Source organism: Gobius niger (assembly GCF_951799975.1).
Source record: "Gobius niger genome assembly, chromosome: 3".
In the NCBI taxonomy this organism is placed as follows: domain Eukaryota; kingdom Metazoa; phylum Chordata; class Actinopteri; order Gobiiformes; family Gobiidae; genus Gobius; species Gobius niger.
In genome coordinates this window covers 40,874,650-40,976,786 of record NC_136854.1, presented here as the reverse complement: position 1 = coordinate 40,976,786, position 102,137 = coordinate 40,874,650, and the positions used below count along the sequence as shown (strand labels likewise).

The 102,137-nt window shown below is 41.3% G+C and overlaps 5 protein-coding genes across 5 annotated transcripts; 4 read left to right on the top strand and 1 right to left on the bottom strand.

The window, feature by feature from the left end:
• Window positions 1-2,708: 2,708 nt before the first annotated feature.
• LOC306961104 (sterile alpha motif domain-containing protein 9-like) lies at window positions 2,709-16,167 on the top strand (the record flags this gene model as incomplete). The annotated part of the gene is made up of 8 exons (XM_079553720.1): window positions 2,709-2,736; window positions 2,841-2,892; window positions 5,050-5,154; window positions 6,368-6,472; window positions 9,306-9,410; window positions 10,017-10,121; window positions 11,242-11,278; window positions 11,360-16,167. 8 exons carry the CDS (start codon window positions 2,709-2,711, stop codon window positions 16,160-16,162), a joined length of 5,340 nt encoding a protein of 1,779 aa, XP_079409846.1. The 3' UTR covers window positions 16,163-16,167.
• Window positions 16,168-29,145: 12,978 nt separating this feature from the next.
• LOC306961103 (protein NLRC3-like) lies at window positions 29,146-37,184 on the top strand (the record flags this gene model as incomplete). The annotated part of the gene is made up of 7 exons (XM_079553719.1): window positions 29,146-29,188; window positions 30,695-32,582; window positions 32,651-32,818; window positions 32,886-33,053; window positions 33,141-33,175; window positions 33,743-33,877; window positions 37,084-37,184. 7 exons carry the CDS (start codon window positions 29,146-29,148, stop codon window positions 37,182-37,184), a joined length of 2,538 nt encoding a protein of 845 aa, XP_079409845.1.
• A 3,997-nt stretch (window positions 37,185-41,181) lies between these two features.
• Window positions 41,182-63,701, top strand: LOC306961102 (sterile alpha motif domain-containing protein 9-like; the record flags this gene model as incomplete). The annotated part of the gene is made up of 4 exons (XM_079553718.1): window positions 41,182-41,282; window positions 41,375-41,470; window positions 58,822-58,870; window positions 58,947-63,701. 4 exons carry the CDS (start codon window positions 41,182-41,184, stop codon window positions 63,645-63,647), a joined length of 4,947 nt encoding a protein of 1,648 aa, XP_079409844.1. The 3' UTR covers window positions 63,648-63,701.
• A 15,266-nt stretch (window positions 63,702-78,967) lies between these two features.
• LOC306961100 (sterile alpha motif domain-containing protein 9-like) lies at window positions 78,968-83,662 on the top strand (the record flags this gene model as incomplete). The annotated part of the gene is made up of 1 exon (XM_079553711.1): window positions 78,968-83,662. One exon carries the CDS (start codon window positions 78,968-78,970, stop codon window positions 83,621-83,623), a length of 4,656 nt encoding a protein of 1,551 aa, XP_079409837.1. The 3' UTR covers window positions 83,624-83,662.
• Window positions 83,663-84,242: 580 nt separating this feature from the next.
• LOC306960821 (E3 ubiquitin-protein ligase TRIM21-like) lies at window positions 84,243-98,869 on the bottom strand. The gene is made up of 11 exons (XM_079553398.1): window positions 98,755-98,869; window positions 96,132-96,478; window positions 94,452-94,629; window positions 92,773-92,868; window positions 92,587-92,676; window positions 91,023-91,166; window positions 89,291-89,438; window positions 89,151-89,201; window positions 88,321-88,347; window positions 87,260-87,435; window positions 84,243-84,650 (listed from the first exon to the last, which is right to left on the bottom strand). Exons 1-11 carry the CDS (start codon window positions 98,863-98,865, stop codon window positions 84,282-84,284), a joined length of 1,737 nt encoding a protein of 578 aa, XP_079409524.1. The 5' UTR covers window positions 98,866-98,869; the 3' UTR covers window positions 84,243-84,281.
• Window positions 98,870-102,137: the final 3,268 nt, after the last annotated feature.

Sequence of the window (102,137 nt, the reverse complement as noted above, 5' to 3'; positions counted from 1 at the left end):
CAGGTCCTATAGGTGACGGGTCAGACACAGAGAGGTTCAGAAGCCCCTTATGAGAGACCAAGGCCGTCCTTCTGTGGACCCACCACCTGCAGGAGGAGCCATAAGGGGCTGGTGCAGTGTGATTTGGGCAACTCCAACAGCCGCCCCCATGACCCGGAGACGGAAAAGTGGAAGAAAATGGATGGATGGATATTCAATTAAAAAGCATAGTTAACATTTTTATGCATAGTAAATGAATGTATCTATTTCTTAAGTACAAAAGGGGGAAGGCGCTAACAAGCTGAAGCTTCTGCCTACTCCTTTTGAGCATCATATCCACGTTATTTATTTTTCTATTTGGCTATTCACCTACGCATGTATCTTTCTTTGGCTTGATTACTGTGCTGAACTCTGTTCCTATGAAGAACTTAGTGGAACTCAGATGCTCAAATAAAAAAGATGAATTGAATTGAATTTTATTGAATTTGCTAACTTTAATACAACAGAGGTGAAGTTACTCATCTGACCTCTACTGAGTGCGGCTCTGTTGTTTGTATATTTTTCTGCATGTGGCCCTCAGTAAAAAGGTTTGGACACCCCTGCACTAAAGCATCTCGCAGCAGCATAAAGTAAACCATCTGTACACTTTGTTACCTCAGTATTGTTTGAAAATGTCACTTTCATAGTTTGGATTCCTCTGAAAAAATAAATCACAAAGCATCTAATATTGAGCAGATTGTATGATTCATGACCTGTCGACTGCCGTTGCTGAAGAGGATGTGGTTAAGCGGAGGTATGCAGGTCTTATGTACAGCAGCACCCACTCTCACCTAAAAGGAAGGAGCTGAGCACTGTCAAGACAGTCAAGGTCCGGGTCTCTCTGTTCTAACACTCCCTTCCTTTACAGCCTGGTGTCTCAGCCATAACTGAGCTTCAAGATGATGAAACACTGTGCTCTGCAGATTTAAGGATATGAGGTTAGTTTTCCCTTTTCTATCCACTTTTTAAAGGAATAGGCCACCGTTTTTACATATTGAGATATGTTCTTACCTGAGCTTTGATGAGTTCTTTAGGACCTGTCTGATCTTCCCCCGTGCCTTCAGTCACGTAAACACAGCGCAGACAGTGTTAGCATTTAGCCTCTCCCTCTCTCCACTATAGCTCCAAAACAGGTCAAGACAGAAGCTACCAAGCTCTTCCACGTTTTCCCTATTTAAAGCAGTACTAAGTAACTTGTTTACCTTAATAAATCCTTTCCGTAGTCCCTGTGGGGGTAATACAAGTGTTTATGGGATGGTTGGAGGGTCTTTCATCTCCCCCTGGTGTCTCTGGCCAGAAAACCATGTTTGCAACTTGACTGCCCCCGGTGCGGAGCAAGCAATACACACTAATGTAATCACGAAGAAGAAGCTAACAGGCTAACGGGCAAAGCTAACTGCGGGCTAACGTCACTTTAAACAGTATTTACAGCCAAGTTTGAGTGAAAAAAAATATTTCTATTGTATAATTGGATGCACAGTAACCCTCTCTCCCTTCGCCTTTCCTGTCAGCGTAGTATTTACTCTCCAAGACAATTAATAAATTAAAAAATCGTAACTTGCTACTACACCTGCAGTTGCGCTTATGGCCTTTAGGGGGAAGAGTTACTTAGTACTGCTTTAAATATGGTTACGTGAAGTGTTCCACTACAAAGTATAATTACACAACATTAAACAATGTGGATTTTCTAAGCGGTTAAAGGGGGGACTATAATGTAAGGCGTAATAATACCAGGAGTAGTTTGGCATCCGCACAGTAAAGTGAAGATTACTGCGCGGATTTCGAACTACTCCTGGTATTATTACGCCTTACAATATAGTTCCCCCTTTAACCGCTTAGAAAATCCACATTGTTTAATGTTGTGTAATTATACTTTGTAGTGGAACACTTCACGTAACCATATTTAAATAGGGAAAACGTGGAAGAGCTCGGTAGCTTCTATCTTGACCTGTTTTGGAGCTATAGAGGAGAGAGGGAGAGGCTAAATGCTAACGCCGTCTGCGCTGTGTTTACGTGACTGAAGGCACGGGTGAAGATCAGACAGGTCCTAAAGAACTCGTCAAAGCTAAGGTAAGAACATATCTCAGTATGTAAAAACGGTGGCCTATTCCTTTAAATATTCCAATATTGTAATCATCATTCGCATCACCACAGCAATATTCTTAGCAATTCTAAAATACTAGTTTAGTTTATTAGTTTATTTCACAGGCTCATGTACATAATCATGGAGACCGGGTAGAGTTGTAACACTTTTTGCTTCAGCACCTGTAACTCACAGCATTTTTGAGCGAGAATTCTCAAACTCTCATGCAAAGCGCCCACATTTGTTTACTACAAATGGCACCAGTTCAAACCTCTGCAAGAAAATCACAGACCTCGTGAGGTGATGTGAAATACATCCTGCGTTTCATTGGGATGTGGTAAGCTGTAACATTTAAACAAAAGAAGCAAAAACAGAGGCCACGACATGTGATGCTTCAAAAAGAGGTTTAGTGAAACAAAAGAACAATGTCTTTGACCTGTCATGTGCTTCAGTCCATAACACAGGTCTGCACTTACAGGAATAATACAGGAAACTCCTGGTTGATTGAAACACTACAGTTCAACAATACAACAGTGTGTCGTCAAATGTGTGTTTGTCCATTTTGAGCAGATGGATTCAGATGTAAAAAAGTGTCCGAAGAGACCAGATGTGTCCGGTGGAAAGAAAAGCAGGAAGTAAGATGATGAATTATTTTGTGATGGTATATGCAGTATATTGCACAAACACAACACTGTGTGATTTTACAGGAAGAAAAAAGATGTGCGACCGAGGCCTGCAGCTTCTGCGAGTCCAGAGAGACCAGATGTGTCTCGTAGAAACAAATCTGAACAGTAAGTCCCTCTGATCATCAAAAAACGATCAAGCACCGAGCAATGGTCATCGTTTGCAAATGTCAAATATCAGTCGATAATATGTGAAAATCTAAACATCAATATAAAAAAAGAAAAGGTGATGTTTGAACAGGGCAGCAGCAGATCAGTGGCAAATTGTTTCGCTACTATAATTCAAAGGCCGGTTGTTGGACTCCAGGTCTTGCTCGTGCATGCTGTTATTGTGTCCTTGGGCAAGACACTTCAATGGCATTGTCTTTCTGAATGTCATGTGCAAGTGACTCATTCTGCCAGTAAGCCCCAGGGCAGCCGTGGCTAGTTTAAAGTGTGTGATCAAAGCCTTTGGGCCATGTTTACATCAGTTACAAAGTATGGACCATTTAGTAACTTTTAACAGAAAGAATAAAATCTCATAAATGATTTGTTACAATAATGATAATAACAGCAACAATCATAACAACAATAATAATAATAACTAGAAATGGCTGCGCCATTGCGATTGACTGCGGAAATGCGGGAAGCGAATGCAGAAATTGCATAAACTCTTCAAATTGCATAAATTGCTTAATTTGCATAATCAAATTTGCATAAACTGGTAAAATGCATCAAATGTCATGTTGCATTAACTGTATAAACTGCATAAAGTGGTAAAATGCATGAATGGGTTAATTTGCATAAATTATGTAAATTGCATAAACTCTTTAAAATTCATAAATCCTAAATGGCATAAACTCTTAAGTTGCATAAACGCTTGAAAATGCATTAACTGGTTATATTCCATAAACTGGTCAAACTGTTGAAAGTGCTTGATTGGCAGAAGCTGCACAAATGGCTGAAAGGCCTGGAGTTTCCCCATTGGCTGGATTCGCACATACACACTAATGCAAAAATTTCAAACTCCCGTATAAAAAAAAACTGTAAAACTGCAGAAGGCCATTTTTTTCTCAAAACCCACAAGTTGCAGAAGCTGAACATGCACAAAGTGCAGAAATTGCAGAAAATGCAGAAGAAAGTGCAGAAAAGCATGGATTTGCGGCAGCCCCATTATAAGTCAATGGGAAAAATCTCCGACATTTTGGCCGATTGCGGAAAAGCCGTAAGTTGCAGAAGTCCCAAAAGTAATAGCACCCTTCTCCTCAACATGCGGAAAATTTTGATGCATAACTTGCATAAATTGCACAAAGCATGAAGGTGCTGAAAGCTGGAGAAAATCGGGAAAAAGATGGAAGAGGAATAATAATAAAGAACATGAAAACCAATAATTGACTGCGGAAGAATTCCGCCTCATTCAATAATAGTAATGGGCTATATGCACAGTGACCCCACGTGATTTCCGCTCCCTCTTCCCATTAAAAATGAGCAGGTCCTACAGAAATTAAGCGATAGCTTAAGATTTGGTAAAGGACATCGAGTAAAAGTTAAGATGCGACGGAGCAGGTTAAAAAATATTACATGAGACGTAACGACTTCACTGGAGGAAACTCCGTGTTCATAACGGTGGATGTTTTTGTCTTGAGGCTAACGCGGCTAACACAAAATAAAAAATAAAACTAGCGCAAAGTTTTGAACAAGCCTGCGCAAAAAAGAATCGTCCTGGTTGTAGTTTAAATAATATTTACTTCTTTACGTGTTATATGATAATTTTTCAACACTAGCCTTTAGCTCTAAGATAAAAGCTCCGCCCCTTACGACAGCTGGCGTTTCCTTTGAGTGAACAAGATGTTTGTAACACGTTTCTGTGACTCCATCAGTAACTCGTTTCCATAACCAGATCCTGAACTTCTCTATATTTGTGTGGGACCTGCTAATTGTGAATGTAAACGATCGCTGACAGGAAGTCCAGCGTCTGGCGGACTGTCCAGGAAGACGTCACGTGGGGAAACTGTGCATATAGCCTATAATATTAATAATATCTCTATTTCTATCAAAAATATTTTTTTCTCTCAAAATTTGTATTAAAACTACGTAATGGCAGTACATGTATTCTGTACACACACAAAGGCCTGCGACCCACTGGGCTCCGGCCTCTTGCATGAGCTGATGAGCGTCTGACAGGCGAGGCACGGGAGCGTATGGGAGCTCTGTGCATGAAATATCTACAACAAAAACATTGTTTTAAATCAAGGTTTTTCTCTGTTTCTGTTTTTTCTCATAAAGAACCGATGTTCACCTCAAACCAGACGATTCTGAATCAAGGCTCGACTGTGAGTCCCTCAGGAGTGACCGCTCTAAAGAGAACCCACCCATATTTGCAGCTGATCGGTGAGCATCAATCAATCGATCGATCGATCGATCGATCGATCGATCGATCAATCAATCAATCAATCAATCAATCAATCAATCAATCAATCAAAATGAATCATCGTGTTTAAAGAGGGGGTATTATGCTTTTTTCAGTCACATAGCACCAGTCTATATCACACTACAATGATGACCAAACCTTCTGTTGGTCTGTAAATGCAGTAAATTAGAATAACTGCCTTGTATAAAATGTCTCTCTCAAAATGGCCGTAGTGAATGTCTTGAAATAGGCCTCTGTCTCTTTAAGAACCTCTGACTCTTTCCGACACGCCCCCTCCACACGCTGTCTGTGGCATCAGTGGGGAGGGGGTTCTGCTGAGGAGCAGTGGTTGGTTACTCGGCTGGTGACGAAAGCTCGGCGGCGTCTCCAGGAGGTGGGGGCGTTCCTAGGAGGACTCAGGCAAACCTGTCCCTAAAATGGCCGCCATCAGAGTTTTTACAGATTACTCAAAAATACGTGAATGTGCCAAGGCAACACTTCAGGCATGTTTTTAATGAGGGAATGACATAATAACATGATGTAAAGCTTGAAAAAGTCGATTTTGCATAATACCCCCCCTTTAAAGAACCAGGAGATGTGACGCAGCCTTTGTTTATGGATATTATTAATTCATGGGAGCCCCAAACGTTGAAAGCATGTTTTCATAGCCTCCAAACACTTGCATAGTTCAACTTAAGCAAAGAAAATAAATGTACTTAGTGAAATGCAATACATTCAGATTTTGAACTACTTGCTGACACAGGCTGTGAAGCCTGAAGATGTACCAATCCGTCTTGTTTGCTTCCGCCACCGATACTGGGGTTTGAGTATCTGCCGATATTAACTGATACCAAGAGACTTCCATAAAGGGTTTTTCTCTGTGTAAAAAAGTCAATGTACCGGAATACAGTTACTCAGAATGTGTATTAAAACTATGTCAGGGCGGTACATGTATTCTGTACACACACAAAAAAACAAATCAAGCTGCTGCCGGAGGTGTCCTGAGACCCACTGGGCTCCGGCCTCTTGCATGAGCTGATGAGCGTCTGACAGGCGAGGTACGTTAGGTACGTACGTACAACTTGCAGAAGGGAGGGCTGTGCATAAAATATCAACGACAAAAACAATGGTTTAAAATCAAGGTTTGTCTTAATTTTTGTGTCTTTTTCTCTGTTTCTCTTTTTTCACATAAAGAACCGATGTTCACGTCAAACCAGACGATTCTGAATCAAGGCTCGACTGTGAGTCCCTCAGGAGTGACCGCTCTAAAGAGAACCCACCCATATTTGCAGCCGATCGGTGAGCATCAATCAATCGATCGATCAATCAATCAATCAATCAATCAATCAAAATGGTCAAGAACCAGGAGATGTGACGCAGCCTTTGTTTATGCATAGCCCCAAACTTTGAAACAGTGTTAATTTTGACAACATATTTTATTTTATTTTTAGTCTTAGTCTTTTGACTAAAATGTAATTTAATTTTAGTCGAGATTTAGTCAAAAAAAACTTTTCAATTTTAGTCTAGTTTTAGTCGACTAAATTGCGTGTCATTTTAGTCGACTAAATTTAAGACTAATTTAGTCGTCTTTGCTTTTATAATATTCATTATAATCATATTTAATCAAGGTCCTTGACTTAATGGAGCTGCTCCACATGAACAAAGCTCAGAGCTGATCCTTTGGCAGAGAATTTAAATGATCTGAGGCTCTTTCAGACGCTCAATAGAAGTTTGGATGATTTTAGTCTCTCCCTTTCATTTTTATTTAGTCTGATTTTAGTCGACTAAAATATCTGGACATTTTAGTCACAGTTTTAGTCTCATGAGAAACTTTTAATTTAGTTTTAGTCCAATTTTAGTCGTCAAAAATATCACTTGACTAAAATTAAGACTAAATATTTTCGTCGACGAAATTAACACTGCTTTGAAAGCATGTTTTCATAGCCTCCAAACACTTGCATAGTTCAACTTTAAGAGGCTAGATGCAAGTTGGCCATTTTATACTCACTACTGGCACCTCAGGTCATACGTGTAACTGAAGCTTCTATATTAAGCTCGTGCATGACGGCACTTCGGACCCGAATTAACACCTTTTTGAGTGACGGTGCAGGATTTTAGAGGCAGTTGTGGTGAACAGGTCTGGGCTCATTATACACGTTAGGACATGGCTGGAACATGTAGGGGGAGGAAAATACATTATTTTAACATTTATAAACTCTGTATAGTCCCTTTAAGCACTGGGGGGAAAAAAGAAAAGAAATGTACTTTGTTAAATGCAATACATTCAGATTTTGAACTACTTGCTGACACAGGCTGTGAAGCCTGAAGATGTACCAATCCATCTTGTTTGCTTCCGCCACCGATACTGGGGTTGGAGTATCTGCCGATATTAATTGATACCAAGAGACTTCCATAAGGGGTTTTTCTCTGTGTAAAAAAGTAAATGTACCAGAATACAGTTACTCAGAATTTGGATTAAAACTATGTAATGCAACATCGCGTGGCGGTCGGGGACAGTGCCCCTGGATTGGCAGACCGGGGTGGTGGTCCCTCTCTTTAAGAAGGGGGACCGGAGGGTGTGTTCCAATTACAGAGGAATCACCCTCCTCAGCCTCCCCGGTAAGGTCTACTCCAGGGTGCTGGAGAGGAGGATCCGGCCGATAGTTGAACCTCGGATCCAGGAGGAACAATGCGGTTTTCGTCCTGGTCGTGGCACATTGGACCAGCTCTATACCCTTCATCGGGTGCTTGAGGGTTCGTGGGAGTTCGCCCAACCAGTCCACATGTGTTTTGTGGACCTGGAGAAAGCGTTCGACCGCGTCCCTCGTGGTGCCCTGTGGGGGGTGCTCTGGGAGTATGGGGTCCGGGGCCCTCGTGGTGCCCTGTGGGGGGTGCTCCGGGAGTATGGGGTCCGGGGCCCTCGTGGTGCCCTGTGGGGGGTGCTCCGGGAGTATGGGGTCCGGGGCCCTCTGCTAAGGGCTGTTCGTTCCCTGTATGAGCAGCAGGAGCTTGGTTCGCATTGCCTGCAGTAAGTCAGACCTGTTCCCGGTGCGTGTTGGTCTCCGCCAGGGCTGCCCTTTGTCACCGGTTCTGTTCATTACTTTTATGGACAGAATTTCTAGGCGCAGCCAGGGGCCGGAGGGTGTCCGGTTTGGGAGCCTCAGGATCTCATCTCTGGTGTTTGCGGACGATGTTGTTCTCTTGGCTCCAACGAACCAGGACCTTCAGCTGCTCTGGGGCGGTTTGCAGCCGAGTGTGTAGCGGCCGGGATGAGGATCAGCACCTCCAAATCCGAGGCCATGGTTCTCCACCGGAAAAAGGTGGCTTCCCCTCTTCAGGTCGGTGGGGAGTCCTTACCTCAAGTGGAGGAGTTCAAGTATCTCGGGGTCTTGTTCACGAGTGAGGGACGGATGGAGCGTGAGATGGACAGACGGATCGGTGCGGCGTCAGCAGTGATGCGGTCGCTGTATCGGTCTGTCGTGGTGAAGAGGGAGCTGAGTCGGGGCAAAGCTCTCGATTTACCGATCGATCTACGTTCCCGCCCTCACCTATGGTCATGAGATTTGGGTAATGACCGAAAGGACAAGATCGCGAATACAAGCGGCCGAAATGAGTTTCCTTCGCAGGGTGGCTGGGCGCACCCTTCGAGATCGGGTGAGGAGCTCAGTTACCCGGGAGGAGCTCGGAGTAGAATTGGCTAGGGCATCTGTTCCAGATGCCTCCTGGTCGCCTCCCGCGGGAGGTGTTCCAGGCATGTCCTAGTGGGACAAGGCCTCGTGGAAGGCCCAGGACACGGTGGTGGGACTATGTCTCCGAGCTGGCCTGGTGTCGCCTCGGGGTCCCCCCAGAACAGCTGGAGGAGGTGTGTGTGGATCGGGAAGTTTGGGCATCTCTGCTGAGACTGCTGCCCCCGCGACCCGGCCCCGGATAAAGCGGAAGAAAATGGATGGATGGATGGATGGACTATGTAATGAAAATGAGTGTCTGACAGGCGAGGTACGTTAGGTACGTACGTACAACTTGCAGAAGGGAGGGCTGTGCATAAAATATCAACGACAAAAACAATGGTTCAAATTCAAGGTTTGTCTTAATTTTTGTGTCTTTTTCTCTGTTTCTGTTTTTTCTCATAAAGAACCGATGTTCACCTCAAACCAGACGATTCTGAATCAAGGCTCGACTGTGAGTCCCTCAGGAGTGACCGCTCTAAAGAGAACCCACCCATATTTGCAGCCGATCGGTGAGCATCAATCAATCAATCAATCAATCAATCAATCAATCAATCAATCAATCAATCAATCAATCAATCAATCAATCAATCAATCAATCAATCAATCAAGCAATAAATCAATCAAAATGAGTCATCGTGTTTAAAGAACCAGGAGATGAGACCGCAGCCTTTGTTTATGGATATTATTAATTCATGGGAACCCCAAACGTTGAAATCATGTTTTCATAGCCTCCAAACACTTGCATAGTTCAACTTAAGCACTGGGGGAAAAAAGTAGTTCAGATTTTGAACTATTTGCTGACACAGGCTGTGAATCCTGAAGATGTACCAATCCGTCTTGTTTGCTTCCGCCACCGATACTGGGGTTTGAGTATCTGCCGATATTAACTGATACCAAGAGACTTCCATAAAGGGTTTTTCTCTGTGTAAAAAAGTCAATGTACCGGAATACAGTTACTCAGAATTTGGATTAAAACTATGTAAGGAAAAGGCACGGGAGCTCTGTGCCTTGCCTGTATATATCAACGACAAAAACATTGGTTTAAAATCAAGGTTTGCCTTAATTAATTGATATTTTTTGTGTCTTTTTCTCTGTTTCTGTTTTTTCTCATAAAGAACCGATGTTGACCTCAAACCAGACGATTCTGAATCAAGGCTCGACTGTGAGTCCCTCAGGAGTGACCGCTCTAAAGAGAACCCACCGATATTTGCAGCCGATCGGTGAGCATCAATCAATCAATCAATCAATCAATCAATCAATCAATCAATCAATCAATCAATCAATCAATCAATCAAAATGAACCACCGTGCTTGAATTCACTAGCAAGGACCACGCCACAACAAAGTGCATTTAAGATTTTATTCACAAGGCGGAAGCCGCCCCGATGCCAAAAGAGTGGACGGATCAGTGCGTAGGACATACCAGACGGGCGTAGAGTCTTGTGGAAAAACTTACGAGTCTTGATGCCATCTTCCCAGCTTTGGTGAGGAACGGAGGGTCGCGCAAAGATGAGATAGATGCAAAAGTAGCGAAATGCACTAAAGCAGAGTTTTGTAAGGCTGATGGAAGAATCAAAGAATCAAAGTGGAATGGTGAGATAGGGAAAGAAGGCCCAGGCAGATCAGTCTAACTCCTGCACTCCTCGAGTGGAATTAGCGAGTCGGATGCATGAATGGTACAGTCTGATAACCTCAGACGAATAGACCAGCCATAGACGCTGGATTACGGCGTATATCCGGGACATCGCAGAACCCGAAAAGCCCAAAGGAACATGTGCTCCAAAGAAAGGTAGACTGTGGGGGTGAAGTAACTAGAACATAGAGTGCTGAGATGAGTGGAGATCACGTTGTGGCCGCAGCCATTGTTTATGGACATTATTAATTTGTGGGAGCCCCAAACATTGAAAGCATGTTTTCATAGCTTCCAAACACATGCATTGTTCAACTTCAGCACTGGAAGCAGAAGCAAAATCTTTTTTGCTTCCGCTACTGATACTGGGGTTTGAGTATCTGATACCAAGAGACTTCCATAAAGGGTCTGTCTCTGAGTAAAAAAGTCAACGGTCCTCTTTACTTCATTCAAGATCAAGAAAGCTTGATCTTCTCTTGCAAATGAGATGTTTCATATCAATATATCTAATAATGAGTTAAAAACATTTTCTGGCTAAAGAACATGCAGTGTTGTGCACAACACAACAAGAAACTATGGGAAGGAAATGAAAAATATTGCCCAACTTGTGTCATCTCTCACAATAATTCTGGTTGAGCTTTGCCTTAGCCTAAACAGATGGTCTGATCTGCAGTTCAGGTTCATCTTGTAATCAAACATTTTCATTAACAGGAATGTGAAATCTGCAAAACCTCCAGCTCCAAGAAAGGTATGTAACCTTGAAGAACCAATCACACTGTTCATTTGTTTGTTCTATTGAATGTATTTTTTGTGTCCCATGCATTCACAGATAGGAGAGGACGCTGCTCTTCCTCCCTCAATGGAAGACTGGACGACAGAACATGTTAAACAGTGGCTGACAGCAAAGCTTCGAATTCCACTAAGTGTTTCACAGAATCTATATGAATCTGAGACCTCAGGAGCTTGCTTAGTGTCCTTTGAGAAACAGGACCTTGTGGAGTTAAAGGTTCCTCTAGCGCCAGCTTTACAAATCCTACGTGAGGTGAAGAGGTTCAACAGCCGCTCTGAGCCGAGTGCACGGCCTCATGAACCAGAGTCACAAAGAACAGCAGAGCATCATCTGGAAACACAAACTGTGTCAACAGATTCAGGATTTCACAGTGAAAGTTCAGCAGTGGTAATTCTGCAAGAGGCAAGAGACAAAATTAAACGTCTGCTTGAGAAACCCACTGATGAGCAGCTTAGTGAACACACCTCTGACCAGTTCAGTGAACACACCTCTGACCAGTTTAGTGAACACACATATGGCCAGGTTATTGAACACATCCCGACAGCAACACATATGAAAAAAACCTTGAGTGCGATGCGTCCATTTGACAAAAGCAATGTCCCAGTATTTTACTCAGAGCACCACTTCCTCCCAGCTATAGTGGGTCCAAGTAATCTTCTAGAGCCTGTTCATGAGTATCAGCTTCTGCCAGATTCAGAGGAGGTCAGTCAGAAAGAGGCTCTGTTTGAGTTCACTAATGAAATGTTCTGTTTCGCGGCGAGCTGCATGAATTCACGAACCAACGGGACGATTCATTTTGGAGTGAAGGATAAACCAAGTGAAGAACACGGTCAGATCATCGGCCTCAAAATCAGCTCTAGGAGTCTTTACAGTGAGGCATTTGAATTAAATGTGAGTAAATACTTTGATCAGAAACACATAACCTCTGCCAGGACCTGCATCCGGCCTCCTGTGTTCATCCAGGTCCAACGTGAAGATGGAACAGCTTCAGACAAATGTGTGATTGAAGTGGATGTGATTCCTTTGTATTCAGAGACTCTGGACAGTGTTTTCTATACAATATTTAATATTCCGTCCACAGAGAAACACCAGTCCAAAAGTGAATGCCTTTTTGTGCGAGACGGGTCCAGAAAAGTCAACATTTTGTCAGATTCAAATCCACGTGTTCTTCAAGATAAGATAAAAGACATTGATGAGAAAGTAAAGCATTGGGCATCTGCTCGCAGAGCAGCAGAACAGAGACATGAACCTCCTCCTTCCTGTGAAAACCAGGGTCAAAGACTCAAACAGCTGATCACTCGGGGACGAGATGCACTTTCAAACTCCATCCAAGTCTTTGTTGTGACTGACAAATGTGTTTCAACTCAACTGGAGCACATGGACTTTCTGAAAGAGCTAAACTTGTTTGCAGTTTTAGATTTTGACCCAGAGTCGGCTAAAGATGGAACATGCCACTTTTACAGAAAAGACCGTGTTGCAAATCTGCATTTCCCACACATGTACTCGACTCAAGACAGCACTTCAGTTATTGCAAAACTTAACCTGTTCAAACAAACCAGCTGGATTTTCTGCAATGGGCAGGCCGGTGAAGACGGTGACTTAGAGAAACCGCTCACTCCCGGTGAGTGGCTGAAGAAACGATCCGGTGACATCACCAACATGGTGTCTTTTCTTTGCAGTCCAGACTTGCTTCCCAGGCACGGATTATTGGTCATAATAATCCTTCACTCTGCGGTAACGGACATCTCAAGTCCTATTTTGGAAACATTCTGTGCTTTGTATCGCTCACTGGAGGGGATGGACAATATGCTTTGTCTTTGCAAAGACGCCACAGTCTTCAGTCACTGGAAGAATTTGGTGGATATCCGCTGTAAAGAAAATATCACTAATAAATGCATCCACTCTTTGAGTTTCCAGGAGATCTCCAGCACCATTAAAACACTCAAAGAGCCACAGACAAGAGCCTCCAGAAGATTCTTACCCTCCACTGGTTCTAGCTCAGTTCAACTGGAAAAGAAAGACGAAGAGATGATGCCAGATTTGGAAATACTGTGTGAAAACGAATGTGAAAATACAGAAATTGAAACAAAGACATCTTTTGAAGACTTTAAAAAGAAAACAGAGGAGGATTTTTACAGAGGAGGACAAGTGTCCTGGTGGAACTTTTACTTGTCGGAGCAGCCGGGCAGCCTGCCTTTCATCAAACGAGACAGATACACTGAGCTTCATAAAATCATCTGTCCAGTTCAGAGTCACATGCCTCCATGTGTGATCGTGTCACTCTTCCACCACCCCGGCTGTGGGGGAACGACTTTAGCAATGCACATTCTCTGGAGCTTAAAAAACAAATTCAGATGTGCAGTTGTTAAAAACCAAATGGCGACAAACAAAGACATTGCATTGCAAGTCAGGAAGCTGCTCATATACGGTAAACAAGATCAATCAGGGTTCACACCAGTGCTGCTCTTGACAGACAACTGGTACGATGTGGAGGATCTAAGGCAATGTATCATTAGTGCTACCACGGACAGAAACCAGCCCAACATGGTTGTTATATTAAAGTGTGAGAGAACTCCATTTCCAAACGAAGCCTCAAGAAACAGTGACAATCCAAATGTCATCATCAGCGCAAAGCTCTCACTGAAAGAGAAGGATTTGTTTTATGAGAAATATGAAGAACTCAAAAAAAGCCATGACAAGCTGGACACTTTTTATGCGTTCATGATCATGAAAAATAATTTCAGCAAAGATTACATCAGTGATTTGGTGAACAACATTCTCAAAGATCTTGATGTTGGTTCCAAACAGGGCCGACTCTTGGGTGGCCTGGCTTTGTTGAACGCATATGTTCATGACTCCTACATGTCACTCTCTTTATGCGAAGAGCTGATGGAAATAAGAAGCCCACTGCGGAAAACAGAAACACTGGAAGATAAAATGAATCCATATTCAACTCTTTTGATCACTTTTACCGTTGAGGAACATGGCACTTACCAAGCAGTGCGGCTCTTACATCAGATGATTGCTGAAAACTGCCTGAAAGTCTATAAAGAGCATAAGCTAAAGCTGTCCGATGTAACCGCTGATTTGTTGTACTGTGAGAATCTCTATAAGACATGCATGGGAAAGGACTTCCTGATACAGTTTATCCAAAGTATGTTGGTCACACGAAGTCGGCGAGAGCAGGGAGACGACAAGAACACACTGTTTTCCCCTTTGATTGAGGACATACAAAAAGAAGAAGGTGTTGATAAGGTCACAGAAGTCCTTGAAAGGGCAGTAAAAAGATTTGATCGAAGTGCAACATTGCCTCAAGCGCTGGCACGGCACATGTGCCTGAATGAGAAAGACTTTGACTCTGCGCTCAAATGGGCCCTAGACGCTCAGAGCAAAAGATCCAACTCCTACATCGCAGACACTGTGGGGCAGGTGTACAAAAGCCACCTCAAAAAGATTATTGAAGATTCCAAGGAACAGTCTCCAGAATCACTTGATGAATGTTTAAATTTAGCCTCTAAAGCTGTGTCTGCTTTCAAGGAGTCACAAGAACTGGCCAAGAAAGATGAACATGATCCACTTGATCTACACTTTAAAAGAGGACATACGTCTTATAATCTGTCTGGCTATCTTGCAGAAACTGAGGTTACAATGATGGCTCTTGACTTGATCACTGAACTTCCTGTTTTCACAGCTACAGGCAGACATAGTAGAGACAAAATGCTACAGTTTCTGAGAGGTCAACATCCTCTTAGCAGTTTGGGTCATCACAATGACCCAAGAATGAATGCAATTGTCCATGTCCTTAAAAATCATGAAAGGTTCTTAATTTCATTAAAACCAAGACTAAAGGAAAACTTCTCCTTCTTTGAGGATTACTTCACTTACTTGAGGCCGAGACATGTGCCTCTCAAAAAGGAAACAGTTGAGGAAAGAAACAAACGAAAAGTGTCTGAACTTTTCAAGAAATACATCATACTATTTAGTTGTTCAGAGGAGGAAAAACTGTCTGAAAGAGCAAAAAACCCCAAACTAAGTCTGCAGCAGGTAATAGTGGATCATCGCGAAGACTTGGAGATGATGCAAGCCGATTCTTTTGCTGGACTTCTGCAGAGTTTGAGCCACAAAGACCCGAAGGACATTGAAAACATTTTAGCCAAATGGAAATTCATCTTTGAAAATTCTAGAAGCAGATTTCCATCAACTTCTGACACTGTTAACTACATCCTTGCAAACATTGTTCTTCACAGTGTCAAGCCAAACTCCAGCCTGTTGAAGAAATATGAAGAGTTAGTCACAATCCTTAATGACACTCTGCAAAGGGAGGGCACTCGTTCAAATATGTCCGAGCTGTATTATCTCTGCATGCTGCTGATGTGGCCTTCAAAGGAACAGTCTCTCAAAAACTTCACAGAGTACAGCAATATCACCACTTACATCACATCAGCCAAACGATCCTTCCATAAACGTTTTAGCCCCATGTTTCCATCAAGAAGTGCCATAGCTTATTTCTTCCTGGGAAGATCAAGTGGTTTAAAACGGATTATCAACAAAGCAAAGCTTGACCAAACATTACAGGAATCCCAATCTAGTGACCAAATTAGAAACCTTTGGCACACTGGACAAGCTTGGAGTGATTCAAACATCCAAGGGAAGCTGTTAAGAGTTAAAGGAAGATCTGAAAATGGGGACATTTATGTCACTTATGGAGCCAACACCAAAATAACGGTCCGTCCAGCTTATCTTGGTGATATTCGTAGTGGCTACAGCCGTGAAGAGGTTTCTTTTTACCTTGGCTTCACCTTGGAAGGTCCCGTGGCCTATGGTGTTAAATATGAAAACTAAATGGCTCTAATATATGGCACATCAGATGGCATCTTGAATGAATAATGGATTTACACAATAGCTTCAGGGCCGTCTCTCTTTGCTTTTCCCGTTACTGTTTGAGTCTAAAGCAGTGGTTCTCAAATGTTTCACACCAAGTACTTTTTTCCCCTTCCAATACCATCACCAGGGCCCAAATCAAGTTCAAATCAGACTAAACCTGATCTAAATTGGACTAAATGCCTATGAGAAACACCAAACGTTCATCTTTGATGGAGCCTGAGAAAAATGGGACAAATCAATGGCTTTGGAGATACTGACGTAAAAGTTTCAGAACTGTGATTGTCGAGACGTCTGGTCACAGTATGAAGTCATCTTTCCACTTTCTCTTGCTAATAAATGTGTTCTTGCCACAAAAAGAAAATCTGCTGCTTATTGTTATAGCTCAGTAGTATTTGGGAATGAACTTTGAAGTCTTAATGAAGATACGAGCCAGTGCATCCCTTATACAGTTGAATTTTAATTGCCATTTTTTTTAATATGTCATTTCTGCTGACAATGGACTGATATACTAATCATGTAAAAGTTTACTAATACAGTCAGAAAAAAGGTTTTAAAAAGGGTGAAGTTTGATGGGACTGAAATACAGCCCTGGACTCTGACCAGCCTGGCCCAAAATAGCGTAAATGTGACACTTACCACCCGTCTTAACGGAGCGCTTTTTCTCCAGTTCGGCTTTACCCAAATCTAAAAGCTTCTCAGCTGGAGAGCAACAATGTAACGCCTCATTTGAAAGCTGAGACCTACAAAGTGATTGTAACTTTTTGTCAAGTCGCCGCTTTTTTCGTCATAGTTTTGTTGTTTCTTCATTACTTTTTGTGTTTTTTCATTGTGTTTTTGTCACTTTTTTGTCACATTTTTTCCATCATTCTTTTGTCATGGTTTTGTCACGTTTTTTTCACATTTTTGTCACATTTTTTCCATCATTCTTTTGTTATGGTTTTGTCACGTTTTTTGTGGCCTTTTCGTTGCTTTGTTGTCGTGTTTTTGTCGCTTTTTTGTCACATTTTTTCCATCATTCTTTTGTCATGGTTTTGTCACGTTTTTGTGGCCTTTTCGTTGCTTTGTTGTCACGTTTTTGTCGCTTTTTTGTCACATTTTTTCCATCATTCTTTTGTCATGGTTTTGTCACGTTTTTGTGGCCTTTTCGTTGCTTTGTTGTCGTGTTTTTGTCGCTTTTTTGTCACATTTTTTCCATCATTCTTTTGTTATGGTTTTGTCACGTTTTTGTGGCCTTTTCGTTGCTTTGTTGTCGCTTTTTTGTCACATTTTTGTCACATTTTTTCCATCATTCTTTTGTCATGGTTTTGTCACGTTTTTGTGGCCTTTTCGTTGCTTTGTTGTCGTGTTTTTGTTGCTTTTCCGGCACATTTTTGTTTTGTTTTCATCCTCTTTTTTGTCGCTATATTGATGCTTTTCTTTTTAGCTTTTAGATTGGGGTATCGGTTAAGGCGGGACCGGTGGCCCTAGAGCCAGTGGCCCCTCTGTGTTCTTCCAGAATGTGACATATGGCCAGTCCGCCCCTGGAGTTGTGTGAATAATGTTGCAAATGTTAAATGTTTTGACAAATGTTAAAAGTTTGTATTTAATTCACAAAAGACATTACATTAAAATACATGTTGTGGATTAAGGATCATTGTGGTTTCATTGATTAGTTCTCCTCAAATGGGACCCAAAGAGAACAGTTGAGGGTGTTTAGTTCGTAGAAGCTTTTATTTATGCCAGAAGCCCTTAGTCTGGATCTGATATTACAATTTTCTAAATAAATGAAACAATGTTGTACTAATTAAGGACCAACATATTTAAATACAAACATTCAAATTTACAAAAACTCTGAATCATTTTTTATTGAATATTGTGCAAAATGTTCTGAGTTTGATTTCACTCAGCCGTAGACACAGGACAGATGATCAGCGGCAGTATTGCAGTATTGAAGCATTGGAATATTAACTTTTGAAAAATTAAAGCAGTACTAAGTAACTTGTTAACCTTAATAAAATCCTTCCCGTAGTCCCTCGGGGGGTGAAACAAGTGTTAATGGGATGATTGGGGGGTCTTTCATCTCCCCCTGGTGTCCTGTGTCGTCGTCCGGGGTGAGTTAGAAATCTGTGAAACATTACTACACTATATACTTTCTGCTTGTTATCACAGCCCGGCACGATGCACGTAAAAAGCATTGTTCACAAGTTATTGACGCTTCTTCAACTGTTCTCTGCTGCTCTGTACAAGTCACGCAGCAATTCTATTGACGGAAGTGAGCGGGGGAAGTCTTTAGGAGTTACTGCGCGGACGTTTTGCTCCTCACAATATAGTCCCCCTTTTTATTTGCTTATAAAATCGACACGTTACATTTCTGTGTAAATATACTTTATGAAGGTGAATTTGTGTTTTTATTATCAAGGTGTTTTTTATACACTGAATTTATGTATCTGAATTTTTTGCATCCGTATTTCACCACCATATTGAAAAAAAATTCAACGTATTTTTTTTCGCTGCTGAAAAAAAAATTCAGTGGGAAAAAAAATTTCAGTGTATTTTTTTTCGCTGCTGAACAAAAAATTCAGCGAAAAAAAAAATTTCAGTGTATTTTTTTTCGCTGCTGAAAAAAAAAATTGGCGTATTTTTTTTCGCTGCTGAAAAAAAGCTGCGAAAAACAGCTGATGGGCAGCCAATCAGATCGTGAGCTCCCAGAGCGCAGCCAAGGAGGAAACTGGCTACGTCCAAACGTCAAACTAGAGTTAAAAGTACTTGTTGTGGCGTATGACTCCAAACGTATCCAAAACGCCACGGTAGGCTAAGGCAAGGGGGTTTGAACACTGATGACGCGCAGTCAGAACAATTGCACAGCTTACGAGGGTTTATTCGGGATCGAAGCAGTAAAACAGGCACTTACTTTGATGATGTTGAAATTGAAATGCCAAACCTCAATAAGACAGTGCAAATCTTTCTTTTGATGTGAAAATACATCTGAGGCGAGAAAACCACAGATACAACTTCCCTGACTTTGGGTCGGAGGCGCAATACACACAAATAGAATCACGAAGAAGAAGCTAACATGCTAACGGGCAAAGCTAACTGCGGGCTAGCCCCACTTAAACAGTATTTACAGCCGAGTTTGAGTGAAAAAAAATTATGTCCATTGTGTAATTGGATGTACAATATCCCTCTGTCCTTTTGTCTTTTCTTTTTTTTGTCTTTTTCTTACTCTCAAGGACAATTAATGAGTAAAAAACCATAACATGCTACAATACCTTTTTTGTGGCTTTGATGAAGCTTTATCATCTCTTCAGTCATGTTTTTGTTGCGTTTTTGTGGCCACTTTTTCACCGCATTTTGTCGCTCTTTCGTGGCTTTCTCGTTGATTTTTTTGTTGATTTTTCTTCACTCTTTAGCCGCGTTTTTGTCACATTTTGAGGTATGTTTGTTATGTTCTCGTCTGTTTTCCTCACTTTTTTGGTTACTTTTTCATCACTCTTTGCTCTTGTCACTTTTTCACTTTTTTTTATTGTTGTTATTGTTGCTTTTCCGCCACTTCTTTTGCTTTTAGATTTGGGTAATGCCAAACTGGGGAAAATGTGCTTGGTCTATGTGGGGGTTAAGAGGCTAATATGTAGAATTGGCTATAGATTAGACCCCCAGAACAGCTGGAGGAGGTGTGTGTGGATCGGGAAGTTTGGGCATCTCTGCTGAGACTGCTGCCCCCGCGACCCGGCCCCGGATAAAGCGGAAGAAAATGGATGGATGGATGGATGGGCTATAGATTAAATCCATGACAAATCCTCCTCTGCCTCAGCTCCACCGCAGCAGCAGAACCACCAGCCTCTCCATCTCCTCTTCTTCATCATCACTACCTTCAGTCGATGCACCAGGAGAGATAACCTGTTATTATTTACTGTGTAGTATTTTCATTGATCCTGTTTGGTTTAAAAAAAACGAAAAAAAACAGTAAGTTCTTAACCTCTTAACTCCCGCCTGAACCGAGAGCATTTTCTCCAGTTCAGCTTTACCTGTAGGCCAGTGTAACACCTCATTTGAAAGCTAAGATCTACAAAACTAAATTGATCTTTTTCCTCACATCATCAGATTTTTTTTCATCACTTTTTTTGTTGGGCAGTCTTCTCATTTTTGTCAAATTTTCTTGACTTTTTTGTCAACTTTTTCGTCAAATTTTTGTTTTTGTTTTTTGTCAAATTCTTATAACTTTTTTGTACATTTTTTGTCACTTTTTCGTCACTTTTTTGTCATATTTTTGTCCATTTTTGTTGTTGTTTTTTGGTACATTTTTTGTACATTGTTTGGCACTTTTTTCGTCAATTTTTTCTCATTTTTTTCACATTTTCATCATTGTTTTCGTCTCAGTTTTTGTTGCTATTTTCACACCTTTTTTCCAGAAGCTTTTGGATTGGGGTAAAGCTGGAGAAAATGTGCTCGGTTCAGGTGGGAGTTAAGGGGTTAAAAGAAAGAGCTAAGAGCAGATCTTGCCTTTCAGATCATCAGGATAAATGTCTAAATATATAGCTTAAACACCAAAGCGTGTGACGCCATCTGCTGGAGCACAGAGACACTACAAGGGAAACAGTGTTTTTTTTTTTTACTCCTTCCGTAGTTTAGACCTGGTTTAGTCCCGCGTGCTCCTAGTTTGAACATGGTTTATTCTTAGTCTAGTCCTGGTTTAGACCCACCTGAGGCCTTGCTTAGTCCGAGTCTAGTCTTTTGGACCTGGTTTAGTGCTGGTTCAGACCTATCTACACCTGGTTTGTACTCAATAAACGCATTTGGACGGGGCAGTGCCTTGGAGAGCGGGGTAAGTTTAACTTTTGATTTTACAAGATTATAGATCAAAGCACATTTATGGCAAAGTTACAACAACGATTGTAAGAAAAGAAAAAGTCAAGTGAGTAAAAAATGTTGGCATTGGATTGCATTGGATTTTGGTTGGTTATTTCCTATAAAAACACATGAACAGTTTAGGAAGATTTCCTCTTAAATAAACAGATGTCTTTTATTCGCTATTATTTTCCAGATATTACACATATTTAATTTGCTTTTAGGGGCACATTTTATAATCGTAATAAGGTTGCGTATGAGCCCTCATAAGTCCAGGAAGCACATAGTAGTGAAGCCCAATAGAGCTCCACAGTCCCACCCACTCACGTGTCGGGTCCGACATGCAAAAAAATTCCCATGTATTTTTTCGCAATAGGTTTGTTTAAGATGAGCCAGGCAGACTAGCCCGCGCGCAGCCGCCGAGGTGAGAATTCCACCACTGAGGGGTAAGACAGGAGTCACATGATCACATCAGTGTTTACCCACTTCTTCCCTGATCATAAACAAGTTCATGCAGATTCTACAGAGAGAAAAAAAAAGATTTTGAGGTTAGAAAGTACTTTTGTTTAGTGCTTATACTATTTCACATAAAACCATATGACATTAGATGAAATTGTAGTTTCTCAGGTTAAATTTGATGCACATTTCTCAACCATAAGTTCAAACCATTATGTTAATAAAGCTAAACAATGGCTGACAGGGTGGGGTTTGTTGTAACACAATCATCCCCTTACATACAACTAATGACACTTTATTGATTTTAATACTTTTACAGAATGCCTAGACCAGTGGTTCTCAACCTGGGGGTCGGGGCGAGACAAATTTGGGGGGTCGCCAGATCATTTAGATAAAATATACATATTTTCATTAGCATATAATGTAATGTTTCATTGTAGCTTGTGTTTGCTATTTTACCAGAGTAACTTGTTCGTAGTTTGATGAATTTTATTTCAGCCATTTGTTTTTTTTCTTTGTTTTTTAAGAATTATGTCGGCTAATGTTCCTACTTCTCAAGGTGTGACCCGGGCGGGGGGTCACGAATCCCTTTACCTGTTATAATGGGGGTCGCGGCTCCAACACCACTGGCCTAGACAGTGGAAAAGAAAGATTGACAGATTTGACCCAGCTAATGTTAAAAAAAAAAGCATCTGATGTGGTCAGAAAGAAGGGCAGGTCAGATCAGTTGCACGTGTGAACTGCCATGTAACACTGAGCAGATACTGCAAAACACCGCAAAAGCTGAGAGACCGGGGTCCAGTGATCATCTCAGAGCAGGTTACTGAAGCATCAACAAATCATCAAGTTTTCGGACAGCAGACCTGTATTATGGACTGACTCCACGTGAGGTTAAGCACATGACAGGTTAGAGAGAGAGAGAGACATTGTTCTTTTATTTAAATGAACCTCTTTTTGAAGCAGATCACATGACGTGGCCTCTGTTTTTGCTTTGTCTAACTGTCACAACTTACCCCAGCATGTGTTACAACCTACCCCGGTAGTGTTGTTGTAACAAATAACACCATGTATTTCACATCACCTCACAAGGGCGGTGATTTTCTTGCAGAGGTTTGAATTGGTGCCATCTGTAGTTAACAAATGTGGGTACTTTGTATAAAAGTTTGAGAACTCTCGCTCAAAAAGTAGTGAGTTACAGGTGCTGAGGCAAAAAGTGTTACAACCATACCCGGTCTCCTCGATTGTTTGTTTCTTTCTTGTAAAATACCCAATACTCAAATTCAAGTCCATGCTAAAATACATGGGATTTTTTTTTATGTCGGACCTGTCACGTGGGTGGGACTGTTGAGTTCTACTGTCGACTGAACTGAGTTTGGTTGAGGCTGAAAACTTGGTCCAGTCGACGACTAAAAGCCTAAAAAAAAAATATATATATTGTCACGTTTTTTGTATGTGAAAGTGATGATTTTTTTTTTATTATTATTGACAACATACAGTATATCTAAATAACAAATAAATAGTAATATTTGCCTCTCTTATTATATTAACCTTTGAACTGGACTATCACGAACCCAACCATGCCCCAAGAGGAGCTGCTCTCAGTGGTTTATTATTAGTACTTTCACATTTCCATAACTATTTAAGGAACAGTGGCAAAATGTCTAGTGTTGGATACAGAGATTATCAACAGTTTTCTAGCCTAATAAACTGTTCTGATTCCCAGCACCTACGACATGGACCTACATGGACCTGGCCGCAGATCTAAACGCAAACGTAAACTCCCTCCCAGCTCTGTGTCTCTGAAAAGTGACCACTCCAAAGACTATCCTCCCATTTTTAGAGAACCTCCTCCTGACGACCCGAGGTAAGTCACATTGATAAAACAGTGAACAAATAGTTTAGTGTCGTTTCTATCGTTGGACAATGTGTCTCCATTGTTTACCTTGATGATTGTCCGTTTAGTCATGTGCTTTATTATGCATGCACAAACTTGTATATTTATCAACCTTTCGTAACTTGATAAATTTAACGAGACAGATCTCCATAGTAGGAGAGTCAATGCTAAAAGATTACAAACAAACTTACAGATCGGGTGCTCTCAAGCTCATGGGACAGAGCCTACTTAGAAGCGAGAGGATGGGCTGAGGCACCCTGAATTTGCAGAAAACCTTTTATTATCTACAACGTGACCTGTGAGCCCCATTTAAAGCAGGGGGATCTGCAACATAAGCAGTCAGAGTAATCTGGGTGAACACTCGATTCTGATTGGCTGGAAGGTGTCCATTAAAAAGTGATCATGTACACCTAGCCTGGCATCATTTAAATAACTGTTAAATCACGTTCTATATACAGATAGATAGAAGGGGGCGGGGCTTCACCGAGGGGGAAACTAGAATCTTTTGGGATACACAGTTTTTCTCTCTTTTTAGTCATTTTCTGGTGGAATATAAACGTATTTATGACATACAAATAAAGTCAAGTCTAACTCCGGTCCATATGGATGTTTATTCACAGCAGATTGTTCAGCAGAAGCGAGAAAATGGCAGTTATAGCTCGCGCTAGCTGCAGCTGCTGAGGTCAGAGGCACATGAGTCCAGTGCTTTTGGTCAAATCCAGACTTCCTGTTGAGAAGTGTTTCTCAATCAGTGGTTTAAGTGGTTATTCCTGCTGCTGCAGCAAATGTGATGTGTACTGTATTTTGCCATGTGATAATCAACTTGTTTTACCCATTTCCAGGGTGCCTACTGACTGTACATCTGGCCGAAAACCAGCCTTGTGGCTAACTCTGGCATATTTTACAGTTGAGCTGTTATGTTAATATGCGCTGTCCTTGCAAAAATAAATAAATAAAATCACTAGCCTCGCACTCGCCTAGCGCCACGAAACACCTCAAACATAAGAACTGCATGAATTACAAAAAAAAATATCTCTAGAAATCAGCAACACTCTGGATTACTAGGAAATGAGGCCCTTTGTCAAAAATCCTGAAATATCCCTTTAATGTGCTTGAACTGAAACAGGTGAAGCAAACCAAGTTTTTGGGTGTCCCCCTTTCTTGGTCTGCTCATATCGATGAAATCACAGCCAGGATGGGTAAAGGTATTGCAACAGCCAGGAAATGTCATCTGCTTCACAAAAAGATCTTCTCAAACTTCAAGTGGCACAAAACAGGGCAGCCAGGACTGTCCTTCAGTGTTCCTACAGGACCAATGTGGCACTAATGCATTCACGCCTGTCTTGGCTTACATTTAAACTAAGACAAGATTAAACTAAGACTAATCTTACTCATGTGGACTTCAGTATTTTAAAAATAGCCACAGTTCTTTTCTGAGCAGGTTTTAGTCAAAAGCCATCGATATGCAAAAGGTCCGCAGTGCTTTACAGAGCAATATTTACCTCAGCAAACAAACTCTGAATACCTCAAATGTAAACAGACCTATCTCCAATTGGTCTGTGTGATTAAAGTTGGACGTACCTGGGCTATATTTGCCAGGGTGTTTAACCTCTTGACTCCCACCTGAACGGATCCCATTTTCTCCAGTTTGGCTTTACCCTAATCAAAAAGCTTCTTGGGGAAAAAAGCACCAAAACAGCCACAAAAAAATGAGAAGAAAACAGGGATGTAAACGCAACAAAAATGTGACAAAAACTCAACAAAAATGTGACAAAAATTAAACAAAAAAATGACAAAAATTCAATAAAAATGTGACAAAAATTCAACAAAAAAATGACAAAAATTCAATAAAAATGTGACAAAAATTCAACAAAATGTGACAAAAATTCAATAAAAATGTGACAAAATTCAACAAAATGTGACAAAAATTCAATAAAAATGTGACAAAAACTCAACCAAAAATATGACCAAAATTCAATAAAAATGTGACAAAAACTCAACAAAAATATGACCAAAATTCAATAAAAATGTGACAAAAAATCAACAAAAAAATGACAAAAATTCAATAAAAATGTGACAAAAATTCAACAAAAATGTGACAAAAATTCAACAAAAAAACGACAAAAATTCAATAAAAATGTGACAAAAATTCAATAAAAATATGACAAAAATTCAACAAAATGTGACAAAAATTCAATAAAAATGTGACAAAAATTCAACAAAAAAATGACAAAAATTCAATAAAATGTGACAAAAATTCAATAAAAATGTGACAAAAATTCAACAAAAAAATGACAAAAATTCAATAAAAATGTGACAAAAATTCAACAAAAATGTGACAAAAATTCAATAAAAATGTGACAAAAATTCTATAAAAATGTGACAAAAATTCACCAAAAAAAATGACAAAAATTCAATAAAAATGTGACAAAAATTCAACAAAATGTGACAAAAATTCAATAAAAATTTGACAAAAATTCAACAAAATGTGACAAAAATTCAATAAAAATGTGACAAAAATTCAATAAAAATGTGACAAAAATTCAACCAAAAAGTGACAAAAATTCAACAAAATGTGACAAAAACTCAACCAAAAATATGACCAAAACTCAACAAAAATATGACCAAAATTCAACAAAAAAATGACAAAAATGCAATAAAAATTTGACAAAAATTCAACAAAATGTGACAAAAATTCAATAAAAATGTGACAAAAATTCAACAAAAAAATGACCAAAATTCAACAAAAATGTGACAAAAATTCAACAAAATGTGACAAAAACTCAACCAAAAATATGACAAAAATTCAACAAAAAAATGACAAAAATTCAATAAAAATTTGACAAAAATTCAACCAAAAAGTGACAAAAATTCAACAAAATGTGACAAAAACTCAACCAAAAATATGACAAAAATTCAACAAAAATGTGACAAAACTTCAACAAAATGTGACAAAAATTCAACAAAATGTGACAAAAACTCAACCAAAAATATGACCAAAATTCAACAAAAAAATGAATAAAATTCAACAAAAAAGTGACAAAAATTCAACAAAAAAATGACAAAAATTCAATAAAAATTTGACAAAAATTCAACCAAAAAGTGACAAAAATTCAACAAAATGTGACAAAAACTCAACCAAAAATATGACCAAAATTCAACAAAAATGTGACAAAACTTCAACAAAATGTGACAAAAATTCAACAAAATGTGACAAAAACTCAACCAAAAATATGACCAAAATTCAACAAAAAAATGAATAAAATTCAACAAAAAAGTGACAAAAATTCAACAAAAAAAAAGGACAAAAATTCAACAAAAAAGTGACAAAAATGAAAAAAAGAAAGAAAAAAAAACATACAAAAGGTGATACAACACAGCAACAACGCGAGAAAAAAGATCACTTTTGTGGGTCTTAGCTTTCAAATGAGGTGCTACACAGGCCTTTATAATAGCCAAAGAGGACAGAATGCATTTGGTTTGGTCGTCTCCTCCAGTTTTGCGCTGGCAGCGGTGTAATAGGTGTGTTTCAATGTGCAAAGAATTCTGGTCACATGATCAACGTCCCAATTCCTCCATTGCTGACTTCATACCCTTAACGCCATTCGCACACCTGTAAAAAAGATGCGCCCTTCCTCTGGAGTGTGTAGTGTGGAGTGCGAGTATTGGGATAGGGCCGGCCGATGTGATTTGGCCAGGTTCGTGTGCTCAAGATGATGAGTCCTCAGGAGGTCTGTGGAGGAGCTTCTTTAGACTTTAAATGAGTCCAAAGGTAACTGCTGTGGTTCCTGCTCAGAGTTGTTCAATGTTTCTGTTTGTTGGTTCACAGGGAACGAGGCCCAAAGGATCCGCTGGATGCCATATTCACAGTGAGTAGCCCACGACTATAGGGTTCTCTGTGGGGCTCCTGAGGTCTTCCTTCTTTCACTGAAAATATGATTCTATTCCAGCGCCTGGAGGAGGACATCCTGATGTTTGTCAAAGAGCACCTGCAGAGGCTTCACAGGCTCCTGGTCTCAGAGTACCCAGAGAGCAGCTCAGAGAGGGAGGAGGAGCAGAGCAGCAGAGAGGCTGTGCTGAACATCACCCTGGACTTCCTGAGGAGGATGAAGCAGGAGCAACTGGCCGAGCGTCTGAGCTCTAGTAAGAATAGTCCATCAGAGGAGCAGCCCAGACTGACCTGTTTCACTTTATAATAAACATTGCCACATGGTGTAGTAGTCATAGAGAGAATTACAGCCCTGATATAAAACAGTTCTGAAGCTTTAGTTCTGATCTTTAACTCATGGCGCTACGAAATGTCACAGTTTAACAGTCACTACTGGTCACTGTTACTGATGGTCGGCTCCTTTGACAAACATCATGAAATCATCATGAAAGAAGCTAATCTCATCACCTCTAGTGTTGTGTGAATGGAAGTTTTTTTTTCTTTAAAGTCTTTGGCGGCTTTCAACGCTTCAAACGTTTCAGGTGAAATTTGTATTGCCATTGTTAGTGAACAGGTTCATAAGCCAGGATTATTTTCCGGTTCAATCGTGCAGCATGAAACATTTAACATGTAACTTACAGTGAGTCACAAAAGTATCCGCCCTCCGTTAGTTTTCAACATTTTGCCATACTATGGATCATAAACATAAACATATTTAATTGAAATTTTAAGTGAAAAACACACACTAAGTGACACACAATCGTGAAGTGAAATTAAATTTATATATGATTTAGATTTTTTTTTATAAATAAAAAACTGAAAAGTGTGATGTGCAAAAGTTCCTGCCCCCCTTTCCTTTTAGTGCAAACAATTGCCTTCAGAAGTTGCATGATGATTTCTGATGGATCACATTTTGATCCAGTGACTAAACAGAGTCTACCTGTGTGTGATCTAATGTCAGTTCAAATACAGCTGCTCTGTGATGGTCTCAGAGGTCTGTTAGAGCAGTGTTTCTCAACATTTTTCAGCCCAAGGACCACTTTAACTTCCAATTTTTTTCTGAGGACCACCTAACAGAATCCCACTCCAACACGCCCCCAAAAAACAACAAAATAGGAAGGATAAGCTAAACTGATGTTTAATATCCAACTGTTTCAAATCAAAAACAAATTATTCAAACACAAATGCAATGATATGATCAGAAATTCTTATATGAATTTCATTTCATTTGAAAAAGTAAATGTGAAATGAGCTGCAGCTTAATATGAACAACAAAACGTGTGCAAAAAAGCTGCTGTAACAGCCTTAATGTCATTCTAAAGAGCCGATAGTTTCAAACTGAGGTGTTGGCTATAGGAAGTTTATGGTTGTAACCATGACAACAATAAAATGCTAAAAATAATGCTGGGAAAAAATGTTTTTCCCTTAATGTCCAACATCACTGAAACTACTGGGATTTTACACATTAAACAAAAAGAATTTCAGTCTCAAACCAACCAGTGCAGAAAACCCAACTTCACAGTTACAGTGTTGGGAGGGGCATGAGCACTTTGAGGGCAGACTCTACAAGCTTTGGATGTAGGTAACGCAAACTCGTGCACAGACGCACATGCGATGGAAAATAAGAGACGTTTGGCTCCACAGAAGCTTCTCTGGAACACAGGCAACAAAACGCTGCTTATTTAATGAAAATCCGTTGCATATTGACGTGAAACACCTGCTGTAAAGATGATAGAATGAGTCATGGCTGCAGACAGCAGAAGCACGTACGGTGAGCGGCAGCAGCAGGCCGTTTGACCCGCCCCGCCCCGCCCCGATTATATGACCCAATCTGCGGGCATGGCTGTGGAGACCGCAAGGGAACCCGCAACCCGCTCATCAGGTACACTACTGGCGTTCTGCCCCATGTGAGAAATCCTGCGCGTTTTAGCTACATATTGACAAACCATAGCCATAACAGCTCCAGCTCTGTCCCTCAAAAAGGAAAGACTTCGCCCTGGTCACACTGTGCTGGTTGCTCTTATCATTTGATCAAACTTTAAGTGATAAGAGTCGGCCAAAACGGCTGTGTCGGGGTCAGGGGAAAAGGGGTTTGCGGACCACTAGGGGAACACACTTTGAGAATTACTGTGTTAGAGACTATTGTGGAGCAGAAGCATCATGAAGTCCAAGAACACACCAGACAGGTCCGTGATAAAGTTATTGAGAAGTATAAAGCTGGGTTAGGTTATCAAAAGATTTCCAAAGCTTTAAACATCTCTCAAAGTCCAGCTAAATCCACCATCCAGGAATGGAAAGAGTCTGGCATCACTGCAAACCTACCAAAACCCGGCCGTCCTCCTAAACTTACTCTCCTATCATCTTATCGATGTTTCAGCCCTATTGGAGATATGAGAGGAAGCCTGCAGGCTCTTTTTCCTTCCTCCTTCCTAACTGCACTATTCAAACACCTCTTATCATGGCGCGTTCTGAGGCACGTTCAGTTTGGGCTTAGATCTCTTACCAATTTGCACTTTTTGGATGCACAAAATGCTTCTTATGTCTCCAAGTGGCATTGTGAGATCAGATATGGACGATGTCAGTTGATGTATATACAGTATGTGGCGTTATTTCAGGAAACATGGAAAAGCAGCTTAGTTTTTGAATCTTTTGGAGGAGAGTTAAAAATCATCATTAGGAAAAAAAAACATTTTTTCATACACCGGCACTGGTTCCTCAGTTGCACATCCAGCTTGTGTTGCTTGCACACAGGCGTCTCCAAGTGAGAGAAGTTGGCTCTGATACAAGAGGTTCTGAGTTCAAACTTTTATAAACTTTTATGTTTCACTTTACTGATCCAGCCAAATAGGCTGAAGTGCAGGGATCATTTTACGTCTGAAAATAATGAATAGTACCATAACCGTTTTCAATAGAAATGGAAGCTCATGTTTTATTAACAGTAGGCTAACCCTAGCAGCTTGCTTTCCTCTACTTCCCATTAATCAAAAGTTTTGGCCAAAATTAAGCGTTTTTCTGATTCAGCTGTGTTATCATTGATGATCAGTGGTTATGCATTGCTATGGCGGTGCCCGCAGCGGAGTGATATCCCAGTGATTTAACTACCGTGTGCTGTTATACGAAAAAAATACACGCCTGTTTGCGCCCACCAGCCAATCAGAATCGAGTATTCACCCAGACCATGGTATATTGAAGTGTAACTCAACCTATTGTGCATGCCCTGAAACAGCAGTTGTAGTTCAAATTCTGCAGCTATATTCAGTTATTGCAGACACATGCTATGGCTAAATTATCAAGTTTGTTGCTAATGTCCAGTGGACAGTTTAATCAGATGAGAAGAGAGACAAGGTTTACACAGACAAGAGTTAACTGTTGTCTCTGTCTTTTTCAGGCAGTCCCATTGGAGTTTGCAGAGATAAACTTATGGGGAGTCTACAGCAGAGGTTCAGTCATGTGTTTGAGGGCGTGGCTAAAGCCGGAAACTCCGTCCCCCTGCACCAGAGCTACACAGAGCTCTACATCATAGAGGGAGCAGTCTCAGAGGTCAACCAGGAACATGAGGCCATCAGGAAACCAACAGCTATTGAGACTGTAATAACATGTGAAGAACTTTTCAAAGATCCCTCCCACAGACCGCTGACCGAGAAGGGACCAATCAGAGTGGAGGTTACAAAAAGAAAGAGGCCATTGAAAACGGCGCTTACAAAACGAAAAACATCAAAGAAAATAGATTGGAGAGAGGAACGAATCAGAGGGGAGCTGACAGACAAAGGACCAACCAGGACGGTGCTGACGAAGGGCGTGGCCGGCGTGGGGAAAACAGTGCTGACTCAGAAGGTGAGTCTGGACTGGGCTGAAGGCAGAGTCCACCAGGACGTCCAGCTGCTGTTCCCCTTCACTTTCAGAGAGCTCAATGTGCTCAGAGACACAGAGTTCAGCCTGGTGGAGCTGCTGCACCACTTCTTCAGTCAAACCAAAGGTCTCTGCAGCTTTCAGCAGCTCCAGGTGCTCTTCATCTTTGACGGTCTGGACGAGTGCAGACTTCCTCTGGACTTCAGCCGGACCCGGGTCCTGACGGAGCCCACAGAGAGCGCCTCAGTGGAGGAGCTGCTGGTGAACCTCATCAGGGGGAGCCTGCTTCCCTCCGCTCGCCTCTGGATAACCACACGCCCCGCGGCGGCCAATCAGATCCCTGCTGAGTGCGTCTCTATGGTGACAGAGGTGCGAGGGTTCAATGACCCACAGAAGGAGAAGTACTTCAGGAAGAGGTTCAGAGACAAGCAGCAGGCCACAGCCGTCATCTCCCACATCAAGAGCATCCACAGCCTGTACATCATGTGCCGTATACCAGTCTTCTGCTGGATCCTTTCTGTCGTTTTACGCAAGATTCTGGAGCAAAGAGAGAAACTAGATCTGCCTAAGACTCTGACTGAGATGTACATCCACCTTCTGGTGGTTCAGGCCAAAGTCAAGAACATCAAGTATCATGAGGGATCTGGGACAGACCTTCACTGGACTCCAGAGACCTGGAAGATGGTGCTTTCTCTAGGAAAACTGGCCTTTGAGCAGCTGCCGAAAGGAAATTTGATCTTTTACGAAAGTGACCTGATCGAGTGTGGGCTGGATGCAGCAGCCGCCTCAGTGTACTCTGGAGTCTTCACACAGGTCTTTAGAGAGGAGCCAGGCCTGTACCAGGACAAGGTCTACTGCTTCATCCATCTGACTGTGCAGGAGTTTCTGGCTGCTCTTCATGTTCATGAGACTTTCTTCAGCTCTGGAGTTAACCTGCTGTCCACACCACACTCCTCTGAGAGCCCTGACCCTGAGGCCTTCTACCGCTCTGCTGTGGACTGGGCCTTACAGAGTTCAACCGGACACCTGGACCTGTTCCTGCGCTTCCTCCTGGGCCTGTCTCTGTCGACCAATCAGAGCCTACTGCCATGTCAGCTGACTCACACAGGAAGTGACTTGATCAATCAGAAGACAGTAAAGTACATCAGACAGAAGCTGGATGAAGAGGGTCTGTCTGCAGAGAGGAGCCTGAACCTGCTCCACTGTCTGAACGAACTGAGGGACCGCAGTCTGGTGGAGGAAATACAGAAGTACATGAGAGAAGGACGTCTCTATAGGGTTGATTCTCCTGCTCAGTTGTCTGCCGTGTCCTTCCTCTTACTATCCTCAGACACAGAACTGGAGGAGTTTGACCTCAGAAAATACCAGAGCTCAGAGATAGCTCTCCTGAAACTGCTTCCGGTCGTCAAAGTCTCCACCAAAGCCATGTGAGTCCAGACTGTATTTAAACACTTGTGTCTTGGCTCTCGTCTCTAATCGTCCTCTCTGTCCTCAGTCTGAGCGGCTGTGGCCTGTCTCCTCTCAGCTGTGCTCCTCTGGCCTCAGTCCTCAGCTCCTCCAGTCTGACTTACCTGGATCTCAGTAACAACGACCTCCAGGACTCAGGAGTGGAGCTGCTGTGTTCTGGACTGAAGAGCGCCCCCTGCAGACTGCACACCCTCAGGTGAGACGCCCCCATGATGCAGTCTGTCTCTGTGTCCACATTAGAGGCTAATGCTGTGTGTCTTTAGTCTGTCTGGATGTCTGGTCTCAGAGAGGGGCGGGGCTTCTCTGGCCTCAGCTCTGAGCTCCGCCCCCTCCCACCTGAGAGAGTTAGACCTGAGCTACAACCATCCAGGACCCTCCGCCGAGCTCCTGACCGCTCTACGGGCCCCTCAGGGGCCCCTGCACTCTCTCAGGTGAGTCCCTCCCAGACTCTGTCGGATGAGACCATGGTTGATCCAAGTGTGGTCTGGTCTACAGTAAACTGGACTTGTGTGTTTCAGGCTGGATCCTGCTGGAGAACAGTGGATGGTCCCAGGTCCGAGGAAGTGTGAGTCTGTGTCTCATTCATTTCATGGAAATAAATTCAACTTTTACACGAATATGTATATTATATAAATATTCAGCTGTATATAGACTCATTATATAAAGAAATATAAACTCAATCCCTCAGACTCACAGGAACAGGAAGTGATGTCATGAGTTGTGTTTTTTTCCTCAGATTCCTGTGAGTTTTCTTTGGATCCAAACACGGCTCAGAGGAACCTCCTTTTGTCTGAGGACAAACGGACTGTGACCAGAGTGAGAGAGGAGCAGCAGTATCCAGATCATGAGGACAGGTTCATGGATTGGCCTCAGGTCCTGAGCTCCACAGGCCTGAGGGGGCGCTGTTACTGGGAGGTGCAGTGGAGGAGGAGGAAAGATGGGTGGGTGGATATAGCTGTGAGTCACAGAGGAATCAGACGCAGAGGACACAGAGAAGAGTGTGAGTTTGGTGACAATGATCAGTCCTGGAGGTTGAGGATCTATGGTGGAGGTTACTACAGCTGCCACAACAATAGACAAACACACCTCTCCCCCTCTTCCTCCTCTCTCACTGGTGTAGTGGGCGTGTTCCTGGACTCTGAGGCTGGAGCTCTGTCCTTCTATGAGGTCGTCTTTGATGAACTGTTTCACCTTCACACCTTCTTCTCCTCCTTCACTGAGCCTCTGTTTCCTGGGTTTGGGCTGTGGGCGGAAGGTGACTCTATGTCTGTGGTAGATCTGAGGAGAGCGCCCCCTGGTGGACCTCACAGGCTTTAAATTATGAAAACTACATGTTTTTTTTTCTGCAAATGTTCAACTAATCTCCTTTTTCATGTTAAAAAAGGAAGTACAATTATTCTAAAATGTTATTCATAGATGTAAGTTACAGCTACAATCAAAGTGCCATTACACAAAAACCCTTAAAATAGGGATGAATAGATAATTCTCCATTTCAATCTTGAGTTCTTATTTATCATGTGAAAGTGTTTCTCTGCTTCAGCTGCAGGTTGAGTTAATGTGAGGATTGTTACAGGAGTGATTTACAGTTTTTAATTTCTCTCTAAAAATGCTATTTCTTGGTTTTCTGTTTATTAAACTGCGTACGTTGTTTGACAAGGGCAAACCTTTGAGAGTTAAAGGGACTAGATGCTAGTTGGCCATTTTATACTCACTACCTCAGGCCATACGTGTAACTGCAGCTTCTATATTAAGCTTGTGCATGACGGCACTTTGGACCCGAATTTACTCCTTTTTGAGAGCAGGATTTTAGAAGCAGTTGTGGTGAACAGCTCTGGGCTCATTCTACACATTAGGACACAACATGTAGGGGGAGGAAAATACATATTTTTCACATTTTTAAACTCTGTATAGTCCCTTTAAAGCCACACCGCGTAAAGTTTCATGAAGGTACAAAGAAACGTGTGCTTTTTCTGTGAGCGGCTCTAGTGGCTATAGATACAGACGGCATCTCGTCATAGAAGGGGTCGGTGGTTTTTGAAAATTAGAGAAAGTTTACGTTTTTCTCAAAATTGTTTTCAAACATGACCATATATGGGCGATTCCAGAGATGCCGACGTCTGTATATTCACCTTATTCCGCCCCGCCCACTTTTGCGTTGTCTCGGCACCTCGTTTTCCAGACTCTTCCGGTCGAGCGCGAAGCCCGTTCATTTAAACGGAGAACGAGGGGAAATATTCTCCGTTCAAATCTGATGTTTAGTCGATTGATTTGTGTAAAATGTCCGATGATCATTTGCACCAACATGTCAACACTGCAGCGTTTCTCTGTGCGGCCTGAAAACAGCTTTGTTTTTGTGTAGTGACTAGGGACTTCTCCAGCCCCATGTTAACAGGTAGGAGAAAATGGGCGGGCACAATTTATGGCGGCGCCCACGCGAGCCTCCGGAATAAGGTGAATATGCTAATGGGGCGTTCCAGGTAACTGGTAACTGGTATTTTTCCCACTTGAAAGTTACCAGTTACAACTTCAGTGCGTTCCAGGTGATTGAAGTCTAACGTTATATGAAAGTTTCTTCAAACCAGATCTAATGAAAAAACATTCGACGTAACGTTATGTTGAAGCTGTGACCAAAAGTAACGTTCACGTCATTGATGTAGTGGTTTTGTTACAGTTTTAACATTAGCTGCTCTGCTCCACTGGGGGGCGCCATTACTGTCATCTCATATACGAACTCGTAGCAGTCTTTAGGTTTAGTTTACAAGTTGTAATTGCCAGTTCGAGCGGCTCCAAGGCACTTTTCTAAGTGGGAAGTGGTAAATTTACCAGTTACCAGTTGCCTGGAACGCACCATAAGACGTGACTGTAACTTCAGTGGGGAGGTCTCCAGCTCGTCTCAATGGAGATGTGACTAAAGTCAGCAGCATTTGAGATTTAAACAGGTTAAGTTTTCATCCAAAATCCATTCTTTGATTTCCCACTGCAAAAATAGACTTATCTGTATTGAGCTGGTCATTAGGATCATGTTTTGTTTTGATGACAACAGTATAATCCAAAATGTTACACAGTGTACCTTTAAGAATAATATGTGAGCAGTAGTGACACCGAAATAGATATGTTAAAATATTTCAACTGATTGTATTTTTGCAACGATGAATCACTGAAAATGTTATTTAATTGGGCAGGGTTTAATGTTGTGTCCGTTACAGGAATGTTTTTGGGAAATAGCACTGGCATAAGACACATACAGTATGTTATGTTCTTTACCCTATTATTTAATAATGGTGGCAATAAACAACAGACAAACAAAAGTGTTGTGTGGTGCATAAATTAAAAACAGCCAAACCATGAACAAAATTCTTCCTTCTAATAGATTAATAATATACTTATAATGATACATCATTGTAAAGCTCCTAACTTAATGGTTTTGTTTTGTTCTGTGTAAAAAAACTTTTTTTAAAATATTCATGTATGTTATTGTTACAATGATTATAGACATTCAGTAAAATGGCATGTTCTATAAAACGTTTTAGCGCTGTAATAAATCTGAATACTACTAAAATGCGGCCACTAGATGGAGCTATTGCAGTTTTCCATTATGGCGCTAATTCATGACGTACAGAAATCTTTAGCTAAATAACCCCCAAAAAATCCATCACACGAAGTTCATTACGATCAATGATCTACAGATGGAAACGATGAGTGGTACATCATTTATTTTAGCACAACCCAAGTTACATTAGAAGATTTCATCAAAGATTTGCAGAATTAAACAATGTGGATTTTCTAAGCGGATAAAAAGGGGAACTATATTGCAAGGCGTAATAATACCAGAAGTGCTTCGGCATCCGCACAGTAATGTCTTCACTTTACTTAGCGGACGCCGAAGTACTATTATTACGCCTTACAATATAGTTCCCCCTTTTATCCGCTTAGAAAATCCACATTGTTTAATTTTGTGCAATTATACTTTAACCAACCAAGGAGAAATCGTACTTTTATTTTTGTTAGTGAAGCTCACCAAATCCTTCACTTTACTAGTTGTTTAATCAGTATTTCACGTTTAGAGGCAAGTTCTAGCCAATATTTCGTTTGTTATTACCACGTCAGAAGTGTTGCTCATTTATGCCTGTACTGAAAGCCCGGGCAACGTGCTTTCAGTCTGCGCTCTGCTTTGAGAGGTGGGTATTGAGTTGTGCTTGTAAAATACAACAATATTAATTAGATAATTGGACACTCCAAAGTATGATAATTCATGGTTAAAACATCTGTGCATTTTTAAGAGTCAGCATGTAGAAAGTAGGCCCACGTATAAAACGTTTTTGTCTTTTTAGCAAGCTAATGTAAAATGTGCTAGAGACTGAGCTAAAGGCACCATCAATGTGTTCACTTGCTAACAGGGGACTGGTGAGCTGTGTGCATGGGAGAGACTACAGTACATGTGATGTCATATTATTTGTGCAGAACTGCCCGTAAAAGTGCTCCCCGTGATCAACACGTCTTCTGGTCCTTCCTTCTTCGCGCAGTACTCCAACAGAACACAACGCAGAGACCACAAGGGTTAACGGATGTTCCCCAAGTCCATAAAGCTCCTTTTCCACATGCAGGTGCGTGTCGGCCGAATGGCTCTTTCACCCGCTTTGTCGAGCTTTTCCATAACAAAGGCCAGGGCCAAACCGGTCTGACCAGGTACAGGTTTTGGGACCGACCTCTGGCTGTGGCCAAAGCGCGCTGACCCGTGTCTGATGTGACGTGAACAGACTCTGGCCTCTGATTGGCAACGAGAGAGTGGACAGTCCTCACTATTAACACACAGGTCATGCGGATTTAACATTTCGCTGTGCTATGAGGGGATTTTGCCGATATTAGCATTTAGCCGCATAACATTTGCATGAAACTTACCTTCATATGTATTTAGCGGTTTCTTTTCTGTTTTAATACAGCTTGGCTCCCCTGAATGATTCAACAAACCCCACCGGACGGCAGCATTTGTCCACATTTGTTCTCATCGCGGTTTACAAAACTTTTAATGACGCTCTGTACAGCGTGCTCCTCGTGGGGGTGTAGCACTCAACAAACGTGTGGTGGAAACAGAAGTGTGTGTGGGGTTGAGTCGACACGTGCACGTAGATCGTGCTGTGCGTGGCCAGGTTGCACTGACCCACACCCGTTACATAGGCAATAGCTTGATGAAGGGCAGATATTCTTCATCGTAGGACCAAGGGCCGGACCCTCCATAGTGAAGCCCGATGGAGCTTCATTTTCTACAATTTTTACAATTGTTGTGCATCATATATCAAGAATCAAATGCATTGATTCTTTATAGGTTTTTGCATTGTTAGACAAGTACACATTTAATTTGTTGATGGGCGACGGCAGAAAAAGCACAGGTCTGGGTCCAGTCATGAATGTTGTCAGTGGAAGATAAAAAACTGTGGAAGTTTAAGCTGTTGAACTGGTTCTGCAGTAGCACTAAAACACAGGCACATGACATTTGGACTGGCCTTATACAAACCAAACTGCCCTTTCTCACTCTTAACTGCAATTACAACAAGTATCATAATTGATTTTAGTCTTTTTGTTTCCGCACATCATAAAGCAGGGAAACCAATGAATAGACGTCACTGCTTTGTGTTACTGCAGTGTTTTCATAGGACACTACGTAACAACAGTCCAGGTTTAATCCAGGGCTCAGGAGTTGCTCAGCAGCATTCCTTAAATAGAATCAATCAAAATGTAATTTGAGTCACAGTGACTCTACTTTATTGTATGACACAGCGTAAGTTATTTGGACGTCATTTGGAGGTGTATCATTATGGTCAGGTCTTGTCAGTACAACCCCAGAGTTGCCAAGTTGCTTGGCTTTTCCTGTTTCCTCATTCACTACTTTTAATAACAAAACCTGAAATCTAAGGCAACAAGAGCTGCTCTTTATGTGAGAGAGAGAGAGAGAGAAACATCATCATCTGAGCAGCCGAGTGACTCTGTAAGAATAATAATAATAATAATAATAATAATAATAATAATAATAATAATAATAATGCATTGGTTTTATATAGCGCTTTTCTGGACACTCAAAGACGCTTTACGTTGCATTATTCGTTCACTCCAGACTCGGTGGTGGTAAGCTACTATTGTAGCCACAGCTGCCCTGGGGTAGATTGACGGAAGCGAGGCAACCAGTCTGCGCCATCGGCCCCTCCGACCACCACCAACCACTCACTCACTCACTACATTTACTAGTGTGTAAACTCGTAAATGGCACTGGAAATGTTGGTCGTGCTTTGTAGGTTTTGGGTGGATTTTCAGATGCATTGGGTCAGATTAGTGTTACACCCTCGTTTTCAGTAAACACTGTGCACATTTATTAGGGTCGGGCGATGTCCCCTTAATTGTCAGTTGATGATGTTTACAGTGAACCATCTCTCATTGTAAGCATTTTTAAAAGTCATTTATAAGTCATTTATTTGTCAGACCATGTGAATGGTTTGAAACTATGTTTCTCTCAATCTTGATTGTGGACGGGGGGAGGGGGAAGAGGGGTGGGAGAGAGGGCAGGGAGTTCAGCTTCCCGATGGCCCTGTGTACAAAACTGTTCCTCAGTCGACTGGAACTGACCATATTATTCATGTTAGGAAAAATGTGAGATTGCAAGATGAATGGATCTAAACATGATCTGCACAGGAATATGAATATGAATTTTGCAACAGAAATGTGTTAAGTCTTGACAGAGCGTCATCTAAGTTATCCAGTAACCACTGCCCCGGAGGGAGAGAGCGGGACCAGCAGAGCAGGTGAAGAATGACGTCAACTATTCCACCTTTTTGTGGAGCGACAGTGGCGCAGATGGTAGAGCGGGTCGTCTCATGATCGGAAGGTCGGGGGTTCGAATCCCACCTCCTGAAGGTGCACACTGTCGTTGTGTCCTTGGGCAAGACACTTCACCCACATTGCCCCCAGTGTCTGCGTACATTGGTGTATGAATGAGAGTATGAATGGGTGAGTGGATCCTTGCTGTAAAGCGCTTTGAGTGCCTAATGCAGGTGGAAAAGCGCTATATAAGTTGACACCATTTACATTTACCACCTTTTTGTGGTTGCACTGTTTTTGGAAAGTCAAGGTTGTGTCTGAAAGGGTCTAATTTAGGAAGTCATATTCATCAACCTTTGTCATCGCTCTTTGAAACAGCACTTTTCTCTTCTCATAGTGAATTATGTCACACCCACAGAGATTAAAAAAAAAAAAGGCTCCACCTACGTGAGGGCTCGAGTCCAATAAAGTAACAACAGGTCAAATTACTCATCAGGTGCCAAGCGATTCACATTACTCATTACTCACAATTTGAGACACAGGAGTATGTTTTTTATACTACACAAATGCAAGAAAGAAAAAAGACTTCTACAGGTAAGCACAGTTTTAAACCAGGATAAAAGTCGACATGTTTATTGTTTTATCTGCGCTAGTTGGTGGAAACATGACATCAATGTCAGTAATGTTAATACAGGATGAAGTCAGTGCTGTTTGTTTCATTGTAAGTAACTAATGTACGATCCGGAACACAGTAGAACTGGGCGAGGCTGATTTAATCTGTTTGCACTCGTCCCTCACACAATGTATTATTTTACAAATGCTTTGATTTGTAGTTTTTATCAATGCTGAAATATTGGTGTTGGAGCGATCGTACAAACTCAAAAGGGGATCCACAACCTGCAGCTTAGGAGCTAAAGCTACATTAGCTCATGTTAAAATAGGTAATATTGAATCAAATTTCCTTACAGCTTCCCTTTTGTAGACCAAATAACAAAAGAATCTTTTTGCCTCAGATTCAGATAATTTCATTATTCTGAGCTGAAACCTCACACTCAAAAGCACCTGTTTTACAAGTGTAGGATTGGCTCTCAGACAATTTTTGTTTTGCAAAGACAGAACACACTTAATGATGTCTGAAGCAAATCAATGAGGTAACTTTACTGCAGACAAAATTCTTTTTCAAGCAGTGTTCAGTTGTAGAATCTGTTGATGAAATAAAATTAAAAAGATCCAACAATAAAAGTGGTGTTTTTCACTTGACTTTAACTATTAAGTAATTGTTTGTTTATCTCCACTTATGCTATAGAGGATTGTTTCATACTCGCATGAGTCATGACTAAACTTATTCAGGCTGTGTTGTGTTAACTCTTTTTTAATTATGCACCACAGGCAAGACGTCTTTCAATGACATGGGTGGATGGAAAAAATTATCCCTGTTCTTCAAGTTAACCAGGTTTCTCTATCAGAGAAATAGCATCCACAACGAGTGAGTTCTTTTTCTTTTATTTATTTTATAAAAGCTAATACAATGAGTCGCCTGTTGTGTGATTTTGATTTCTGGAACCAAAGAAAGTGTCCGAAGAAAGTGGGACTGTTGAGCTCCATTAATACACTAAGGAGTCTGTAGTTTTGTACACTGAACAGATACATTTGTGTCTGATGAAAAGAAAAAATAAACAAATCAGGATTCATGGACTGTGTTTCCTCACAGTGAACTGAGAAAGGAAACTCCTTTATGATTTTTAAAAAGAAATGGATCCAAACAAAAAAAGGCCTGTGTCACCGACTTCACCGTCTCTTCAGTCCATGAGTCCAGAGAGACCAGACATGTCCAGTGGAAAGAAGCGCAAAAAGTAAGATGTTACAATTATTTTATAATACCGTGTGATAGAGTTCTCATATAATAACTATTGTGAGTTTCAATGTTTGTATGTTTTTATTTCAGAAAGAAAAAGTCAAGGTCTGCATCTGCAGCTTCACCATCTTTGAAATCCCTGAGTCCAGAAAGACCTGATTTGTCCAGTGGAAACAAACCTGAACGGTAATGAATAAATATTAAATAAGAGCCGATAGACAGGGTTATCTTGATCACCACCAGACACTAGCCGTTCCAAGATTATTTCCAGATATGCCATGAAAATATTGAACATGTATATACAGTGGGGGAAAAAAGTATTTGGTCAGTTTCACATAGACATTCTATTGGATTTTGGCCAAATACTTTTTTTCCCCCACTGTATATATATATATATATATATATATATATATATATATATATATATATATATATATATATATATATATACATGCTTTTCCAATGACCTCACGCATAGTTCCGGCGGCCATTTTGAATACCGAAGTAGCATTATGCAGTGCAACATGTAACAATATCTCTACTCATGGTGAAAATGAAAGACAACTGTACTCGTAGCCATAGAAGATAACAGTTAAAACACGGCCCCAAAGACGCATGTTTATGTGGGGGAAAAAAACAGCAAATGCACAGACGTAGCAGCTCGAGCTACAGCAGGATTGACTAAATATCTGCTCAGACTAAATGAACCCGTCAAAGAGGAAACAGAAAACCTTTCTTGATTTTTACTGTTTGTCATGTCAACAGAGTCTCAGTCTGAGTCAGTGTTAAAGCTGCTCAAGATGTTAGCATGCTACAGGTTAGCAACAGTCAACCAACTGACAATGGCTTCAACATGATAAACACGTGTGGCTCACATCTATGAACACAGGAAATACTACAGTCACAGCTCAGCTCTGACCTCTGTCACATGTTGTATCCAAGGCTAGATGTTTGGAGTGCGGTTCAGGGCTTTCACTTGGAGAGGTCAGAGCTGAGCTGTTTAAGCTAAATGCTAACCGGTAGTATGCTAACATCTTAAACACACACTCGCTGGTTTCCTCACATCAACGTGCGCTCTCTGAGGCCGTGTTTTTACTGTTATCTTCTTGAGCAATGATTACAAGTACATAAAAATGCCTCTGTCAATCAGTCGTCTTGCTTTTAGCTTATTAGTATGGTTTGTTGTTTTGATGTAATGATGAATTACAACCTTACATTTAAAGCCCAGGGCTATATACATATACATAGATACATACAGTATATACATATACATATATACATATACATATATATATATATATACATATACATATATATATATATATGTATATGTATATATATGTATATATGTATATATATGTATATGTATATATGTATATGTATATATATGTATATGTATATATGTAGCCCTGGGCCCACCGATATTTGTATATGTATATATATATGTATATGTATATATATATGTATATATGTATATATATGTATATATATGTATATATATGTATATATATGTATGTCTGTATGTATGCATATATATATGCATATATATATGTATATGTATATATATGTATATGTATATATGTAGCCCTGGGCCCACCGATATTTGCGATCGATCAATCAATCAATCAATCAATCAATCAATCGAAAAAAAGAAAATAGATTATTGAAAGAATAAACCAGACCCACACCCGTTACATAGGCAATAGCTTGATGAAGGGCAGATATTCTTCATCGAAGGACCAAGGGCCGGACCCTCCATAGTGAAGCCCGATGGAGCTTCATTTTCTACAATTTTTACAATTGTTGTGCATCATATATCAAGAATCAAATGCATTGATTCTTTATGGGTTTTTGCATTGTTAGACAAGTACACATTTAATTTGTGGATCAGCAACAACAGAAAAAGCACAGGTCTGGGTCCAGTCATGAATGTTGTCAGTGGAAGATAAAAAGCTGTGGAAGTTTAAGCTGTTGAACTGGTTCTGCAGTAGCACTAAAACACAGGCACATGACATTTGGACTGGCCTTATACAAACCAAACTGCCCTTTCTCACTCTTAACTGCAATTACAACAAGTATAATAATTGATTTTAGACTTTTTGTTTCCGCACATCATAAAGCAGGGAAACCAATGAATAGACGTCACTGCTTTGTGTTACTGCAGTGTTTTCATAGGACACTACGTAACAACAGTCCAGGTTTAATCCAAGGCTCAGGAGTTGCTCAGCAGCATTCCTTAGATAGAATTAAATCAAAATGTAATTTGAGTCACAGTCACTCTACTTTACTGTATGACACAGCGTAAGTTATTTGGACGTCATTTGGAGGTGTATCATTATGGTCAGGTCTTGTCAGTACAACCCCAGAGTTGCCAAGTTGCTTGGCTTTTCCTGTTTCCTCATTCACTACTTTTAATAACAAAACCTGAAATCTAATCGATCGATCAATCAATCAATCAATCAATCAATCAATCAATCAATCAATCAATCAATCAATCAATCAATCAATCAATCAATCAATCAATCAATCAATCAATCAATCAATCAATCAATCAATCAATCAATCAATCAATCGAAAAAAAGAAAATAGATTATTGAAAGAATAAAACCCCCTCTTTAAATGAGATGGTCCACACGCAATTAATTTGATCATTGTGTGATAACAGAATGAAATATCTTTAAAATGGTTAAAATTCACCAATAAATTGAAACAACAAACAGCATCATTTATGATTGTATAGATTTACAGAAGGGGGTAAAAAACAACAATAATAATAATTAGGGGTGTAACGGTACGCTAAAATTGTATTCGGTTCGGTTCACGGTTTTGGAGGGCTCGGTTCGGTTAATTTTCGGTACAAATAAATAAGAACTAACAACATTTTTCTTTTGAAAAGCTGCCAATACACAATAGAATTCTTGCATAAAATAAATAAAAGCGACCCCCTGTGTGAGGACCACTAACCACTAAACCACTGTGAGACTGGGATTTAGGACTACTACTAGTCTATTTCCCTTTTTAAAATAGTAAATGGCAAATGGTCCCATTCTCTCACCTCTGGTCCCTGAGCCACAGATTGGGAACCGCTGATTTAAAACTAACTGAAACCTGCTCCTGACGGTTGTCTCTGTCTTACCGCTGAGAATTAGTCTGTGAGTCGCCCAATCCGTTTTAGACTGTGCACATTCAGAGAACCAGAGTTACTGTAAGTTACTGTGCTCGTGAGAACCATGTGGATTCAACTCAACAAAAAGGGCACGGAGAACGGCTTTACTCTCGTCTACTCGCCAAACTAGTGTCCGGATACTCTAGACTCACCAGACACAATAAGAAGAGAGTTTAAATGAGAGTGAGGCCCAGAGTCCGCGCAGAGAAAACATGAGAGCAGCGCCCGGGACACGGGTGACATGATGCAGCCGCGGAGGAGCCGTGCATGAGGCGAAGCACCGGGAGACAGACGGCTGAGCGGGACACGAGCGGAGAAGAACTCGCGCTTTGGAAGAGACAAGGGGAAGGCGGTCGGTCTCTCCTGCTCATTCACTTCACCAGACTACTCCGTGTTGATGTTATATGTGGCGAAGTAGGCGGAGAGTGAGTGCGCGCTGGAAGAGTCTGTCCCCGTAACAACGCGTTGATTAATCAGTGAAACAACACTACGCACCTTGCGTAGTTTGCGTATAGGAAGAAACGGCTCTGAGCGCTGGTATAACTTTTTGGCTGAAGTGCGGACGTGATGGGATATTGTAGCGAGGCTCAAGACTTTTAATCAAATACTTAAAGCCAGCGCCTTCAACGACTGCAGTTTCTCTGTTTCTCTCAGCTACTCGTGCAGCTTCAATAGCGTCCCTGCGGAAACTCGCGTAGGAACTTTGTTCCGCGGCACTTAATATGACGCTAATAATAAATTTACATTATTTAATGAAAATAATACACCGAAACGGTACGCAAGTGGACCGAACCGAACAGGCCGAACCGAAACGGTTCAATACATCCCCGTGAACCGTTACACCCCTAATAATAATATATCGTGCCCTTTCGGTACCTGACAAAGTGAAAAGGTGTTTTAAGTGCTCTGTGGTTAGTTTTAGTGACCTTATACAGAGACACATTTGTATAAATCTTTACCACTCCATATGTGCAAACTGAAGCAAATGTAATATGTTAAAATGTGGCTGCGCTGCAAAAAGATCAGATTCCACACTTTTCACCAGGTTTTGCTCTTGCAAAAAACTTGGCCAGAACACTCTTGAAAAAGAGATTTTATAGAGATTTATTTCAATGAGTTTTATCATGGATAAATAAAGGTCAAATAAACTAAAAGTAAATGTCCTTGGAGGAGACAGAAAAAGTGCAAGGCGCTGATTTATGCGATTTTCCCATTTTCCCATTAGAATAATATATTAATTCAAAAAATCGCAAAATTCGGAGCCGATTCTGATAAACATCCTATAAGGATAAGGATCCTATAATAAGGATTTTCACGAGATTCTCGCTTTGTGGGCTTTCATCCAAAATGGCCAACCTCCAATATGGCGAACGGCGTTGCCATAATGATAAATTTTTGGCCGAGTCTCATCTCGCAATGTTGAAACAAACGGAGGTGGCACTATCTAGTGATGGGCTAAATGAGCTGAGGCATCGACACACTTATCAAGCACAGAAAGCAACACCTCAGCCGAGCTGTGTTATGTGTGTATCGTTTTTTAAAAAGTCACATGACCAACACTTTCACTGTTGTCATTTTGTATCACATAGTGTTGTACGCAATGCACAGCAGGGGGCGCCAGTTGAGCAAGAGCAACGCTTGGTTCATGTAGTCATTTTGGATGTATGCACTGGGGCGATCCCATGGGTGCTGCTGGGCTCGAGCATCCTTCCCGGACCGCCCAAATCTTTGGGAACCAGGCGAATTTGCCCTGATTACAAAATGATTCAATAGATAATGTGTAAAGCACAAGAGCCATCGCTTTTCTTCTCTTTCACGTCTCAAGTGTGGCTCAGTCAATAAGAGATATTGAAGTGCAACGCAAAATCATAAAAGTAGCCTAGTATATTGCCTAGTTGTACCACATGTAGCTTTGTAAGGAGAGCGCCTGGTTAATAATCAGAGGGTTGTGGGTTTGAGTCACAGGATAATCGAAAATAGTTACGTCATTTCATAAGTATCATCTTATCTTATTTAAAGGAACAGGCCACCATTTTTCTATAAAGAAATACGTTCTTGCCTGAGCTTAGACGAGTTGATGCGCACCTGTCTGGTCTTTACGCGTGCGGTCAGTCACGCAAAAAGACCAAAGATGTTGTTAGCATTTACCCTCTCCTCCATTATATTGTATAACACCTTAGCAGCACTGTGACGTCTGCGCAGTAAAGTGAAGATATTACTGTGCAGATGTCGAAGTGCTCCTAAGGTGTTATTACGCCTTACAATATAGTACCCATTTTTATCCGCTTAGAAAATTGATTTTGTGTATCTATGCTTGGATCGTGTGACTATTCACGTAACCCCCCCGTGAGGCTAAATGCTAACAACATCTTAGGTCTTTTAGTGTGACTGAGCGCACACACAAAGACCAGACAGTTACACATCAACTCGTCTAAGCTCAGCGAATGCCGTTCTTGCTGAGGTCTCTACACCTAATTTTAGAAGTGCCTTCTCAACCAGAAATGGAAAAAGAGGAGATGGCACTACCTCTATAAGCATAAACACTCTTGCCACCAAACCTATTTTATTTGATACACGAGTTTCGAGCACCACGCAATTATTTTTAGTAACCCCCCGATTTTATGTGTCACTATCTATAATGACACAAAAGATGTCCCCTTTTTAGTAATGTCTCTGACCACTACTGCGTGTTTTTTAAAGTCACCTGTTTTATCCAGCGAGAGTCTCGGCAAAAACTGTGAGGAAACGTAATTTTACCTCTGAAGTGGCTGCAAAATGTATTGATGCTTTACAACAAATTCCCCCAGTGACTTTACCTGCTAGCTGTGATTTTATTGTTGACAATTTTAAAGGATCTGTATCCTGCTATTGTAGCCTGTCCAAAGCATTTATAGGATATATTGTACCACTACCACTATAGAGTACTCATTTTTGTAAGTATTTTCTGGAGGTATTTTTCAAACCTGGAAGACAAGAAGCTTTGATTCAGTTAACTCCGCCCCCTCTCACCGAGTTGATGCAGCCGATGCAACTTTTGCAGTCGTAGAAATCACAGCAAAGTTACTTCACAATGCAGTTATAAGGAGTTGACATTTGCAACACAGCTTCATAAATGGCTAACCACCGCTCTGGCCGCTCCATCATCGCTCAGTTAATCTACTTTGATGCTGGCGAAGGTTCACCAAACATCCATCAGTGAAGTGACAGAAAAACACTATTTTGGCTGATAGTCGCTGAATCTCGGAAAGAAATTTCAACTTCTGGCGAGTGGCCTCTTCTTTAGGAAGGTTGAATAAAGTCCTGTATTCCCATACCCAAATGCACATTTTCTCCATGATTTGATGTATACAGGTAGGTGTAATTTCCTGCTTGGCATTACTGCCTGTCGCACCTCCTCCGGTGCCCATGGGTCAGCTGCAGGGTCATCAGCCAGGAACCACCAATCACTAACGTTTCGCCCCTTTAATCCTGGAACGTCTCATGGTGGCGAAGCAGTGACAAGGACGTCTCCCTGTCACTCCCTGCAGCTGTAGGATGTTATCCCCTGCAGCTGTCATTGGGGTTAAGCGTTTTTTCCCCAACTCCTATCCTTCCTTCTCAACCAGAGCCAGAAGCTACCTTTTTCCGCCTCTTCCGAAAGCTCACTTGTGGCCCTGCGCAGCTTTCCACCCGTGACTCCTGCGTCCCTCAAGAGCCGTGTCATTGACAGCCCCACAAAGCCTCGGCAGCCAACTTCAACAGGGTAGATGGCGGCCTTCCAGCCAGCCTCCCGGCACTCTGCAGCCAGCTCGGAATACTTGGCCTTCTTGCGTTCGTAGGCAGCCTCGATCTCCCCCTCTGATGGAACTGTGAGTTCAATGAGGTGCACCACTTTTGCTTTCGAAGACCAAACCACAATGTCAGGGCGGAGAGATGTGATGGTGATCTCGGTGGGGAACAGGAGCTGCTTATTAAGGTCAACCCTCATGTTCCACTCCAGGTTGGGGGCAAAAGGCCGCAGTCTCTCCCTTGGCCTGGTGTAATTTTGCCCATCCCCTTCCCTGACAAAGTTGGTGTGGTTCTTTGCTGGTGGTAGCCGTTTGCTACCCTGTCTGCACATTTCCAGCACCTCAGCGAGCTTCCTGAGGACCTGGTCATGGCGCCACTTGTAGCGTCCCTGGGAGAGCGCAGTCTTGCAGCCTGACAGGATGTGTTGAAGGCTTGCATTGGGAGCATTACAGAGTGAGCAGCATTCCTCATTACCAAACCATTGGTGCAGGTTACGTGGACAGGGAAGCGTGTCGTAGGTTGAACGGATAAGGAAGCTTAGCCTCGCCTGCGGGATCTTCCACAGGTCAGACCAACTGATGTTACGGTTGACAACTCCCTCCCAAGTTGTCCATCTTCCTTGCCGGCCCTGCGAGACGGCCTTGATCTTATAGCGCTCTTCCTCCATCTGCGTCACTTCTGCCACCACCATCTCCTTCCTCTCCTTGCGGGTAGCCTTGGACCAAAACCGTGGTGCCTCGCCCCACCCTAGACCTGCTCTTCCTGCCTGAACTCTGCCCACGATCTCTCGATGCTGCAACCTGCAGACCGCATGGCCCACCTCAGCTTCTGCGTTCCACTTTCGGCCAGTGGGAACCTTGGCGTTGGCATTCCTTACTGACTCGTCGGTGGACTCCCTGAGCTCGAGAACCAACCTGGTCTTCTCTTGCATGTACCCCACGCTTAGGGACTGCAGTGGCAATTGCAGTCCGTTCTTCCCAAAGAGGCCAGAATCAGAGAGACACCGTGGTAGCCCCAGCCACTTTCTGATGAAGGTGTTGGCTTTTCCATCCATCTTCCTCACGGTGGATGAGGGGATCTCACACATCTTCAGGGGCCACATCAGTCTCCTGTAGAGTGTGAATTGGTAGCACCAAACCTTGTATTTTCCGGGGAGCTGGCTTTGGTCGATCCTTGCCAGGCCGTCCGAAAGCTGTTTCATGACGGTCCTCCCCATCTGTTTGTCAGAGAGTTCTGCAGAATACTCTCTCCCCAAACTCCTGATAGGTTGTCCGGACAGAAGAGGGATTGTCTCTCCCCCGGCAACAAAGGTGGTGCTGTTGTTTATGGCTCCCCTTCTGAGTGACAAACTACGTGATTTGGCGGGCTTAACCTTCATCCTGGCCCATGACATCAACTCATCAAACCTTTTTTAACAGCCTAGATGTGCATGCTGCTGTTTGAAGGAGGCTAGTGACATCGTCCATGTAGCTTCTCAGTGGAGGAAGCCTCTGGCCAGATGGCAGTTTGATCCCTCCCACCATCTGCCTTGCCCCTATGAGAATGATCTCAAAGGCAGCAACAAACAGGATTGGTGAAATAGCACACCCCATGGCAATTCCCACCTGTAGTTGTTGCCACCCAGTAGTGAAGTCCTGGAGGGCGAGACACATCTGCAGATCGCTGAAGTACAGTGCTACCAAGTTCCTGATGCAGAGGGGCACGTGGAAGAAGTCCAGAGCGTAGTTGATCAGCTGATGTGGAACTGATCCATACGCGTTTGCGAGATCGAGCCAGACGATGTGCAGGTCGGTCTTCTCCCTCTTGGCTCTCTGGATTTGGTTCCAGATCATTGACGAGTGCTCGCTGCACCCTGGGAACCCTGGAACGCCTGCTTTCTGGCAGTTGGTATCAATGTAGCCATTCTTTAGCAGGAATTCGGTCATCCTTCTTGCCAGTACAGAGAAGAAGATTTTCCCTTCTACATTCAGCAGGGCGATGTTTCTGAATTGGCCGATGTCTTTAGAGTTTTCCTCTTTAGGAATGAAGACTGCTACAGCTCTTTGCCATTCTGATGGAATGATTTGCTTTTTCCAAGCTGTTCTCATTAGGTACCACAGTAGCTCTAGTACCTTGGGGCAGTTTTTATAGAGCTTGTAGGGAACTCCATTGGGGCCTGGTGCTGATGATGACCTCGCCTTGCTCACAACTTGACTGACTTCGCTGAGCTTAGGGGGCATTATGTTGAACTCGACTGTTGGCAGCCCAGGCCGTGGCACGTACCCTGGTGTTCCTAGAGGGACGTTTCTCAGCGGGTCACTGTACTGCCTTTTAGCATGCTGTTCTATTTGCTCCCTGGTGGCTTCGAGCTTCCCGGACTTCTTCTCCTCTAGCAACCGTCTTGCGTGCTTGAAGGGATCCTTGAAGAAGCTGGATCGCTCCTTTTGCTTCCGCTTGCTGCGCTTGCGGATGCGTTCAGCTCGGCGGAGTCTTGCTAGCCTTTGCCCCACTTCTTCCCACAGGACTTTCAGGCCTTCTCTCTCTGGATAGTCCGCTTTCCTCCAGTTCTTGCGGAGCTGTCGTCGCCTCTGGACAAGCTCTGTGATCTCCTTTTCTCTCCTCCCCTTCGCTCTTGGAGCAGGCCGTCGCTTGGGGATGATTTCGCCAAATCTATCCTTACAGCTCTGGTATATGGTGTCTCCAAACTGATTGAGCTTGACTTCGACGACTCCACGCAATTTTCCCTCCAGGATCTGGATCAGGTCTGCATCCAGTGTTTGCCATGCCTCTGCTTGGTTGGACTTTGGCCATTTGAGTGTGGCCTTCCTCTCTGGTCTCTTGGCCTCTGCTTGTGGCTCTTTTCCCGATGGGGTGGCTTGGGTGGGGTCTTGGTGTTCGCTAGGGGGCTTCGCGTCCATGGAAGGGACTTCCATCTCTGTTTCTTCTATGCCTACAGCTGCATTGGGTCCGTCGGCACTGTGGTTTTCGACCCGGCTCGTGGTCCCTCTTGTCTTACCCGCTACTGCAGTGCAAGGTTGCTGTTGACCTCTCCCACCACACTTCGCCTTTCCCTGATGGATTCGCAACCCCCTGAACGTTGTTATCTTCTCCCATCCACAAGCACACTTTCGGAGGACCTTCTCCCCTCTGTCTGGGTTTCTGGCGATCTCGTTATCCTTTTCCATTGCAGTTGTCGTTAGGTAAGAAAAGAGCACAGGTGTGTCCAGAGTAGGTTTGAAAGAGCTCCATCTCCACAACTTTCAGTGCAAACATGACATCTGTTCAGACGCTCAGGGGGTGTGGTTGTTTTCTCTGCAGGGGCAGTGCGGACGTGTCGGGCACGTCCTCTTTTTTTGTATTTCTTACAACAGAAATAATGAAAAGGCTGTTTTACATATTAAAATCAGGCTGTAAGGCATTACATTACAGACATCGGGCTCTTCCTGTTTGACACTATGGCGTAAAAAACGTCAGAGTGTGACAACTCAGTCATTTTCCAGCAGAGGGCGGAGCAGCTGCTCAGAGAGCAGGATTCAGGAGAAATGCTCAGAACTGCGTGAATGAAGCCAAAAAACACTGGTGGTGTTTTTGATAAGGAAATAGCATAACAACATGGTTTAAAGCTAAAAAAAAGTTGATTTCGCATGATAGGACAATTTAACGGGACCTTTAACAGTAAACTACTCATTGCCCTCGATACAGATGCACCATTCGAACTTAAAAAGATTAATCCTAAACCCCTTCCCCCCCTGGGGAAACGAGGAGCTAAAGCAACTCAAGAGAAATTGCAGGAAGGCCGAGAGGAGATGGAGGAAATGCAAAATAATGATAAATTATTAATATTCTGTGCTCAACAAAATACCTACGATACAGCAATACGAAATGCAAGAAATACATTCTTTTCCACAATAATCACCAATCATAAAAATAACCCAAAAGTCAGATTCTCAACAATAGAAGACGTTTTAATTCCAGATTTTAATAAACTTACTTTTAACCCCACAGACGCTCTCTGTGAGGCGTTTTCAGACCACTTCAGAGGAAAGATAGACACTATCAGATGTAATATTTTACCCCAAGTAACACGGTTTTAAATACATGTGGTTGTCTATTTGACAGTTTTGTCCTGGTTAATGCTGAGATGCTTGATAAAGTGTTCTCCTCAGTGAGGCCCACCACATGTCTTTTAGACCCAGTCCCAACCCCGTTTTTTAAGACATCTTTCAGAGATGAGCTTTACACATGATGAATTTCTCTCTTCAGACGAGGGTCTCCCTGCTGCCTTTAAAGGGGCAGTGGTGAGGCCCCTGCTGAAGAAGAGCAATTTAGATTTTAATGATATTAATTCAGACCGATATCCAACTTACCCCCCACCCCCTCCCTCCAACCCACACCATCTCAACCCATCCCTGGGCGACAAGCATAAATGCACTTCCCATAGAGCCTACCTCTACAGCCCAAGGCCCAAAAACAAGTGACACATGCACAATGACAACAAGCATTTCTTCAGCTCTCAAAACACACACATTTGACCACAGAGGGAGAGAAGAACGCACACAAGATCATGACAACGGTCAGCACAAAACAGAACGCAAACAAAACCAATCAACTGAACACACCACTAGCTTACAGCACAACAATGGCATCAACAAAAAGCAAACAGACGCGATGGAACAGTGGCCGCCACAACTTGATAAGCCGATCAGTTGCCGGAATGCGCAGAGGAAAAAAAAACTTGCACTGACCCCAGAAGTGAACTTTGCATGCCTTCTACTCTTCAAACTTGTTCACTATCGTGGTGAAATCCAGTTTCCTTTTTTTCCTTCCTTTTCAAAGTCGAGTTTGGCACATCCACTCGTTCCTGACCGATGGCACTCCTAGGTCTTTTATCAATTTCGGCTTTGAAAATGACTGTGGCTATACGCTACAGTGACTGGTAGCATATGCGCTTCATCCTTCAGTCTTAAACATGCTCTGAAGGCCCTGTTGTAATGGTCAGCAGGGCGCTGTGCATGCTTACAGAGCATCATCAGTCGCACTGGAAAAGTTAAGTGGTTTAACGCAGAAAAATGAACCTCTGCAGTAGCAGAATGTGTGTGTGAAACCTTTGTATATATTCGGGGGGATGGGAGGGTGTGTCGGGCGTATTGTTTGAAATGTTGTCATCTGTAAAGCACCTTGTGATACGTTTCGGTATGAAAAGTGCTTTATAAATAAAGTTTGATTTGATTTGATTTGATACAGTGTGACACAATTATGAAAGTGTGTGAGACACACTTTGATGTATCATCTACCCATCACTAGCACTTTTGCTCCACTATTTTGAAATACAACATTTAGAAAGAATAATATTTCTATACGAAAACAATGTACCAATGGAGCAATGTTGATTTTTGCATTATACAGTATACGTATGAGAGGAGGGTGTTAGTGTATGTTAGTACTGCTATACAATTATAAGAGGCCCTTCACCAGCCCTAATGGTGCTCAATCAAAATCAATCAAAACTTTATTTATAAAGCGCTTTTCATACAAAGTTGTAACACAAAGTGCTTTACAGATTAAAAGCAGTTCCCGCCCACCCAACCACCCACTCTTCCAAACAGACAACAACACTGCTCACCCCACCCCCTCCCCATAGCCACATACACACACGCAGGCACACACACACAGCCACACGCACACACACAGCCACACACACACACACGCAGCCACACACACACACATACACGATGAAATAATGGACGTAATGCTGAGTCTGGGTACAGATGAACCAGGTAAGGAAATGCCATCAGAGGAGCCGTCTGCACCAGGAGCGGTACATCAGCTACAGCCACAGGGCACCACCACCGGACACCCAGCGGAGGTGCAGCAGAAGCACCACACCTCCACCCGGGCACCCAGAGGACAGTGCCCACACAGCCACAGCCGACCACCGCTCCCGGGGCAGAGGGCTCCCTCAGAGGAAACACTGGAAATTCTAAAAATGCAAAAATGCAATATACAAATATATACATAAAATAAATAAAAATAATAATAATAATAATAAATAAAATAAAATAAACATATATATAAAACTAACTAAAAACTAGTATAATAAGATAATTATAAACATAAATAATAATAAAAATAACTGAATAAATAAGTAAGTAGAGATCAGCTAAAAGCTAAGCTAAAAAGGTGGGTCTTGAGCCTGCTCTTAAAAACATGAACGTTCTCTGCAGCCCTGAGCTCCTCCGGCAGGTCATTCCAGAGGCGAGGGCCGTAATACTGGAAAGACGCCTCGCCATAAGTCTTTTTGTTGACTTTAGGAATAACAAGGAGACCTCTGCCAGAGGAGCGAAGGGGCCGTGAAGGTTCATAAGGTAAAAGCAGTTCTGAGAGATAAGAAGGACCAAGACCATTAAGACATTTAAAAACCATTAAAAGAACTTTAAAATCGATCCTGAAACACACGGGGAGCCAATGCAGCGATTCTAAAACCGGTGTAATGTGGTCCCGCCTCCTGGTCCTCGTCAGGACACGAGCTGCTGAGTTTTGCAAAAGTTGCAAACCTGAGATACTCTTTTTGGGAAGACCAGAAAGCAGGGCATTACAGTAGTCGATACGACTGGTGATAAAAGCATGCATTAGCGTCTCCGTGTTGGCCCGAGAGAGAATGGGGCGGACTCTGGCTATGTTCTTTAGATGGTAAAAACCTATCTTTGTGATATTCTTAATGTGTGGAATAAAAGTCAGCTCAGAGTCAAAGATCACGCCCAGGTTCTTCACCTGTGAGGAAGGATTAAAAGACAATGACTGCAGTTTGGGTAAAAGTTTCTCTCTCTGGGCCTCAGGACCGATGACTAAAACTTCAGTCTTGTCCTGGTTAAGCTGGAGAAAGTTTTCTGCCATCCAGGATTTGATATCTAAAATGCAGTTAAAAAGTGCATCCATTGGCCTGGTGTCATCAGGAGACATGGAGATGTATAACTGTGTATCATCAGCATAACTGTGAAAGTTGACTCCATGTCTCCTGATGACATCACCAAGAGGGAGCATATACAGGTTAAAAAGCACTGGGCCTAAAATCGAACCCTGGGGCACACCACATGTGATTTTATGGACTTTAGAGGAGCAGGTATCCACACTTACCATGAACGTCCTGTCTGTGAGGTAGGAAGTAAACCATTTGTGTACAGCACCAGAGAGGCCCATGTGTTTTAAACGAGTTAAAAGGACAGTGTGGTCGACTGTATCAAAAGCAGCGCTCAAATCCAGAAGAACCAGCACGGTCAACTTTTTAGAATCATAATTTAATCTAAAATCGTTTAAAATCTTTAAAAGGGCCGTCTCGGTGCTGTGGTTTCCCCTAAAGCCAGACTGAAATTTTTCAAGGACATTTTGTGCGGTAATAAAATCACTAAGTTGATAAAAAACAAGTTTTTCTAAAATTTTGCTTAAAAATGGTAAGTTGGATACCGGCCTGAAATTGTTCAGGTCATTAAAATCCAAATTGCTCTTCTTCAGCAGGGGCCTCACCACCGCCCCTTTAAATGCAGCAGGGAAGACCCCTGTCTGAAGAGAGCAATTCATCATGTTTAAAAGCTCGTCTCTAAAAGATCCATAAAATGTTTTAAAAAACGGCGTTGGGACCGGGTCTAAAAGACATGTGGTGGGCCTCACTGAGGAGAAAACTTTATCAAGCATCTCAGCATTAACCAGGACAAAACTGTCCAGTGTTTCCTCTGAAGGCAGACACCCAGATGCATTTAAAACCGTGTTATTTTGGGAGGATAAAATATTACATCTGATAGTGTCCACCTTCCCCACGAAGTGGTCTGCAAACGCGTCGCAAAGGGAGTCAGACACTTTAAAATGGGTTTTGTTAAATTCCGGGTTGAATAAATGGTTGATGGTGGAAAATAAAATTTTGGGGTTATTTTTATGGATGCTGATTAGGTTTGAAAAGTAGTTATTGCGTGCGTTTCTTATTGCGTTGTTGTATATTTTTTGATGCTCAGAGAATATTTGAAAATGTATAGTTATTTTGTCCTTCCTCCATCTCCTCTCCGGCCTAACCAAGCGGTTAGAAGGAGGGTAGTTTCCTATGTTTTTCTCTCTGTCATACTTCTCTGCTTCACCCTTGTAGGAGATAAAGGAGACAGAGGCTGCGTCCGAAACCATCAAATTGTCACACTAGCAACTAACTCCTTAACCTTTCATGGGGTCGACTGTTAGATCTGTGCAGTTAGTGAACTAGAGCTTCAGCAGCATTTTGAACAATCCGTCCGTCCTTAAACAGGGGAAAGGGAAGTGACATCACCAACAGCTGTTTTTCTTCTTCTTTAAAGTTATTGGTGGAGTGCAGGCCAAACAAAAGTGCATGTCGCCCCTTAGTGTACAGTGTCCAACAACAACATAGTGTCCAAACAAAGACATTTAAGGGGAAAAATAAATCCAAATGATCCAAACATTTCCCTTTAGTGTTATTTTATTTCAACAGCTGTTTCTTAAAGCTACAGCAGCAAATGATCCATGTGGCTTAAGTTTCTACTAAATGAAAACAAAAGCATTTCATCCGTTTACTGAGTTTCCTCTTTAACACTGACATGTGACTGAGCTGTGGGGACGACAACATGGATTTATCACTTTTATAAAGTTTGGCTTGTGCAGAATCTTATTTTTTAATTATCATTATTTTTATTATTAAATGTGCTCCTGTCAATCAACAGTGGTTGCCCATGAATCACTCGAGGGTGGGGGCGAAGGGGGTGGGGAATTTGGCGCAGTGGCTTGTGGGATGTGTAACGCTTTATGACTAGAACGGTTGACTGTGCCAGAAGAAGATTCGGCCACGGAGCCAGAGTGTGTGAATAAAACACATATACAGGAGGAACGTTTCAAAAAAATGTATTGAATATGTATAGTTTTCAATATAATAGTGTATTCAATATTTATATATGTATACGGTATATAATAATAAATATAGGTTATGAAAGTGTATATATATATAATTGATAGGTCAGATATGATTACAAAACAATACACACAGATACAAAACAAAACAATGTGGTGCAGAATGCACTTCAAAGAGGTTGTTTTTCTTTGAGTTTTCAGTTCAGTTCAGGTTCGATTATTCCTACCACTTTGGTAGATCAATAGCTCGCCATCAAGAGGAGAAAGTTGAAAGGTTGCGATTCAAAAAGGGTGGATTGGTTGGTTCAGTCCTTTACAAAAAACCCGACCTGGAAAGGTCGAAATGAAACAAATGAGCATATGTATCATTAAGCTAAATTATCTACATTAACTCTGTAGATTTTACAGATATATTACATAGAACTATGTAACAGCTAAATAGTTTTACAATAGGTTTCATTACATTAGAAAACCATTTCACAAATCAAGTGCACTTCAAAGGTTCAAAATACTCTAGGAATCCAAGAATAAAGTAAATTACTTGAGTAGGGATTAAAATACTCAAGCAGATTCTCATAAAGTTGCGCAACAATAGAAAAAAAACACGTAGCTACGTCAAAAGTCAAAAAGTAAATAAAGCGGAAACTCATAGCCGCTTTAATGCTATAATTAGAAATCTCAAGCGCGCACAAAACCGGTGCAAAAGCGCAAAACCAAGGGTCGATTCTAGTAAAAGAAACTGTTCCGTTTCATTCGGCTTAAATATTAAGTTAAATAATGTCACGGATTAAGCTCTAGAAGCGGTGCTTTGCGCGCTAGCACAGCACATAACCAAACGTAAACAATCAAAGAGGCTCAAAGGAGCTTGGAACGGGAGCGGTAGCGAGGCTTGGATCACGCAATCAAAACCGCAAAATGTAACTTAAAATCACTCGCTATAAACGTAAATAATAAACCGAGTTTGTGTCGGAAACTCACCGTTGAAGACTATCTAAGATACTCGGGTAGAAGTAGTCCCAGCCCGAGAGGTTTGAAGGTGTGGGGCTCGAACGGTCATCACAAGCGTGATGCTGTTAAACAATGTATTTGTAAACATCACGCCATCATTCATAAACCGCTTCGAACTTTAAAACTCACCCATTATAGGAGTGTCAATCTGATCGTATTGAGCGTATGAGCGTAGATCAGAGTGGAATCAGCGCTAGTAGTAGCCTTAGCTCCCAAAACCACACGCCACCAGCCACAGTCACAGGGAGTAGTGGGGAGGAGGAAGTGACCTGGGATTAACCCCACAGGTATAAGGAAACGGGGCTGTGGCTGTACGGGAAGCAGACCCGCAAAATTAAAACTGCTTCAGGAAATGCGGGTTACAGATGGCACATAGCTCCTAATCACCGGTTAGTTAGCATCAGAGGTCCCTATGCTAAAGTGGCCATGATAGTTAGCATCGAGGCTCCTTTTCCTAACTACTACCTAACTGACTTACCAATTCGAAAGCAACTTGCCATGGCGGACGCTGACGCACATCCGGTTTGGCGTAAGAGCTCTTAGCAATCTGACCATTTCGGACGCAGCATTAGAGACAGGGTGGTACTTTCACTATAATAAGTTAATAAGAAACATCTCCCAACTTTGACAGTGATTCTGTTTGAACTTATGCTTAGGCCTCATAATGGTTTGATCTGCAGTTCATGTTCATTTCAAAATAAAACATTTCTATTTGCAGAAATGTGAAAACTGCAAACCCAGGTGTTCGACAGACACTCACAGGAAAGGTATGCAACCTTTAAGTACAACTCACACCATTTATTTGCGTAACTGTACGTATTTTCTTATCTGTCATTTTCCTAGACTGAAGATGCTGCTGCTCTTCCTCCCTCAATGGAAGACTGGACAACAGAAAATGTTGAACATTGGCTGAAAACTAAACTTCGAATTCCACCAAATGTTGCACAGAATCTATATGTTCAAGGAACCACAGGTGCTGGCTTAGCGTCTTTTGAGAAACAGGACCTTATAGAGCTTGGGGTTCCACCTGCACAAGCTCTGCAAATTGTGCGTCAGGTGGAGAAGTTCAGACGCTCTGAGCCGAGTGCAGCAACAGAGGATCACCTGGAAACACAAACTGTGTCAGCAGACTCAGGATTTCACAGTGAACGTTTGTCAGTTTTGCAAGAGGAGACAGATGTTTATGAAGAGCACATCTCAGAGTCTTTTCAGAAACAGCTCCAGATAAAACCATTTTTACAAATGAAGAGACCAGTGAGTGCGATGCGTCCATTTGACAAAAGCAGTGTCCCAGTATTTTACACAGAGCACCACTTCCTCCCAGCTGTAGTGGGTCCAAGTAATCTTCTTGAGCCTGTTCATGAGTATCAGCTTCTGCCAGATTCAGAGGAGGTCAGTCAGAAAGAGGCTCTGTTTGAGTTCACTAGTGAAATGTTCTGTTTCGCTGCGAGCTGCATGAATTCACGAACCAACGGGACGATTCATTTTGGAGTGAAGGATAAACCAAGTGAAGAACATGGTCAGATCATCGGCCACAAAATCAGCTCTAGGAGTCTTTACAGTGAGGCATTTGAATTAAATGTGAGTAAATACTTTGATCAGAAACACATAACCTCTGCCAGGACCTGCATCCGGCCTCCTGTGTTCATCCAGGTCCAACGTGAAGACGGAACAGCTTCAGACAAATGTGTGATTGAAGTGGATGTGATTCCTTTGTATTCAGAGACTCTGGAGAGTGTTTTCTACACAATATTTAATATTCCGTCCACAGAGAAACACCAGTCCAAAAGTGAATGCCTTTTTGTGCGAGACGGGTCCAGAAAAGTCAACATTTTGTCAGATTCAAATCCACGTGTTCTTCAAGATAAGATAAAAGACATTGATGAGAAAGTAAAGCATTGGGCATCTGCTCGCAGAGCAGCAGAACAGAGACATGAACCTCCTCCTTCCTGTGAAAACCAGGGTCAAAGACTCAAACAGCTGATCACTCGGGGACAAGATGGACTTTCAAACTCCATCCAAGTCTTTGTTGTGACTGACAAATGTGTTTCAACTCAACTGGAGCACATGGACTTTCTGAAAGAGCTAAACTTGTTTGCAGTTTTAGATTTTGATCCAGAGTCGGCTAAAGATGGAACATGCCACTTTTACAGAAAAGACCGTGTTGCAAATCTGCATTTCCCACACATGTACTCGACTCAAGACAGAACTTCAGTTATTGCAAAACTTAACCTGTTCAAACAAACCAGCTGGATTTTCTGCAATGGGCAGGCCGGTGAAGACGGTGACTTAGAGAAACCGCTTACTCCCGGCGAGTGGCTGAAGAAACGATCCGGTGACATCACCAACATGGTGTCTTTTCTTTGCAGTCCAGACTTGCTTCCCAGGCACGGATTATTGGTCATAATAATCCTTCACTCTGCTGTTACCATCAATTCAAGACCTATTTTGGAAACATTCTGTGCTTTGTATCGCTCATTGAAAGGGATGGACAATATGCTTTGTCTTTGCAAAGACGCCACAGTCTTTAGTCACTGGAAGAATTTGGTGGAGAGATGGTGTGAAGAAGACATCACTAATAAATGTATCCACTCTTTGAGTTTCCAGGAGATCTCCAGCACCATTAAAACACTCAAAGAACCACAGACAAGAGCCTCCAGAAGATTCTTACCCTCCACTGGTTCTAGCTCAGTCCAACTGGAAAAGAAAGACGAAGAGATGATGCCAGATTTGGAAATACTGTGTGAAAACGAATGTGAAAACACAGAAATTGAGACAAAGCAATCCTACGAAGAGTTTAAGAAAAACATAGAAGAGGATTTTTACAGAGGAGGACAAGTGTCCTGGTGGAACTTTTACTTGTCGGAGCAGCCGGGCAGCCTGCCTTTCATCAAACGAGACAGATACACTGAGCTTCATCGTATCATCTGTCCAGTTCAGAGTCACATGTCTCCATGTGTGATCGTGTCACTCTTCCACCACCCCGGCTGTGGGGGAACGACTTTAGCAATGCACATTCTCTGGAGCTTAAAAAACAAATTCAGATGTGCAGTTGTTAAAAACCAAATGGCAACAAACAAAGACATTGCATTGCAAATCCGGACGCTGCTCACATACGGTAAACAAGATCAATCAGGCTTCACACCAGTGCTGCTCTTAACAGATAACTGGTACGATGTAGAGGATCTAAAAAAATGTGTCATTAATACAGCCTCTGATGGACATCATCCCAACAACCTACTGGTACTGATATTAAACTGTGAGAGAACTCCATTTCCCAATGAAGCCTCAAGATACAGTGACAATCCAAACGTCTGCATCAGCGCAAAGCTCTCACGAAAAGAGAAGGATTTGTTTTTTAAGAAATATGAAGAACTCAAAGACAGCCATGACAAGCCGGACACTTTCTACGTGTTCATGATCATGAAAAATAATTTCAGCAAAGATTACATCAGTGATTTGGTGAACAACATTCTCAAAGATCTTGATGTTGGTTCCAAACAGGGCCGACTCTTGGGTTTCCTGGCTTTGTTGAACACATATGTTCATGACTCCTACATGTCACTCTCTTTATGCGAAGAGCTGATGGAAATAAGAAACCCACTTTGGAGACAAGAAACACTGGAAGATAAAATGAATCCATATTCAACTCTTTTGAAAACTTTTGATGTTGAAGAACATGGCACTTACCAAGCAGTGCGGCTCTTACATCAGATGATTGCTGAAAACTGCCTGAAAGTCTTTAAAGAGCATAAAGTCAGTCTGTCCGACATAACTTTTGATTTGTTAAACTATGAGATCATCTATAAGACGTGCATGGGAAAGGACTTCCTGACACAGTTTATCCACAGTATGTTGGTCACACGAACTCGGCGAGAGCAGGGAGACGATAAGAACACACTGTTTTCCCCTTTGATTGAGGACATACAAAAAGAAGAAGGTGTTGATAAGGTTAATGAAGTCCTTGAAAGGGCAGTAAAAAGATTTGATCGAAGTGCAACATTGCCTCAAGCGCTGGCACGGCACATGTGCCTGAATGAGAAAGACTTTGACTCTGCGCTCAAGTGGGCCTTAGACGCTCAGAGCAAAAGATCCAACTCCTACATCGCAGACACTGTGGGGCAGGTGTACAAAAGCCACCTCAAAAAGATAATTGAAGATTCCAAGGAACAGTCTCCAGAATCACTTGATGAATGTTTAAATTTAGCCTCTAAAGCTGCGTCTGCTTTCAGAGATTCACAAGAACTGGCCAAGAAAGATGAACATGATCCACTTGATCTACACTTTAGAAAAGTCAGGAAATGTTACAATACATCAGGTTATCTTGGGGAAACTGAGGTTATAATGATGATTCTTGACTTTATCACTGGACTTCCCATTTTTCCAGCCAGTGACAGACATGAAAGAGACAAATTACTGCAGGTTCTTAGAGGGAACCAACCTGTTAGCATGTTGGGCAATTACAAGGATTCAGGAGTGGATGCAATTGTCAAAGTCCTCAAAGACCATGGGAGATTTCTTGTTTCATTAAAACCCAGGCTAAAAGACATCTTTACTTTCTTTGAAAACTACTTCATATATATGAAACCCAGACATGCACTTCTCCAAAAGGACACAGGAGATGAAAGAAACAAACAGAGGGTCTATGACCAATTTAAGAAGTACATCAAGCTTTTTATGTGCTCAGAGGAAGAAAAACTGTCTGAAAGGGCAAGAAACCCTAATCTAAGTCTGCAGCAGGTTATAGATGATCATCGGCGTAACTTGGAAATGATGCAAGCGGATTCTTTTGCTGGGATTTTACAGAGTTTGAACCATCCACTTGACAAGATTGAAAATATTGTTAAGAAATGGAATTTCATCTTTGAAAACTCATTGCGTAGATTTCCATCAACTTCTGACACAGTCAATTACATCCTTGCAAACATTGTTCTTCACAGTGTCAATCCAAAGTCTCGTCTGTTGAAGAAATATGAAGAGTTAGTCACAATCCTTAATGACACTCTGCAAAGGGAGGGCCCTCGTTCAAATATGCCTGAGCTGTATTACCTCTGCATGCTGCTGATGTGGCCCTCAACGGACCAAACCCTTCAAAACTTCACAGAGTACAGCAATATCACCACTTACATCGCATCAGCCAAACGATCCTTCCATAAACGTTTTAGTTTCATGTTTCCATCAAGAAGTGCTATTGCTTATTTTTTTCTGGGAAAATCAAGAGGCTTAAAACGGATAATTTGCAAATTGTACCTTGACAAAATATTGTATGAGTCTGATCTTAATGATGGTGAACCAAACCTGCACAATCTTTGGCACACTGGACAAGTATGGAGCGCGCCTAACATCCAGAAGAAGTTGTTAAGGGTTAAAGGAAGATCTGAAAATGGTGAAATTTATGTCACTTACGGGGCTAACACCAAAATAATGATCCGTCCAGCGTACTTGGGTGATATTCGTAGTGGCTGCAGTCGTGAAGAGGTCTCTTTTTATATTGGCTTCACTATGGAGGGTCCCGTGGCCTACAGTGTTAAATATGAGAGCTAAATGACCTGAATGCTCTAATATATGGAATATCAGATGGCATCTTGAATGAATAATGGATTTACACAATAGCTTCAGAGCCGTCTCTCTTTGCCTTTCCCGTTACTGTTTGAGTCTAAAGCAGTGGTTCTCAAATATTTCTTTTTCTCCCGTCCAACACCACCACCCGGGCCCAAATCAAGTTCAAATCAGACTAAACCTGGTCTAAATTGGACTAAATTATTTCCAACTGTGTGTAATGCCCATGAGAAACACCAAACGTTCACCTTTGATGGAGCCTGAGAAAATTGGGACAAATCAATGGCTTTGGAGACGCTGACATAAAAGTCTCAGAACTGTGATTGTCGAGACGTCTGGTCACAGTATGAAGTCATCTTTCCACTTTCTCTTGCTAATAAAAATGTTCTTGCCACAAAAAGAAAATCTGCTGCTTATTGTTATAGCTCAGTAGTATTTGGGTATGAACTTTGAAGTCTTAATGAAGATACGAGCCAGTGCATCCCTTATACAGTTGAATTTTAATTGCCATTTTGTTCAATATGTCATTTCTACTGACAATGGACTGATATACTAATCATGTAAAAGTATACTAATACAGTCAGAAAAAAGGTTTTAAAAAGGGTGTTTGTCGTCAAGAACTTTTGCTAAAATCAAACCTTACTAGTTTGAGTTGTATGAATTATGTTGCAATTGTTAAATGTTTTGACAAATGTTAAAAGTTTGTATTTAATTCACAAAAGACATTACATTAAAATATGTGTTGTGGATTAAGGATCATTGTGGTTTCATTGATTAGTTCTCCTCAAATGGGACCCAAAGAGAACCATTGAGGGTGTTTAGTTAGTAGAAACTTTTATTTATGCCAGAAGCCCTTAGTCTGGATCTGATATTACAATTTTCTAAATAAATGAAACAATGTTGTATTAATTAAGTACCAATATATTTAAATACAAACATTCAAATTTACAAAAACTCAGATTTCACTCAGTGGTAGACACGGGACAGATGATCAGCGGCGCCTCGTTTCTGCCGGACTTGTTGGTGCATGGGCTGAAAAACGGCAGGATGACGTCGGTGAATCTGTCGGTGAAGGTGTAGATGAGCACTTTGGCGTCCACGTTGTAGAAGGACACGATGCCTTTGTCGTAGTCGACGTAGAGGCCGATTTTCGAGGGCCGCGAGCTGACGGTGAGGCTGGTGGACGGCTCGGTGCGGAAGGCGAAGTCCGTTTTGTCCCGTAAACTCAGGAACCAGTATCCGTGCGCCGGGCTGACCGTGATCTTACCCTTACGGCAAACGGAGCGACTCGCCACGCCAAGGTCCCAGTCGGTTTTACCGCCCACTTTCCCCTGCCACACAAAAACAGGCAGGGGGTGAGTGATCTCAGTGGCCGCGCTACATCGGTTGAATTTCAACCTACCATTCAGCGAGCGGGGGAGGCGGGGCTTGTAGGTGACATCAAGCATTTGCGCCGCATTTGCTGGTTGCAGTTTGGCAATGGCGGCGGATACGAAAGTAATGGAAGATCTTCAATCCATTCTGGCTCGGCTCCCAAATATCCAGAAATTAAAACTGAAGCCTTGGAAAGTGCAAGGAATGCTCCCAAGAGTTATGATAGAGTCATGATATGATAGAGCTATGATAGAGTTATGATAGAGCTATGATAGAGCCATGATAGTTATGATAGAGTCATGATAGTCATGATAGAGTCATGATAGAGCCATGATAGAGCCATGATAGTTATGATAGAGTCATGATAGTAATGATAGAGTCATGATAGAGCCATGATAGTTATGATAGAGACATGATAGTTATGATAGAGCCATGATAGTCATGATAGAGTCATGATAGAGCCATGATAGAGCCATGATAGTCATGATAGAGTCATGATAGTAATGATAGAGTCATGATAGAGCCATGATAGTTATGATAGAGTCATGATAGTTATGATAGAGCCATGATAGAGCCATGATAGAGTCATGATAGTTATGATAGAGCCATGATAGAGTCATGATAGTTATGATAGAGTCATGATAGTTATGATAGAGTCATGATAGTTATGATAGAGTCATGATAGAGTCATGATAGTTATGATAGAGCCATGATAGAGCCATGATAGAGCCATGATAGTTATGATAGAGTCACGATAGTTATGATAGAGCCATGATAGAGTCATGATAGTTATGATAGTCATGATAGAGTCATGATAGAGCCATGATAGAGTCATGATAGAGCCATGATAGAGTCATGATAGTTATGATAGAGTCATGATAGTTATGATAGAGCCATGATAGAGTCATGATAGTTATGATAGTCATGATAGTTATGATAGAGTCATGATAGAGCCATGATAGAGTCATGATAGAGCCATGATAGAGCCATGATAGTTATGATAGAGTCATGATAGTCATGATAGTGTCATGATAGTTATGATAGAGTCATGATAGAGTCATGATAGTTATGATAGAGTCATGATAGTTATGATAGAGTCATGATAGAGCCATGATAGAGCCATGATAGAGTCATGATAGTTATGATAGAGTCATGATAGTTATGATAGAGTCATGATAGTTATGATAGAGTCATGATAGAGCCATGATAGAGTCATGATAGAGCCATGATAGAGCCATGATAGTTATGATAGAGTCATGATAGTTATGATAGAGTCATGATAGTCATGATAGAGTCATGTTAGAGTCATGATAGAGTCTTGATAGAGTCATGATAGAGTCATGATAGAGTCATGATAGAGCCATGATAGAGCCATGATAGAGCCATGATAGAGCTATGATAGAGCCATGATAGAGCCATGATAGAGCCATGATAGTTATGATAGAGTCATGATAGTTATGATAGAGTCATGATAGTTATGATAGAGTCATGATAGAGTCATGATAGTTATGATAGAGCCATGATAGAGCCATGATAGAGTCATGATAGTTATGATAGAGTCACGATAGTTATGATAGAGCCATGATAGAGTCATGATAGTTATGATAGTCATGATAGAGTCATGATAGAGCCATGATAGAGTCATGATAGAGCCATGATAGAGTCATGATAGTTATGATAGAGTCATGATAGTTATGATAGAGCCATGATAGAGTCATGATAGTTATGATAGTCATGATAGTTATGATAGAGTCATGATAGAGCCATGATAGAGTCATGATAGAGCCATGATAGAGCCATGATAGTTATGATAGAGTCATGATAGTCATGATAGTGTCATGATAGTTATGATAGAGTCATGATAGAGTCATGATAGTTATGATAGAGTCATGATAGTTATGATAGAGTCATGATAGAGCCATGATAGAGCCATGATAGAGTCATGATAGTTATGATAGAGTCATGATAGTTATGATAGAGTCATGATAGTTATGATAGAGTCATGATAGAGCCATGATAGAGTCATGATAGTTATGATAGAGTCATGATAGAGCCATGATAGAGTCATGATAGAGCCATGATAGAGCCATGATAGTTATGATAGAGTCATGATAGTTATGATAGAGTCATGATAGTCATGATAGAGTCATGTTAGAGTCATGATAGAGTCTTGATAGAGTCATGATAGAGTCATGATAGAGTCATGATAGAGCCATGATAGAGCCATGATAGAGCCATGATAGAGCCATGATAGAGCCATGATAGAGCTATGATAGAGCCATGATAGAGCCATGATAGAGCCATGATAGTTATGATAGAGTCATGATAGTAATGATAGAGTCATGATAGAGCCATGATAGTTATGATAGAGTCATGATAGTTATGATAGAGCCATGATAGTCATGATAGAGTCATGATAGAGCCATGATAGAGCCATGATAGTCATGATAGAGTCATGATAGTAATGATAGAGTCATGATAGAGCCATGATAGTTATGATAGAGTCATGATAGTTATGATAGAGCCATGATAGAGTCATGATAGTTATGATAGAGCCATGATAGAGCCATGATAGAGTCATGATAGTTATGATAGAGTCATGATAGTTATGATAGAGTCATGATAGTTATGATAGAGTCATGATAGAGTCATGATAGTTATGATAGAGCCATGATAGCCATGATAGAGTCATGATAGTTATGATAGAGTCATGATAGTTATGATAGAGCCATGATAGAGTCATGATAGAGCCATGATAGAGTCATGATAGTTATGATAGAGCCATGATAGTTATGATAGAGTCATGATAGTTATGATAGAGTCATGATAGAGCCATGATAGAGTCATGATAGAGCCATGATAGAGCCATGATAGTTATGATAGAGTCATGATAGTCATGATAGTGTCATGATAGTTATGATAGAGTCATGATAGAGTCATGATAGTTATGATAGAGTCATGATAGTTATGATAGAGTCATGATAGAGCCATGATAGAGCCATGATAGAGTCATGATAGTTATGATAGAGTCATGATTGTTATGATAGAGTCATGATAGTTATGATAGAGTCATGATAGAGTCATGATAGTTATGATAGAGTCATGATAGAGCCATGATAGAGTCATGATAGAGCCATGATAGAGCCATGATAGTTATGATAGAGTCATGATAGTTATGATAGAGTCATGATAGTCATGATAGAGTCATGTTAGAGTCATGATAGAGTCATGATAGAGCCATGATAGAGCCATGATAGAGCCATGATAGAGCCATGATAGAGCCATGATAGAGCTATGATAGAGCCATGATAGAGCCATGATAGAGCCATGATAGAGCTATGATAGAGCCATGATAGAGCTATGATAGAGCCATGATAGAGCTATGATAGAGCCATGATAGAGCTATGATAGAGCCATGATAGAGCTATGATAGCAGCTTCACTCACTTGGGCGCATTACATACATCACGACCAAACGCTGGCAAAATCCGATCCAATCCTTTCAAAGGAGTTCACCCCTCCCACCTGATAACGGAGCTCAATTGTGAAGGTCCAGACCCTTGTACGAAACGCAATGAGTACGAGGGTCTGGTTAAACCAGGCTAGATACTACTGATACCAAGAGACTTTCTTAAAATTGTGTGATCAACCAGGCCTATCAATGATCAATTTATGACTTGTGTATCACAAATATCCTATGTTATATCTGTTATTCTTAAAACAGAATTTCCTGAACTAAAATGCAAACAATTGATTTAATTTAATTTAAAAATTATAAAAACGCTGCCCAAGAAGTAACTTCCTTTTTCGTTCCAGCACGCCAAAATAATAGCACCATCTTATTCATTAGTTCAACTTTCTTTCTGCCTAACTATTAACAGACAAAACACTTAAAATGTGTGTATTTCATTATATTCTTGAAATGTTGCAAGCACCTGCTGAACTAATCAATGAGACGAGCTGTGTGCTTTTATTTTGGTGAGCTGGATCGAAACAGGAAGTCACTTCTTTGGCGGTGTTGTTTTGATTTGAAGTTATGCACAGAGTCAATTGGCCGCTCCAGCAGTGTCCAACATGATCGTATTACTTTAGGTAGTAGGATCAGTCATAGTTTCTGAATATGTATTTATAGAATACTCGTTTTGTGTAACTGTTTTCAGGTACTCTTTCATTACTCTTCATACAATTACTCTTTCATTTACGGATATTTAGAATAAAGTCAGTTTCTTGATATTAAAGGAATACATCAAACCCCTCAGTCATTAAATTTCAGTTTCAAAATCATAACAAAAGGCAAAAGTTTAGCTGTGTCCTTCTGGGCTTTTGCAAAGTGCATTTTTTCCTTCCAAATTTGGAAATAACTTTGTAACTGGCAAGTGTAGTGTTGCCTAAACTTGTTCTTGATCATACGCCGCATTTATGCATTAGTATTTTGCAAACGTGAAAGTGTTCTAAGTATTAAGAATTAAGAATACAGTACTCTGATTAGACAAAGTACCAGAATGCGTTACTAAATACATTTTAAGGTGAGTATTCAGTATTCTGTAACACAATTTCAAAGTATTCTCCCCAACACTGGCTGTGCTGTGTACCTTGTTCTTATTGGCCTATGTTAATAACATTAAGATGCTCATGTTACAACGGTCTCAGCCTTGAGTAGGAAACAGACCGCTCAAAGATGTTTTGTGCATATTTGAAAACATTCAGCCTTTCTGTGAGAAATCCAGTTCAGCTGCTAGGCAGAACGTTTGGACTGTGTAGCACAATCTTAATTATAAATACGTTAAATTACTCAAAACAGAGATCACTTTTTGTCTTATGTTGGACTTCTCCTGAGTATTGAAATTGTTATTAGTCTTTGTCCTATTTTTTAGTAAGATACAGAGCTAAAAAATGTATAGTGGGCTATGTGTGCTGCAGTACCCCCTAGTGGACTGTACATTTCAGGCAATATTAATATGAAACTAGCACAGAAGAAAAGCATTTTTAGGTGCAATCTTATCCCTTAGCACCACAACACTAACGTGTTCTCAAAGCTCTGCCGTTATCCATTCTAGTGTTTTTTCCATCCAACTATTATGTTTTTACTGTGGTGTAAAATAAAGTGAAACATTTGAATACAGAACTTGTTCTGTCAATGAATTTCCAAATATCAAAGGTTTACCAATGAAAAAATAATCAATCAAAGTGTCCAAACTTACCCATATACTCCTGGACTCTTCTCACTTCTGTAGAACATTAAGATGGTCATTAATATATTGTAATTAATCTAATTAAATCAAATGTGTGGGATATTTGCTGGAATAATTACTTGGGATGTTCTTGCTAACAGGCTGCTCCACTTCTGGTTTCTGCACGTTCCCTAAACAACAAACCAAAAATTATAAACGTACTTGTGTCAACTGTCACATTTCGACAGTTTTGAGTTTGTGACAATCCAAGATAAAGTGAAATTTGAAAGTTTCCGGAAAATGTCCAGAAATTCATTGGGAATTTCCTGCCCCTTTCCAACCCTAATTTACAGTAATGTGGAGGCTATTTATGGAATATAAGTCAAAGTAATTCTGCCCAAGACGTTTAAATAAAGCTCACGCCCCCTCTTGACGCCTGGACTGGTGACGCCCCTCCCCAGAAGAGAAATAATATTTAAAAAAACGTTCATATTGTTCACTGTAAATACTCGTTCAAACGAGCCGGATCGTTCGTGACTGACATATCACTAGACCCAAGGGAAGAGGGACAGTTTTCTCAAGGTCAAACTAAAGCCAAGACCATCGGTGAGTTATGCTTCCTCCAAATCCTGTGAATTTGACACAAGTCTATTGAAGCGTCAGCACCGATTCTTGGTGATTTCCCCGCTCTTCTCTGTCCGCAGACCTCCACCACAGTGTCTGGGGCCACTCCAAACACTGCTGAGAATATGTAATCTTTCTGGTTTTCAGTTGGCATAGCATGAGACCCCCTAAAATCATAGGGTGACAACCTGCAACTCATGTAAGAATACATGCTGTATGTCAAACCATTAAAGTTGTAGGATGAAATGTTTTACAAATGTGGACAAAGTATGCAAAATCGATTTTCCTGTTTTAACCTCGTCAAAGACACATGTACGCAGTTTTGAGTTAATCCTCGGACAAAGCTGTTTCTTCTTTTAAGATAAGCCTTTATTGATTTCACAATGGAGAAATTTGCTTGTTACATTCCGCTCTTAGAAACACACATCCAGGGTGCGCAAATAGGCAGGAAATGTGAAAAAATAATAATAATAATAATGAAGATGGAAACTTGGTATTTTGGTCCAGTCATTCCTGGCATATGTGAGACTCCCCAAGTGAGATCAGACCCAGGCCACTGAGATCAGACATACATGTAGGGAAATTATATTTGACCAGAGGTTACAAATGGCTAAGGCCAGGCTAGTTCTACCCTAACCCTGGGTAGAATCCAGGGTTAGGCACGGTAGCGCAGCGGTTAGCGCCTCCGCTTCACAGCTAGAAGGTCCCGGGTTCGACTCCCACCAAGGACGGGGCCTTTCTGTGTGGAGTTTGCATGTTCTCCCCGTGTCTGCGTAGGTTTCCTCCGGGTACTCCGGTTTCCCCTACCACTAAAAACATGTGCAATAGGTGAATCCTCCAGCCAGGTGATTCTGACCATCAGCCTGGCTCCACATCATGGAGATGGGTCCCCGGGCGCGGCACTGCCGTCGACCACTGCTCCTTACGGGTTGCCCTAGCGGCATCGAAGGATGGGTTAAATGCAGAGAACAAATTTCCCTACGGGGACAATAAAGTTAACAAACAAAACAAACAAACAAACAAAAAAAAGAAACCTACTTTGCCTTCTATCACTATCGCTGGGTGAAAATCACCCAAACATGTGCCTGTAGGAAAACCCCCAGGCCAGCAAAGATGTCAAAGACGAAGCTGAAGCTCAGAGACCCAGGACACTCAGATAAACCATCATAATGAAAATCACATAAATGTATTTGCCAGAGTGAAAGTCACCCAGCAATAGTCATCGAGTGTTGATCACACACTGCTGGAGCTTCTCACACACCGTATCCAAACTGGACGTTGTCAGCTCTTTGACTACATTTCATTGTTACGATTTAAGTCTTACAGAGACATGTTTTCTCAAGTGAGAGTAAAAAAGTACCAGAACTTGGAGAAAATGTTACTTGAGTACTGTGAGTAACTGTGTAGCTGTTTGAGCGCCATAAATTGTGTGAAACAAAACATAAAATCTTGTGAAAATTGTGATGTTTACAAAGAAAATTCCAAGAAAATACAGAAGAACAAAACAAGGTGCACAAGACAAACTATACCTATTTTATTGGTCAAAATGAAGCATTTGTCGCCTAAATATTTACTCACAGTGGAAAAAGTACCAATTATTTTTACTCAAGAAACAGATACTTTTACTCAAGTAAAAGTCAAATGTTTTAAGTATTCAGAATACAATATAACAGAATACGTTATACAATACATTTTAAGACAAGTGTTCAGTATTCTGTAACTGAATACAGTTTCAATGTTTTCCCCCAGCTATGGTACAGTGTGGCATCTTTACAGGGAGGGATTTAGACTGGTGCTTGCAGCTAAAGATAAAGACTCTTTGTTTTGTAACGCGAGTGTAAAAAGAAAAGAAGACAAACACTATTTTTACTTTAATAATAAATGATTTAGTAGCGTCATATGGATTTGAGCAGAAATGGGCCTGCTACAGATTCTTTTGTTTTGTTTTGCAAGTCTGCAGAAAATATAAAGAACAGAATTAAGGTGTTGAGTTCAAGTTTTCCAGAAATGAGTGACAGGAATAAAGCTGATACTACAATAAAATACTGCACATGGTAAAAAGTGCACTGTGCTGCGATTGCAAAAGTTTTCATAATGATATTTCTTTACTCGTAATAGTAAATGCTCAGTCTGTATCTGTTGTTGTTTTATCTCGTGGTGGCACACTCACAGAAAAGCTCCGCCCTAAGTTACCCAGCAACCACTGCCCCGGAGGGAGAGAGCGGGACCAGCAGAGCAGGTAAAGAATGACGTTAACTATTCCACCTTTTTGTGGGTGCGCTGATTTTGCAAAGTCAAATTTGTGTCTGAAAGGGTCTAATTTAGGAAGTCATATTCATCACCCTTGTTGTCGCTCTTTGAAACAGCGCTTTTCTCTTCTCATAGTGAATTATGTCACACCCACAGACATTAAAGAAAGATAAGGCACCTACTTTACAGCTCGAGTCCAATAAAGTAACAAAGTGCTCATGAGGTGACAAGCGAATTACTCACGAATTTGAGACACAGGAGTATGTTTTTTTTATCCTACATGCAAGAAAGAAAAAAGACTTCTACAGGTAAGCACTGTTTTAAGCAAGGATAGAAGTCGACACGTTTATTGTTTTATCTACGGTAATTGGTGAAAACATCTTCAATAACGTTAATATACAGGATAAAGTCAGTGCTGTTTGTATCATTGTAAGTAACTAATGTTGCATTTGTCCCTCACACAATATATTATTTTAGAAATGTCTTGATCAACGCTGAAATATTGGTGAGGGCGCGATCATACAAACTTTTAAAAGTGGATCCACAGCCTGCAGCTTAGGAGCTAAAGTAGTTTCACAAGGCTTTATTTATTGATGTTAAAATATATAATATTGCATCAAATTTCATTATAGCTTCCCTTTTGTAGACCAAATAACAAATGGATCTTTTTGTCTGAGATTCAGATAAACATTTCATTATTCTGGGCCAAAACCTCGCACTCAAAGGCACCTGTTTTTCCAAGTGTAAGATTGGCTCTCAGACAATTTTTTGCAAAGACAGAACACAGTTATGTACCTAGTAAATCAATGAGGTAACTTTACTGCAGACAACATTGGTTTTCAAGCAATGTTCAGTTGTAGAATCTGTTGATTAAATAAGATCAAGAAGATCCAACAACAAAAGTGTTTTTCACTCGAGTTTAAGGGACTATTAACTGATTGTTTATCTCCACTTGTGCTATAAATGATTGTTTCATACATGACAAAACTTATTCAGACTGTGTTATGTTAACTCTTTTTTTTTGTGTGCATCACAGATAAGACGTCTTTCAGTGAAATGGCTGGATGGAAAAGATAATCCCTATTCTTCAAGTTAATCAAGTGTCTCTGTCTAAGAGAAATGGCATAAAAAACAAGTGAGTTATTTTTCTTACTTTTTTTTTTTTAAGCAAGGGATATTTCAGGAGTTTTGACATAGGGCCTCATTTCCTAGTTATCCAGAGTGTTGCTGATTTCTGGAGATATTTTTTTTGTAATTCAAGCAGTTTTTATATTGGAAGAGTTTCGTGGTGCTAGGCTAGTGCAAGGCTAGTGCATTAGGAGAGCGGAGTAGTGGTACAGTTTTTACATTTGCTCCCCTCGAGCTCAGCTAAAATTATATTTCAGTAAAATTAACAAATTTCCCATTAATTCAGGATGTTGCCAAGCTATGGAAATTATCAGCATGTCTTCATAATGAGACATGTTATAACTATAAAAACTATACTGACAAACACACATTCCCAAACTAATGTTGGACTAGCAACAGAATCATGAGGATTGGTCAAATAAGCATTTTTTTTAAATGTTTGAAAGTGATCAAAAGTAGGCTACTTTAAAAGTCAATCAAATACATTCAAATTAATTCATTCAAAATGTCTTAATTAACAATTACACTGTGGGGTTAGAACAGTTAGTGTCTGGGGGTCAGGACAGGACAATAGGAGTAGCTATTGTAGCTCGTACACAGTCTCTGGGTCAAATAAGCATTTTTTTAAACACTTAAAAGTGAACCAAAGTAGGCCCCTTTAAAAGTAAATGAAATACAACATAATATGACTCAAATTGTATTAATTAACATTCACAGTGTGGGGGTCAGAACAGCTGGTGTCTGGGGGTCAGAGTGAAGGGCGATCAAAACCAGCGAGTAGCCGACAGACACAGCCTCTGGGTCAGAACATGGGCCCATAATCAGAACTAGCCAGTCCACAGTCTGGGGCCCAGAACATGGGACCATCAGAACCAGTTAGAAGAGCCTGGGACTCAGGTCACAGGCTGGACCCATGTAGATTATTGTCTCACTTTACCTCACAGCATTTGTCTCACTTTACCTCACAGCCACCATTTTAGAAAGAACAGCATCTCTAGCAGTTCAGGCTAATCTTTAACTAGCATCAAGCACATGGGTTTACATGTTGGAAGTTCATCAACATGTGTGATATAAGCTTTTCTACCTGAAGCAATTTGTTTTGACACAACACTTGATAACGTTCTCATCAAGAAAATGTACTTTTTCATGTGATAAACACATTTTTGTGAAAAAACATACTTACCACAGCATCAGCACCAACCTCTCCTACCTGGCAAGTGTGAAAATATAATGGTCACATGACCACATTTGTGTTCTGTTGACTAGATTTTTAAAAAGAAATGGATGCAAACATAAAGCCTCTGTCACCGACTTCACCAGAGAGACCAGACATGTCCAGTAGAAAGAAATGCAAAAAGTAAGATGTTTTCTCACAGCATAAACATTACATTCTACTCACATCCTAGCAATTGTTTTTTATGTTTATCATAATTAGAAAACTGTGTGATTGTGTTCTCCTGTAATATGGGCTATTGTGAGTTTCAATGTTTGTATGTTTTTATTTCAGAAAGAAAAAGTCAAGGTCTGCACCTTCAGCTTCACCGTCTCTTCAGTCCATGAGTCCAGAAAGACCAGACATGTCCAGTGGAAAGAAGCGCAAAAAGTAAGACGTTACAATTATCTTTTAATACCGTGTGATAGAGTTCTCATATAATATAGATTATTGTGAGTTTCAATGTTTGTATGTTTTTATTTCAGAAAGAAAAAGTCAAGGTCTGCACCTTCAGCTTCACCATCTTTGAAATCCCTGAGTCCAGAAAGACCTGATTTGTCCAGTGGAAACAAACCTGAACGGTTATAATAATAATTTATTATTATTATTATTATTAATGATCATTTGGTTTCTGAAGATTTAGGTTTATTTTGACAGTGTGTCAGAGCAGAAGAAGGGTCGACTACTAGACACTAGCCGTTCCTTATGTGAGGGTCGGACTCACTAGCACTGTGGTGGGGTCCCAAGACTATTTCCAGATATAACAAAGAAAATTCTGAACATGTATATATTTTTTATTAAAACTGAATATAATCAAATAAATTGAGTACATTTAAATACATACAGTGGGTGACACACAATCATCAAGTGAAATAAAATGTATACATGATTTTTAAATGTTTTTTATGAAGAAAATCTGAAAACTTTCCTTTTAGTGCAGCCAATTGTCTTCAGAAGTTTCCTGATGATTTCTGAATGATCACATGTTGACCTATTGACTAAATAGAGTCTAATATCAGTTCAAATACAGCTGCTCTGTGATGGTCTCAGGTCTGTTAGAGACTATTGTGGAGCAGAAGCATCATGAAGTCCAAGAACACACCAGACAGGTCCGGGATAACGACTAAACATCAGATTTGAGCGGAGAATATTTTCCCTCGTTCTCCGTATAAATGAACGGGCTTCGCGCTCGACCGGAAGTGTCTGTACAACGGAAGTGCCGAGACAAAGCAAAAAGAGGCAAAAGTGGGCGGGGCGGAATAAGGCGAATAGGAGGAGATAGATTTGGTATGAGGTGAAAAAAATGGTGGCTTCTCGCTTCACGGGCTTTCATCCAAAATGGCCAACCTCCAATATGGCAGATACATCTGCACGAGAGGAGTGCATGTTTGTGACGAGGCAAGTGCTTAAGCACTCGTCTTGTGCGCTCCGTGCACTTTGGTGGCACTGCTATACGATTATAAGAGATTTTGCGATTATACAATACTCATACATACGATTATACATGGGTGCACCCCGTGAATGTCCCACCTCTCTCTGTCTCCCTTGTCTGCCGTGCCCGTTGAGAAGATAAAGGAAACTGGAGGTGGTGCAATAGGAAGCTGTCTTACTTCTAATCACTTGTTTACACAAAAAATACAAGTAAAACTACAGTGCCTCTCGTAAGTATTCATACACCTTGAACTTTTGCACATTTTGTCATGTTTACAACCCTAAACATGAAGATTTTATTTTGATTTTTTTACTGAACGTTCACACACAAGTAACCGACAACTGTGAAGTGAAAGCAAAATGATACATGATTCTGTTATTTTTCAAAAAATAGAAAACCGAAACTGGGGAGTGCATAAGTATTCATACAGCATGAATGAATACTTTGTGGAACCCCCTTTTGCTGCAATAACAGCACAAGTCTTGGGGTCTGACTCTACAAGATTAGCACATGTAGAGACTGACATTTTAGCCCATTCCTCTTTACAAAACAACTCAAGCTCTGTCAAATAAGAAGGAGAGCGTTTGTGAACAGCAGTTTTCAGATTATTCCACAGATTTTCAATAGGATTTAGGTCAGGACTTTGACTGGGCCATTCTAACTCATTAATATGTTTTTATTGAACCATTCCATTGTAGATTTATCTTTGTGTTTAGGGTCATTGTCCTGCTGAAGGTGAATCTCCGCCCCAGCCTCAGTTCTCTTGTGACTCCAGCAGGTTTTCCTCCAAAATGTCCCTGTATTTGCCTCCATCCATCTTCCCAACTATTCTTACAATCTCCCCAGTCCCCGCTGAGGAAAAGCAGCCCCACATCATGATGCTCCCCCCGTATATTTGACACTGGGGATGGTGCGCTCAGGACGATGAGCAGTGTCAGGTTTGCTCCATACATAACGTTTTGCATTTGGGCCAAAAAGTTCAATTTTTGTCTCATCTGACCAAAGCACCTTCTTCCTCATGGAGCTGTGTCCTCCATATGACTTCCAGCAAACTTCAAACGGGATTTCTTATGGCCTCCTTTCAATAATGGCTTTCTTCTTCCACTCGTTCATGAAGGCCAGATTTGTGTAGATACGACTTATAGTTGTCCCATGTCCAGATTCCCCCAGCTCAGCGGCAGGACTTCACAGCTGCTCCAGAGTTATCTTGGGACACTTGGTTGCCTTTCTGACCAGTGTTCTGCTTGTTCGCTCTGATATTTTAGGTGGAGGACCACGCCTTGGTAAGTTGGCAGTGGTGCTATACTCTTTCCATTTCCGAATAATGGATTGAACAGTTGCTCCGGGAGATGTTTAAATCTTGGGAAATCTTTGTATAACTTAACGCTGCTTTAAACTTCTCCACAGCTTTATCTCTGACCTCTCTGGTGCTCCTTGACCTTCATGATGTTGTTTAGTGACCAATACACTCCGACCACAGCTCTGAGGGCCTGAAAGAACAGCTGAAATTATACTGAGAGTAGATTACACACAGGTGGCCTCTATTTAACCGTTAGGCCTAGGAGTGAACATTCTGGAGTCATTAGGAATGTTTTAAAGGCAATTTAATGCGCTCAGAAAATGCTGTATGAATACTTATGCAAGCCCCACTTTTCACTTTTCTATTTTTTGAAAAATAACAGAATCATGTATCAATTTGCTTTCACTTCACAGCTGTCTGTAACTTGTGTGTGAACGTTCAGTAAAAGATTCTAAATAAAATCTTTATGTTGAGGGTTGTAAACATGACAAAATGTGCAAAAGTTCAAGGTGTATGAATACTTACGAGAGGCACTGTATAATACGTAAAATAGAAACATCTCCCATCTCTGAGAGTGATTCTGTTTGAACTTCTGGTTAAGCCTAATCATCATAGTTGGATCATCATGGTTCATTTCATAATAAAACATTTCTTTTAACAGAAATGTGAAAACTGCAAATCCTGCTCTTCGACAGACACATGAAAAGGTATGTAAACCTTGAAGTACAAATCACATCATTTATTTGTGCAACTGTATGTATTTTCTTATCTGTCATTTTCATAGACTGAAGATGCTGCTGCTCTTCCTCCCTCAATGGAAGACTGGACAACAGAAAATGTTGAACATTGGCTGAAAACTAAACTTCGGATTCCATCAAATGTTGCACAGAATCTATATGTTCAAGGAACCACAGGAGCTGGTTTAGCGTCTTTTAAGAAACAGGACCTTATAGAGCTTGGGGTTCCACCTGCACAAGCTCTGCAAATTGTGCGTCAGGTGGAGAAGTTCAGACGCTCTGAGCCGAGTGCAGCAACAGAGGATCATCTGGAAACACAAACTGTGTCAGCAGACTCAGGATTTCACAGTGAACGTTTGTCAGTTTTGCAAGAGGAGACAGATGTTTATGAAGAGCACATCTCAGAGTCTTTTCAGAAACAGCTCCAGATAAAACCATTTTTACAAATGAAGAGACCAGTGAGTATGATGCGTTCATTTGACAAAAGCAATGTCCCAGTATTTTACACAGAGCACCACTTCCTCCCAGCTGTAGTGGGTCCAAGTAATCTTCTAGAGCCTGTTCATGAGTATCAGCTTCTGCCAGATTCAGAGGAGGTCAGTCAGAAAGAGGCTCTGTTTGAGTTCACTAATGAAATGTTCTGTTTCGCGGCGAGCTGCATGAATTCACGAACCAACGGGACGATTCATTTTGGAGTGAAGGATAAACCAAGTGAAGAACATGGTCAGATCATCGGCCACAAAATCAGCTCTAGGAGTCTTTACAGTGAGGCATTTGAATTAAATGTGAGTAAATACTTTGATCAGAAACACAAAACCTCTGCCAGGACCTGCATCCGGCCTCCTGTGTTCATCCAGGTCCAAAGTGAAGACGGAACAGCTTCAGACAAATGTGTGATTGAAGTGGATGTGATTCCTTTGTATTCAGAGACTCTGGAGAGTGTTTTCTACACAATATTTAATATTCCGTCCACAGAGAAACACCATTCCAAAAGTGAATGCCTTTTTGTGAGAGAAGGGTCCAGAAAAGTCAACATTTTGTCAGATTCAAATCCACGTGTTCTTCAAGATAAGATAAAAGACATTGATGAGAAAGTAAAGCATTGGGCATCTGCTCGCAGAGCAGCAGAACAGAGACATGAACCTCCTCCTTCCTGTGAAAACCAGGGTCAAAGACTCAAACAGCTGATCACTCGGGGACAAGATGCACTTTCAAACTCCATCCAGGTCTTTGTTGTCACTGACAAATGTCATTCAACTCAACTGGAGCACATGGACTTTCTGAAAGAGCTAAACTTGTTTGCAGTTTTAGATTTTGATCCAGAGTCGGCTAAAGATGGAACATGCCACTTTTACAGAAAAGACCGTGTTGCAAATCTGCATTTCCCACACATGTACTCGACTCAAGACAGCACTTCAGTTATCGCAAAACTTAACCTGTTCAAACAAACCAGCTGGATTTTCTGCAATGGGCAGGCCGGTGAAGAGGGTGACTTAGAGAAACCGCTCACTCCCGGCGAGTGGCTGAAGAAACGATCCGGTGACATCACCAACATGGTGTCTTTTCTTTGCAGTTCAGACTTGCTTCCCAAGCACGGGTTATTGGTCATAATAATCCTTCACTCTGCGGTAACGGACATCTCAAGTCCTATTTTGGAAACATTCTGTGCTTTGTATCGCTCATTGAAGGGGATGGACAATATGCTTTGTCTTTGCAAAGACGCCACAGTCTTCAGTCACTGGAAGAATTTGGTGGAGAGATGGTGTGAAGAAGACATCACTAATAAATGTATCCACTCTTTGAGTTTCCAGGAGATCTCCAGCACCATTAAAACACTCAAAGAACCACAGACAAGAGCCTCCAGAAGATTCTTACCCTCCACTGGTTCTAGCTCAGTTCAACTGGAAAAGAAAGACGAAGAGATGATGCCAGATTTGGAAATACTGTGTGAAAATGAATGTGAAAACACAGAAATTGAGACAAAGAAATCCTACGAAGAGTTTAAGAAAAACATAGAGGAGGATTTTTACAGAGGAGGACAAGTGTCCTGGTGGAACTTTTACTTGTCGGAGCAGCCGGGCAGCCTGCCTTTCATCAAACGAGACAGATACACTGAGCTTCATCGTATCATCTGTCCAGTTCAGAGTCACATGTCTCCATGTGTGATCGTGTCACTCTTCCACCACCCCGGCTGTGGGGGAACGACTTTAGCAATGCACATTCTCTGGAGCTTAAAAAACAAATTCAGATGTGCAGTTGTTAAAAACCAAATCGTGACAAACAAAGACATTGCATTGCAAGTCAGGAAGCTGCTCACATACGGTAAACAAGACCAATCAGGCTCCACACCAGTGCTGCTCTTGACAGACAATTGGTACGATGTGGAGGATCTAAGGCAATGTATCATTAATACAGCCTCTGATGGACATCATCCCAACAAGGTACTGGTACTGATATTAAACTGTGAGAGAACTCCATTTCCTGATGAAGCCTCAAGAAACTGTTATAATCCAAACGTCTGCATCAGCGCAAAGCTCTCACCAAAAGAGAAGGATTTGTTTTGTAAGAAATATGAAGAACTCAAAAAAAGCCATGACAAGCCGGACACTTTTTATGCGTTCATGATCATGAAAAATGATTTCAGCAAAGATTACATCAGTGATTTGGTGAACAACATTCTCAAAGATCTTGATGTTGGTTCCAAACAGGGCCGACTCTTGGGTTTCCTGGCTTTGTTGAACACATATGTTCATGACTCCTACATGTCACTCTCTTTATGCGAAGAGCTGATGGAAATAAGAAACCCACTTTGGAGAAAAGAAACACTGGAAGATAAAATGAATCCATATTCAATTCTTTTGAAAACTTTTGATGTTGAAGAACATGGTACTTACCAAGCAGTGCGGCTCTTACATCAGATGATTGCTGAAAACTGCCTGAAAGTCTTTAAAGAGCATAAAGTCAGTCTGTCCGACATAACTTTTGATTTGTTAAACTATGAGATCATCTATAAGACGTGCATGGGAAAGGACTTCCTGACACAGTTTATCCACAGTATGTTGGTCACACGAAGTCGCCGAGAGCAGGGAGACGATAAGAACACACTGTTTTCCCCTTTGATTGAGGACATACAAAAAGAAGAAGGTGTTGATAAGGTTAATGAAGTCCTTGAAAGGGCAGTAAAAAGATTTGATCGAAGTGCAACATTGCCTCAAGCGCTGGCACGGCACATGTGCCTGAATGAGAAAGACTTTGACTCTGCGCTCAAGTGGGCCTTAGACGCTCAGAGCAAAAGATCCAACTCCTACATCGCAGACACTGTGGGGCAGGTGTACAAAAGCCACCTCAAAAAGATTATTGAAGATTCCAAGGAACAGTCTCCAGAATCACTTGATGAATGTTTAAATTTAGCCTCTAAAGCTGCGTCTGCTTTCAGAGATTCACAGGAACTGGCCAAGAAAGATGAACATGATCCACTTGATCTACACTTTAGAAAAGTCAGGAAATATTACAATATATCAGGTTATCTTGGGGAAACTGAGGTTATAATAATGCTTCTTGACTTTATCACTGGATTTCCCATTTTTCCAGCCAGTGACAGACATGAAAGAGACAAATTACTGCAGGTTCTTAGAGGGAACCAACCTGTTAGCATGTTGGGCAATTACAAGGATTCAGGAGTGGATGCAATTGTCAAAGTCCTCAAAGACCATGGGAGATTTCTTGTATCATTAAAACCCAGGCTAAAAGAAACTTTTACTTTCTTTGAGGATTACTTCACTTACTTGAGGCCCAGACATGTGCCTTTCACAAAGGAAACAGTGGATGAAAGAAACAAACGGAGGATTTCTGAACTTTTTAAGAAGTACATCAAACTTTTTAGTTGCTCAGAGGAAGAGAAGCTGACTGAAAAGAAAATAAATCCCAAACTAAGCCTGCATCAGGAAATAGACGATCATCGCTGTGATCTGGAGATGATGCAAGCGGATTCTTTTGCTGGGATTCTGCAGAGTTTGAGCCATAGAAATGAAAGAAAAAAAGAAAATATTCTCGAGAAATGGAAATTCATCTTTGGAAATTCAAGAAGCAGATTTCCATCAACTTCTGACACCGTTAACTACATCCTTGCAAACATTGTTCTTCACAGTGTAGAGCCAAAGTCCTGTCTGTTGAAAAGATATGAAGACTTGGTCACACTCCTAAAGGATGCTCTGCAACAAGAAGGCACTCGTTCAAATATGTCCGAGCTCTATTACCTCTGCATGCTGCTGATGTGGCCTTCAAAGGACCAGCCTCTTAAAAACTTCACAGATATCACCACTTACATCGCATCAGCCAAAAGATCTTTCTCTAAACGTTTTGGTTTTGTGTTTCCTTCAAGAAGTGCTATTGCTCATTTCTTCCTGGGAAAATCAAATGGTTTAAAACGGATTGTCAGCAAAGCAAAGCTTGACCAGATATTACAAGAATCCAAATCTAGTGACCGAATTCGAAACCTTTGGCACAGTGGATCAGCATGGAGTGACTCAATAATCCAAGAGAAGCTGTTAAGAGTTAAAGGACACACTGTGAATGGGGACATTTACGTCACTTACGGCACAAACACCAAGATAATGATCCGTTCAGCGTTCCGCGGTGACATTCGAAGTGGCAGCAGTCATGAAGAGGTCTCTTTCTACATTGGCTTCACCTTGGAAGGTCCGGTGGCCTATGGTGTTGAATATGAGAATTAAAGAACTTAAAGTAAATGCTTAAATAATATATAAAAATCAATACCTAATGTCTTGTCAAAGAGAAAGAAGTGATTGTTTTTCTCATTTCACAGCAAAACAGCCAAAAGAGGCACCGCTAAACTTTTTCTTTTATGGTTATGGTCCACAGTTATGTAAAGACTTCCACTCTTTGACAAATTTAAGCATAGGGCCAGAACATCATTTATTCAATGTTTTTATTTACAACAGACATGATTCACAATTATATTTAATATAAAAACTTTCTGTACAGTTGCATTTTAGAGGATTTAAAATGTCAGATGTGGCAAATGTTTTGTTTGTGAGGAAATAATGACTCTTAACTTTATTTTATTAAGCTGTAGTGAACAAAATACATAAATGTAAAAATGAATACACTTTATTTTGTTTGTGTTCTTTTACACATCACATTTTTGTAAGAGACAGTGCCAGCCTACACTTAGCTACCATCGCCTGTAAATACATCATGGAATAAATCATGGAAAAAGAGACATTGAGTAGCATTAACATTTTTATCTACAAAAGAAACAATATCTTAACAATTACAGAAACATATTTTTGCAACACAAAAAGCAAAGTACAATGCAACCAGGGGGTCACTTATTGTATGCGAGTATTGCACTACAGGTTTAGATTGATTTCACTCAATAGTAGACACGGGACAGATGATCAGCGGCGCCTCGTTTCTGCCGGACTTGTTGGTGCATGGGCTGAAAAACGGCAGGATGACGTCGGTGAATCTGTCGGTGAAGGTGTAGATGAGCACTTTGGCGTCCACGTTGTAGAAGGACACGATGCCTTTGTCGTAGTCGACGTAGAGGCCGATTTTCGAGGGCCGCGAGCCGACGGTGAGGCTGGTGGACGGCTCGGTGCGGAAGGCGAAGTCCGTTTTGTCCCGTAAACTCAGGAACCAGTATCCGTGCGCCGGGCTGACCGTGATCTTACCCTTACGGCACACGGAGCGACTCGCCACGCCAAGGTCCCAGTCGGTTTTACCGCCCACTTCCACCTGCCACACAAAAACAGGCAGGGGGTGAGTGGTAAATATAAGAAAGCTGAGATTTCATTAACAGCTGGAAATATTTACATTTTAATCCCGGGCACAAACATAGCAGTGTAGGACTTTAATGAAGCTGTTAAACAAGAGCAGCCCAACAGGGGGAGCTGTGCTGAGAGCAAAGCCAGGGACACATCACATCTTGATCCAGGAGCGAACTGGCCATATGTCCATTCTGGAAGGGCACAGAAGGGCCACTGGCGCCACCGGTTTGGCCTCTCAATTTTCTCCATAACCTCTTACTTTGAGCTTTACCCAAATCTAAAGCTCAAAGTAGCGCAGAAAATGAGGGTTTTACAATCACTTTTGTAGGTGTTAGCTTTCAAATGACACGTTACACTCTCCAGCCAAGGAGCTTTGAGTAAAGTCGAACTGGAGAAAGTACACTTGGTCGGTTAAGGCGGGTGGTAAGAGGTTAGCATAGGTCTTTGACTCTGACCAGGCTGGTCAGGATCCAGGGCTGTTTTAAAGGAATAGGCCACCGTTTTAAAGACTTCCCCGCGCTCACTTCCGTCAATAACCTTTAGGAGTTACTGCGCGGACGTCGTGCTCCTCGTATCATTACGCCTCACAATATAGTCCCCCTTTTTATTTGCTTATAAAATCGACATGTTACATTTCTGTGTAAATATACTTCGCATGAAAACACATCACGTAACTTTATTTAAATAGGGAACACGTGGAAGAGCTTGGTAGCTTCTATCGTGAGCTTTTTTGGAGCAATATGACATGTGGGAGAAGCTGTGTTTGTGCTCCGTTTGCCTGACAGAGCGCACGGACAAAGACCAGACGGGGATATATTAACTCGTCTAAGGTTAGGTAAGAACATGTCTCAGTATGTAAAAATGGTGGCCTATTCCTTTAAGTCCCAGTCTGCCTCTGTCTTGATCTGAAACTCAGTTCACACATTTTGGTCACAGTGGTGTAGGAATTTCAGCAAAGATATTGTTTGTAAGATATTCTACAGAGGGACGATAGAGAGCATCCTGACCAGCTCCATCACTGTGTGGTTCTTCTACAGAGGGACGATAGAGAACATCCTGACCATCACTGTGAGGTTCTTCTACAGAGGGACTATAGAGAGCATCCTGACCAGCTCCATCACTGTGTGGTTCTTCTACAGAGGGACTATAGAGAACATCCTGACCAGCTCCATCACTGTGTGGTTCTTCTACAGAGGGACTATAGAGAACATCCTGACCCCAAAAACGCTTTTTCCGTGCATATTTCATATTAATTCATATTGCCTGCAGTTTGCAAATTATCCACCAGGGGGTGCTGCAGCGCCCTCAGCACCCTGGGTTCCAACTGCCTTGCTGCCCCCCCTCCCACCCCTTCTTGAATCTTGAATCTTGAATCTTAATTAGTTGCTGCTAGCATTAACCTGCTGTTGCTAGCCGTGGCGTTTTGCACGGCCATCAAAAGTGTGTACGTGGAGGTTAAAACTAAGCGATAGAATTTCCAGGTTCTGAGCTTCAGAATGTGGTACTGCGTGTCCACATTCACTTAGATTTAGTTGGTGAAAGATGTGTGTTTAAAACGGGAGTCGGTAGGCTATTGGTTCAATATGGGATATTGTTGCATCATGGGATTAGCAGCAATAATAAACTAGAGAAGGTAAAACACTGGAGTTAAAACACTTGGACGCCACAATGTGTTAGATGTGTTTACCAATTGTGACTCAACAGGTAACAGAGTTGTTCTACGGCTTTTTTTCACTTTTTATACTGTTTCTTGCTAATGTTAGTCTATGGAAATTGTATGCTAGGAGCCACAAACATCTCCATGGTAACAGTGGATTTTCCCGAACTTTAATTAATCCCAATAGATACAGACGCCATCTCTGGAATCAACTGTTTTCAAACATGACCATATATGGGTAAGGGGAAAACAATTTTGAAGAAAATCGAAACTTTCTCTAATTATTCAAAAACTACTTTAACGCTGAAATGTGAATATAGTTTCTACTGAATCAAGATCCAAAGACATGGAGAGGAGCAAAGTGGTTCAACAGCCCATAAATACATTTAAAAAAACGGAGAATGCTAACAGGATGCTACATGTTAGCATCGGGCTAATGCTAACGGTTAGCTAGCGTTAGCTACAACTGCCGTTTTTTCACTTCTACTGAACAATCTGCTATAAGAAAATATCCATATAGGCCCGATTTTCACTTGACTTTATTTGTATGTGATAAATAAATTCATATTCCTCCAGAAAATGGCTAAAAAAAGTGGAAAAATGTCTTTCCCAAAAGATTCTATTTTCCCCCTCGGCGAAGCCACGCCCCCTTCTATGACGAGTTGCCGTCTGTATCTATATTTAGGGTTTGGAAACCCCCGGCATAGTGGACCTTTAGCCATGATGAGATATGGAGATCATGAACACGTCAGGACAATAGGTTCATTTTAGGGGTAGGTTCATTTTGGGGTAAACAAGTAGTTGGGTCTATAGGGCTGAGTGTGAAGAACCACCCCTGAAGAGAGATGGTTTACATGATTGCTTCAGAAATCTGTTAAAATAGAAAACACACATTTGCAGCGTCCTACACATCCACGTACCTCCCAGTAGTGCCGGCCCGAGTTGAAGCCCTCCCTGGCGAGGACACACACCACGCGGTCGAATCGCTCAGAGCTGTCGGGTACGGGCTGGTGTCGCTCTCCACAGAAGACCTGCTTCCCGTCAGCCGAGATGACCAGGCGCGGGTGAGCCGTGTTCGGGTCCATGGTGATGTCCTCTGGGGCAGAACCGGAGGTAAGTACAGGCCACAGCTGCCATTTATTTTGGCTTCAGATGTCGTCATGGTAACATTTAAACTATACTGTCAATACTGCCGTTCTCTTGAAATATTGTGACCCATTCAGTGCTACAATAACACCCACAAAGTTACTAGTATTGGAGGCACTTCATTCTGCACAAATATTACATACATATTAGACCACAGGATAAATTACAAGGAAATGCTGTGTATTATTTTGGTAAGAAAAAACAAATCTATACAGGTAAGTATGGCTTAGAGTCCAATTATTCAAGATTTTCAAGATTTTTTAATTTGGGGTTTGCACAAGCTGAGCCATAATAATCAAATTAAAGGCTATACGTGTCTCACTTTGCAAGTAAAGAGTCAATCATATATTAGTTTCACAGTTTAAGTTGAACAGCAGCAGTGAATGCACTTTTAGATATTCTAATTTTCCGAGTTTCACCTGTATATGCCGTGTACTGTGTTCTTATAGACCTATGTTAGTGCACAGTCAGATACAACGTTACTGTGTCTCTCTGGCCAGATTTTTTCATTAAATTACTCAAAACAGAGATCAGCTCTTTGTCTTATGTCGGACTTGATTAGACATATAAATAAGTAATTGTTATTAGTCTTTCTCCTGTTTTTCAGTAAGAAAAACAGGAGCTGAAATATGTATGTGGGCTCTGGGAGATGCAGTACCCCCTAGTGGACAGTTTGTACATTTCAGGCAATGTTAATGAATAACAAGCATTAGTAACAGCACACTGTGGTGTAAAATAAAGTGCAGGAAAAATGCAAGACTTGTTCAATCAATTAATTTCCGAATATTAAAGGTTCACCAATGAAAAAATAATCAGTAAAAGCGTCCAAACTCACCCATATACTCCTGGACTCTTCTCACTTCTGCAAAACGTAAAGATGGTCATTAATATGTTGTTGTAATCAAATTAAGAGGAGACACTACAGGCAAAAGTCATTTTTTTCAGTTGTCAGGTTTTGGGCCAAATTGGTCTCTGAACATACAAGCTTTCACCCGGAAACCAAAAATATACCGAATCTTCACAAAAACATGTTTAAATATGGCGCTGATTCAATGTTCCCCCATAGACTTATATGGGAGAACACAATTTCAAGGGCCTTTTTCTCAAAACACATTTTTCTGTCATTGTGGCGACACTATGTCCACGTCAGTCGGACCTAAAGACTTCAAATTTTCCAGCCTTGGACTGAACAATATTTGGAGGATTTTTTCAGAGGGATTTTTAATTATCTAACCCCTAAAGCCCCATTTACTGAGTTTTGAATGTCAAAAAATAAGGCAAAATTTTTTTTTTTTACACATTTTCCCCACTAAAAAACAGCTTATTTTAAAACTAAACAAGAAATCCAAAATCCCCTCTGAGAAAGTCTTGGCAACTCATTTATCAATAAAATGAAACCATAAATTTGAATGTAGCTCTATCCATTATTCAGATTTCGTCGCCAAAAAGATGGGAAATATGGGGCATTTTTAGGCATAAAACACCTTGTTCTTATATGAAAAGATAAAATAACAGAAAACTTGCCATGTATTTTTTCTCACATTTATGCCAGTTAATCTACAGCAAAAGTTTCAAATTGATATCTGTAAATATACATTTTTTCCCTATTCACCTGTAGTGTCTCGCCTTAAATCAAATGTGTGGGATATTTGCTGGAATATTTACTTGGGGTGTTCTTGCTAACAGGCTGCTCCACTTCTGGTTTCGGCACCTTCCCTAAAACAAAGAAAAACAGCGCAATATTAGAAACTTACTTATGTGTCAAATAAACACGCCGTGCCTTTGAAACACCTGATGGGACTTACAGACTTCCGTGAGTTTGCACATCTCGTCCTTGAAGCGCTCTATGGTCTGAGTGATGTTCCTCAGGACGACACCAGAGGGCAGCTCTGAGGCCACGGACGCCCCCGACCAGTCTTTGGTTTGAGGAGGAGCGGACACAGACGCAAAAGACTGGAACGGAAGATGAGGGGTGGTATTGTAACTATACGGGACAAGACGGACCTGTTTTATTTTAATGTGTGTGAATGACAAAATCATTGGAAGCACCTATGTGGAAAGTGTCAAAGCTGAACCACAGCCGTTTCGATTTTTGGAAAGCTGAAGGCCCATGCAGTACATTATAATACCACCTTTAAACACAATCAGTATCTACCAGAATCTGTTTCAATACCTGGACTCAAAAACAAAGGGGTCACTAAACACTAAAGGTTCTTAAAGAGGGGGTATTATTCTTTTTTCAGTCACATAGCACCAGTCTATATCACACTACAATGATGACCAAACCTTCTATTGGTCTGTAAATGCAGTAAATTAGAATAACTGCCTTGTATAAAATGTCTCTCTCAAAATGGCTGTAGTGAATGTCTTGAAATAGGCCTCTGTCTCTTTAAGAACCTCTGACCCTTTCCGACACGCCCCCTCCACACACTGTCTGTGGCATCAGTGGGGAGGGGGTTCTGCTGAGGAGCAGTGGTTGGTTACTCGGCTGGAGACGAAAGCTTGGAGGCGTCTCCAGGAGGTGGGGGCGTTCCTAGGAGGACTCAGGCAAACCTATCCCTAAAATGGCCGCCATCAGAGTTTTTACAGATTACTCAAAAATACGTGAATGTGCCAAGGCAACACTTCAGGCGTGTTTTTAATGAGGGAATGACATAATAACATGATGTAAAGCTTGAAAAAGTCGATTTTGCATAATACCCCCCCTTTAAAAAAAAAAAAAAGTACCTTGAGAACATTCTTTTGGGTAACGTAGCATATTTTACATTATAAAATTTGAAGTAATGGGTATGTAAAGAAAAGGCAGTGAGTAGTGAGACTGAGATGGTCAGGATTTTCACAAACATTTTCCTATTTATACAAAAAATATATATACATTTCTTTCTTTATACATTTGCTGGTAAAATACAGTGTTTTACTTCAGAGCAGGTGATGGATTATGGGCTTTAAAAAGGCACAGAATACAGGTAATAGAAAATAAACCCAAAATCTCATTTGTCTATAGGCACAGTTTGGCAGAATATTAATATGCTGTGCTCATTAAAGCAATACTAAGTAACTTGTTTACCTTAATGAATCCTTTCCGTAGTCCCTCTGGGGGTAATACAAGTGTTAATGGGACGACTGGGGGGTCTTTCATCTCCCCCTGGTGTCTCTGGCCTGAAACCCACACTTGCAGCTTTCCCTGCTCTGACCCGGAGGCTCAACACACACTAATGGAATCACGAAGAAGAAGCTAACAGGCTAACGGGCAAATCTAACTGCGGGCTAGCACCACTTAAACAGTATTCACAATATCCCTCTCTTCTCCCTTGGTCTTTTCTGTCAGCGTAGTATTTACTCTCACGGACAAATAATGAGTAAAACCCATAACTACGACACCTGCAGTGGCGCTTATGGCCTCTAGGGGCATGAGTATCGCTTAGTATTACTTAGTATCGCTTTAAAACCTTATTTAAACGTTTGCATGATGATATGTCTCCTTAAAGCGATTACATCTGTACAGAATGTCTTGCCCCCTGTCCTCGAGTGTCTCACCGTGAGGAATTGCACGTAGTTGTCGGTCAGAGCGAGTTGGCTCAGAGAGGCGCTCTTCTTCTTCAGCTCGGACAGCTCCTCCTCCAGCTCCTTCAGCAGCTTCTGGGCCCTGTGCTCCGCGGCTCGGCGGCTCATCTCGATCACCTGACAGAGGAAAGTATTCGCTCCACAATGAATTTCAGTATGTAGACAGATTTTTTTTTTTTAATCATTCATCACTTCTTGTTTTATGGGGTTATAAAAATACCATATTTGACCATATTCTCTATGAATCGACCTGGAAAAGGCGTTCATCAGAATAGATGCTTAACTCATCGACTGCCAGCCATTTTCACATCAGAGAGCTCCCCACTGCCAGAGTTTTTTCAGGATTTTTCAAGACCCACAGAAAATTTAGGTCTTGGTCTATGTCAACACGAAACCCACCAAAAGAAAGACTAGACTCTCTTTTCTCATCTAAAAGAAAAAGTTTGTTTGTACCTCTTTCCATTCTAACGTACGTAATCGTTCGTAGAAAATAGATGAAATCACCCAAATTGCTGTTTTCTGACCAAAAAGCTGAGAAAACAAGCTTTTTGTAATCAAGCAAAAAAGAGCAATGTCGCCACCTAGTGACTCAATAAAATAACTTGTAGTTCTTCTATTGAGTCACTAGGTGGCGGCATTAGGCAGCACAACTAAGATTTTAACACCAGACATGCTCAAGGCTTTGCTGCAGCTGTTCCCATTAAAAAAACCTAATTGACATCTATAGGCGTCATTGGCAGTCAATGAGTTAATAGTGATATTAAAGGAATAGGCCACCGTTTTTACATGCTGAGATATGTTCTTACCTTAGCTTTGACGAGTTCTTTAGGACCTGTCTGATCTTCACCCGTGCCTTCAGTCATGTAAACACAGCGCAGACGGCGTTAGCATTTAGCCTCTCCCTCTCTCCTCTATAGCTCCAAAACAGGTCAAGATAGAAGCTACCAAGCTCTTCCACGTTTTCCCTATTTAAATATGGTTACGTGAAGGGAAGTTACACTACAAAGTATATTAATTTGGCATCCACACAGTAAAGTGAAGATTACTGCGCGGATTTCGAACTACTCCTGGTATTATTACGCCTTACATTATAGTTCCCCCTTTTATCCGCTTAGAAAATCCACATTGTTTAATTTTGTGTAATTATACTTTGAAGTGTAACACTTCACGTAACCATATTTAAATAGGGAAAACGTGGAAGAGCTTAGTAGCTTCTATCTTGACCTGTTTTGGAGCTATAGAGGAGAGAGGGAGAGGCTAAATGCTAACGCCGTCTGCGCTGTGTTTACGTGACTGAAGGCACGGGTGAAGATCAGACAGGTCCTAAAGAACTCGTCAAAGCTAAGGTAAGAACATATCTCAGCATGTAAAAACGGTGGCCTATTCCTTTAAAGTACCAGGGATGCCAAGGCACTGAATAACATAAAAACTGCCTGGAGTAATTCTAGCAGACGTTAAAACAAAACAATAATATTAACCTGCTTTGTAAACATATTTTTCACAACAATTAAATGTGTTAAATAAATAAAAGCATCACCTCCAGTATTTCCGCCTGACATCGCTCCACGTTGGCGATGAGGTGTAGAAACACAGACACAGCTTCCTTCGTCTCCCTCTCAGCGGCCGCCTGCACCGAACACACAAGAGAACGGATATTCATCACAATTATGAGTAAAAACATCTAATTGTTCATAAACGGCGGTGCGTGTTGTGTGTCCTGTACCTTTATGTCCAGCAGCGCGGTCTGGAGCTCCTGCACTTTTCTCTCTCGTTCACAGATTTGGTCTTTCAGCTCCGCGTCCAGAATCCCCAACTGGGACTGAAGACAAGACAGGAGAGGAAGATGACGGTGTAAGACGGGGGGAGGCGACGTCTTGTTTGGAACGAGTTTTTTGGTCAAAGTTCAGGTACCGCACACCTAAACGTAACTCAGGGCTAGCTATACAGGACACAAATATCTCAAAAGGAAGAAGTGTGTACAGGGCTGGACCAGTGTTAATTTTGACAACATATTTTATTTTAGTTTTAGTCTTAGTCTTTTGACTAAAATGTAATGTAATTTTAGTCAAGATTTAGTCCAAAAAAACTTTTCAATTTTAGTCTAGTTTTAGTCGACTAAAATTGCATGTCAATTTAGTCGACTTTGCATTTATAATATTCATTATAATATTTAATCGTGGTCCTCGACTTCATGGAGCTGCTCCACATGAACAAAGCACAAACCTGTTCATTTGGCAGTGAATTTACATTATATGAGGCTCTTTCAGACGGTCAATAGAAGTTTGGATGATTTTAGTCACTGCTTTTAATTTTTATTTAGTCTTATTTTAGTCGACTAAAATATCTGGACATTTTAGTCATAGTTTTAGTCTCATGAGAAAGTTTTAATTTAGTTTTAGTCCAATTTTAGTCGTCAAAAATATCACTTTGACTAAAATTAAGACTAAATATTTTAGTCGACGAAATTAACACTGGGCTGGACTGGCCATCAGGAGAACCGGGAGTTTTTCCGGTGGGTCGACGAACTTTTGGACCGGTCGGGCCAGTCAGATCAAGACAAGGCCCATAAGACCTTACACCGGCCCACAATTGGCAGGATATGGCATTAGAATCTCTATCGTTACAAAGATGCAATTACACAATACCTCCACCAGAGGGATGTGACGCCTTTTATACCCCTCTGGTGGCGCTTTCTTGAGTTATGGTCCCCAGATAATCTCGTATAATGAGCAATGGGCCTCTCGGACATAACACTCATGCCCCTCACATTGCGAATATAAGAGGAAATAGTTTATTGTAACTCCCTCCAGGACCCACAGAACCTCAGACCTCTATTTTTTATACATTTTAGACAAATGTTTGCAAAGAAGTGCATGCTGGGAGTTGTCAGGTGACTCTCTCTTGCCCCTCGTCGTCAGTGCAGTTTGGAAATCTTCTAGTTTCCATTGAAAGGATTTACAATGTTTGGCCTTTTTGGGACTTCTATTCTCACTCCACACCTCCTGAACCCTGTGGTGAGTTTTACCGTTTCATCTTCATCTACAGTGTGATCATTTGGTTGGTTTTGAGAAGTTTATTTGTGTTGCAGTCGCGAGAGGAACCTCATTAACGGAACGCACATTTTAAGATTGAGTAATTTTACAAAGTTCCTTCAAGTTATAAATGACAAGATTAAAGTGTTGAGTCTCTGAGGTGTTAGCTTGAATTCGGCAGAAACAAAATGCAACTATTGCCCTCGATTCGTAGCTTATACTGTTTTAGTTCAAACCAAGAGCTTATTGTTTTGCTCATCACCTCGACTATTGCATTGAATATAACAGTTTTTGTTTTTTTTAGAGGGCCGGTCTTGACCCAAAAGTCCCGGGCCGATTTCTTTCCGCCAGTCCAGCCCTGAGTGCGTACCTTCTTGGCCTGCCACTCCCTCTTGGCGGAGGAGAAGCTGTGTCCTCGGTGTTCCGTCTCGACGCAGAGGCTGCAGACGCACACGTTCTCGTCTCTGCAGAAATAGGCCAGCCCGCGCAGGTGAACGGGGCACAGCGGGAGGCTCGGGTCGAGGTCCGTCGCACTGCTCACCGTGTACCTGAAAAGACAAAGACGAGCAAAACAACAACAAGAAGTTTAAATGTTTTCAGATTTTCTTTGCTGCAGTGTGTGCATACAATATCATGCAGAATCGACTTTTTTGAACCCTTAACCATGTTATAAAACACTGAAACTTATAAGGAGTAGGGTTTTTTCTTTATTCACGCAGGTTTGAGGAATCACATTAACTCTGATTGTTTCTTTTCTGTCTAACCAAGTGTTGTAATCTGGGATTGGCTGTATCCACGCAAGCGTCACGTGACTCCGAGTGGATCGTCAGGAGGCGCTGCTCTTCCTGTCCCCGTTATTTACCTTTGAGTTTGTAGAATCTTGTCAAAAAAATTAAACATGTTACTTTACAGTCTTGTTGTTCAGTCTGACAGCAGTGTGAATGAAGGACCTGCTCCTTCTTGCACGGAGGGTGTCTCAGTCTGCCACTGAAAGAGCTGCTCAGCTCCTCTACAGTCCCGCGCAGTGGGTGGGAGGTGTTGTCCATGATGGAGGTGAGCTTGGCCAACACCCTCCTGTCCCTCACCTCCTCCACAGAGTCCAGAGCTGGCCCTCCTGACCAGCTTGTTCAGTCTGTTCAATGAACACATTCCCTGTAGTCCAGTAATTGAAAATTGAAGAACTTTAACCTCTTAACTCCCTCCTGAACCGAGAGGATCTTTTTCCTCACGTCATCAAAAAATGTTTCCATAATTATTTTGTTGGGTATTCAACTCATTTTTGTAACTTTTTTTTTGACATTTTTTCATCAATTTTTTATCACATTTTTGTCATTTTTTGTCACATTTTTGTCATTTGTCACATTTTTGTCACATTTTTGTAATTTCTTTGGTCATTTTTGGTCAATTTATCAAATTTTTGTCATTTTTTGTCCATTTTTTTGGTCAAATTTTTATCACATTTTTGTCATTTTTTCGTCAATTATTTTTTTAAATCACATTTTTGTCATTTTTCGTCAATTTTTTGTCAATTTCTATTTGACATTTTTGTGACATTTTTGCCACTTTTTCACCAATTTTTCATCACTTTTTTGTCAATGTTTTCTCACTTTTCCACATTTCCATCATTGTTTTCGTCTCAGTTTTGTTGCTATTTCACACCTTTTTTCCAGAAGCTTTTGGACTGGGGTAAAACAGCCGAAGTGAAGAAAATGTGCTCGGTTCAGGTGGGAGTTAAGGGGTTAACTTTACTTCGCATCAGTATCTCACTGTCCGTGATGCTTTCTCGAACTACTGTTTCCAGCCAAGAGCTAAGTTTTTAATTTTGCTTGCTGCAGTTGGTCAGGTCTAGGTTCAGCAACACTATCTGCCCAAAGAAGAAGATTAGACGACAACCTGAACATCCTGAATGAGCAGTTGGTGACTTTTTGTTTGGATAGGCCATGTAGATAGAATCTGAAAGTCTCCTGGTGTCATTGATATCTTCACAAGCTGTCAGCTGAAAACGGTGGCTTGTATCATGTGTTCACTTGGCCCATCAGAGCTGCCGTACCTGCGCGAGGGCGTGTACGGCGGCGGCGGCTCGTCGTGATGCGAGTCTGCGGAGGTTTTCTGGAAGCGGTGGACCATCTCGTTGATGACTCCCTCGGGCATCTCGGTCCTTTTACTGGGGGTGGACTTCCTCCTCTGCACGGGGCTCTGGTCCTCGCCGCTCCTGCCCTCGGGGGCCGGCGGTCCCGAGGCGGCGGCCCGTTTGAAATGCTCCGTGATCTCCTTCAGCGTGCGGTTGATGTGCAGCTCCGGCCGCCGGTTGAAGCTCTCTTTGCACAGGGGGCACTGGTACAGCTTTGAGGCTCGAGAACTGGCTTTGCTCGTGTCCCAGTAAAAGGAGATGCAGGCCTGGCAACAAAAACAACAACAAAACAGGATTAGCAGAGTTCAATAAAAGGGTTGTCGAAGTTCATGGATCAGCTGTACACGTGTTTAGACTGAGTAAACGCTCTTTCCTCACAGCAAGAAGGTACAGAGTTTGATTCCTGAACTGTGCAGGCCTTTCCTTTTCTCTGTCTGGGCTTCTGAAAACAGAGCACTACAGTATGGAACCATATGGGGACTTTGCGCGTGTCAAAAAACACTTTAAAAGACTATTATTGAGGCTTTGATTTGCTTTTGGAGGCTCGTTGCTGCTCGGGAAGAATTTACAGGAGAGTCACTGCCTATGTGTCCTTTTTAGGAACAAATAGCGGTCTATCTTTAACTCATTGACTGCCAAAGCCTTGTGCAGCTGCAATGTAAATATTGAGTCAGCAGGTGGCAGCAGTGCTCTCAGGTCAGGTCACAGGTCTGAGGTAGTCTCATTCAGCCCCATTCATTGAAAAAGATCCCGAGTCCTGTGTGAAATGTGATGGCCTCTCTGTCTCCGCCTGTTCCTTAAAAGGGTAAAAAGGCGGGAACCCTGCACTCACGGGGCGGACGGAGCCTCCACAGAGCTTGATTGACAGGCTCTGGGGCCAGTCAATGTACTGAAAATGCTTCCAAATTTCGGGCTGATAAACAAAAGCCAGCCAGGTTAAAAATATTTCACCCACCCCAGCGTGGTCACATGGGTCACAGCTATTTTTAGAAAAAGAAAAACTCTTTGGAGCCAGACTTTTAAGTCGTTCTTGGGACGTTTGAAGTCTCAAGAATCAATGCTCCCAAGTGTCTTTTGGAGTCGCCCCTGACCACCAGGGGGTGGTATTACAGCAATGTCAGCTCCCCACCATGAGAGCCATACAGAAGCCTGATCCTCGCCCATTCCCTAGAACTCAGTTTTCTGTGGGTCTTGAAAAAACATGCAAATTCATGAAAACCTCCGGCAGTGCTCTCTGATTTGAAAATCGGCAGTCAATGAGTTAATATGCCTTTGGTCATGATCAATACGAGCGATCGCTGTTATTGTTTACTTCCGCAATTTTCGCCGGATGTTTTGGTGAATGGTAGGCAACAGCTGATGCAGACAGGCCTCTAACTCGGTTTTATAAAATGATAGATCTGTTACAGCGCAAGAGAAGCAATGCACTGTTTATAGACATTGTTTTTGCTGATTATAGGATTTTAATAAAATGTTTATCAAATATGAAAATGTAAAATGCCTACCACGGTCAACGGATGTGACGACATCGCGATCGCTCGTATGGGTGAGGAAAGCACTTCTTATTCGTAATATCGGCGGTGTGCTGACATTGCTGCGATACCGCCCTCTAGTGGTCAGGGGTGACTCCATTTATGTTAATTTCATTTATTAATTTATTTGAATGGGACAGTGCACATTAATGAACAGACGAGTGCTGTAAATATGCCGTATTTAGCTCAGAGCTCATTTCCACCCACAATCCCATGGGGTAAAAGCATACTACCACCAACACAGAACATGCACGAGTACAATAGAGTTTGGGAATGTGATGTCATATTGCTAAGCATTATGGGATTAGCAGCAACTGTAAACGAATGGAGATTTTAAAAGTTAAAATACTGGAGTTATTGTTCACATCAAAACATGAAGGCCACAGTGTGTTTGATGGATTCACCAGCAGTAACTCAGCAGCTAACAGCTAACTCAGCAGAGTTGCTCCACAGCTTTTTTTTCTCCACTTTTTATACTGTTTTGAGCTAGCCACATATGCTAATTGCCGAAGTCATTTTGTATCGTTAAAATGGCAATAAGAGAAAAACAATGTGTTTCCTATAAAGCGTCTTTTTACACGTTTTCCAAAAAAAAAAAAAGCAAAAATGAGTTAGGCAATTAATGCTATGTGGCTAACGTCAAATGTTAGTCGATGGAAATGTATGCTAACAGCTGCAAAGATGGCGGATCTCCATGGTAACTGTGGAATTTCCCAAACTCTATTAAACATGTACGACATAACATACAGTACAAACGCACAAACAAGCAAAACATGTATAAAAACACTTTTTAGGAGCATATTTATTTGATTATGGACTCTCTCTACTGATGTTATTAATGTAATGGGGAGGAGCCACTAATAATATCTCTGTGGTCATGACTCACTGTTTGTATTTGGCCCAGTCATATTATGTTCATGTTATATTCTGCAGACGAGGCACTAATCCACAATAGCTGCCTATGAGCCCAGTGACGTGATGAAATTGTAAATGCATATTGTTTTTAGTACCTGGCAGTAGCTGTGGCCACATGGCGTCGACACGGGGTTGTTGAAGATGTCGAGGCAGATGGAGCAGGAAAACTGGTCCTCGGACAGAAGCGCCGCCGGCAACGACGACATCACGGCTACAACAGAGAGAGAGCGCGGTTTCAGCCACTGGTTTGTGCTGTTGGAAACTAAACTGTAGCTTCAATTGTTTAAAGTCGACAATGACAGCAGCGGTTTCCTTTGTCCTCTGTGGAGCACACGGTCTTGTCAAAATCTACATTTAACTAAACAATGAAGTGTTTCTGACGATCTGGAAATACCGGCTGTGCCTCTGACACTCCGCCAGATCTGATCCATATATGGCCACGGTACCTCGTAAAGTTTATTTGATTTGAATATAAGAGTAGCTCAAACATTTCTTGAAATAAATACATTTTCCCTTCATTTTAAGAACTCTATCTAATCTAATTTTGCATGTTTTTTTCATAATTTAAGTGTAAAAAACAGATTTCTTGACTAATATTAACTATAAAAGTCTCACAAAAATAATTACATGGCTCAACTCTTTTTTACAGCAATAGTTAGTCTAGTGTAGTAGGTCTAAACGTAGGCAGTAAATGAAGAACGAACTAAGTGAGAGTGGATTCTCTAATAGTGTTCAGCGCCGGCTAACTGAAGCTCGTCCATGCTAGCAGTTTGGCTGGGTTTTTGGAGCCAGATCAATTATAAAAGAGCGACAATAAAACCAGCAGAAGGAAAAACATTGGACGATGTTGCAAGTGTCAAGAAAAACAACTTTGAGGTTAGAATGACAAGGCGAACAGTTTCAATAAAAGCCCATTACAGAAAGGAACTTCTGGAGCCGTCTGCCATTTCCTTACGGCTTCAGGAAGGAGGAGGCTTTAATCAGTCCATTCTTAATTTACTATCTTTGGGTCTAAAACACAACAATTTCAGTTTAGGCTGAAATTGTTGCAATTTTTTTGGCTCAAAAGTTGTTTTGTCCAATTTGCTTTAAAATACCGAAACGTCCCCTACAACCCTAAACTGGAAAAGAACAATCATATTAACCTCTTAACTCCCGCCTGAACCGAGAGCATTTTCTCCAGTTCAGCTTTAACCCAAATCCTGTAGGCCAGTGTAACACCTCATTTGAAAGCTAAGATCTACAAAACTCATCTAAATCGATCTTTTTCCTCACTTTTTTTAAATCATTTTTTTTGTCTTTTTTTGGTTCTTTTTTGTCACATTTTTGTCATTTTTGCATCACTTTTTTGTCAAAGTTTTCTCACTTTTTTTGTCACATCTTCATCATTGTTTTCGTCTCAGTTCTGTCGGTATTTTCACAGCTTTTTTCCAGAAGCTTTTGGACTGGGGTCAAGCCAAACTGGAGAAAATGTGCTCGGTTCAGGTGGGAGTTAAGGGGTTAAGGAATAAATGACATAAATTCACATGACTTAAGAGATTGAATCTAAACCTGGTCTTAGATAAAGATAAAAAACCTATGAAAGCAAATGGAACAAGTGCATTTTTTCTTAATGCAGATTATTTTGTATCATTTCAAGTGAAAAATACATCTTTTTAAAAGTTGTTTTAAGTGTGATTTCTGCTCTTGTTCCTACGGCTTTAGCATATTTATCTTAAAACATGCTCAAATTCATGCGATTTTAAGTCATTTATCTCATTTAAGATGGTCATTTCTGCATAAATCTGTTCTGCTGTTGATATGTTATAGTGACATTTATCGTCGTGAACATTTCCTTCAGCCTTTCACAACATGCTTTTGAAAAGGCCTGTTCTCCAGGACCGTGAGGCTGGGTTTGTGAATGTAAAACAATTTCTTTCTTTCTTGTCGTCATGCAGGTGTTGTTTACGTGTCCTCGACATAACCTCGCATTAGTTTGTGTTAGTCACAGCCTCGCCGACATAATCACTATTATTACAGAATCGCTGAGTCACAGAGGAAAAAGTTATAAATAAAATACAGTCTCGGTTTTGGCGTCTGATGTGAAAGTATAAGCTCCATATGACGTGTTATTACCAGTGTTTCATTTAGGTTTTCAGGCAATTACTTTCACGTTGTACAGAGAATGTGTAAATTATGAGCCCTGGTCAGAAACAACAGAGTTTTTCCAAGATGCCAAAATATTTACTTAAAGTGACTCATTTATCAAGACAGGCACCAAATAGCTAATAAAAGCTGAAAAATAAAATATGCTACTTTATGGGCAAGTTGCACCGGAATTATGGCATAAAAAAGCACAAATGACTGCACTTGTTTCACCAGCAAACGCTCAGTAAATGACCTCTGACTGTATTAAAGCAGTGGTTCCCAACCTTTTTGGCCTCGCGGTAACTCACAGGCAGGAACAAACCGGGGCCGAACAGAACAAACATAATGAACCAACCGAGACAAGAGATAACACTGGGAACAGGTGAAGCACATTCGGGCGGGGCAGGTGATCAGCACAGGGGAAGTAAAGCCAAACCCCGAGGACAGAGCTGACATTTCAAAATAAAACACAGAGAACAAAGAACTGAGGGGTATACTACGGAGCTGGAGGATTTGTGGGTACGTTTAGCGTTAGCCCTGGTTTTGCCATGTGTACCACAAAGATCACTTTCTAGCACTTCCTGTCTCCATGGAAACAAACCCCTAGCACAAAACCTGCTCTGGACCAGGTTTATGGTGCGTTCCAGGAAACTGGTAACTTTCCATCCTGCCATGTCCAGAGAGCTCAGATGCGAGATAAAGGCAGTAATGGCGCCCCCCAGTGGTGGAGCAGCTACTGATAAAACTGTGACAAAACCACTGCAGGGAAGCATAGACTGTAAAAAATAATGGACGTCTTCTGCTCACTCCTCCCCGTTTACCATAATGACCACGCTCGTGGGGGAATTCATGGCGGATTTACAGACTCCCCCTCCCCAGCTCTGACGAAGCATGTTCCTAAAAAGGGAATAAGGGCGGGATCTTCACCGTAGACTCAGCCCTTGCGTGACGTGTAGCTCGCGCTGCTCCAATGCTAACAGTCCGACCCTCATTAAGTACGAGATTTCAAAAATTCTTTTTACGAAAACCAGCCTGGTTTCATAAATTGTGATAAACCCAGCGTTATCTCAGGAGGAATATCTGTCCTAGTCTAGTGTTGGTCACAGCCTTCAAGTGCGGGATAATGTGTAGAACTCTGGTCATTATTGGGAAAGTAAGTACCAAGACTGTTCACCCTGAAGGTACTTATTTTCCCGATAATCACCAGAGTTCTATATATTATCCCGCTAATTATATGGCCATTTGCTAACTGAACACACACAACATAAACTTCACACACTCTTATGAAGGCCGAACGGTTTATTTAATGATTTCCGCGGCAAATAGTTCCCAAAAGTTGTTGTGCTTCCAG

Bases quoted from the DNA above. Each gene is read 5' to 3' on its own strand.
- LOC306960821 (XM_079553398.1), bottom strand. From the start codon at position 98,865: ATGTCGTCGTTGCCGGCGGCGCTTCTGTCCGAGGACCAGTTTTCCTGC. The intron at 89,202-89,290 runs GTAAGTCCCATC...TCTTTGTTTTAG, and splicing joins GTGCAAACTCACGGAAGTCT to GGAAGGTGCCGAAACCAGAA. The intron at 84,651-87,259 runs GTACGTGGATGT...TTTGTGTGGCAG, and splicing joins CGGGCCGGCACTACTGGGAG to GTGGAAGTGGGCGGTAAAAC.